Source organism: Bos mutus, chromosome 13, assembly GCF_027580195.1.
Source record: "Bos mutus isolate GX-2022 chromosome 13, NWIPB_WYAK_1.1, whole genome shotgun sequence".
In the NCBI taxonomy this organism is placed as follows: domain Eukaryota; kingdom Metazoa; phylum Chordata; class Mammalia; order Artiodactyla; family Bovidae; genus Bos; species Bos mutus.
The window spans coordinates 19,888,157-20,032,335 of NC_091629.1; the positions used below are offsets into that span (position 1 = coordinate 19,888,157).

General features: G+C 45.7%; 1 protein-coding gene and 1 pseudogene across 2 annotated transcripts; both read right to left on the reverse strand.

The window, feature by feature from the left end:
- Positions 1–6,437: 6,437 nt before the first annotated feature.
- Positions 6,438–7,236, reverse strand: LOC102270783 (ferritin light chain pseudogene; annotated as a pseudogene).
- Positions 7,237–12,196: 4,960 nt separating this feature from the next.
- Positions 12,197–95,177, reverse strand: ARFGEF2 (ARF guanine nucleotide exchange factor 2). 2 transcript variants are annotated; one of them, XM_070381075.1, is made up of 39 exons: positions 94,865–95,177; positions 81,807–81,837; positions 80,579–80,702; positions 72,933–73,079; positions 71,789–71,968; positions 71,201–71,432; positions 65,511–65,579; positions 63,543–63,694; positions 61,185–61,315; positions 59,771–60,005; positions 58,550–58,649; positions 57,695–57,834; positions 56,257–56,365; positions 55,136–55,304; positions 53,206–53,317; positions 52,473–52,678; positions 51,073–51,157; positions 50,799–50,970; positions 50,026–50,177; positions 48,719–48,847; positions 47,538–47,696; positions 43,000–43,147; positions 41,777–41,876; positions 39,502–39,542; positions 39,231–39,400; positions 36,141–36,292; positions 34,179–34,351; positions 31,332–31,492; positions 29,604–29,734; positions 29,340–29,469; positions 27,967–28,102; positions 27,383–27,521; positions 27,223–27,277; positions 25,641–25,755; positions 22,927–23,057; positions 19,735–19,903; positions 18,431–18,569; positions 15,855–15,972; positions 12,197–15,316 (listed from the first exon to the last, which is right to left on the reverse strand). In XM_070381075.1, the coding sequence occupies exons 1-39, from the start codon at positions 94,983–94,985 to the stop codon at positions 15,140–15,142; spliced, it is 5,340 nt and encodes a 1,779-aa protein (XP_070237176.1). In that variant the 5' UTR covers positions 94,986–95,177; the 3' UTR covers positions 12,197–15,139. The 2 variants fall into 2 exon arrangements, with proteins under 2 accessions (XP_070237176.1, XP_070237177.1); XM_070381076.1 differs by lacking the exon at positions 72,933–73,079.
- Positions 95,178–144,179: the final 49,002 nt, after the last annotated feature.

A 144,179-nucleotide genomic window follows, 5' to 3' on the forward strand; every position in this document is an offset into this window, starting at 1 on the left:
TTACCAGGTTTTGTAGGAAGCCCCACACTTCCCAGGTGGCGCTAATAGTAAAGAACCTGCCTGCCAATGCTGGAGACTCAGGTTCAATCCCTGAGTCAGGAAGATCCCCTGGAGAAGGGCATGGCAATCCACTCCAGTCTTCTTCCTGAAGAATCCCATGGTCAGAGGAGCCTCGTGGGCTATACAGTCCATGGGGGTCACAAAGAGTCGGTCACAACTGGGGTGACTTAGCACACACATAGGAAGCCCGCAGGCTGTGCCACTTTTATTAAGTCTGTGGAAGTGGCTCCAGCAGGGCCATCTCCCCTCGCCCTTAGCAGCCAGAGGAACCATGCAGGTGAGGGCCATGGAAAGGCTTGTCCTCCCTCTCTACTTTCTGTGGGGCCCAGGTGACCCGTGAAAATTCCCTAGGAATTCTCATCCTGCTCGCTCACCACATGCACACACTCTTAGGTTTGCTACAACTGCTGCTGTGTTGAAAACCAAAGAAAACAGTTCAGCCATTTTCAGGAGCAAGAAGTCAGTACGCATGTAGTCGTCTTTCTTTCCGAATCCTGATAAAATAGTACATACATTATATGTATACTGTATGGAAAGACTTGCTGAAAGTGGAAGACACTTCCATTTGATTTGGATTCAGAAAAGCATGGACACATCTGACTGTGCTTGGAAAACAAGTCTAAGTTTGATTTTGTCTCACTTTTAAAAAGTCCAGTTGAGATCCAGAAGAGTGTTGATATCTAAAGTTGAGACAGGTCTGATTGCTTCTTACCTTTTATTTTATTGCTTATATTTTTAATGTTGGCATCTTTTTTCTTTTGGTGTGCTACATGGCATGTGGGATCTTAGTTCCCCCGCCAGGGACTGCACCTGTGCCCCCTGCAGTGGAAGAGGGGAGTCAACCACTGTGCCACCAGGGAAATCTCTCTCACTTTTTTTTTAATGAAGGCAACTTCCTTTCTTGGGCACAGGGTGGAATATTCACACGGTACAAATAGCCTTTGGTCTTTCACTAACTAGGATATTGTTGTTTACTCGCTAAGTCATGTCCGACTTTTGCGACCCCATGGACTGCAGTCCTCCAGGCTCCTCTGTCCATGGGATTTTCCTGACAAGAATACTGGAGTGCATTGCCATTTCCTTCTCCAGGGGAGCTTCCTGGCCCAGGGATGGAACCCGCATATCCTGTACTGCAGGTGGATTCTTTACCACTGAGGCACAAGGGAAGCCCAGGTAGAACATTCTGTTCAGTTCAGTTACTCAGTCGTGTCCGACTTTTTTTGACCCCATGGACTGCAGCACGCCAGGCCTCCCTGTCCATCACCAACTCCCGGACTTTACTCAAACTCATGTCCATTGAGTCGGTGATGCCATCCAACCATCTCGTCCTCTGTTGTCCCCTTCTCCTCTTGCCTTCAATCTTTCCCAGCATCAGAATCTTTTCCAATGAGTCCGTTCTTCACATCAGGTGGCCAAAATATTGGAGTTTCAGTTTCAGCATCAGTCCTTCCAATGAATATTTAGGACTGATTTCCTTTAGGATGGACTGGTTGGATGTCCTTGCAGTCCAAGGGACTCTCAAGAGTTTTCTCCAACACCACAGTTCAAAAGCATCAATTCTTTGGCACTCAGCTTTCTTTACAGTCCAACTCTCACATCCATACATGGCTCCTGGAAAAACCATAGCTTTGACTAGATGGACCTTTGTTGGTAATGTCTCTGCTTTTTAATATGCTGTCTAGGTTGGTCATAACTTTTCTTCCAAGGAGCAAGCGTCTTTTAATTTCATGGCTGCAGTTACCATCTGCAGTGATTTTGGAGCTCAAAAAATAAAGTCTGTCACTGTTTCCCCATCTATTTGCCATGAAGTGATAGACCAGATGCCATGATCTTAGTTTTCTGAATGTTGAGTTTTAAGCCAACTTTTTCACTCTCCTCTTTTCACTTTCATCAAGAGGCTCTTTAGTTCTTTGCTTTCTGCCATAAGAGTGGTGTCATCTGCATATCTGAGGTTATTGATACTTCTCCTGGCAATCTTGATTCCAGGTTGTGCTTCCTCCAGCCCAGCGTTTCTCATGATGTATTCTGCATATAAGTTAAATAGGTAGGGTGACAACATACAACCTTGACGTACTCCTTTTCCTATTTGGAACCAGTCTGTTGTTCCATGCCCAGTTCTGACTGTTGCTTCCTGATCTGCACACAGATTTCTCAAGAGGCAGGTCAGGTGGTCTGATATTCCCATCTCTTTAAGAATTTTCCAGAGTTTGTTGTGGTCCACACAATCAAAGGCTTTGGCATAGTCAATAAAGCAGAAATAGATGTTTCTCTGGAACTCTCTTGCTTTTTCGATGATCCAACGGATATTGGCAATTTGATCTCTGGTTCCTCTGCCTTGTCTAAATCCAGCTTGAACATCTGGAAGTTCACGGTTCATGTACTGTTGAAGCCTGGCTTGGAGAATTTTGAGCATTACTTTACTAGCGCGTGAGATGAGTGTAATTGTGCAGTAGTTTGAGCATTCTTTGGCATTGCCTTTCTTTGGAATGAAAACTGACCTTTTCCAGTCCTGTGGCCACAGTAGGACATTAGCTGTAGGTACTTTATTGAATATTTAAGTTCTTTATTTCTTATTTTTAAATATTCTTTATCAATGTTCTCTGAATGGTATACGAGTCTCCCATCGTGATTCTGACTTTGTCAGTGTTAAATGGTACGTCAGTCAGCTTCTGATTTACATTTTGAAGCTATTAGGTCAATACAGGGTTCCTGCTGTTTCTTCTTGATGATGTCTACCATCTTATAATGTGAAATATTCCTCTTTGGCCCTTTCAGAGCTTTCCTCTTCCAATTCAGTCTTGTCTGATATCAACACTGTTGGACCTGCTTTCTTTCTGCAAGAGTTTCCTGGGTCTTCTCCTCCCCGTTTTATTGAAGTATAATGGACATCCTTTTCAGCCTCTCTTTGTTGCCAGAATTCTTTAATCCTTTTGTATATCATAGTAGTTAAGAGCGTGAACTTGAGCCAGACTACCCAGGTTCAGACCCCAATGCCATCTGTGTAACACTGGGTAAGTTACTTATAACTTGGTTGCCTAATCTCTAAAACAGGGGTAATAATATGATTCTTCCTCTTACGGTGGTTGTAAAGATAAAGAATGATATGTATGAAGAAATGATAAGTATGAAAAAATGATATGTATGAGGCCCATGAAAAAGCAACTGGGAAACAGTACCCAACAGTGTTAGCTGTTATGACCATTTCTTATGACCAGTTGAAGTGTATTTTTTTTTCAAATATCATACCACATCCCTTGGTGTGCTGCAGTCCATGGCGTCGTGAAGAGTCCAACACGACTTGACGACTGAACAACAACAGCAACCACATCCCTTATATGTGGAATCTAAGAAGAAATGATACACATGAGCTTACTTACAAAATAGAAAGAGATTCACAGACTTAGAAGATGAATTTATGGTTGCCGGGGGTAGGGAAGGGATATTAATAGTTAGGGAGTTTGCAAAGGTCATGTACCCACTGCTATATTCAAAATGGATACCATCAACAAGGACCTATTTTATAGCACAGGGAACTCGACTGGATGGTATGTGGCAGCTTGGATGGGTGGGGGTTTGGGGAGAATGGATACATACACATGTACAGCTGAGTCCCTTCACTGTTCACCTGAAACCGTCACAACGTTGTTAATCGGCTACACCGCAATCAAAAAAAAAGTTTAAAGTTTGAAAAAAAAAAGATGTTTTTTGATGTGGACCATTTTAAAAGTATTTATTGAATTTATTACAGTATCGCTTCTGTTTTATGTTTTTTTTGACCGAGAGGCATGTGGGATCTTATCTCTGACCAGGGATTGAACCTGCATCCCCTGCTTTGGAAGGTGAAGTCTTAACCACTGGGTGCCAGGGAAGTCCCGGGAGAGTATTCGTGATGCCCTCCCATTGTCCCCGCCCTCGGCTTTTCTCAGGTGGTGCTGCTTTAGACCTGGGCAAGCCTTTGGACCCTTCCCTTGGCCCCTGTATTTTAGAGGCTCCACACTGGCCCTCCTCCAACCACTCCCTGTCCACGGACCAAGTGCGGGAGCTTCTGTGCTCCCCCAGAACCTGTGCCATTCCCTTTCAGGTCATGTTCCAGTCGCCCAACACCCTGGAAGCCCCCAGCCTTAGGCCCTGAGTCCTTTTCCAAGATCTGTAGAAATCTCTTGCCTGGGTCAGTTCTGAGAGCAAATGTACAGCCAATGGGAGTGCCCCAAAGCTGGAAGTGTGACAGAGGCAAACGAGTTCGCAGCGGGTTTGGACGGAGCTGAGTATCTATACACAAGTTCAAAGCCCTGCGGTGCTGCCTGTGGCCTGAGGAGGAGACAGGGTGCAGGACAAAGGCCAGTTCTCCCTGCCCTGCTCTGTTCTGGCATGGAACGCTGGGGAGCCTGAAAATGCAACTTTTGAACCGAGACTTGCAGGTACTATAAAAGTATTTATGGAGGAAGTAGGTTCAGTTCAGTTCATTTGCTCAGTCGTGCCCAACTCTTTGCAACCCCACGGACTGCAGCATGCCAGGCTTCCCTACCCATCACCAACTCCCAGAGCCTATTCAAACTCATGTCCATCAAGTCGGTGATGCCATCCAACCATCTCATCCTCTCTTGTCTCCTTCTCCTCCTGCCTTCAATCTTTCCCAGCATCAACAAAGGAGGTTAGGATGAGTTTTATTTGAAAGCTCATACCTTGATATTTGACTTTGAAATATTTAGACTCACTGCATGTGTGTAGTCAAAGCTATGGTTTTTCCAGTAGTCATGTATAGATGTGAGAGTTGGACCATAAAGAAGGCTGAGTGAGTGAAGTCACTCAGTCGTGTCTGACTCTTTGCGACCCCAGCCCACCAGGTTTCTACGTCCATAGGATTCTCCAGGCAAGAATACTGGAGTGGGTTGCCATTTCCTTCTCCAGGGGATCTTCCCAACCCAGGGATCGAACCCAGGTCTCCCGCATTGCAGGCAGATGCTTTAACCTCCAAGCCACCAGGGAAGCATATAAAGAAGGCTGAGTGCCCAAGAATTGATGCTTTTGAACTGTAGTGCTGGAGAAGACTCTGAGAATCCCTTGGACAGCAAGAAAATAAAATCAGTCAATGCTAAAGGAAATCAACCCTGAATATTCATTGGAAGGACTGATCCTGAAGCTGAAGGTCCAATACTTTGGCCACCTGATGCGAAGAGCTGACTCATTGGTAAAGTAAAGGACCCTGATGCTGGGAAAGATTGAGGGCAATAGGGGACGACAGAGGATGAGATGGTTGGATGGCATCACCGACTCGATAGACTTGAGTTTGAGTGAACTCCAGGAGACACTGAAAGACAGGGAAGCCTGGCGTGCTGCAGTCCATGCGGTTGCAGAGTAGGACGTGACAGGGCCAACTGCATGAGCCCGTGGTGGTTTTATTTCTGGCCCAGAGCCACCAGATGTCAGTAGTGGGCTATGTGCGCCCTCCCGAGCCACTGCCCCAGGGAGCTATATTCATTCAGTTGCTCTCCAGCCCCGGGTTGGGAAGATCCCCTGGAGAAGGGAAAGGCGACCCACTCCAGTACTCTGGCCTGGAGAATTCCATGGATTGTATAGTCCATGGGGTCGCAAAGAGTTGGACACCACTGAGCAACTTTCACTTCACTTTCCAACGCATTAAATAGCCCTTCCCTTGTGTGAGATCCCTGTTCAGGGAAGGCCTGAAGGGAACATCAAGACTGCAGGTGGAGGGAAATCTCTGCTATGCAGTATGGCCAAAAAAAAAAGGGGTGGGTGGGTGGGATGAATGGAGGTGAGGGATGCAGACAGGGACTAGGTAGGCAAACAGGAGGTGAGGTTTGTTCTTTTTTTTCCAAGAAGTTAGCTTTTGAGTTGGAATCCAGGAGGAGGAACTAGCCATTAAGTTCAGAGAAAACACATCCAGGAAGAGAAATAGCAGGACCAAAGGCTCGGAGGCAGGAGCAAGTGTGGAACTCTAAAGAAGTCACAAATTTGTGCCTTTAAAGAAAAAAATTGAAGTGTAGAGGCTTCCTTGGTGGCTCACTGGTAAAGAATCTGCCTGCAATGTGAGAGACCTGGGTTCTATCCCTCGGTTGGGAAGATCCCCTCGAGAAGGGAAAGACTACCCATTCCAGTATTCTGGCCTGGAGAATTCCATGGGCTGTACAGTCCAAGGAGTTGCAAAGAGTCGGACACGACTGAGCGACTCTCACTTTCACTTTCATATTTGATTTACAATGTTGTGTTAGCTTCAGGTGTACAGCAAAGTGATTTATGTATATATATATATTTTTTCAGATTCTCTTCCATTGTAAGTAATTACAAGATATTGAATATAGTTCCCTGTGCTATACAGTAGGTCCTTTTTTTGTTTGGTTTGTTTTATTTTTGCTGCAAAAAGCTTTATTGTTTCCATTTGGTCCAAGGCTTGAGAGAGGGCTCCAGGGTGTTAAAAAGCTGCCTAGTGGCTGCAGAGAGGGGCTTCAGGCAGCCCTGATGTTAGGTGGGTTCTTCAATGGCCACTGGTCTCCAGAAGCTCCTAGTCGTGCTTGAGGGTGAGCCTTTCGAAGAGATACTCGCCCAACCCAGCCTGGGGGCCAGCCAGCCTGCGGAGGTTGGTCAGGTGGTCACCCATCTTCTTGATGAGTTTCACTTCCTCATCTAGGAAGTGGTTCTCCAGGAAGTCACAGATGTGGGGGTCTCCGCGGGCAGAAGCCAGGCCATGCAGATCCAACAGGGCTTGACTCAGGTTCTTCTCTACGAGAAGGGCGGCTTCCATAGCGTCCTGGGTTTTACCCCACTCATCTTGAGATGGCTTCTGTACATCCAGAAAGAGGGCGCGGCCGCCATACTGGTTTTGCAGTTTCAAGAGTCACTCCGCGCCCTCGTGCTTCTCCTTGGCCAATTCGCGGAAAAAGTGACCCACACCCTCCAGGGCCACATCGTCGCGGTCGAAATAGAAGCCCAGACAGAGGGAAGTGTAGGAGGCCCGCAGTTGCATGTTAACCAGGTGGTTGACAGCCGCCTCCACCTCGGTAGAATAATTCCCACGAATCTGGGAGCTCATGATTGGTCGGTAATAATAAGGAGTTAAAAAATGGTGGCTGGTCCCGGTGATCGCGGACAGCTCAGTGGCTGACTCTGGAGGTTGCGACTGGAAAAAAGGTTGGACGGTGGTCGGAGGCTGGAGCAAGGGGCATCCCTGGGTCTGTTCCGTCCAAGCACTGTTGAAGCAAGAGACAGATCCGCGGGGCCAACGAGCCCACTTCCTATACAGTAGGTCCTTGTTGTTTAATGTTTTATATACAGTAATGTGTATATGTTAATCCCAAACTCCTAAATTATCCCTTCTTCCCCTTTCCTTTCCCTTTGATAACTCTAAGTTTATTACTTCATTTAGGATGATAATCTCTAGGTTCATCCATGTTGCTGCAAATGGCATTATATCATTCTTTTTAATGGCTAATATTCCTGTGTGTGTGTGTGTGTGTGTGTGTGTGTGTGTGTGTATACCACACCTTCTTTACCCAGCTTCCCCAGTGGCTCAGTAGTAAAAGAATCCACCTGCAGGAGACACTCAGGGGACCCAGGTTCAATCCCTGGGTTGGAAGGAATTGGAGAAGGAAATGGCAACCTGCTCCAGTATTCTTGCTTGGGAAATCTCGTGGACAGAGGATCCTGCTAGGCTACAGTCCGTGGGGTTTCAAAGAGTCAGACCCGACTGAGCGACTAAACAACAAACAAACAACATACCACATCTTCTTTATCCATTCAACTGTTGACACTTAGGTTGCTTCCATGTCTTGGCTATTACAGATCATGCTGCTATGATCATTGGGGTGTATGTATCTTTTTGAATGAGAATTTTTGTCTTTTCTGGATATATGCCCAGGAGTGGGACTGCTGGATGGTGTGGTAATTCTGTCTTTAGTTTTTTAAAGGAACCTCCATACTGTTCTCCACACCCTCTCCAGCATTTATGAACTGGTGACTTTTAAAGGTGTGTATTAAAGTGGAAAAATGAAGGCACAAACCACGAGGGCTTACTGGCCCAGCCTTGGCATCTGCTCACTTCCTCTCATATTTTCTCTGCTAGTCGCTATTTCTTTCCTTGACTTCTGAATGTCTGTGCTAGTCAGGAAAGGGTCTGAAGGTACAACCCTGCAAAGGCAGTATAAGAGATCTGATAACAATGATTTCCAACTCAGGTGTTTGTAATACCCAAGCAGTTCAACTTACAAACAGGATCCTGAGAGACCAGGACTGTGTTTTGTTGCATGCCCTGCTGGGCTTCCCACCTCACCCCAGAACGGGCACAGTGGGTAGTGTGTGTGCTCTGAAGACAGAGTCTGGGCCAGAGTCCCAGCTCCGCCGCGTTCCTGCTGTGCGATCCAGCCTCACTGAGCCTCCGTGTCCTCATCTAATGCTGCTACCCCCTAAGGGCAGAAAGTTCACACAACAAATCCTTCTGAAAAAAAGTTCTTCCTTCCAGCTTCCATGATCTGACCACTGGCCTCTCCTACACAGCTTTTTTTTTTCTCAGAAACCCATGAACTCTGGAGAAGGAAATCAATATGCCATTATTTAAGCCCAAATTTACTCAAGCTAAGAAGTTTATTAGAACACCTGAGTATTTCCTGGACATAACTCGACAAATTCTTTAAGCAAATGTGAATTAGGTTAAAGGACAGGAAGCTATAGAAGCGTCATGTGAAGATTAGGAGTCTCTGCTGCTGTTGCTGCTAAGTCGCTTCAGTCATGTCCGACTCTGTGCGACCCCATAGACAGCAGCCCACCAGGCTTCCCCATCCCTGGGATTCTCCAGGCAAGAACACTGGGAAAGATGAAAATTGACTATGACATAAAATTATCCTCAAAAGCTCAATCTTCAGTTGAATACCAGATAAGGTTGGCTTGTGTCTGGAAAGAGGCATTAAAAAAAAGTACTAAAATCATTTTTTCCAGAATCCTTACAGAGTGCTCATCCCTTCTCCTCTCGCTGTTGGTATGCAACTGCATTTACTAAGCTGGACGTTCCTAAGATGTGACACAAATCACTAACCCAAGGACAATTTAGATTTCTTTTCATTTTCTTGGGCTCCAAAATTACTGCAGATGGTGATTACAGCCACGAAATTAAAAGATGCCTGCTCCTTGGAAGAAAAGCTATGACCAACCTAGACAATGTATTAAAAAGTAGAGACATCACTTTGCCAGCAAAGGTCCGCATAGTCAAAGCTATGGTTTTTCCAGTAGTCATGTACCGATATGAGTTGCCCCATAAAGAAGGCTGAGCACCAAAGAATTGATGCTTTCGAACTGTGGTCCTGGAGAAGACTCTTCAGAATCCCTCGGACAGCAAGGAGATCAAATCAGTCAGTCCTAAAGGAAATCAACCCTGAATACTCATTGGAAGGACTGATGCTGAAGCTGAAGCTCCAATACTTCAGCCACCTGATGTGAAGAGCTGTCTAATTGGAAAAGACCCTGATGCTGGGGAAGACTGAAGGCAGAAGGGGATGACAGAGGATGAGATGGTTGGATGGCATCACCAACTCAATGGACATGAGTTTGAGCAAGCTCTGGCAGATAGGAAGGACAGGAAGTCTGGTGTATTGCAGTCCATGGGGTCACAAGGAGTCAGACACGACTTAGTGACTGAACAGCAACAAAACCTAGACAACGGGCATGTTACACAGGTTTGCAAAAATTCCAGGGAAGGCAACCACTCTGGTCCTCTGAAAAAGGAAATGTACTTTTGCCTAAAATGTGCACCAGTCTGTTAGGTTACAAAATGCAGTATAATGCTAAAATTACCTTTTCAAAATGCTTAAATCAGTAACCTGAATAAGCCAGTGACCTAAGCATACCCTCCACTTGGGTGAGCAAAAGAGACTTTAACGGGACGGCCAAAATAAGCTAAAAGTATCTGCCACAGGGGGACTTTCGGGTCCTACAGTACATGGTGAAGGAGCCCTGTTACTCAGAGGAAGTCACTTTAGTTCAGGGTGTTGAAACCTTGGCACTACTGACACTACAGCCCCCACTCCTGCCCCCAACTTGCGGGTCAGAGTGGGGGGCTGTTTAGCAGCATCTCTGGTCTCTACTCACTAGATGCCAGGGAGCACAGCCACCCCCACCCAAAAATGTGACAACCAAACATGTCTGCAGACATTGCCAAGTGTTGGGGCAGAACTGAAAGCCACTGGTTGGCAGCAGGTTGAAAACCAGTGCTCTAGATAAAACTCAGGCAGTATCTGCTCTGAACAGACAAAAGACTCTTTAGAAACCTTTTCAAAAAGAAAAGAAAGTGAAAGTGAAGTCGCTCAGTCATGTCCGACTCTTTGCGACCCCATGGATTGTAGCCTACGAGGTTCCGCCATCCATGGAATTTTCCAGGCAAGAGTACTGGAGTGGGTTGCCATTTCCTTCTTCAGGGGATCTTCCCAGCCCAAGGATCGAACCTGGGTCTCCCTTATTGCAAGCAGACGCTTTGACCATCTGAGCCACCAGGGAAGCTCTTCGAAAAGAAAGGGCCGTTCTTTTGTTCTTCCCTGGAAGCACCTGAAATGTGGTACCAGAGAAAGATGTTTTATACCAATGAATTACTAAAGACGACCATGTGTTAGTCAATTTCAGCAGTGGAATATTTTAATTACAGTCATAATTTACAACGTGAGGTATTTCAGAATGGATTCTGCAGGGGAATTCCTTGGCGATCCAGGGGTCAAGACTCTGTGCTTTCACTGCCAGGGGCTGGGGGCGGGGGTGGGGGTGGGGGTTTGCTGTGAGGCGAAACCAGGAAAGAAAAACGGACTCTGCATCTGCAAGCAGGAAAGGCTAGCTTCCTAGGCTGGCTCCCTGTGTGAACCTTAGGATGGCCTCCCACTCATGCCCAGTTGGCTTCCCTGAGAGTCCTCCTCTGCAGTCTTGCCCTCAGTGCCAGCAAGAGGAGATTTCTGTCTCTTGGAAACCAAGCCACTGGTCAAACCAATTAATGAGATGAAATAATCTTCTCATGACCTTATAACTGGGTATTTTCTTTCATGAGGAGGGGGATGGATGAAACGGGAATTTTCCTTAAAAAAATTAAAACCCACAATTAATATTCTCCCATTAATAATTATATTAGTTAAATACAAAGGCCACATTTTACCACCAACTGATAAAGTACAAGCATGTATCTGCCACAAGAACAAACCTAAAACCTGATGTGCTGAGCTTAGTTGTTTAGTCATGTCTGACTCTTTGCGACACACCAGGCTCCTCTGTCCATGGGGATTCTCCAGGCAGGAATACTGGAGTGGGGTTGCCATGCCCTCCTCCAGGAGGATCTTCCCAACTTAGGGATTGAACCCAGGTCTCCCGCATTGCAGGCAGATTCTTTACCCGTTGAGCTACCAGGGAAGCCCCATACATGATAAGTTTGATATGCATAATGGCTTGATATACATTAATCACTACATTAAAAGCAATTTAACTTTTTAAAACTTTATTGATTTACCACTTGATTAAAGCATGGGATATTTATTTTAACAGTATTATACATAATATTTTTACATAGAAAACTTTACATAGCATTTCATATTATATAATTCTGCTTATTCTTTCAAAAATGTATACATCCATTGGGCAAGGAATGCTTTTCATTAAATTACCAATATTAAATGCACTTAATCATCGTGTATAGATTAAACAAAAGTAGCTATTAACTAATTTTTAGGCATTTTTAAGGAGGTAAAACATACATTTGCACATAAAGAAATATTTGATGCAAATATGCAAGATAAAATTTTTTAAAAATCAGAATACTGAGAAAAACTACACTTTTGATGAGTGTCTTTTTTTGAGAGCACAGACTTTCACGTAGTCATTCTTTTAAATACTCAGCTTTGGTTTCTTTGTTTCCCAAATTACAAAGCTGCAGATCACAAACTCCAGGATTTCGCATGAGTTTGAGCTATGCCTACTTTTAACACAAATTTTAGAAAAGAATTCAGAAAATGCAGTTAAGGACCCAGTTTCTATTTAAACCAATATCCATTCGCATCATAACAACAAACGTCTGAATGCGATGGTCATACTTGCATTTATCAGCAGGTTCCTGTAATAACTACTCAGTGTATAGCCATAATCACAAAAGAATGATGAGAAATTTTAGTTTTTTTAGTTTTTTTTTTTTTTTGCATTTTGTACAAAAGTCACCTCTCAGAGGAAATGTTGTTTCCAGATATTATTAAACAATTCCCATTATGTATGTTCTTTGGTTGTACGTGAGGAGTGACAGGAAAAAGGTGTATTTGACTAAAGATGCGTCATTAGAAATAAAATTTCCCATCCACCGTTTGTTGTTAAGATGCCAAAGCTGGTGATCTCCCTAAAGGATGATGAAGAAAAACAAAATTGCTCAAAGCTGCAGTATTGTAACGAACAGAAGCTTCTCTAGAGACCCAGCACAAATAATCAACACTTAAAGCAACTGAGAAAGAAATAAGGCCTTGGAAACGCGCTGCTCTCCTCCGTGACATTGTGAACGGCTGCTGGCCCAGGGCTGCGGGGTCACCCCTTTCATGGATGTCTGCGGGGTGGCATGCACCACATTCGCCGTGAGCTGGGATAGATTTATTCACAAAAGAGAATTTAGGCTGAATGGCTTATTACTGGAGGTAAGGGATTTTCATCTGTATGTCACGGTCCACTGACAAGAAAAAAAATCACCCTAAATGGTTTGACATCCAGTTTTTAAAAGGTCCATGCTGGTACAATTCAAATGCCTCACTCAGAAAATCGAATCTTTTAAAAAAATGCAGCTGAAAAGAAATTCAAACCTGAATGTTTCGGCAAGGAACAAAACGCACTTACACATTTCCTATGCTGTGAGCGGAGGGAGAAATGAAAGAGGAGGCAGGAATACATGGGCAGAGTCCTGCCGTCCCATTCAGTGAAGAAAACGTCCCATGAGACCCTCAGAGGGGAAGCGAAGATCTCCACGCAGGGACGCGGCTGGACAGATAATGTATGAGTGGACCTGCGTGCGCCCCACTCACACCCTCAGTGCAGGCGGCGATGGGGACGGCCGACTGGCTGAGGCTGTGACGAGCCACAGAGCCAGCGAGGGAGTCAGCGCGTGGCTTCCACGCTGCAGGGTGAGGGTGTGACGGAGTCCAGGACTAGGACGTCGTTTGTGCCAGCGTTTTCCACTCACAGGAAAACACTCTCCCCCTGCCCCTTCCTGCTAAGTGTCAGAGCCCCTCTTCTCTCATGGACGTAGATAACGTAAAAATCTAAACATCTCTTCTTTTCTTTGGTAGAGAAATTAAAACACTTTTTTGGGGAAAAAAAAAAGTAGAGTACTGCTGGCCAAAACCAAACATTTCTCAAGGCTGGTAGAACACACACACAAAAAAATGTGAGAAATCGGTCTCTTAGTAAACAAAAGCACCAGAAATCTTTCTCTGTAAAGAAAAACTATCTGATTTTTTTTTTAGATTAGGTTCCCAACTGACTAACTTCTAAGGCACCAGAGTTGACCTCAACAGAACCCAGTTTATAGGACTACAGGGCGTAGGTAGCCATCTGCATGTTTTAATACCTCTGTAACGGTTCTAACGCTGAGGGCTGCTCTTGGCGAGCAGAAGGTGAGGGCAGAGATGAAGCCTGTGTTCTTTCTCACCGACTTGAATCAAGTCAGCTCCCACACCAACTGCTTGCAGGCCTTGGGTCGTATGCATAGACTGCCCACTCCACAAGCTGCACCACAATTCAGTTCTATGGCAGCTAAGAGTATTGCACCATCATTAACATCATAAGGACCCCAGAATCTAACCTTTCCAGAGAACTCAGCTCCTCGGCTCTAATTAACGGAAGCACTGAACATCGGCCACCTCTTGCCAAGGTCACGGTCAGCTGCGCTGGCCTCACAATGGCACGGGTCTGCTTGGGTTCAACCCGCGACACGTGGCTATGGAGGCTCACAGGAGCCCCCTCCTCACGCAGAGTGCCCAGCACCCTCCCCCCATCTCTCTCTCTTTTGAAGGCTCCAATGCTGGGGACTGTGCCAAGCAGAGATACTCCCCTCCTCACGCAGAGTGCCCAGCGCCCTCCCCCCACCTCTCTCTCTTTCGAGGGCTCCAATGCTGGGGACTGTGCCAAGCAGAGATACTAACTGTTGGTATACTCACTATTCTGAGGTAAAAATAAAAGGTTTACTCAAATATAAATTAACTCTCTTAAATTACTACTTCATTTTTGTTACTACTTCATATATTAGATGGACAATGTATTCTGGAAATTTTAATACCCCCTCCACAAATACTTCAAGGAAGACTAGCCATCTTCATTCAATTGTTTCCTTTTTCCTATAGACTTTTCCTCCCCCAGTTACTAAAACAGGGAGAGCCAGAAGCACTACATTTGTTTTTTAAACCTTGCAAGCTCTTAATTCTAACTTAATTACTAAGCTCTGCTTTCAGTCAAATCCTCAGTAATTATCTTTTTTTAAAAAAAATGCTTTAAAAATCACCCAGTCATGAACAAAACAGGGAGGAAAAAGAACAAAGAACTCTTTTTTCCCTGTACCTTTCCCCAAACTAACACAACTACAGTTGACTCACAAGTGACAAAAACACCCAAACTCCTCCAGCACATTCAAACAACAAAACCCAGCGTGTTTTAAGTGGCACGTAGCCGTCACAAGAAATTTTATTAATATACTCTCTAGTAATCACGAACCTATACAGCTATGTTCAGTATTTTCAAGGAGGGTACTTCCTCTGACGGGAGTGAAGAGCCAGTTGTGGGACTCTGCATGACAGTGACGGCGAGTGCAATGACAGGTGACACGCAGTCCGATGGGTAATGAGGAAAGACTGGCGGAGACGAGACAGACTCCCCACCTACTGTGTCAACTGGGTACGCAGCAGTTTAAAGGAACACCGCAATGCCCGAGTCCCGGGACTCTGATGGAACCATCTTTACCCAGGCCTCTCTAGCTTCGGGATGTCAACTTTCTGCGGTCTGACCCTTCTCGAGATGTGCCAGGCAGGGGCAGCGTGAGGACAGTTCCGCAGAGATACAGTGGTGCCCGCAGGGGCCAGGGCTACCAGATTGGCGACAGGCTCCCCGGGACTTGTGATGGCTCTTCTGGAATCCATATCTTATACACAACGCCTATCCTCAAGAAGAACTTCCGCAGAACGGCTCGGAGCTCAGGAATCAGGTCAAACTGCATAATTTCACACAGGTAGGGGTAGTACATGGAAGCATGTGCTTTAAACTTGAGGTGGGAGAGAAGGAGAGAGAGAAAATTAGACGTGGAACTCTTCTTCTGACCCTGGTTTTCTGCAAGTGTTCATCTCACCCTGGAACTTCTTGCAAATAACAGTGGCACTTTGCTCCTCACTGTTGGGACATAGGTGCAAAAAATTGCCAATTAAAACTTCTTCTAGTTATACCTAACGCCAAACACAAACGGCGAACAGCCTTGCTACCAAAGTCAGTTTTCATTTCAGTAAATCAAGATTCCAGTTCTAATCCAGGCTTTCACAACCTCAACCCTCTCTTCCAACAAAGCCACAGTGAACATCAGGTAGTTGTTTAACAGCAACCTGCCTTTCTCCACTGGGGTTCTTTGAGAGAAAAAGCCCAATAACCTCAGACACCATTGTTCATAATGAGTCAGCTTCTCACCAATGCTCCGAGAATGGTGCTAGTTATGTAACCATCCCTGGGAGAATGGGGAAAGTACTTACTTCAAAGTCTCAGTATAAAGCCAACCCAAACCCAATTCTGGTGAAGACATTACTTGTTTATACCTTTTCGTCATTTATTTTGAGGGTTTTTGTTAGAAGTAACAATAGGAGGCTTGTCCAGGCTTCCCGATGGCTTTCAGAATTCACCGTGATGAAATAGGCCAGGGCCTCGGAGCACACACTAGAAGAACCAGCGGAGGGGGTGTATGTCAGACAGAAGAGGAAGGGCACACATTTCACTGGAGTGGAGAACTCTGTCATTTTTTTTTTAAGACTTTTTATTTTGTATTGGAGTATAAGTGATTAATAATACTGTGGTGTTAACAGTTTCAGGTGGAGAGCAAAGGGACTCAGCCATACGTATACATGTATCCATTCTCCCCCAAAGTCCCCTCCCATCCAGGCTGTCGCATAACACTGAGCAGAGGTTCCTGTGCTCTACAGCAGGTCCTTGCTGGTTATCCATTTTAAACACAGCAGAGTGTCCATATCAATCCCCAACTCCCTAATGATCCCTCTCCCCCATCCTCCCCATCAGCAACCACAAAGAGAACTCTCTAATCTTGCAGTGAGTTTCTAACGCGCACCTGCTCTGGCTGTGCCATCTTGAGCAAATCCCTGAGCTTCAGTTTGCTCAGCTGTAAAATGGGAATAAACAACTGTACCAAACTCAAGGGGCCGCTGTGAGGATGAAACTGAACAAGGATATTCAACGTAAGGCCAGTGCAGGCTGGGCCGGTGGCGGGGGCTCAGTCAGGCAGGGTTTGCAACACACCCAGCACAAGAGCCTGTTACCCACAGTTAACCACGGCCCCCCACTCTCTTCTCACACAACACACAACAGCTAGTTTTTTAAACACGCTGGGTTAGAAACTTAACACTTATGTACATCCTCCAGAGAAACTGCGTGAGACTGTAGGTAATTCTCTTTTGGACTTGATGTTAAGTTGAAAGGAGCTGCTGCTGTCCCCTTTATTTAATGAATTCATTTTTCAGTTTATGACTTGTCATATATTTTCTTTGTAAGATGACTGAAAAGGGCAAAAAAAAATCACTGAAGAGAAATTCCCACAACCCCATCACTCTAAGGAACGTGTGTGCGTGCTATGTCACTTCAGTCGCGTCCGACTCTCTGCAACCCCACTGACTGTAGCCCGCCAGGCTCCTCTGTCCTTGGGATTCTCCAGGCAAGAACACTGGAGTGGGTGGCCGTGCCCTCCTCCAAGGGATCTTCCCCAACCAGGGGTGGAACCCGTGTCTCCTGAATCGCAGGTGGATCCTTCACCACTGAGCCACCAGGGAAGCCCACTCTAAGGGACACATGGCATTATTCTGGCATATTTCCTTCCAGCTATTTTTGGTGACTTTTAAAAAGCAATGCTGAAATATTACAAGTATATATGGTTTTACTTCCTGCTTTTTTGTGGTGAAACTTGTGTTATGAGCATGTTTCCACATCAAGGAAAATTTTATTTTTTTAAATTATTTTTAGGCCACACTGTGTGGCATACAGGATCTTAGTTCCCTGACCAGGGAGAAAATCTACGCCCTTTGCATCAGAAGCTTGGGGTCTTATCTGCGCTGGACTGCCAGGGAAGTCCCAGAAAATCACTATTATTTTTTTCCAGAAGATTATTTTTTAAACACTTCACTTACAAAATTTCATTTATTTTTTGGCTGTGCCATGCGGCTTGCGAGATCTTGGTTCCCTGACCAAGGACTGAACCCAGGCCATGGCAGTGAAAGCCTGCAATCCTAACCACTAGGAAACCAGTGAATTCCCCCAAACTTCATTTTTAAAGGCTGCCTAATATTCTATCATAGGATATACCATAATTTATATCCTATGATATACTCTGATACGCAGCTGAGCTGTTTTAAATTTTTTCTCTTTATATCTGCAATGAACGTTCTGTGTGAGAATCGCAATTCCCTAACAGTGGAATTATTGAGTCAAAGAGAGATGGAATTCTTTAAGGCTCTTGAGATACATGTATACACATGTATACACAGATATATGTAAAATGCCCCGTGATTTCCAGGAAGACCCAGTGGTGCAGGAAGAGCACGTGTCTTGTCACATGTTTGTCAGCACTCCACGTTAATGTTTTCAAATCTTAAAGGAGTGCAAAGAGGCGTAGACACGGCATCTTGCTCACAGTTGCCCAAGAAGCTGGGTGGCAAAGATCTACTTCTCTGCAGAGGACTCTCTCCATGGCATCCACTGCCTGCCCACTGCTGCATTTCTGCACAAAGTAAGTGCATCCTGGTGCCCACATGATTCTAGTATGCTTCTCTTGGGAAGCAGGAATGGTGGGATGTTGGAGCTGACAGTACTCTGGAGGGGACCTAGCCAGGACTAGGGCCTGATGACTCTGAGCTCAGGCACTTTCCCCTGCTGAGGTTTCTGTGCTTTAAGAAATGATACATGCAAGAAGTGAGGCCCTGTCCTCTTTAGGGCATTAAGAAAACTGGAATAGAAGAGTCACCCAAAAGAAAGAAAAAACAAAAAGGAAAACAGTTTCTAGGGAAGTCAACATATAGGTATTTTTCTCCTACTCTTTTCAAATCACAGTACTGTTGTAAAGCATTTGGCATATTACAAATAAGAAATCTAATCTGAAATAATTTCTTCTTACCTTAAAAGTCGCTGCTGAATTTCTTCCCAGGAATCCCTGCGGTTCTCATCGACATACATTCGAAACAGGATCCTCAAACAACAGGCCAGGCTGCTGGTTTCTTGCTTTAGAAGATTGGGTTTAGACTTGCCCTTAAAACCTAGGATCAGGTAGTCATGTAAATTGTGCATGCTCCTAGGGTAATGCTGAGAAAGCATGTGGGACCCTAACATAGTTACTTCAGGAAATATTGAACCATCTCACATTTAAAAAAATAAAATTATTATTTATTCGGCTGCACAGGATCTTAGTTGCAGCATACGGAATCTAGTTCCCTGACCAGGGATGGAACCCAGGCCCCCCGCACTGGGAGCACAGAGTCTTAGCCACTGGACCACCAGGGAAGTCTCAGTCTCACATTTTTGACACGGCTCAACTGTGATACTGAACAGAGGCAGCCCTGACGTTGCACCCTCCGTATTGGACATATGACACTCGACACACCCTGAACTGTTCTCCATTCAGACTCTGCTCACTGGTGGGTGAAGCCATTCATTTCATCTTCTCAAGTGTTATGGCTCTTTAAAGTTCTAGCATGTTTCTTGAGTTGCTAGTTTTTTTTTTTTTCTCCCACAAAGCATATATAAGAACACATTTTCTTAAACAAAGCAATACCAATCAGCCACTGGGATGTGTAAACCACTCTAATAAGCAAAATCTTATTATTGGCAAATCATAAAACACCTACTTTAAACCTAAAGAGAAAACTGACATTTTAAAATTATGGGCTAAAACAGGCATCTGGGGAAAAAATTAACGGTAATATTACAAGAATTATATATCAAGTATCACTTTCATACAAAGTTCACAAAATGAGACTCCTACTGTCTTCACCCCTGTACAAACATACGTGTGTGTCTACACACATACACCACTCACGTCCAGGACTTTGTATTTACATTGGAGATGGGAGAGAAAAACCCCTAAAAGCCCCAGAAAATGTACCAGTGTGTCTGTTTCTCCTAGACTTCCACAGTTTTTATACCATCATATTAACTTTACAATTTTAATCTAATGTAAAATTTCTTGACTTGCTAGGTTAAACTCTAAACCAATTTGTTTTTCCATCAAATACTGAGACTCTCCTGTGTGCCAGGCTATATTACTGGTACTGGGATGAAATTTCCCTTCTTTCTCCCTCAAGTGTGAAAACATCTGTTAAGTTATTTCAGCTGTGTGTACCACACCAGGGACTTTCCAAAGGCTTAACGGTTTAGGACGGTGACCGGGGCGACCACCTGTCCCATCTGTGTAGTCTGCCTTACCTGCTCGCCACAGGACGGTCCGTTGCTCATAATTGGAGTTGAAGGCCTTTGAGAATGAATGGGACTCCTGCAAGCAGTCCAGGAGCTTGAAGAGGTGCTGCGAAGACATGTACTTGTACATGCCCTGGTCCTCCGTCTCGATGTGGATATCTGTGTCCAGCGTGTCTTGCTGGAGAGGGGAGAATAACAGAGCTGAGTAAGGAAGACAGACTGGCTCTGGACACGCGGGTATCAGGGCTCTCCAGGAGTCCTCCTCTCTGTAAGGCACACTGCCTTTCTCAACAGCCTCAACGGTTTTCCATTTAGACCCCGCTCCCTGGCTGGGAGAGGATGCGCTGAGCTCCTGCACGACGGCAGGCTCTGCGGGCGTTTCAGTTGTGTCAGTACTGCCTTCACTGCATGAACAGGAGTGTGCGTTTCTCCAAGTATTTCATTACAGATTTCCTTACACGACTGCACTGTCTGCTTCTTATTTTATGAAGAAAGTGGAAAACGAGAAAATCAAGCTGTAGTACCCGTGACAGAAGCTGTGAGGCTCAGAGCATAGTGAAAGAAATTCTCAGCCAAAGCCCACGTGGCAGCTCATCTCAAGCCTCATCACATGATCAATGAACTTCAGTAGGTCTGACAATTGTGTTTTTAAATGTGAAGGGAAAAACCATAAAAATAGGTATGAATTGCTAGAAATTTTTATTGAACATGTTGCCTGAAATGTCAGACATAATTAGGGATTTTATATTTGCTGAGCCCTCGAGGAAAATGGACCACATCCCTCCCTATAAGCCAGAGGTTACAGAAGGGCAGAGTTCGCAATACTCCTGAAATAGATCTACAAATTCAGTGTAATCTCCATCAAAATTCCAGCTGACATCTTTGCAGGAATTGACAAGCTGATCCTAAAATTCATAGGTAAATGTAAGTGACACAGAACAGCCAAACAATCTTGGGGAAAAAAAAAAAAAAAAAAAGCACAAAGCTGGAAGACTCATACTTCCCTATTTTAAAAAAACTTATTAAAAAAAAAAAAAACTACAGTAATCAAGACAGCGTGATACTAGCATAAAGACAGACATACAGATAAATGGAACATAACTGAGAATCTAGGAATAAATCCTCAAATTTATGATCAAGAGATTTCTAGCATGGATGTCAGAATAATTCAACGGGGAAAAAATAGTCTTTATATTGAATGGTACTGGGATAACTGAGTATTTACATGCAAAAGAATGAAGGCAGACTCCCTATCTCCCATCATATACAATAAACTAAAAAAAATGGATCAAAGACCTAAATATAAGAGCTAAAGCTGTAAAATTCTTAAAACAAAATGTAGGCCTAAATCTCTGTGACCCTGAATTAGGGCAATGCTTTTAGAAATAATTTTACAAGTACAAGTAACTGGAGAAAAAACAGTAACATTACTTTTATCAAAATTAAAAACTTTTGTTCTTCAAAGGACACCATCAAGAAATTGAAAAAAAAATGCACAAAATGGTACAGATCATATATCTATGTGCTGAGACTAGTATCTAGAAAATACAGAAACTCTTTCAATGATAAAAAGATAAATAATCCAACAAAAAGGATCTGAATAGGTGTTTCTCCAAATATGAGAATAAATCCACAATGAGCTACTACTTCACACACATGAGGATGGTTGTAATAATTTAAATAAAACCAGCAACACAATGATAACCACTGGTGAGGAGGTGAAGACCCTGGAACCTTCACACACTGTTGGTGGGAATGGAAAATGGTCTGGCTGTTTTGGAAAACAGTCTGGCAATTCCTCAAAAAGGCAAACACAAAGCTACCATATGACCCAGCAATTCTACTCCTAGGTTTATACTCAAGAGATTTAAAAACGTATGTGCACATTAAAATTTGTACAAAAATGTTCACAGCAGGATTATTTGTAACAGCCAGACAGTGGACACAACCCAAATGTCCATCAACTGATGAACAGACAGACAAAACGTGGCCTGGGCACACGCGGGATGTTATTCAGCCACAGGTGAGAACAGTGGAGGAGGGTGCACGCCACAGCACAGCGAACCTGGAAAGCGGCGAGCGGAAGGAGCCAGACACAAAAGCTCACAAGTTATACGACTAACACAACATGTAATATCTGGGTTAGACAAACCCAGAGACAGAAGATAGATCAGCAGTTGCCAAGGGCTGGGGCAAGAAGGGAATGGGGAGTGATACTGATGGTCAGGGTGTTCCCTTTTGCAGTGATTAAAATGTTCTAGAATTAGTGGGGAAGTTTGCATAGCTTTGTGAATATACTAAAACCACTGAACTGTACACTTAATAATATAAACAAAACCCAAAAAAGGATAGCCTTTGTGCTGCATCTATCCCTCAGGTATAATTATAGTATTTAATAAACAAGAGATTTCCATTTTTCAGGGGGGTGGCCTGCTGCACAGCTTCTGAGATCTTAGTTCCCTGATCAAGGATGGAACCTGCACCCTCAGTGTGAAAGCACGAAGTCCTAACCACTGGATTGCCAGGAATATCCCCTGAAATCTTGATTTCCGACGCCTCTTGAAACACTGGAAGACTGTCACAGCTTCACCCACCAGGCGGCAACTGGCCCTGGAGCAGGGAGGTGGCGGGGCTCAGCGGCCTCCCACTGTGCCCCCCGGCCTGCTGCCCCTACTCACAGCATCTCCCAGGCCATGAAGCACTCAGGTCTGCGACCTGTGGTGGAAGGTTACCGTCCCACTTTTGGACACTGAGTTCTGTTTCCAAGCATACTGTATATACAAAAAGGTTGCATATACATAACAAAGGTATACTTTCTGAAGGAAAAATTGGGACCTTTAGCCACTTAAGTTTTCCTTCTCAGTTAGTTACGGGTTAACTGTGTATCAATGATAAGGAGCAGTCCCTATGATTAATAACACATTTTTTTTGAAGCACCAAGGCAAGGGGTGGAATCTCAGCAGTGGAATGCTGGTAAACCGGCTCTCTGGGAAAGGCTGATTTTCAGTGCTTGGTGATTTCTGTGGGGTACACACTCCCGTCACGGCCAGTATTAAGTGACCAGTACCCTTGTCGCTGAACACAGGGCTGGGGAAGTGAGCGTGAGGGGCTCTGGCGGCCAACCCAAGGTGGCTCCAGCACATCACCGCACCCGGACAACCTCCCCACCGGCAAGGACGCTCTTCTCCGGCCCGCCCTCACCTGGGCGGCAGCCATGTGCTCTGCGTCCTCCCTCTTGCTTGTCGCGGGGTAGAACACGATGTTGTCGATGGTCTGTATCAGTTCCAACTGGACCACACACTTGATGAGGAGGCTGGCAAACAGTTTCTGATCTATATTAGATGATAAAGATTAACCCTAATAATGATTCAGCCAGTACTGAGTTCACTGAGCTCTTCCTGTGTGCCAGCACAGATCTTGATGCTGCAGCATAACAAGGAATAAGCTGGACAAAAATCCCTGCCCCCCGCCATGGCAGAGACAGACAGTAAACAAGCTCTTTAAGTATAAGATACAGGATGTCACACAACGAGGACACAGGGTGGGGGGACTGGGAGTTGGAAGGGGTGCTGTCAGGTGGGGCTGCGAGCTGGCCAGAAAAGGTTCTCTCTGAACATGTGCTTTCTGAGCAAACACCTGAAGAGGTGAAGCGCGTCAGTGACGCAGGTCCCCTGTTCTCCAGCACGTTTCTCTGCTCTTCTACAGACCGGCTCTGGGCTGTGCTCTGTCCACAAGAGGCTACAGGTTCCTGTGGTAGCTGGCCTTGCCAAAGGGCTGAATCTCAGCTGTGAGGGTCGGGGGAAGGGGTGCAGCTCATGTAAATTCTTAGCTCCTGGATCGCTAGATGGAGCAGCCGCTGCCCATTTTTTCTGCTTCCATATCCCTCAGAATCTGCTCCTGCCTGTTTCAGTAGCTGAAATAGTTCTCTGTGGAGAATTTTCCCCGCTTAGATTATGATGTTGTTTCTGCCTATGGACCAGACTTCGACTAAGGTCTCATCTTCTTAATCCCTGGGTTCTGGGACAGCCCATGGCTGATCTGATTCCAGTCCAAGTACAGCTTCCTTTCCAACTTATTGTTAAAGGACCAGAATGTTGAAAGTATTAGATAAACGTTAACAGGGAGCTGGGTCATCTTCAAGCTTTTGAAAATGGCTATGAAGTTATACATATAAAAATTCTCCACACAGAATTAGTTTTAAGTGAAAAAATATACAGTGGAATTGCAATAGATGTAAACTTATACTTGTTCAATGACACCACCACCTTGGACCCAAAATAAAAAGAAAGAAAGTAAACAATGCAAGTGTGTCAAGGGTTGCGCCTGCTGCTCTATGCACTGAGCTCATCCCTGAAAAGGAGGCGGAGACGGAAAACTGGGAGAAGCAAAGTTCTATTCCCTGGAGAACTGGCAGGGCCTCAAGTCCCAGGCATCTCTCAGGATTTAAGTGTCTTGCTGCGCCCAGTGGTTCCACTGAAGAAACGTCCACTTGTTCCTTTATCTGGGGCTGATGAGGACTCAGCTCCATCCTTTGCCTGGACTCTGGAGACACCCTGGTAATGCCACAGACATGGAGGAGCGGGCCTGCAGTCTCCAAGGTGGCACCTCTTGAATGAATTCCAAGGGTGGTGATTTTCTAGCCTTCAAAAGACAATGGTGACCACACAGGGCTTTGTCTAATGCGCTGCCTCAGAAGTTCATGCCAGTGTGGACACCTACAGACTGGTGTGTTGAGAAGAGGGTGAAACCACTATGAAGAAAAATGTCAACCACAACTTTAAAAAAAGACCAGACTAACACCAGAAATGGTTCAATTTCTCAGTCAAAAGTGTCTGAATCTTGACTCTACAACGTATTAGCAAGTCATGTCACCCGAGACCTTGTAAAATGGCACCCCCTCAGACGGCAAGGATAACAATCACGTGAAACTGTACACGCATGGGGCACACAAGTGCCTGGCTCACAGCAACTGCAAAACCTATTTTTTAAATGACAGACAGGAAAACACACCATAAGCAACATTAACGGATAAATCAGCAAAAGTAATTTGAAACTTACATCCAGCAAAGGGATCTCTAACACACAAGCCCCCTCAAATTAATAAAAAGACCAACAATCAGTACAAAATGAGCCAAGATTACAAACAGAAAACAGAGCCAAGAAAACAGAAATGGTTCTTAAACACAGGAAAAACTGCTCAGTTTCACTCATAATTAAAAACTGCATATTAAGACTACTCAAAAGATACCAAGTATCACCCAGGTGTTTTCAAAGACCATGTTAACAGGTGTAACCTTAATAGGCAGCAACCTGGAATTATCTATCAAAATAGCAAAGGCACTTCTCTTTTAACCTAGCAATTCTGTTTCTGGGGATTTGCTGTACAGATAAACTCACAAATAACACATGTATTATGTGATTCAATGGAGTGTTGTTTATAACAGAAAAAGACTAGGAATAACATAAATATCCACTGGTAGGAACCCAATTAAGCAAATAACAGCACAGCTACAGTGTGGGGCAACATACAGTAGTATAAAAGGGGGTGAGAGCACTTCAGGTACTGATTTTGAATGATCTCTAAGTTACATTAGAGATAAAGAACAATGAACGTATTCTATAATGTCTATAAAAATGGTGGAAGAGAATTCATATATAAATATAAATATGCATTATATGCTTGTGTAGATGGATATGCATTTGCTTACACATGAGTCTCTAAAAAGGACTATTAGCAACTGGTGACACTGGCTGCCACAGGGGAGGGGAGCTGCAGACTGAGGCTCAGGGGTGGAAGGCAGGCTCACAGCCTCTTTACCTCTCTGCACCGGCCAAATATTTGAATCACATACATGTGTTACCTACTTAAAATAGCAAACAAATAAAAACAAAAACAGTAAGAAAAGGGGTCTTACTTGCATATGGTCTGGCTTTCCAGCCGTCATCGGTCGGGTTAGAGAGTTGGCTCTGACCCCTCTCAGAGGCATTTTTATCAATGCTGCTTAAAGACTGGCGGTCCAGATCCACATCCTGGAAGTTAACCAGAGAGAAACACAATGCTCACTCCTCCATTCACAATTTAGGACCTGTGCAGAGATGTGCCTGGTTTTAACACTGCTTTCCCAACTTGAATGTGTAAGTGTCTTGCTGAGCTTGAAGTATACAATGCAGCACTTTTCAGAGGCTGCATGGGAGAGATCATGAATTTCAAGAATTTCTTTCTCCCATTAAAATTTCACATTTTCTGATTCCAACTTAGGTGGCATTTCTCTACACACTATGATTTCATGATGAGTGTGACAATTTTTAATGAGATCAAGTTCAAAAATAAATGAGTATGGTAGGAGCTTTTTTTAAAGTTGACAGCAGAAAGTTAAACAGAAAATGTTTACATACTGTGCTTTATTTTTAAATGGTTATATCCCAAAAGCCTTTCAAAATCTAACGCCTTTATAGTTATTTGGAAATAGAAGCTAGTAAGACTCAAGGTTTACCCTGTAAACCACAGTATTTCAAAGGGATACTACTTCTTTATGGGGCCTTACACAAAAAACGAAAACTATTTCATCGGTGAAGAGAAAAGCATTCTTTTTAAGATTTCATTTTTTGGATATGGACCATTTTAAAGTTTCTTATTAAATTTGTTGTAATATTGCTTTCTGCTCTGGTTCTTTTTCTGGCCATGAGGCATGTGAGATCTTAAAGTTTTCTGGCCAGGGACTGAACCTACACCCCCTGCATTGGAAGACAAAGTCTTAGACCACTGGACCACCAGGCAAGTCCCAGGAAAGCACTCTTTATGTAAGAGGGCAATAAACAAGAATAATTACACCAAAGCAGTATTTACAATGGTGAAAGGCCAGAACTGACTGACACTTCAACAAGAGAAAATCCATTAAATAAATTATAATAATGTGCAGCCAGGGAAGAGGCTGTTCTCAAAGACTATTTAAGAATACGGAAAAATGCCCACAATGGAATTAATACATCATGTACAAAGTGAGCCCAAACTGCAAATGTGGGTTGCATGTGCTCAGTCACAGAAATAAAAGCTAGAAGTGCTTTGTAGCTTTTATTGAGTGAAGTGACTTATTTTCTTAATACTTCTTTGTACTTTCAAAAGAATACATTAATGAATATATACAGTGTTTAGCTCTTATAGGGCTTCCCTGGTAGCTCGGATGGTAAAGAATCTGCCTACAATGCAGAAGACCCGAGTTCCATCCCTGGGTCGGGAAGATTTCCTGGAGAAGGAAATGGCAACCCACTCCAGTATTCTTGCCTGGAAAATTCCACGGACAGAGAAGCCTGGCGGGCTACAGTTCATGAGATCGCAAAGAGTTGGACCCAACTGAGGGACTAACACTTTCACTTTCAGCTCTTATAACCTTCCTTACTCACTTTCCATCAGAAAAGCCTAAACTCCTTAGGCTGCTTAACTTTTTACTATGATATGTGATCAGAGAAAAGACAACTGAAAAAAAAAAAAAATCCTACCAAATGTTTTTCTGCTGGATCGTCCTCCATTCCTACAGGTCTCCATGTCAGCAGACTTCAGGGAATGCAAGAGAAGGAAAATAATCAATGTGAAGGGCAGCCTGGAGCTTTAAAACAACTGAACATAGAAATAAAGAGCAGTGATCACATTAACACTTACACGTGGGGGATGGTTGTTTTGAAGATATCCAGCATACAATTGCATGTTTCATCCCAGACGTCAGGACTGAATTTCTCTCCGTTGGATATTACTAAGTTTTCTAAGCAATTTGTACCTGATCGAGCCAACTGCTCGTTATCTGCAAAATAAAACATCTATCATTAAACTTCAAATGCTGTTCTGATTCCAGCCTGATCACTGATGCTGCATATTGTGATGTGGGGAGACAATGCAACTGGTAGGCTAGTAGGCCTCTAATTAATGAAGCACTGCTAGGGATGGTATTAAAAGTTTTTAGCGTTTAAGTAGGCTATAAAGAGGTAAAATTATTTTTTATACTTTATTGTTAAGAATGGAAGAATGTCAACATTTTGGTACTTAATTAATTGGCTCCTTGTATGAGAAATGCTTTATAAACTGACTTGGAGGAGAAATTGTTTCTATGTTCTAATTTAATTAAAAAATACTCATTTTCACCAATTATAAATGCACTCTTCAGCCTTCATGCTTCTATATGTTGAAAAAATTAATCTCTCACTAAAGACTATGTCAAGAAAAATAATGCCTAGCTACACAAAGAGTACCTTGTTTTACACACCACTGCAACTGTGCAAATACATCAGAAAGAAGAACTTCATTCAAAGTTTCATAGAACTGGGTAAATACGTCACAAATAGCATAAAGTGCATGATTGCAAGTTGTTGTCATCCACTCGGATTTCTGGGGAAAAAAAATTAAAAGATAATGTTTAAAAGGCACTCTCTTTGTAAGGTGAGATGGTAATTCTCACATATCACTGGCAAAATATTCTGAAACGAAATTTGGCAATAGGGATCAACCATCTTAAACATGTGCACATCCACTCATGCAGTAACACTACTTCCAGGAATGAACCCTGAAGAAATAAAGATCTGCGGCTGAAGGTTTATGAATAAGATGTTTACCACACAGGTATTCATCTACTGTAAACACAGACATAAGCCAATGCTCAGTAACGTGGCAATTACATTGGGAACATCCATACGACAGAATTTAAAGTCATTCAGTGATACTTCTGGGAACTCCCTGGAGGTCCAGTGGTTACAACTCTGCCCTTTCACTGCTGGGGCCCAGGTTCAATCCCTGGTCAGGGAACCGAGATCCTGCAAGCTGTGTGGCATGGCCAAAACAAAAAACAAACCCCCCCAAAAATGATACATTCAAAAATGTTAGTTATGTTCAATACACCTTACACAAAAATGTAAATATTAAAAATGATGTTAGATAGACAAATTTTTCCAAAGATATACAAATGGCCAAAAGATAGATGACAAGGCACTCAAAATCATTCATCAGAGAAATGCAAATCAAAATCACAATGAGATAACACCTCGGGCCTATCACAATGGCCATCATCAAAAAGACAAGAGATAACAGATGCTTGAGAGGACGTGAAGAGAAGGGAACCCTTGGGCACTGATGATGGAAATATACATCGGTGCAGCCGCTATGGAAAACAGTATGGAGGTTCCTCAAAAATTTAAAAATAGAACTACCATATGATTCAACAAATTCTACTTTGGGGTATACACCTAAAGGAAATGAAAACATGATGCTGAAGAAACACATGCACCCTCACATTCTCCCAACTGTTCAGAAGTTGTTATGAACTGAACAGTGAAGAGGACCGTGAGGCGCCTGCCGAAAGTGGCAGGTTCGGTGCTCAAGGGCCGAGCGGGCGCACAGTGGAGATTTATTTCCCCTCACTCATCCCCAAATGGGAAGTTCCTCAGCACTACTCGGTGACTGGGAGAAGAGGGCCAGGAAGGGTGTTTTCCTTTTCAAAACACACCCGAAGTGGCTCGCTGTGTAAGACCTCCGTGGGCTGTGGATGCTGACGACGCAACCCTGGGCACAGACGAGGGCCAAAGCGGCTCTTCTCCCATCTCCCCGGGGCAGTGCTTTCGTCATCACCCACCTCTGACTGTTGCTCGGGGAGTTTCATGTTGTCAAAAATCCTGAACACGATTCTGAACAGGTCCTGCCACCAGTGCTTTTCAAAGGTGTGGCCATAGCTCTTCATGATCTCGAACATGACTGTGAGCCCTCTGGGGGAAACAAAGCCGGGCACAGAGGAGGGGATGGGTGGGGGAAGAGGGCAGGGGCCGGGGGAGGCGGGGACTGAGACCCAGGCGGGGAGGTGGGGAAGGGGCCCCGGGGAGGGGAGCCGGGACGCGGTTACCTGGTCCGGACATCTAGCTTGCATCTGTTAATGATGCAGGAGAACTCAAACAGGATGGGGAACCAGCCTCGGACCCAGACTCTGTCACCAGGAGCCACGTTCATGTCATCGCTTGTGTATTCTTGCAGCACCTACAATGAGACCATCCCTCAGAGGCGGACCCAGCAGGTGAAAGGAAGGAGCCGAACCAAAACTACAAGAAGATGAAAGCTCCTCATTTCCCCTCCTAAAACCTCAGTTCAGCAAGGGTCTGTTGGGAATCCTGCAGAGACAGAGACCAGTCTGTTTCAAAGGCACATGCGCGGTTTCTCCCTATGGACCTTTGTGAGTTTTAGAGTAAGGTGAGTGAGGCAGATCACGAGAATTCTGGCGGCAGGAGGTTTTACATTAAGAAAAGCGATAAAGGTCAAATGGTGATAGCAAAACCCCCAGGATGATTCAGTATCAGACTGTTCCCAAACGTTACTACAAAAGGAGAAGGGGCAGCAGAGGATGAGACAGTTAGATAGCATCACTGATTCAATGGATATGAATTTGAGCAAATTCTGGTCGACAGTGGTGGACAGATGAGCCCGGCGTGCTTGCAGTCGCAGAGAGTCAGACACGACTTGGCAGCTGAACAACTGTAGCTGTATTACTTAAAAGAGGAGTGGCAGCACCTACTACTGACTAAGCACTTGCTATGGACCAGGAGCTGTAAAGGTGTTTTACATGAATTAACAATTCTCACAATTCCCTGAAGGAGGCAGAAATAATGGTTCCACTTTGTAGATGAGTTAACAGAGGCACTAAGGGATTAAATAAGAGGCCCAAAGCCACGTGTGTAGGCGCTGGCGGTCTTTACACAGTCCAAATGTGAAGCCCTACTTCCTGCCCTGTCTCTGGGGTCCTCAGCCCTCTGTTCCTTAACCACTCTTGAAGAAGCGTGCTCTGTTGCAATGGAGTTTCTCTATCAACGCTGGTTATTTAGCATTAGGCGGTTTCTCGCTGTGCTTCACTTACTGCCCTTGTATAACGGGAATATAATTACCCCTCCTATGGGCCCGATGTGGGGGTTAAACGAATCCACACACAGAACATGCTCGAATGCTGCCTGACATGTACTGAGTGCTCAATCAACAGTGGTCTCATTGTCATCTCATCTCATTGAGCTGTTGCTGGGACCAGATGTATCATCTCGGGGGCGTGCACTTCTGTAAAGAATGCTTAAAAAGAGATCTGTACAGGCCATCAGTTTAGTCCTGCTTGTTTTCACCCCACTGCAGTGTTTTGAGGCTGTCGGCTGACCCACTTTAGGAAAGTGAGATATAACAGGAAAACCCTCAGCATTTTTGGGAGAAAACAAAAGGTAACCTCTAAACGTGATCTCCTGGCTACATCACAGTGGCGTAATGTCATTTCCTAAAAGACAGGTTTGGTTCCTCTCAAATACAATGTCTAGCTTCTTCAGCTTTGCCAAAATTCACAGCTCAACTATTATCTTCCACAAAAACAGTCTGTAGGATACTATATAAAAGTTCAGACTAAATAAAATACTTTCATACATACAAAATAACCAGAAAGGTAAAACCCCTGTTATGGCAGTATGTGGAAATAAACATCTAGTTTAGGGCAAGCACACATTTCTAAGAGAGCAGCTAGAAAAACTCTTTCCCGAGAGAGCAAGGGTCTTTTGTCCACACACCCTTCCCTACCATGGCTCAAACAGCGCTAAGAGGAACACTGTACCCGCGGCCTCTCGGAGACATATTTCCCACAGAAGCGGATGAGCCGGATGGCTTCCATGCTCGTGTCAGGGAAAGCAGCGTTGCAGGCAAACTCCGATAAGCACTTCACAGCATCTTGAAAGGAATCGATGGCTGCAGGGAAATGGTGCTGGAAAATGGTTGCTGGGGAAACAAAGGCACATTTTTAATAAGACCAGGATTTAGAAACGAGGATTAAACACACACACAAACACAGGAGATGATTACTGCAGTGAAAATCTAAGGAAGGCATGTCAGTGGTCTCTGGAAGACAGGGTTTCTGATGAAATTATTCAGGAACGAATGCCCTGAGTACAACTAGGGCTAAACTGCACTGCTTCCTGAGCTCAAGCAATGAGGTAAAGGCCCAAATATTCATTCATTCAACAAACATTTATTGAGTGCCAACCACATGCAAAGTGTGTAAAGCAACTATAATGCAATAAAAATTAATTAATAAAGAATAAAATTATGGATAAGATGGGAAATAAAAATCCCACAAAGTGTGGTTGTGGGCACCGGGGACAGAGATAAGCAGTCAAATTTCCCGCCTTTGCTCCAATGGGTAAGATGGACAATAACCACCTCAATCAGTAGATACGTAAAATAATCCCAGGTGGGGTGGGTGCTGGGTGAGGGGACAGAGACAGGAGAGGCTGGTGGTGGGGGAAGGACTCTGGGAAGAGCTCCTTTCTGAGATGTGGCCCTAAGGAAGTGAGAGGACCGCCAAGAGAAGACCAAACTGTCCATTTTAGGATGGAGTCAGCAGAACCGTGAGGGATATACAAACGTGGATGCATGTGGGGTTGGCCCAGAGGGTCTGCCTGACGGAAGCCGAACACTGAGGGAAGCGCTGGCCCCGGTTCTGTGACCCTGAGCACATCCCTTCATTCCCTGGCTGCTTCCGCCCTAAGATCACACCTGGTGCTACCTTGCTGGGACCTTGTGAGGACAAAGTGAGACACGGAAGGTCAGTGAGCCAAAGCTGACAGGCAGTTTAAAGTCGACAGTTTTCAAAATCTTACAGATACCACCTGAGAATATGAGTGACAAGAATTAAAAAAAAGTTAAAAGACCTCAAAAAAAATCAAAGCTGACCTGATGTCTTACAATGTCCACCAATAGCAAGACCGGGAAACAGGCAGGCCCAGGGACTGAGGTCAGTGCAGGGCGCAGGGCCACGGCGCGAGTTCTGGGCCAGACGGCAGGCGGCAGGCTCCCTCCACCACCTCCCAGCGGTGTGACCTCAGACAAGCTCTCCTCCCCCACTCTCCTGCGTCTGTTTCCTCTTCAGTGAAACACTGAAGTACTGCTTTTCCTATCAGTGGGCTCAAACAACCCCAGACCAAAACTATCCTAGAAAAAAAATTTCAGAAAGTTCCCAAACTCAAAGCTTGAATTTGCTGCATGCCGGCAACTAGGTACACAGCCTTCTTATGTTGTATCATGTGTTACGAGTAGCCTACACTTGATTTAAAGTATGCGGGAAGATGTGCATGGTTTTATGCTATTTCATCGTAGGGGCCTGAGCATCTGTGGATTTGGTACCTGAGGAGGGTCTTGGAACCAGTTTCTGACAGACATGAAGGGATGACTGTGTGTTCTTATTACTCACAGTACTCGTCCTACAAAGCTGCTGTGAGCAACGCACTGGCAAACACTGACCCGTCGCTCCTCGCGGAAATGGAGTTGTGAGCCTGTGAGCCTGTGCTCAAGATACTTTGATCAACCTATCAACACACAAACTTGCTTTGTGTGCATTCCTGTCTAAAGACAGTTCAGTTCAGTCACTCAGTCGTGTCCAACTCTTTGCGACCCCATGAACCGCAGCACGCCAGGCCTCCCTGTCCATCACCAACTCCCGGAGTTCACCCAAACTCATGTCCATCTAGTCGATGATGCCATCCAGCCATCTCATCCTCTGTCGTCCCCTTCTCCTCCTGCCCCCAATTCCTCCCAGCATCAGAGTCTTTTCCGGTGAGTTAACTCTTTGCATGAGGTGGCCAAAGTACTGGAGTTTCATCTTTAGCATCAGTCCTTCCAAAGAACACCCAGGACTGATCTCCTATACTATTTTGTTGGCTCACTGACACTGAACTTGCAGCCAACAGCAAGGCAGCTCATGCCTGAGCGAAGCTAAGACATGTATTTTCTCCATAAAGGACCACACAGACGTCCTGCCCTTAGGAACACTGGCCAGCACATTAGCACTGTGCTATGGACTAATTTAAAAGGTAAAATCACAAACTAAGACAAAGATGCCGAAAACACGGCAGTGAGTTTTTGTTTGTTTGTTTGTTACCACAGAAAGGATACTTGTTTTTTATTTGGCTGTGCCACTCAGCACGCAGGATCTTAGTTTCCTGACCAGGGTCCAAACCCACGGGCCCTATGCTGGACATGCAGACCCTTAACCACTGGACCGCCAGCAAGTCCCCACTTGTTTATTTACAGTAAAAAAGCTGAAACGCGGAGGCCTTGTTCAGCCCAGCTGGGAACAGGCACCCTGGGGGACGAGCGTTTTGCTGCTGTGTGTGTTCATGTCAGCAAACGACCACCAAAGGGCCAGGAACTTTGGTTTTGGGTTACGTATAAATTTTAGCGAGTACATGAACTCACACACACAGAAACTGAATAATGAGGGTTGGCTGTGTTTCCTTTCACGGTTAAGCACATGTCAAGAGCCCAGCATGCCACGTGACACACGAGTACAGCACAGAGTAGCTGAAACGAGGAAGCCCCTTTTGGGAGTAAACCAGACAGGAAGTAAGTGGTCACCCTCCTAGACTTGCATGTGGGGCGTCAGTCTGGAGGGAAGAGAGACACTCACTGACGATGTGGCCCGTGGTCTGGAAGGCCAGCTCCACGATGTTCCCGTCGTGATCCGAGGCCGCCTGGTGGAACACGGCGAAGATGTTCTTCCAGCCTGAGCGGATGTTGGCCGCCTGGGAGTTCACCATCTGGGCGATGCAGCGGATCACCATGTCCCGGATGGTTGGAGACCTGAGGAAGGAACGGGCAGCCATGTCACCTGTACTTTGGACAGTGGGAACATAAATGAATATGGTTCAATCCATAAAAGCAGTACTTAAAAAAAAATTTTTTTTAAGCATGTAGTAATCCAGATTAAAAAAAAAAAAAAAATTAGAGACAAAAAGAAAAAAATAATAGGACAGTCAATGGGGCAGTTAGTTGCCTCGTCAGCGGTCATCCTCCCATCTCCTTAGTAACAGAAGTCTGATTTCACCTGGGCAGCCACATGCTTGATCTCAGGGAACCAGCATAAACAGTGTAAGCAATGTGACAATCTTGTCTCATGTGCCAGATCCTCAATTTCCCAGTCTCCCGTGCAGCTAGGGGAGCCATGTGATCTGACATGGGAGGGGAGGGGTTTCTGGGAAGGTTCTGCTTTTGTCTTAAAAGGAATACACTTGTGAGGCGCTGCCCTTTCTCCTCTTGTTCCCATTCTGATGGTGGGCTCTATCCCTTTAAATTACTCCCACTGTGAACACGGCATGATGTCTGGAGCTGAAGCCTCCATCCAGCAATCATGAAACAATAGGCTCAAGGAAGAAAAGTACCCTGTTTTAGGTCAAACAAAGGGACAGAAAGAACCTGGTTCCTTGGTCACAATTTGGGCTATGGGACCAATGCTGGGACTATCTTCCTCTGACTTGTTAAGCAAACAGTCCATAGCCTTGTGGTCAATTTTTCTGGCCCCAAACATTTAGAGTAACATACTCATAATTCTTCCATCCAGACATGTGGCCTGTGTACACCATTCCTAAAAGTGTATATCCTCTCAGATTTTGGGGCAGAGATATTTGTGTATGCTAAATACATACACTTGGATGGGAATATACGTATGTAACTTAAGACAAATATTTTAAATTATTACAAAACAAAACCTGAAGACAGAAGAAATAGTCCATTTCCTGAAGCAGCTGCAAGGTCAACATGGTGCTCCCTGGATGTTTACAGTAGATTAGAATGCATGTCTTTTAACACACCTCAGCTGACTGCCCATATAAGAGTTCTCCCTTTACCTTGACACTGTTTTTTAGAGCGGTTATCACCACTGACTAAACATCTTGGGTTTATTTATCTATCTCACTGGACTATAAACAGGGATTAAAAAATTTTTATTATGGAAAATTTCATTTACATAAAAGAGAAGATGGGGTAATAAACACACATAGACCCGTCACTTAGGTGCAATGATCATCAAATCAGGGCCAAACAAACCAGGAACTTTTGACTGTTTTCTGTTTTGTTGTATGGTTGGCAGTGAGAACAGTACGTAGCCAATGGCAGGCCTCAAAAAATACAGGCTGAGTGAATGAATGAACAGAGTGACTAATTCAGAAGGACAGCTGTCCTGACCTCCCTTATTACCTCCCTGGGGCATAAAGGCTGGGTCAGACAATTGCTCCCCCTGTTCAAGGATACTTTGGCAGTGGCCCTTTCTCTGAACTCCCTTGGCACCAGCCCACGTAAGAATGCATAATTTCTATGAGCTGCAGTGGTGTAATCTGCCCTCTGTGGAAGGTGACGGAGAGATCTCAGTGGGATTTACTTAGAGACAATAGGTGTGAATCACAGTCCACTCATTTTATCTGCTTCCATCAACAAGAGAGGAAAAAAGACCAATTGTGTGGTTATTTCATCACAAAATGCAAGTGAGCTCCACAAGGACAGAGACTTCATCTACTACCTGGTACAAGGTACTCAGTTTGTTAAGACTTTTAGACCCCAACAGGGGTCTAAGGATCTTCCAGAATAATGCACATACCTGTTTTTCTTCATAATATGCTCAAAAGGCCTCAAAAAGTCTTTCTGGAAACGGAAGTTGGCTAATTCTCCCTTCTCAAGGAACTTCATGGAGAGCTGCCTTAGTGAGTCCACAGCAAAGATAGCCACGTCCTCATTGGGGTTACAGCCGACCTAGGCAGGAACAGGAGGAGAGGTGAAACAGGCACAGCGGAGAAACTGTGGACGTGGGGTTCTGAACCTCACACACAGCCTGCCTTCAAAAGAAATGCTCTGGGAAAACAGACCTCAGGAGGAGAAAAAGCTCTTTCTTGGCTATTACCTGTACAATTTAAAGTTTCACAACAAAATACATTAAACATGCTTTTAAAATATGCTCACTTTGTGTTTCTGAGTCACGTTTTGATCATTCATACACTATTTCAGACCTTTTCATTATTATTACATTTGCTACGATGATCTGTGATCAATGATCTTTGATGCTACTATTTGCAAAAAGATTACAACTTACTGAAGGCTCAGGTGATGGTTTACATTTTTTAGCAATACACTATTTTAAAATTAAGCTATGTATGTTTTTTTATTATTATACACTTAATAGACTACAGCATAGAGTAAGCATAACTTGTTTGAAAGTGTTAAATTGCTCAGTCATGTCCGGCTCTTTGCAACCCCATGGCCTGTAGCTTGCCAGGTTCCTGTCCATAGAATTCTCCAGGTGAGAATACTGGAGTGGGTAGCCATTCCTTTCTCCAGGGGATCTTCTCAACCCAGGGACTGAACCCAGGTCTCCTTCACTGCAGAAAGATTTTTTACCATCTGAGCCGCCAACCAAAAAGTTCTCATGATTCACTTCACTGGGTATTCGCTTTACTGCTTTGGTCTGGAACTGAACCTGCAGTATCTCTGAGGTTGGCCTGTATATCGAATGGATTAAAAAAAATAATTAGCTTTGATGACAGTCTGGCTGAGGGTTGTTGATGGTCAAAGGTGCTGTTAACTGTAATATTTAAAGTGTTCATGTAATGTTGACGTAATTAGAGACTAGTAACAATATTATTATTCCCTAGCTAAAAATCCCTGGCAGCTTCAGGAATACACCCTACGAGCTTTGAGCACCCCTGGACATACTTGTGCCCTAGTCTAGAAGAGGAGAAACGTGGGACCATCCCAGTGACTGTGGGAAGCCCGAGAGCTCTAGTCCATCACCCGCCTGCTCAAACCCACAGGCTTCGCATGCGCTCTGGCTCCCATGGGGAATGGAACACCATTCTGAGGTGGTGGTGAAGAGTGAAGAGCCCCAGACTGAGCAACCGAGAATGCCACAACCTTGCACCTCACAGCACTGATGAGATGGAACTGGCACATGTGATGAGGCGACAACCATGAAATGTCTAATTACTACCTGCCAGCCTAGGTCTCAGGTGTGTCATAGGCCCTGGACAAGAATACAAGGTGCAGTCACGCTAATGATTCACATTTACCATCTCATACAAGTTCCTATCAGTGATGTCCACTAGGAATTTATTTACCCAGAATGGTGGGAAAGATGGGTGCTGAGTGGTTTGATTACTTTAGGTGGCAATGTTACCCTTTGCTCAACAAACATTTACTCTGGGTCATCGACAGGCTCTTGTGGCTCCGTCCTCACTGAGGGTTCAGAAAGGTCACCTCCAGAGCAGCTGGACACACTGCCAACACCTGACCCTTTACCATCAGCTATTTTACCACGCGGCCTTCCCAGGCGGCTCAGCGATAAAGAATCCGTCTGCTGATGCAGGAAATGCAAGTACAATCCCTGGGTCAGGAAGATCCCCTGGAGAAGGAAATGGCAAACCATGCCAGTTTTCTTGCCTGGGAAATCCCATAGACACAGGAGCCTGGCAGGCTATAGTCCGTGGGGTCATAAAAGAACCGGATATGACTTAGTAGCTAAACAATTTTATCACAGAATGCAAGTGAGCTCCATGAGGGCAGGGACCTCATCTGTCTACTACTTGGTACAAGGCACTCAGCTAGTTTGTTAAACAGATGGTGTGCTCAGAAGTGCCTCACGTAGAGCTGATAAGCAAGCAGAGTAACAAAGACCTCAGATTAGCTGATGGGCCAAATTAGAACCAAGGCTGCACGTGACTGTGCCTCCTTTCAGTGGGGTCCCACGGCTGCCTGGGACAGCCAACAGTGCCCGACTCTCCCCAGTCTGCATTTAGTGACACCATACCGAGAGCTGCCCATCAACCACTGTGCGGTATTTACACCACAGAAATCGGCAAACGCTACAAATGATTCACCATCACTCAACTGTTTGCTCTAAATCCCAATTACTTCTCATGATTTTCTTCTATTCAACGTAGAGAGCAGTTCTCTTTTGGATAAGCTGTTTTTATTAACACTATTTCTAAGCATCTGTTATACAACTCTTTTCTCCAGGCCTAAGAAAATTGTTTTGAAATCATGAAATGTGTTTTGGTAGGAAACAGTATTATTAAGCTTTTAGTTTTCCCTTAAAAAGCAAATAACATTACAGATACACACATTTATGTACATAATCTATATTTTGATTTCATTTGTTCAGTATACACATGCATGTGTCTACATGTATACAGTGAAACCTCTCGTGACAGCAATCTGGTTTTCTCTCTGTAGTTTTCAGTTTAGAACACAGAAGTCTCTGGCTTGTTTCTGATTTAAATAAATGTTAGTTTCCTCAGAAAGATTATAGATGAGGGGTGGCGATGGAAGCCAGAAAACAAGGAGCAGTGACATTTATAATGCGACTATAAAGAACCTAACGTAATCTTCGGTCATTCAGAGGCACTTCAGGATTTCGCAATGCTTTCAAGCACCAATATGTTTGTCCAGTGATTGTAATGATTTTTATGGTGTGAGCCTACATCCTAAATACGGGATATTAAAGTATTCTATACACAAATGGATTTTTAACTCATTCTCCATTAAGTTCTACCAGTAGTAAGTATGCTATCAGCTGTTCTTGACTCCACAGGGAAAGTGAACTTTGGCACCTAAACACTCAATCGCTTGTGTTTTGAATTTAGCCGCCTGTCTTTTGTTTTGGACATCAATTGAGTGGCTGTTGAATCTGAAGAGTTACCTTATTGAAGTGATCTCCGATCACATGCCATATTCGGGACCACTGCAGTCGGATCCGATTCATGTTGTAGTAAGAGATCTCCACGATCTTCTGCAAGCTGAACATGCGGGGGTGGTGGGGGGAAGCCAGCTCGTCCATGGACACGGCACACAGCCAGCGGACAAAGTCAACTACAGGCCAGACCCAACAACACACGCGAGGCCGCGTTAGTAATGGTCAGACGGTTATAACAGGAGGCTCTGCAGTTGTCACAGGTGAGTCAAATACTTACCTATCGCATTTCCATCCAGCCTGGTAGAGCCAGTAAAAATTCTAGGAAGAAAATTCCAGATATAACGAAATTAAATTTGGAAGATGAAGGTTCAATTTCAAACATTCAGAAAAGGCAAAAGGAAACATTTCAGGTTTGGCACTTCCACTAAAATAAATTATGAGGCATCAGAGGTATAGAACTGGTCAACGAGGTGCACTGAGAGCAGAAACGCTTATACTGGTACGAAGAGAAAAGCAACATGAAAAGGACGGGGGAGAGTCAAGATAGGATAGTGTGGAACATGGTATTCCACAGCAGGGGGATGCAGACTGAGGACCTTTAAAAAGGTGTTCCTCCAAAAGAGCAACCAAAAAACTTACAAAAATTCAACAAATTTTTCAGATCTGAACTCTGGAAATTACCAAAGGCTTGGGACAATGTTTATTCAAGAAAAATGGCTGAATCTTTTAGACAGCATATAGTTAGACCACATTTATTTTAATCCATCCTGCCAATCTCTCTTTAGATTCAAACCCGAATAGGCTGAAAGTAGAAGTATGAAAAAAATACCACGTGCAAACAGTTAACAAAAAGAAAACAAGAGTAGCCGTACTGATACCAGACAATACAACACTGGAGTCATTACTAGAGACAAAGAATATTTTACAATGATAAATGATTTAATATGTGAAGAAAATCTAGTAATTGTAAATATATATGTGTTTAACAACAGAGGGGCTTCTCTGGTGGCTCAGTGGTAAAGAATCCTCCTGCAGTGCAAGAGACTTGGTTTGATCCCTGGTCTGGAAAGATCTCCTGGAGAAGGAAGTGGCAACCCACTTCAGTATTTTTGTCAGGAGAATCCTATGGACAGAGGACGATACAGTCCACGGGGTCTCGAAGAGTTGGACAGGACTTAGCAACTAACAAAAGAGCCCCAAAATCATGGGCAAAAAAGACATACTTGAAAGGGGAAAATAAAACAATTCAAACAATGTCCAGAATGAGCAGATCTACACAGGCAGGAGGTGTACTGGTGGTTACAGGAGCTGTAAAGATGTGGGGCTTCTTTATGGGGTGATGAAAAAGCTCTGAAGTCAGACGGCTGCACAACTCTGCATATACTAAAAACCACTGACTGGACGTACGTTTCAGAAGAGCAAGTCTTAGGATGTATGAATTATGTCTCAATTTGAGAAATGTAAGCACACAGAGAGGTGCTAGACAAGCTACTGTTGCCCACTCTCTGGCTGAGGCAGAGAAACAAGGAAGGAACAAACATTTTGTTCTATCAGCCCAAACCTAAGAGGAAAAGGCGGGGAAAACTCAACCAAAGTGTGTCACAGACAGTATTTCTATTGGAGAGGAGAAAAGCAACAGGAGCAAGACGATCAAAACATGCTAACAAAGAGTTTAAAACACTAAGAAAATTGTTCTGACAGCAATACAAATGATGTCATAAATTCTATACTGCTATTACCTGAAATTATTTATATTTAATGTATATGATCATTCAATGGCAATTTTCTGGAGTTTGTTGACTTTTAAGAAAATTCCTATTTTAAGCCCTAGTACGGAAATGGCAACCCACTCCAGTGTTCTTGCTTGGGAAATCCCATGGACAGGGGAGCCTGGTGGGCTACAGTCCAGGTGGTTACAAGAGAGCTGGACACGACTCAGCAACTAAACAACAACATAATGAATACCTTCAAATGGGAATATCTGCATTTCTCTTAGAGGCTTAGGTCAAGTTTTAAGTAAACGGAAGCAACTGAAAGGCTGAGAGGAAAAGAAATGGAGACGCCAACTTGGCCAGCCCTCACTCACAGACAGGCTTTAAATGCAATACTCTTCCAAACTTGTAAAAAAGTGACTTCTAAACTAAGGAAACTCAAAACATTAGAACAAGCAGAAACTTGTTTTTGACATAATTTGGTCACAAAGTTAGTTACAATTTTATTTACTTATTGGCAGTGCTGTATGGCTTGTGGGATTCAACTGGGGATTGAACCCAGGCCCTAGGCAGGGAGGGTGTAGAGTCCTAACCACTGGGTTGCCAAGGAATTCCCAACATGTAGTTTTTAAAAAGTTATGACAGTTCAAGATCAAAGCCCCAATGAATGTGAAGGTGACCAGCAGCTGTGGGCCACATGTGCTGCTTTTGCTCTTCCTCAGGTTGAGTGATCCGGGGTGACAACAATCAGACAGGTTAGGGATCCCTCACACCCAGCAACTACACAGAAGGTGCCAAGGCACCGGGTGGTCCAGCTTCACTGGAGAACACATTCATTACCTGTCTACAGCCACCACCACGCTCTGAGAGCTGGTCTCGCCAACGGACTCCTGGAAGCTGGCCATCTGTCTCTTGTCCACTCCGCCACTCACCAAATTTCCTGAAACACAGCGCACAAAAGCAACAGTGCTTGAAACAGTCAAGTAAAGAGAACCAAGTCTCCCGCGACATCAGCGCGCAGACAAGAGACCGTGAGACTGGTTTGCAAGCGAAAAAAAACCCCTCCGATGATGGCAGAATAAAACTAACTCAGGTTTTGGCATTTCTGCATCTGGAATACGTTCTTATGCAAGTTCTCTCTCTTCCTTTACCATCCATCTCTCTGTCATAACAGTCTTCTGTATTTTTTATAGTATTAAATGTCTATGTTTAGAAAAACAAATTCAAGTTGATTGATACGAACTCAGAGCTCCTAGAACATGTAACGGTTTAAAACTGCTGAAGATCTGAGGTGTTCTCCAGGGTTTCACTTCAGTCATCCTGACGTAAACCCCGAGAAGAAGGTGCTGTTACCCTTCCCCTGTGTTTGGAGTTTGTACTTTTAGCTGAACAACTCCAACCAGTGTTTCGTGGGACCAAGGAGTCTCCTCTCTGCATCAAATGACCTGGGTTTGAAACCTACTTCTGCTCCTTCCTCCAAACGGCACCTCGTTCATAGCACTTCACCCCCCTGTGCCTCACTTATCTCATTTACAAAATGAGGATAATAGCCCCAATCTCACTGAGTTGTTACAAGGATTAAATGAATTAAATATACAAACTGAGTGCTTAGAATGTGCCTGGCATGTCTGCCCTTTTTTACTGTTATTGTTGTATCACTGACAAGAGAGTCTCTCAGTTCAATGTCTCACCAGAAATAACCCTACTTTCATAAGGATACCTATTAATATAAGCCTCCCAAATGAACAGGGAAGACAGGTTGAATCTATCTGATATCTAAAAATACGCACACCCACTCCTTGAACACCAGGTGGCTTCCCACCCCCCAACATACTTATATGCATAGAAAGAAAAGTAATGCACCCTGCTTATGTCGATAAAATTAGCATTTACTCGACAGTTTCATCACAACTGAGAGCTGAGGCAGCACTTCCACTCCGTTAACAGACATCCTGTCCGCTGGCACATAAGAAACAGGTGATCTACGGTCCTAATGAGGCAAGGGCTTCCTGCCTGTTAACTGGTGAATCCGCAGCGGCCGGCTGGGGGGCCTGGCGCCTTACCGAGGCCAAGGCCCATGAACTCTTCTCCCGCCAGCGTGTGGCCCTTCAGGCTCCCTTCTCTCTCACGCCCGGAGCCAGACAGGTAGCGCGTCTTCACGCCGGTTCCTATCAGCTGAGCCAGCTCCAGCTGGCTGATGCACTTCAAGATCTGAGGAAAGAGGGCGTGAAGAGATGAGTTCCCGCTTCATTGGCCGAAAAGGGCAGTGCCCCCTTAACTCAGTCATTACAGAGTTCTCTGAAACATGCAGCCTTTCAGGAGAGGATAACATCTGAGAGACTAGGCTGGCTTCCCTACTTCTGGCTAGGCAACCCCCTGAGTGTGGGTCTGGAAGACAGACCTCATTACTTTATTTTTTAAACCATTAAAAAGGGAAAGAGAAAATGAGCAAAAGAAAAACTGGTACAACAGAGAGGCGAGATGGATTCCGTTTATGCAAACTTAAATAAGCGCTCCATAAAGACAAAGCATCTGATCAGAGTGGGGACTCCGGTCACCATGCCGTTCCCGCCCCCTCAGCCACCCCCACCTCAGATCAGCAGCACACCGGCTGTTCCTCATGCTTGAACATGTTACTGTCGCTCCTCCCCATGGCTCACCCCTTAGACTCCCAGCTCAGACCCGTGTCCCCAGAGACCTCCCTCAGCCACCTGAGATCACACACCCTCCCCATCACCATCCCCTGGCCATGCAGTTTTTTTCTCTTAAGTACTTACTTTCTGGCATTATGTCATGTATTTGTTCTCTGTCTCTTGTGCCAACAGGGCATTAACTCTATCTTGTTCACTGCTGAATCCCCAGCACTTGGAGATTATTTTCTGGTTAACAGAATAAACGAGGGCATGCCCTGGCATGGGTGGGCGGTAGGAGAAAAGACGATCTCCCAGCCCCATGGGGTGGCTCAGGTGCTGGAGAAGCCACACCCACGCATGGCCCTCTCTCACCTGGAGCTCATCTGAATACAGAGACCGGCTTCAACTTCTACTGCAGCAAAAACTGGCTGCTTGAAACTTGAGGAGGGACGGCACATACATCTCCAGGTAAACCCTTCTTAAGGAATTTCCATGGGGACTTCTGACTACGGCTGAGTTTTGCTTTCCATGGTGACCTTATAACCCAGTCCCAGAGTATGGGACTCCACGACATCACGGAGCACTGCTGAGGATTTTCACTTAGAAAATGCCTTCCCCTTGACTAAGACAGGCACTTGAATCCACCACAGAGAGTCCACATGTCATACTATTAAATTATTACTAGTAAACTGCTAATGACCTCCCTTTTCCAGAAGCTGGGATATGTATGTAACACCTGTGGCCAAGGACTTACTGACTCCAACCTGACTTCTCAGAGTGTCTGACCATCAAATCAGTGATGGCTCTTTTTGGCTGATTCATTAACATCTCCAGATGCCGCTGTACGCTCGGCAACTGGCAGGGGCCCCACATTAACGTATCTCTTAGTTAAAAGAAAAAGAAAGTTCTAGGGGAGACAGCAGCTATCTACTGATTCATTAGGGTACACTGATTCCTCAGGAAACAGGAAATAATTTATTAATAAAGCACATAACTGAAAACAATGACAACCTACCCCTCCCATGTTTACTAATATGGAATACTTCTGAGTGGTGACAGAGAAAGGAACAATGGGGTGAAAAACGACCAAGGTATGTGCCGAGATGATGATGGTGACTAACAGCTAAGAGCTACTAAGCTCTCGTACGTGCTAAGTCACTTCAGTCATGACTGACTCTCTGCGACCCTATGGACTGTAGCCCACCAGGCTCCTCTGTCCATGGGCTTCTCCAGTCAATACTGGACTGGGCGGCCATTTCCTTCTCTTCTTGCCAAATTCAGTTCTAATCCATTTTCCACATGTTAATTCCTTTCCTTCTCAACAACCACCTCTGAAGGTTGCACAGAGGAGGAAGATGAGGCTCAAAGACTAAGTAACTTGCCATGTCACACAGGCAGAGAGGCGGACACCCCAACCAGCTGTCTAGCCCCGGGCCCTCCCCCTGAACTGTGTGATCCCTGTGGCGGCAGGAGGCTGCCAGCAATTTCCTTTCCAGGTCATCACAGCCCCACCACTCTCTACACCCGAGCCTCTATTCTTAGTTTTCCCTCTAAAACAAAAAGTAATACCTTCAGGCGGTAGAGAAATTAGAAAGTACAACTGGGTCATAAGGCAGTTCTATTGCCAGTTTTTTAAAGCAATCCCACTGCTGGGCATACACACTGAGGAAACCAGAAGGGAAAGAGACACGTGTACTCCAATGTTCATTGCAGCACTGTTTATAATAGCCAGGACATGGAAGCAACCTAGATGTCCATCAACAGATGAATGGATAAGAAAGCTGTGGTACATATACACAATGGAATATTACTCAGCCATTAAAGAGAATACATTTGAATCAGTTCTAATGAGGTGGATGAAACTGGAGCCTATTATACAGAGTGAAGTAAGCCAGAAAGAAAAACACCAGTACAGTATACTAACGCATATATATGGAATTTAGAAAGATAGTAACAATAACCCTGTATACGAGATAGCAAAAGAGACACTGATGTATAGAACAGTCTTTTGGACTCTGTGGGAGAGGGAGAGGGTGGGATGATTTGGGAGAATGGCATTGAAATACGTATAATATCATATATGGAACAAGTCGCCAGTCCAGGTTCGATGCACGATACTGGATGCTTGGGGCTGGTGCACTGGGACGACCCAGAGGGATGTTATGGGGAGGGAGGAGAGAGGAGGGTTCAGGATGGGGAACACATGTATACCTGTGGCGGATTCATTTTGATATTTGGCAAAACCAATACAATATTGTAAAGTTTAAAAATAAAATAAAATTAAAAAAAAAAAAAAATACAACTGAAGGAAAAAGAGAAAATAAATCCATAATTCTATCACACAGAGAGGATGCTAACATGCTCATTTATCTTTTCTAGTCTCATTTTCTGTGTATGCCTGGCATGAAGGGTGATGCCGCACCATGCTTATACAGTGATTTTTTAATTTAATACATTGTGATCAAAGTATTAAAGACCATCTTCAGTAGCATCTTTATCGGTTTTTCTCTGAAGTTTCTTTACAGAAAGAGACTTCTCTCTATATGTTTCCTTCTCTCCCTCACCCCTCTACTATTTTTCTTCCGATTTATTTGTTGAAGAACCTGGTCATTTGCTGAGAGTCTGACGTATCCCACAGTTCGCAGGCTGTGTTCTCATGATGCCACTTACCGCGCTCCTCCATCCCCTACATTTCCTTCAAATAAGCAGTGGAGGCTTGAACTGACTCAGGCTGGAGTTTTAGGCAAAAACATTTCTTAAGTGGCATCGTGTGCATCCATCAGGGAACATGTAATGCTGGCTGTCTCTCCTTTCAGAAACATTATCTTTTTTTCTTTTAAATATTTTTTTCTGATGTGGACAGTTTTTAAAGTCTTTATTGAATTGTCACAATATTGCTTCTGCTTTATATTTTGTTTTTTGGCCAAGAGGCACGTGGGATCTTGGCTCCCTGAGCACAGGTCAAACCTGCACCCCCTGCATTGGAAGGCAAAGTCCTAGCCACTGGATGCCAGGGCAGTCCCCTGAGCAACTTCATTTTAAATGTCCATATAACCTAAGGAGTGGTACTGCTGCTGCTGCTGCTAAGTTGCTTCAGTCGTGTCCGACTCTGTGGGACCCCACAGACGGAAGCCCACCAGGCTCCCCCGTCCCTGGGATTCTCCAGGCAAGAACACTGGAGTGGGTTGCCATTTCCTTCTCCAATGCAGGGAAGTGAAAAGTGAAAGTGAAGTTGCTCAGTCGTGCCCAACTCATAGCGACCCCATGGACTGCAGCCCACCAGGCTCCTCCATCCATGGGATTTTCCAGGCAGGAGTACTGGAGTGGGGTGCCACTGCCTTCTCTGAAGGAGTGGTACACCACACTTTGTTTTTTAAAGATCAGTCTCTCATTGATGGGACAATCTAGGCTGTCCTTCATCTAATCTCTCCCTAGAACAACTAAAATTTCGATGCATGACCTTTCAAACACCTGTCTGGACACATGGGTAATTATTTCCTTAGATGAAACTCTTAGAACATGGTTTAAAAAAAGAAGTGAACCTGTTGGCAATCTTCATGGCTCACGTTAGATGCTGACCACGTCCTTTTTGCTACATGTGGGAGAGAAACTGGGCTTTGGACTTCGTTTTAAATCCACTCCCTGCAGTAAGAGCTCTCAGGAGGGGTGCAAGGCCTTGTGGGAAGAAGGCGGCTACGACAGAGGTCTGCTCCGCATGGACACTGGCGATGGGGTTGGGGGCACTTGGTGAGGTGGCGGACCTGAGGCGTTTCCCTCGCTGCAGCCCCAGGGAGGCTGACTTTCTGATACATGAGGGACACAGGGAGTAAGACAAAACCCAGAGTTAAAGCGAGGCTTGACTGCAGAGAAACAGAGTTGACCCAAGAGAGACGGACTCTGAATGGAAGGAAAGCCAGGGCTCATCCTCACTGAGAAAAGGCAACCATGGGGCTTTCAGAGACGCTCACCTCGTGCCAGGAATTCCCGAGGTAGTTGCCGTCAGTGTGAGCCACGGTGATGAGCGTCTTTATGGTGTCAATGTTCTTCTGCTTCATCTCCGTGATGCTGGAGCTGGCCGTCAGCAGGGAGAAGCGCGCAAGGGCCTGGACATAGGCATCTCGTTCCAGCTGCAAGGGAGGCAGAGAGGTGACGCTGAGATCCTGGCCTGGGTGAGATGGGTCTCACATTGAAGGGACTGAGCACTGGTTTCTCTGCTGCCTCCCGCACACGTGGGGACAGGTTGTACGCACATTAACACACCCGAGCCACACCAGGTACTCCATGCCTCTGTCCTCCCGCTACCCAAATAACCTCACCGCACGTTTGAGGACTAGCCTCTCCTCTGCCACTGACCTCCCTTCTGAGGGAGCGGCGGAGCAATCTGCTGAATGCTAAGGCTGTCAGGTAAACACTCATTTCCACAACAGTCCTGCAGGTTGGTCTATTATCTCAAGTTTGCAAATGAGGAAATAAAGGGTGACTCAGGGAGGAGGTGGCTAGACCAACGTTAGGCTAGAGAAGCAGCAGAGGTGAGGTGTGAAACCCAGACTGTCTGCAGTCCAAGCCTGGGGTCTTGGTACAAAAGAAAATGTCTATCTGTAAGATACATGGGAACAGAAGACTGAGGTTTTCCAAATAGAGGGGTACAAACTCTTAGTGATTTAGGATATATGAAACTGACAACTTCCTGAGTTCGTAAGAGTTTAGAATTGTATTTGCTTATTTGCTTGAATTTTTCAAGACCCAAAAGATTTACAGACATATTCAGTTTCCACTGAACTACTTATTTCCCCCAGAGAAGACCTGGAAATAAGGGAAATTAAAATAATAAGCTGGTTTTAAAAGGAAAACACTATTTCCAGCACCAGGCACCTAGCCAGATGGATAGGAAGGCTGTTTTGTCAAGTCCAATTGAGTAGCCTGGACACCCACCTACCTTCAAAAATGGTTTTTAATCCAAATTGCCAATTCTTCCCCCAGTCAGGCTGTTGCCAGCACAAATCTGTCGTCTTCCTCTCAGTGGGCATGAGTAAGGTGTCTGCTGAGAAGTTTTCAGCTAATTGGAAATATCTGATTGTTTCTAAATTTTGCCAAATCCTGAAGAACACAGCCCACCAGTTTCTCTGGAGCTGTGAGAACGTACACCCACCTGCATTCCAAAGATGCAGGCAATCCGGATTGCACACCGGATGCCTTCCAAGCACAGCGAGGCCACCTCAGTGTCGTCACAGTTCTGCAGTCCAATGCTGTAGGCTGCCAACAGCGGCGTCCACACCAGCTACCAAGGGAGGAAGGTTTGGAAAACGTCTGGAATCTCAGTGTGGAAGAGCACTTAGAGGCCACACTGTTAGTTACAAGCACAGCCAGGATGTCAAGTTCACAGCTATTCTGATTCATTCACAACACGAAATAAAAATTCCTCCTAAACCAGGGTCAGAGTCATCACTATAGCATGCCATTTACTAAACGCACAGTTCTAAAGGAAGGCTGGCACGTACGTGGCTACTGGGCCACCACCACGTCTACTGTACTCATGGCAGACAGCACGAGTCCATCAGAGACCCCACTCCCTGCTTAGTCTAATCGGGGCTGGAGAATCCTTTACACGGTGCACAGGCACCTATTGCCAATCAGAGGTTGGCATGCAAAGTAAAATCTATAAGCAACTTAGGTTCTATCAACTTAGCTTATTGAAAGCTTCCTAATTCAGATTACTTAAGAGTTTACTTTTCCTCCAACCTTCTTGTGAATTCCCTGAAAATAAAAGCACACAAATATCTAGAAGTGATCAACAGGATATCAGCAGTTACTTTAAAAACTTAAGAGAAAACGTGAGTGCTATATATTTAGAACATGTACCTTTTCTAGACATTTAAAAAACAGAGAACTTAGGATATTGTTTCTTTGTTTTTTTGGCTGCACCAACTGGCAAGTGGGGTCTCAGCTCCCCCACTGGGGACTGAACCTGTGCCCCCTGCAGTGGCAGCATGGAGCCTCCATCTCTGGACCACCAGGGAAGTCCCAAGGATATGGCTTTTATTCTACCTCATGTCTTCTTATAGGCTAACCCTGAGGCCACTGAGATGAGATATCACAATAAAGCTGTCTCTTTTGCCTGAATAATTCATTCATTCAATCCCCAGCAGCCCTGCAGGACCCATTTCACAGATGATGAACAAAGAGAGGCTGAATAACCTGATCCCAGTTCCAGAGCAACAAAGTGGCAAAGGCAGGGCTTAAACTAGATGCTCTGACTGTTGAGCCTGTGCTGACGTATCCCCAGCAACACCACGGGGCTTCCAGGAAGGACTCGCTGTAGTTACTAGTCAGAAAGAAACACCAGATGTGGCCTTTCCCTTCCCCAATCTCTTCACCATTATAAACTCGCTGGTGAGCTTCTGGCTGATCAACTCTAGAATCAGGTTCAGCCGTGTCTTAACTTCTCTGTATACTCACTTTGAACATTGGCCGGACATGGTCCAAGTGAGTGGCACTCGTAAACGGGGCTTTGGCATGGCTCACGGCCTCCATCAGAGCTTTGGCTGTTTTCGCCATTTGCTCCATTTCCAAGTTGTACAGTAGCCGTCGCTGCTTTTCACTAGCGACACCTACAAAGAAATAAGAGTAACAGCAGCTAATACTCGCTGAGTGCTTGCTATGTGCCGGGGTCTGTTTCAAAAGATTTACAACAATTAACTCACAAATCCTCCTCACGAGGACTACTTCCTGAGTCTGTAGCAAGTATTACTGCCATTTCACTGGTGGGAAACGAGGCCCAGAAACAGTAAGTAACTTGCCCAGGGCCACAGAGCTAACAGGCAGTAGAGCTGGGACCTGAATTCAGACGTGTGGCTACAGAGCCTGTGCTCTAAATCGGACACGCTGCTGCCTCACCAATGAGACTGACAGCCTTGCAGGGGTCTTAAGTAGGAGAATTCTAATCAGGGTTGACGCAATCACCCCTGGTATTACAGCAAAGTTTTAAGAAACATTTTTTGGGAGTAATTTAGCTCTCAGATTATTTTAAATTGCCTCTTGTAACTAATTACAAATCTAGTAAGAAGAAGTGATACTGTGAGAGTGTCAATGTAATCATAATAACTAATTTAATCACATTTCTTATTCAGATAGCAAGATATGCAAATGAAATCTGTCACCAGGGAACTTAATCATGCATTCTGATACACCTGAACATTGGGACTGAGAAATAATTTGCCACTAGACCTTACTCTGCTTAGTAGATTTGGTGGCAATTGTGTGTTCTTTTGTTTCTTTCATCGCAATTTTCTTGCCTTCTATCTCTTCATAGATGCTTGAGAGATACTCTTCAGGTAGATCTTTACTATCATTGATACCCCGGTTCATTTTAATATACTGCTCTTTTGTCATTTTATTTTTTACCTGAAATTAAAAAAAAATGAAGAATCCACTTAGGAGACATCCAGTGGCCCAAATAGTTATTTATTTAGCTACTGTAGTATTTAAGTCATTAAAATATGTTACCTGAGGGCTGTGCAAGTCTGTAGTTAGCATAATAATTGAATATGCTAGGACATACGCAGTGTCAGCACTAGCAAACAGAGTTTGCCTAAAAAACAAAAAAGATTTCAGATGTGAGAACACGGACAGAGACAAGGCTGGACGGCGGCAACAGGGCTCAGGGAGACACGCTTCGTGCAAAGCAGGCCGAGTGCTCCCCAGATGCTTTCATCGCCACTTAATGATAACTAATGACCCAGAGTCTAGAAAAACTTAGTTTAGAAAAAATAAGTAAATAATAAATTAATTAAATTTAAAAACAAACAAAAAAAGACCAGAAGAGATGTGAACCAAAGAAAAGAAACTCACTTTTTTATATGCTACAATGTTTCATATTACTAAAGCAACGCTGCTGCTGCTGCTGCTAAGTCGCTTCAGCTGTGTCTGACTCTGTGGGACCCCACAGACGGAAGCCCACCAAGCTCCCCCGTCCCTGGGATTCTCCAGGCAAGAACACTGGAGTGGGTCGCCATTTCCTTCTCCAATGCAGGGAAGTGAAAAGTGAAAGTGAAGTCGCTCAGTTATGCCCAACTCGTAGAGACCCCATGGACCGCAGCCTACCAGGCTCCTCTGTCCATGGGATTTTCCAGGCAAGAGTACTGGAGTGGGGTGCCACTGCCTTCTCTGAAGGAGTGGTACACCACACTTTGTTTTTTAAAGATCAGTCTCTCATTGATGGGACAATCTAGGCTGTCCTTCATCTAATCTCTCCCTAGAACAACTAAAATTTCGATGCATGACCTTTCAAACACCTATTTGGACACATGGGTAATTATTTCCTTAGATGAAACTCTTAGAACATGGTTTAGTTAAAAAAAAAAAAAGTACTGGAGTGGGGTGCCATTGCCTTCTCTTCTAGATCTTAATTCTCCCAAAAGCTAAAAAGAAATAGTTAATATGAGATGACAGAGAGGCTAATTATCACCACCATGGCAACCCTGTTATGTTAGTCATTTAGTTGTGTCTGACTCTTTGTGACCCCATGGACAGCCTGCCAGGCTCCTCTGTCCCTGGAATTTTTCAGGCAAGACTACTGGAGAGGGTAACCATTCCCTTCTCCATGGGATCTTCCCCACCCAGGGATCGAACCTGGGTCTCCTAATTGCAGGCAAATTCTTTGCCATCTAAGCCATCAGGGAAGCCATAATACAATATATAAATGTATCAAATGTTGTAGACATTAAAGAATAGACGCTCTTGCATGAGATAATCCCTCAGCACAGTGCCTGCTGGTGCAGAGTGAACAGAAACCTTAGTGGCTGGGCACAGATTTAAAAAGATTAAACCGAACCCCCAACCACAGGAAGACTGATGCTCTGAGGACGGCAAAAACATGGTGGAAGAGACTTAAACACGGTGCTCACCCCTGGTTGCACTCTATGTATCTTGCAGCAAACTTCTCCATTAGCCGATCAATCTTCTGAGCTTCTCCAGGTAGGCGGAAACCTTCTAGAAATGTCCGCAGGGCTGAGACAAACTCTTTTTCACAGAAGTCGAGTTGGTCCACATAGGCATACATCACCTCCTTGTTGAACTTCATGCTTTCCCCCAGAAAATCACCTACTTGGGTCTGAAACATACACACTCACTCACAACTAAAAACTGTCAAATATGAACACCCAGAGAAAGACACTTCAGTTAAACAAGGCAGGAATACTGTCCCGGCTCTCAATACCTAGGATGGGCTGGGCCGCTAGAAAAGCTGGGTCACTCCCTAAGCCTGGCCAACCGCCAAACCACCCCAGGTTCAGCTGGCCCTGCCATGAAGAAAGGCACTGAAAAATGGAGGAATGATAAGACACACTCAACAGGGAGTTGAGCTGCAGATGAGCACCCGAAAGAACAATTTCTGGCAGTCAAGGGACACTTAGCTCCTACAACGTCTCCCCAAATAAACAACCACCTGTCAGAAGGCTGGTTTATTCCCTGTAAAGAACTTCTTGCAACACTAGCCCAAGGGATAAACAGGACTACCATAAACAGGAGTGCAGACAATGGCACTGCACTCAGGGGTCAGCCAGTCTCTAGGTGAAAGCCAGTAAGGTCTCAGAGCCACACAGAAGAACCCACAAGTATGTGCCCAGCTCCCCATCTTACAGAATCCAGACGCTCCTCCTGGTGCAGGAATTGGGCAATGTCTTCCACCGATGTTCCCAGCATGCCCTGCTCCTGGAGATATTGGATCCCTCTCTTGGGTTTCTTGTTAAATCTGTTTCAAGAGACGGGACACAGATTGCTGATTCCAAACTCCGGGGGATGGAAATAGCTGGCTTTTGAGGCAAATTACAGTAACACCATGAACAAGTCATCCCATATCAGCTCGGAAAGTCTTGTGTGTCCTGGTAGCTTTTCTCAATTCCACCTTTAATTTCTGACCTAGCTCTAACGGACTCTGCTGGTTGTCACCCAAAAGCCATTTTCTTCTTCTCCAACACTAATAAGACCTAGTTGTTTAGCTGGGCACACAACTATCTGGGATAAAAAACACACTTCCCTGCCTCCCTTAGACAAAGTATGGCAATGTGATAAAGTTCTGGCCGGTGAGAGATGAGAACTGGTGTGGGTACTTCTAGGAAGAATCCTGAAACAAAGCTGACCTGGCTGAGGGGGGCAGGGGATATACGTCTTTTGCTTTTCCCCCTTCTTCCCCACAATACATGTGTGATGACCAGAGCTCCAGCAGTCATCTTAAACCATGAGGCAACGGTGAAAATGAAAATTGTATTCAGGATGGTGAAGCAGAAAGATAAAAGAAGCCGGATTTCTGACATCCATAGAGCCACTGTAACAGTCTAGACTCTGTACTCTGGGATTTCCTTCAACGGCACTTGAGTAGTTACTTCTGTAATTCCTGTTAAAGGCAGGCAAATATAACCGCTATATAAATTCAACTTGTTATTCACCACGCCATGCACTGGGACTGAAAGAAGCACAGAAACACAAACTGTGGCAAAAGCTGTGAAGAAAGGCTGTGCGGGGACAGAGGTGACCTTGGACCTGTCCAGAGAGTGCGGTTACTGGGGCCTCCTTGAGGAAGAGATGCTTTGTCAAGCCTGAAGGTTGAAAAAGACCCAAGAATATTCCAAGCAGAAGGTGCAAAGGTGCCAAATGCTTGAGATGTTCAAGGGACTGAAACTCATATAAGATCCAGGACTACTGGAAGAGATCAGAGAGGGAGGCTGGAGGCTGGACAGGGCTGTGGGGAGGAAATGGGAAACCTGGAGTGAGTGCAGGCAGGGGAGTGGTAAGACTGATGTGAGTTTTTAAAAGATTCCTTTAGCTGCTGTGGGAGAATACACTGAGGGGATGCAAGGGATGGTGAGAATAGAAATAATCACACTGGGGGTTGGCTAAAAATTCCGTTTGGGTTTTTCCATCAGATGTTACAGAAAAATGCATGTGAACTTTTAGGCCAATCCAATAAATGAGTACTGTAACATCAATTTTTAAAATGAACTGAGTTTACAAAATTGACTTACCATTCAAAAGTTGGACAGCATGTGAGAATGTATGCATTTCTGTGTATGAAAGATGAAAGAAATCATGTTTACTCATGATTCTATAATGATGATGTGATTATATGGGAGAAGGTCCTTATTTTTCAGCCATGTAGAGCTTAAGTAATGTGATGGCTACAAATTACTTTCAAATGGTTCAGAAAAAAAAAAAAAGTAGATAACACAAATATGGCAAAAATTAAGTTTTTTGTATGCTGAAGTACAATAGTTACCAATGGCAAGTTCCTCTAGGTAGTAATTTTATGAGTGATTTTAACATTCTTGCTTTATACTTTTCTGCATTTTCTAAACTAGTTAAATTTTTTAAATTAGGAAGAAAGGAAAAAAAGACCAGGCATCAACCACACAAAGCTATTAGATTTCTCTCTTACACACTCACACGCGCACTCAGTGCGACTTGATCGGGCCTGACCATAAGCGCCAGCCCCGGTCATCTGTAACAGGCGTTTCATCTTCAGGAGTCAAAGCCAGGTTCCCAAGAGACTCAGCCAGCCAACAGCCACACTCACAGCTCGATGCCGTGTTCAATCATCTCCTTCTGTTGCTTGATGACCTCAAACTGCTCCGGGTCGTCCTGGACGGTTGTCTGCGTCCCCGAGGACACTGTGGACTCCATGGACGTCACGCTGCTCCGCCTCGCCAGGTCCCCCATCTCCTGGTCCACGGGCCGCTCCTGACCTGCGACGACGTAAAAGCAAAGGCAACCAAGTGAGCAGATGGGACGCAGGCGAGGCTGAGCTGAGGTCTGGCCGTACGGTTCCCTTTCCCAGGCCTGTAACAATAAGCTTTGTACTGTAAGGTTCATGAAAACCTCAATATCGCGGTTACTTTACTTAACAACTTGCTTGTGGAAAATAAGCTAACCCTAAAATTCACGTGAAAGAATAAAAGTGCAAGATGCACAAGACACAGAGCCTGTCCTCGCAGGCCCTGGAACTCACTGCAGAACTCTAGGCATCCGAAAAGCATGGGATTGGCGGAGGAACAGACAAATCAACAGAACAGCAAATTCAGAAACAGTTATGCACACAGGGAGGTGTGCTACACCATCAAGGTGGTACTTCAAATCAGTGAGGGGAAAAAAGACTACTAAAAAAAGTTGTAATAAATGGTTTTCTGGAAAAATGAAGTTACAGCACAATTCACACTATCTCCACCCAACCCCCACCCAAGTTTCAGATGGATTAAAAAGCAGAACCTTTAAAACACTTCAGGTATTTCCCAAACTAAAGTATTTTGCTAATTCTAAGACAAGTATGGGCACCCCACTCCGGTACTTTTGCCTGGAAAATCCCATGGACGGAGGAGTCTGGTGGGCTGCAGTCCATGGCGTCGCTAAGAGTTGGACACGACTGAGCGACTTCACTTTCACTTTTCACTTTCATGCATTGGAGAAGGAAATGGCAACCCACTCCAGTGTTCTTGCCTGAAGAATCTCAGGGAAGGGGGAGCCGGATGGGCTGCCGTCTATGGGGTCGCACAGAGTTGGACACGACTGAACTGACTTAGCAGCAACTTAGCAAGACAACTGTATCAGGATAGCTTTTTCCAAAAGTTGTGGGCAGCCTATTGTGATTGGCAGATGGTGGCGGGTGGGAGGTGTGTGTGTGTGCACTGGGGGGTCTCTCACCCAGGCTGGTCTGATGGTTGGGATTCACATACAGGTCTTTGCTCCACTCCACCATGCACTTGAGGATGGACACGAGGCACTCCAGGCCTTTCTTCCTGAGACTGAGCTCCTAAAGGACAAAGGTGACAAGTACAGAGACTCAGCAGATAAACTAAGTGCAGACGTCTGGAGGGCTCTGGGAATCCTGTGACAATACAAGATAATCACTGACGTTTAGAGTTACTGACCCAAGAAGAGGGAACCCGTGACGTAAACATTGAGGGCTCACTGCAAAAACCATGATCGTCTTTAAAGGTGTTCATTACAAACTCCCTATCTGCAAAAATATGGGATGTGTACTTTACTAAAGTGAAGAGTATTATTTGGATTTTTAAAGTGAAATTCTCATTCATTGCTTATATAAATTAACAAAACAAAAAACAACCAACCAAACATTTAAAACACATTTTTTTTTTTTTAAAAAAGGGAGAGTCTTAACTAGTGACCCTGAAAAAAGAGAAAAGAATCTTATGCAGCAGATAAATGACCGTGGACACCATCATCCCCTGAACACACACAAAAGCATTCCATCTTAAGGCTTACTCTGCAGGTAAATACTTTTTTTTTTTTTTAAGTAGCACTTCTCGGGACTTCCCTGGTGGGCCAGTGGCTAAGACTCCATGCTCCCAGTGCAGGGGACCTGGGTTCGATCCCTGGTCAGGGAACTAGATCCCACATGCCACAACTAAAGAGTCTGCATGCTGCAAGTAAAGACCTGGTGCAAATAGATAAATAAATATATATATAAAAAAAAGTAGCACTTCTCAACTAAAAAGCTGAATGTGAATGTGAGTTGCAGGTCATCTTTTAAAAACTGCAAACATTTTAGACTCAAAATAGCATCTAAGATGGTTTGGCTCTCCCTGGGCCATCTAATGACAACTTTAGACCTTTGTTGAAGAAAAATGCCCCCATACACCAAAACTCTACGTGTAATTACAGGTGGCTCACAGACCTTGCAACCAATTTCTTCAGAGACCTCAGGTTAAGAACCCTATCGTCTTTGTAGGGAGGGAATCTAGTAAGAAGCAATCTCCTTTGCCTTTACTCTAGCCTGGGATCCTGTGTTCACACGATCTAAGAAAAGGTGACAGAGTCAACACGCTTCCTACAGGTCTCAGCTCAAGTCTCACTTTCTGAGGGAGATGACCCTGATGGCCCCACCCTCACCTCCAACACCCCTTCTCTAGCGTCCCTGCTTTATTCTTCCTGCAGCTGGCTTCTTCACTGCCTGCTTTTAAGTGTCAGGACCACAGCAATTGTGCACCTGGATGTGCCTGTCTGTGTTCTGTTCACTGCTGTGTCCCCAGCACCAAGGACAGTGCCTGGCACACGGTGGCTCGACAAATGTTTACTGAAATGAATGAACTGTGAACATAAATGTTCTCAGTGGTTTTACCTGCAGAGGTGTCATTCCCAGCTCGTGTCCACTTCTTCCCTGAGCGATTTTCGATAAATCGTTTACGAGGCGCTCAAAAATGTTAGCAGCATTTAAATCACAGTCGTAGTTGACGTAAATGTCTACAACACACTGGGCATCTTGGAAAATAACACACGGATGTTAGAGATTCTTAGTGAACACAGAGAACACGTGTGTTTCCTTATTAAATGAGAGTCCTTGGTCAAACAAAGTTTTCCCAGTGAATTAGTAACTCAGGCTGGACACGCCTCACTCAGGAAGTGTGTGACGGAAGGACTAAAAATGCAGGAGGCTCTCCTCCCAGGCCTGCCCTGGCACTCACTGAAATCTCAGGCTGCTCACTCAAACTCTCACAGCTTACTTTCCTCGTCAAAAAGGGAGAACAACTGCCTCATCCAACTCTTAAAGCCGTATAACTCTGATGAGGTTACTGTGATGACAAATAGATGCTCAGTTTATTGTCACACAATTGGGTGGTGTAAAGGGAAATGCAAATTTACTTTAGCACCCAATTAGGAGTTAGGACACTCATACCTGGGACTCTCTGACTTATAAACCATGTTCAGCTTGTAGATACAGTGACAAGTGTCCTAGTTTTTCAGGATTAGGAGGTTTCCCAGGACATGAGATTTGCCGTGCTATAGTCAGAAAGTCCCGGGCAAAACAGTCTGGTCATTAGGTGAGTAGCAGCCTTTAAGGGAATGATTTCCTCAGCACTTCATTACAACGTTAAAAGGAGGGGATCAAGATCTTCATCTGGACTGTGGAGAATGAAAGCCTCAGAAGTGTTTCTGGGTAAGTCAAAAGGATGAGCCCCACTCTGGGAGAAAGTACCTGCGCAGATCCTTGTCAGGGTCTGAATGACCATCCACCTGTGCTCGAAAGAGCTTGTTGACGTTTCTAAAATGTTCAGGAAAATCTCTTTGAAAAAGACCTATATGACAAGAAGAAGATAAAGGAGGACAGTAATTAATAGCTTAAATTAGGGCCCAAAACCCCTGAAGCCTTTACGAGCAGGCTGAGTCTATGAGTAAAGCAGGGAGGGAGGCCAGGGGTGGGTGTGTGTGTGTGTGTGTGTGTGTGTGTGTGTGTGTGTAGGTGTGTCTGTGTCTGTGCATGTCTGTGTTTAGGTGGCTGCTGTGTGTGTGTGTGCAGGTGGCTGCCCAGCACAGGAGCCTGGGTGTGTGTGGGAGAGTGAGGAGGGCAGGACCACAGTGAATACAGCCCCATCAGAGTACACAGTTGCTCCAGAGAAAAAGCCAAGAATTGCCACGTGGAAAGGCAGAATTGGAGTTGTGGGGTTTTGAGAGGAAATCAGAAATATGGATTTATATGGAAAATCGCATTTCCCGATTTTTAAAAAAATGTATATTTCTTTGGCTACTTCAGGTCTTACTTAGTTGTGGCACTTGGGATCTTTCGTTGCAGCATTCGAACTCCTAGTTACGGCACATGGGATCTAGTTCCCTGACCAGGGATGGAACCCAGGCCCCCTGCATTGGGAGCTCAGAGTCTTAGCCACTGAATCACCAGGGAAGTCCCTGACTTCTCAGTCTGGATACTAATTCAAGTTATTTCAAACAATTTATAGGCTAAACAAACATGTCTGGGGGACTGAGCCCAACAAAAGACTACACAATTTAAACCTTTGGTTAAAATGAAAGGTATACAAGATTTGGGGCTTCCCAGGTCGTGCAGTGGTAAAGAATCTGCCTGTCAATGCAAGAAATGTGGGTTTGATCACTGGGTTGGGCAGTTCCTCTGGAGAAGGAAAATGGCAACCCACTCCAGTATTCTTGCCTGGAAAATTCCATGGAAAAATGAGCCTGGCGGGCTACAGTCCATGGGGTCATGAAGAGTCAGACACGACTGAGTAAGCACACATATACAAGATTTGGGGGCAGTAACTTTTTATGAAAAGGAATTCTCTTGCTCAAAAAGTTCTTAGGGGTGCCAGCACGTAGACTGTGTAACTCCCACCAATATTTAACACATCATATAAAAGCGTCATCAAACTTCAAAACAAACCCCAAAACAGTCAATTGGAGTCCATACCTCTATTTGCATCTTCAGATGCATTTTAAAGTTTGAAAGAAGAGTGAGAAAAATAGCGAGAGAGAGCTCAAAGACATCAGGCACTGAGGAGACGCCGTTCTTGGACAACGCCACGCAGAGGTACTGCTTGATCGCGGTGATGAACATCTCATGAGTCCTGAAGACCGGGCCGGCGTTCTGCAACACGGACAGGAGGAGCTGCAGGGAGACCACCTTGGAACGCAGCTCGTGGGACCTGGCAGAGGAGACAGAGAACAAGGGTAGCGCTAAGAGGTAACATTTCAGAAAGGATGTTTAAGAAGGTCTCACTCCTCTATCAGTGAGAGGATTTTCTGAGAAGCCGGGGACTCAAGAATCAGCAACAGCACCTAAAATGTCAAGAGAGGGAGGGCAGCTGGCATGAGGCAGGTTCTCAGAACCCGCAGGCCCTGGGAGAACAAGAGCTGCCAACTGTTGTCTCTTTCTCCCACTCATAAAGCAGAAAATACAGCAGGAGCAAAATAAGTACAAACCGATTCTGGAAAGCTGGTTCTGCAACGAATCTAACAGAACCAATTACTTCACATCCATCATGTGAGACTGAACTGTCTGTCCTGCTCTGTGTTTAGAGACAACGAGAACAGGGCTCTTCATCTACCTGCCTCAGGCTCCCATCCCTGCCCACGGGATGGAAAGAAAGGGAAACCTTCCTGAGTCTTTTCCCTAATGGTCATCATATTCTCAACAGAAGAGGACTGTAATTAGCAACCAGTAATAACGACAATAACAGTGACTATAAACTATCGTGAACTACTGGGCCCTGTGCTTGGGATGTCAATTCTATCATTTCAGGTAAACGATCCTGTGAGTTGATTTTCCATATTCCCATTTTCCAGATGAGGTTCAGTAGCTCCTACGGGCATGAAGTTGGTCTCATGTGAGCCAGCAGCTCCCCATGGCTCCAAAACTTCTGCTTTGACACCCCACAGCACCATCTTCCTTGTGGTATATCCTTCACTCTAAAGGTCTGGCTTCTCTGGGTTGAATCTGGGGCATAAATCTGTACCCATGAAAACAGAAGTTTCCATTCAAGGCAAGAAACTGAGGTTCTCTATGCATCCAGGTGGGGGACTCTGACCTTCAGATGATTAAATTCATCAGTCAGGAGAAAGAGGGTGAATATTCAACTGAACGATTGTTTTTTAGTATATAAACCAAGGAAAGAAAAATTGGGCCCAATAATCTTGGTTCGTGGGCACATAATCTATGATGAGAGGACTGTGGGACCTTCATGAGCCTGAAATCATTGTAAAACAGTCCTGTAAATTCCTGCATTTACACCAACCAGGGGACAAGGCAGTGGGGTTTCTTGGAGCCCCTAAGATCCTCCTGGATCATTAGGATTATAGACGGCCAAGAACTGCTGTCAGCTCACTTTGGATCTGGGGGGCCTTCGCCAAGGGGTTTCATGGACAGCTTGCACAGGGAGCGAAACACCAGGAAGGCATCCTTCTGCAGAATGTGGGAGAACCTGGCGGCCACTGGATGTCCTTGAGCATCCGACTCCTAAGATCAGAACAAAGATGAGAAAAATCAAAGGGTCCAAACAAAAGGATGACTCTTTTCAAAAATAAGAAATGTAATTATCTCATGAAAATGTAAATTATTTACTCATTGGGGGAGGTGAAGGATGTGGGGGAGGAAACAATATGTCAAAACAGGAGCTTCTGGGGGAGTTGTCACAGCAATTCTAAAACTTCCAAGTCCTTCAAAAAGTGGGTGTGAGTGGTTTAAAATGATAAATGAGCAAAGGTTAAATCATAAAAAACCCCAAACGAATATAGATAATTTTATTAGTTTGGGTAAAAAAGATATTTCTAAGAATACTGTTGGGATTCGCAGGTGACTCAGTAATAAAGAACCTGCCTGCCAGTGCAGGAGATCTGGATTCCATCCTTGGGTCAGGAAGATCCCCTGGAGAAGGAAATGGCAATCCACTCCAGTATTCTTGTCTGCGAAATCGCAGGGACAGAGGAGCCTGGCGGGCTACAGTCCATGGGGTCACAAAAGAAAAAGATCTATCTACAAGGATATTCACTGTAGAACTGTCTCCTGTGATTAAACTGAAATAATCCAAAAACCTAATAGGGAACTGGTTAAACAGATTATGGTAATCCATGACAGAATTTCACATGGCCATTAAAAAATTAGTACTACTGATGTGAAAAGATGTCCATAAAAGTGTTGAGGGAACAAAGCAAGTTGCAGTCAAATATGTGACACAGATACCATGTGTGAATTTATACACATCCCTATATACATGCATTCATTAAAAACAATTTTTTTTATTGGAGTATAGTTGCTTTACAGGGTTGTGTTAGCTTCTACTGTATAGCCAAGTGGCTCAGCTATACGTATACATACATCCCTTCTTTCCTGGATTTCCTCCCCATTTAGGTCCCCACAGAGCACCGTGCTATACAGCAGGTTCTCACTGTTGTCTAATTTTATACATGTATCAACAGTGTATATACACCAATCCCAATCTCCCAGATCATCCCCCCAGCGCCTTCTTAATGGGGATGACAGAACCCCAAGGGGACTGCTATAGTCTGGATGTCTGAGACCCTCACTGAATTTCTTATGTTGAAACCTAATCCCTAATGTGATGGAATTTGGAGATGGGGCCTTTGGCAGTGAGGTGGAGCCTTCACGGATGGGATTACTGCCTTTATTAAACAGGCCTCAGAGAGCTCCCTTGCCCCTTCTGCCAGGACAGAGTAAGAAGATGGCTGTCCATGAACCAGGAAACAAACAGGCTCTCACCAGACACTGCAACTGTTAATATCTTGACCTTGGACTTCCTCGCCTCCAGAACTGTGAGAAACACATTTCTGTTGTTTATAAGGCACCCAGTATACAGTATTCTATTAATGCAGCCTAAACAGACTGAGACAGGGGCAACTGTCAGGGTGGAGTGGAGTAGGGAATAGTTGTAGAGAAAATCTTATTATTTTTATGCATAAAGTAGATAAACATACAGTACATAAACAGGTATCTAGTTTATCAATAACTAAAATTCCATGAAACAGGGTGATGAATAGAAAAAAGAAATACATAAAAAGGCTCCTGTGTGTGTGTGTGATCATTTGAACAGTTGGGACACATGGGAAAAGGCAGAGACTGAGTGAGTTCAGGAGGCAAGTTCAGATCGTATTTCTTCCTGTTTTGAATGTTTATATATAGCATTTTCAATAGAACAACAAAGCTATCTAAAAAAATAATGTAGCAGACACACTTAAGGGTGCCTGAAAGGATGTTCATAATGTACCTTAAATTTAAAAAGCGGGTTACAAAACAGCATGCATATCATGTTATTACATTTAAGTGGTTCAAACATGGGAGGGAGAGAAAAATCTATGGTGTAAGTAAAACCTTAACAAATGTTATCTCTGGGTTACATTATGGATGACTTCTACTTCCTTATTTTTCTTTCTCTGTATTTCCCTTATTCTTTCTGTAATCAATGTATACCATTTTGAGAGAAAAGAAAAAGGGCAAGAAATGTTAAGTTTTTAAAAGTTCTGAATAAATAGGGTTTAACAACATTACATACCACCAGCATTAACGAGCATGTTCCAAGAACATACAGAACATCAGGCCAGGATGGTGTGACTAAATAACTGAACAGGGCTTGCTGGTTTTCACTGGCTTCTTCTGACAGAGATATAACTCTGCATCTTACAGAAGAAGTAAACCTCGAAAGGAGTCTGCTAGAAGATCACCAACGCACCAGGTTATCTGCTGATGACAAGGACTGCCTGTCGTCCGCTATCCCGTTGGTCTGGGAGTTTTCATCAGCTGCAGGGGGGGCGGCACGTTCCTGGCACTCCAGTTCACTCAGGACCCTCTCGGGCTCCGTCAGCCCATGCTTTTGTGCTGCTTCTTAAAATACAATGCAAAAGTCATCATCGAGTCAATACTTACCCTAAAAGATGGCCTGACACCAAGAAGAAGTTTTTGGGTTTTTTTAAGTTTTTTTTTTTGTGTGTGTGTGTGTGTGGACCATTTTTAAAGTCTTTATTGAATTCATTGCAACATTATGTCTGTTTTATGTTTTGGTTTTCTGGCCATCAGGCATGTAGGATTTTAGCTCCCTGACCAGGGATCGAACCTGTACCTCCTGCATTAGGAGCACGTTGTCTTAACCAGAGAAGTCCCAGAAGTTATTCACATAACCTTCAAGCTACTCCTTTTTCCCTTTCTGGCTTTATGTGTCTGTTACCCACAGCCCCACTCCCAGGTCACTTTATACTATAGTCTGGGTCAATGGTACCTCCAGAAATGTGCAATGTAGCAGCCCTGTCCACCCCTACCTACTTCTGAAGATAATTAGAAGCAGATAAACAGAAATGCACAGAAAGGGTTACTAATGTAGGGGTCAGAGAACAAGAGTCACGTAAATGAAGAGGTTGATAGCTATGATAGAAAACCTTAGTCACAGTACGAGGAAAAAAAAGGAGGTCTGAGCTTCCTGGCAGCCATGTGGAAAAGGAAAAGACAAAGAATTAAATGGATTCCATCATTTCATGAAATAAGCATATCTGATGACTAGCAGAACAGGTGACCTCTATGAGAAATTTACCATGTGGATCGTTATATTAATATATTTAAGGAACACCAAACAACTCAGTAGCACCATCTTCAAAAATGGTTTCTAAAGCATATTCAGCAAATACTTATCAGGTGCCTACTATGGGCCAAACTCTAGGCTAGGGGCTGGAAGATACAGTATGAGCAAGACAGACAAGGTTCACCATGTGAGGACTTCATATACTCATATATTGGACCCAGGAAAGAAAAATCTAAAAGTATGAAATCAAATTACTTTATTTTTAAAGACATTTCTACAAAGAGTTAAACCAACAATAAAATCTATGACTATAGCTTGGTGGTACCTTAAATTAACAAAAAGACACGGTTTTGAGCGGTGGGTAAAAAGGTCAAAGGTCAATACTCTTTGACCTTGATGCTCACTCATTAAGAGATACATTTTAAAAGTCAGGACCCAGTATACATGTGTGCACAAAGATAAATCATTGAAACATGTCTCATGGAACAATGCTTAACACTACTACATGCAAGACATTCAGTTTGTACCTATTTTTGTTTTATGTCTCCCATTTAAAAACACGGATTACGAACCACTAATTTATTGACTTCTCAACCCATTAATGGTTTACTGACCCCGAAGCTCAGTGTTCAGCACATAACCACTGACCTGAGAGTTCGAGTAAAAACAAAAGGAAAAATCATCTAACAGTCATTTGGAGCTATCCAAGGTTAATTCCACTGAAACTACACCAAAAGCTGGGGTAGTTATGAATGAAGTCGAACAAAACTAACAGAGCTTCTCTATGCATGTGACACCTGCTGACATGGGGACTGTCCCCTGGACACATTGATGTCTAGCCCGGAAACTTCACTGCCTCAGGGCCCCCCGCCCACTCCTGGGGAAACCTGGCTCTACAGGGCATGGACCTCTGCATCTCCAGTGGCACACCCAACTCTAACACTGTCAGACTGCGCATCCTGAACCCAACCCGAGGGAGAATGAAACCCATCACGAGTCACAAGTGACTTCTTGGTTTCCATGAGTGTGCAGGAGGTGGTGGCGGTGGTGCACTCTACCACAACACACCTGGCTGGGCACTCGCGTGAAGGAGCAAGGAGGAGGAGAGGCTTGGTGCTTGGTTCTCACCTTTAACTGCAGACGTGACCACATCTTCTAAGATCTCCTTCACCACCTCCTGGGCTCCGTCTTCAGTCCCTACACACACACCAAATACACAAACACAAACGCACATATGTGGGCATTTCCAACGAGAATGAAGTAAGGTGGAGATTAAGTCAGTGTTCTCCAGAGTCACAGTCTGAAGCAAGAGTGCAAGTAGGCCCTCTCCAAAGCCAAACCTGACCACGTCCCAGGAAATGTGGAAACTTGGGGGCAGCCATCTGCTATGACTCAGTCTTCCCCCAGTGGAACTCTGAGACCCCGCAGTCTTAGACACTCTTCCTTCCTGAGTCACAGTTGCCGGCCCAGGGCCCCCTCCACCACCCTTGGGCTGCAGGCAGCAGCTGGTATTATCCAGCTATGGTTTCTGACAGAACAAAAGGAGAAGCGTCATCTTGCCCCTTCACCCTGTGCACCCAGAGCCTCGGTAAACAGTGTGCCTCTGGCTGCTGCTTTTTCCCACAGTGTAAACCAGACCTTAGCATGAGATTCCTCACGTGATAGTTGGGAACTTACTACATTCTAAATGGACTTATTCTGTAAGACGGTAACTGTTTAAGTGGAAAAGGCTCGCTACCAGTTGTTTTGGTAGAAAACTAGTTCTGGGAGAACCAGTAAACAAGCATTCGACTAGTCTTCTGGAAGTAAATATTAAGGGCCATCATGTTAAAGAAAATCAAAATAATCCTTCAAATTCTTCTTTAACAATGATTTTCCAATCAGGCCACGATTTTGCCTTTAGTCCTAGAGAAGCAACAGGGAAGTGTTTTCATTTCCATTGGGCACTTAACCCAAGTGAAAGAAAAATGCCGCCCCACACATCAGATCAGTAAACACAGAATGCTGCAGCCTTCAAACCACTCCAGACACCCCCTGCGGTAGGCCCTGAGGGAGCTCAGGATGGAGACAAAGGTCCTGGAGCCCTCAGCCACCCCCTCCAGTGGGTGAACCCTGAGGGGACGCAGGATAGGAACACACAGGAGACTGGAGCCAGAGAGCCGAGATACACATCAAAGGAATGATCTCAGTGAGCCCAGACTTGTGCACCAGCCTGTACACTGGAAAGCGCTAAACTTATGGGACTGATAAATCTGGTTTTCAATGCAGAAGACAGGAGTTAGAGCCTTGGGTCAGGGAGATCCCCGGAGAAGGAAATGGCAGTCTACTCCAGTATTCTCTCCTGGGCAATCCTGTGGACAGAGGAGCCTGGTGGGCTATAGTCCACAGGGCTGCAAAAGAGTCGGATACAACTTGGCGAGTAAACAACAAATGCTCTCCTAAGAGGGCAAAGAGAACTTGAATGGAGGTTAGAAAAGCCCTCAGTCACGGGCAAAATCTTCTAAACCTGTTTCTTCATCTAAATAAGATGGTTCAGTCTAGATTAGTGTTACCTAGGAAGAAGGAAACAGAACAGGCTCTATCTTGAAAGCAGGACTCTGTCTTGGGCCGGACTGTGGACTTTGAGCTATATGCCCAGTATCTATGGAAACGACATACCAACTGGAAAACCAGGCCCCCAGAAGGGAAAACCAGGGCCCCCAGAAGGAAGAGCCCCAGGGCTCTCCATCGCCTAACTGCTAAGTCACTTCAGTCGTGTCCGACTCTGTGCGACCCCATAGAGGGCAGCTCACCAGGCTCCCCCATCCCTGGGATTCTCCAGGCAAGAACACTGGAGTGGGTTACCATTTCCTTTTCCAATGCATGAAAGTGAAAAGTGAAAGTGAAGTCGCTCAGTCGTGTCCGACCCTCAGCGACCCCATGGACTGCAGCCCTCCAGGCTCCTCCGTCCATGGGATTTTCCAGGCAAGAGTACTGGAGTGGGGTGCCATTGCCTTCTCCATTGCCTAAAAGAATACCCTAATTACCTGTGTAACCGAATAGAATCATACATTCTATTATGCTTATTGGGGTATGACCACAAACCTATTGATAAGTGTCCACTGTTAACTACCTAGGCTTAAGGCATAAGAATCATGGGTTAACTATGATTGTAGCTTTCTTTTTCCTTTGTTCAGACTAGTTTCAGAGAGCCTTATACACTTAGGGTATATAAAGTTTTCACAAATGCTGGTTGGGATCCTTGGCTAAGAGGAGACTCTGCCTTGGGCCCACCGATGTAATAAACTGCACTCCACTATCTGCACTGTCCTCTCTGAGTGAGCTTGTTTCCTGGAACGCGGGGCTACAGCACACACAATCTTCATAATTTTTGCCATTTCATGTACCACTTATTATATTACATGTGTGAATATATATATATCTAACAGTGATCTTTAACTCACTGTAAGCAATAATATTCACACAACAAAGGCTTCAAACACTGATCACACTTTCTTAATGCATGTTAGAACAAATGTATAACTATTAAAATAAAAACCATTCACCTATGAGCCATGTAAAATCATCTCGTCTATCATGATTTGGTAAACACGTGTCTAGGTATTTCTAAGTTCCTTTCTAGTTCCAACATTCTCTGATGCTATGATTTAATAGAATTATGACGACAGGGTCTAATCTCTACTAAACATTCCAAAGCCCCCTGTACACTATCAACACCCAAGAATTAGCAGCCTGATGAATATGTTTCATCAGAAGAGCTGCGGGCTTGGTAGGTTGTTGGGCTGTTTTTCCCTTAATGAATGGGATGCAAGACAAAAAGAGCGAGGGAAGACATCTGTGAGCACAATGGTAACCGTGTACCTACCATATTCCGTATTAGCTATACACGTGTGTAAACGCTTAAGCTAATGCTGAGAGTTAAAAAGCAAGAATCTTAAAAATAAAAGAAAATGGGAAGTGACTATTGGGTACAGGGTTTCTTCTGGGTGTGATAAAAATGCTCTAAAACTGATTGTGGTGATTGTTGCTCAACTGTGTCAACATACTCCAAAGAACTGAACTGTACATTTTAAATAGGTGAATTTATAGAACTGAATTTCAATAAACCTGTATTTTAGAAAACTGACAAGAACAGTTGGGTCTTTGGAGGGCTGTGAATGGACAAATGGGGTGAGGTCGCCAGGGAACCCTGTTGGCCATGCCCTAAGGTTCACAGAAGCTAGCATGTTGTAGGCTCAAAGATCTCATTTTGTGAATTTACAGAGCACTCTGATCCACTTCTTGAACGGCTGATAAGACTGACGGAGTATCAACCTGGGATGAAAATCTGCCAAGGGGAGGAAGATCCTCTGGTCTGCTGGGGAGCTGTCATCCACACAGATTCCACTGGGAGGCACATTATCTCAGGAAGGCCCGGGAGGGTTCGCAGTGAAGTAGGACAATGCATGTGGAGTGCCCAGGTAGCAAGGACCACGCCTGGTACAGTGACTGCCTCGGGGAGGTGGGGGGGCCTCCCCGACGGCCAGTCCACAGGAGGGAACCAAGAGGACAGCTGGACACGTCATCTTGGTCACAGAGGCACTGGAGCCCCCGGGGGCCTCGGCAGCCTGGACTCTAGCCCAGGGCGCTGTGTCTGTCAGCCAGCACCTCTGCCATCTGCCTCTCAGGCTGCCCTTCCTCCCAGGTGCCTCACCCGGTTCTCCTGAAGGACGCGTTCTTTCTTTAGAGCCACATCTGGACAAGTGAGGCCTGCCTGTCCCTCTTAAGGGCGATGGTGCACCTCCACTTTGATCTACCACTTGGAGGTTTGTGGTCTGATTCCTACAGGCACTCTGATGCCCACGATCTTGGGAGAAGCCTCACGGGGTGTATTACACCTTGTGGCAACAAAATCCACAGCAATATGCTAAGTGTAAAGCATTCTGTGTTAGAGCAGAATTTTAGGTTCCTGGGTTTCTGTAAAACCATATTCTAGAAATCAAATCCCCCCCACACTCCATTCATTCAGGAAAAAAGGTATTTACTGACTATATGTCCTGGGCACCAAACCAGGTGTTGGGAATATTGTGGTGAACAGGGTAGCCGATGCCTTAGACCAGGAACAAGTGAACACAAACTCTTCAGTGACTTGAAGAGTGCCATGAGGAAAATAAGAAAGGGTGATGGGACAGAGTGATGGGGAGCTTCAGAGAGGGGATCAGTTAGAAACGAAACCTGGAGACAAAGGCGGGGTAAGGGACAGTAGGTGCCAAGGTACCAAGAGCAAGCACCACATTTTCAAGAACCAGAAACACCACCTGCACATCCTATTACAAACAAGGGGAAAGGAAGCCAAGGAAGGGTACAGGGAGGTGGGCGGAGGCAGGACACACAGGGCCTTGGACATCGTGGAGATGGCGCAGGCACAGACGCCACTATGAATGGGACAGGATGGGAAATTACCAGAGGGGTTTAAGCAGAGGGAGGTCCTCAACTAATCCATGCTTTTAAAAGATGATGTTGGCTGCTGGGTGGAAAACGGGCTGCAGTGGAAGCGCTTTCATGCGGCTCAGGAAGACCTGCTCTTCCATCTGCACAGTTACGGTCACTGCAGTGTGTTTAAATATTAATATTTGTTGACTGGCCACAGTCTGATTCCAGTAAAAACCTGCCTGCTCTTTGCTCTGAGAGTTAATAAGGCCAACATGAAAACCGGTACAGAAGGTGGGTCAGGGCTTCCTGAACACCTTCCGAGACACGTGGCACCGGGCAGCCAACAGGGCGCACCCAAGGCACGTGCGGCTCCTGTGGTGCCTTTTCTCTGGTCCTGGCCTTGGGTGAGCTGATGCAAAGCAACGTTCCAGCAGCAACACCTGGCCTCTTCCTGCCCATGCCGAGCTCTGGTAAATTACAGATGAACAAAAGCTGCTCAAGTATGCCTCTGGTAGCCAACATACCACCAACAGACCTCACTGCAAATAATGGGGCAGAAGAAGATATGAGGCCAATTACGAAGGCGGGTCAGATATTTCATTGTAGAACCATCAGCTAGAGTGAAAAATTATTTGGCAGAAATCACTTGAGAATAAGGTAAGTTCTTGAAAAATATATAAATTTAGAATTCTGTTTGCACAAATTGCACAGTGAAAGAGAGGTAAATATTAAAAAATAATCTTATATGACAACCCAATTCAAAACTTTCACACCTAATATTTTATTTACTTCAAGACTATCATCGGGTACGGAAGATCTTTCATTTAAAAAAGCAAGCACAACCAAGTAGTAATGTACTTGGTCTCAGAAGAAGACAGAGCTGTCTGTGTGCCTATTTCTCTATGAACCCACCCACCCACCTTCTGGCTCCCTTCAAAGACGTCCATAAATAGTGACTAACTGCCCGTAAGTGGGCAGAGCACAGAGCGCCTGTGTATATGTGACAGATGATGTCCGTGTCCTCTTCTGGGAGATGAAACAGACATTAAATGCTCAACCACCCAAACGATTACCTTCTGGGACACAAGCACTCCAACATGAACCCACGGCACTACAGTTGACATCAAACAGCAGTAGCTAGATATATTCCAGGAACAACCCCCCAACATCCGACCAAAAAAACCACCACAACAACCAAAACACTCATAACTGACAACGGGATCTGAGACACTTGGCCTCCTGGGTTATGTTTCATAAGAGAAAATCAAAGGGGAAGTCAAGGAGGAGGCCCAGAAAGAGAAGAGCTACTGGAGGTTTCCTGTCATGACACCAGACAGCTCCTTCACCGGCCCCTTGGATGCAAGACGGCCCGGTCAGTGGGGGACGGGGAGGCGCAGGGGCCATACCTGAGAGCAATGGGCCCCTCTCTCTGGGGGTGTGTCCGTTCTCTGTGATCACCGCAGAACCACTTCTGGCATGCTCGCCATTGGTTAAATCTGTCTTTTCAGGAGTTGTTGGTTTGCTCTGTGCCTGGCTCTGCTTCAAACGATTGAACTTTGGGGACCCTGCTGCAGCTTGGATCACAGGGGACTGTGGTTTCGAATGGATCGGTTTTTCCAATTCTCTGGCCTCCTGCAACTGAAAGGCAACGAAAAAGGGATTCAATCTAAATGGATCCAGCGTTTTGATAAGGAACAGAAAAAAAGCCAGCCTGTTGCATAAAGAATATCCAAACAGAAGGATAGCATTTAAAAAAGGAAATCAATTCCTTCAACAAACTCATAGCAAATCTGGAATTCAAATTTCAAAACCCATCGAGATTCTCTCTCTGCTTTTTAAAGCAAGGACAAAAACAGACTGCAGAGAACTCAGAGGAAGAAGGAATTAATTACAAGATGCTAAGACTCTTCACCAGGCACCGAGGCCACACAGGAAAGACTTCACAGCCTGGGATGGTGTCCCACTCACGGCAGCTGCTAACTGCGACCACTCACCACTTGGTTTTCCATGCGGGTGAAAATGACGTTCAGCATCTGAGTGAGGGTAGCCTTGGCAGTGGTTTGATTGATGAGATTTTTGCTGGCCAAATAGATATTGTAACATGTCCTGACCGTCTGCAGGATGGTGCCCTCGTGAATTTCAATGTGCGGGGATGTGACCGCGGTGAGAAGAGCCTGAAACAAAAATCCAAAACCTTCATCTTCGGGAGTGCCCACTGCCCGTCCTCTCAAAGCCCAACTTTTCTACAAGGTTTGCCTTTGTTTTTATTTGGTTTGGTTTAAGAAGATGGCTCTGTGAGCTAAACTGGATGATTAGTACCAAGAGCCAAGCACCTGCTGCTCCAAATTCAAAAAAGTCTAAACACACTTATTAACTCCATAGAACCCAAGTTATGTGAAGTAACCGAGCTGTGTTGAAGTGTGCTCTCTACCAGCTTACTTTTTAAAAAACCAAAAAAACCAGATACTTCTCTCAGGAGGGAAAACGCTCCAACCTGATCTCACATACGTCGATCACAAGATATTCATGTTTTGATGGAGGTGCAGGGTGGGGTGAGATACGGAGATCAGCTTCCCAGTTCCCTGGTGGATTTTCAAGGGAGCTTTAAGTAGGGTGCAGCTAGCACAGAGCCATCCCTCACAAAGCTAACATGTCCAGGACTTAGGATTTGAAACGTTGACCACATCTATCCTGATTGGTTCTGACAAGCAGATGGGACCATCCCACGCCAAACCATTCCTGGCAGCAGAAATGGAACAGGATGATGGGAAGGGAGAAAAAGGGACAGGGGCAAACTGGTGATAAAAGTATCGACACAGGACCTGCTGAGAAATGGCAGTCCGGGAACCCAGAAATTCAAGGGGAGAGAGTACAGGATTTCAAGTCAATCTAATTCACAAGCAATTTATGTGATTATTAGCGGAACTATTTACTTTGAAAACACACCTGTTTCTGCTCTTCTGTCTTGGTCCACGCTAATCAGTTCTGACACTTCACAAAAGATCTACGTGATGCTTACATATTTTTGCTCTAGCTCAGTGCCTCCTGAGACAACTAACACATGGTAAATTAGAAATTCAAATTCCCAGAGGGGACGAGTTTTCTCATTTAAAATCCAGACTAGGCAGACAGAAATACCTTAATGATTTGTAACTGAACGCCTTCATCGGTCTGAGGGCCTTGAAAACAGTTGCAAATGGTTTCTACGATCCTGTCAATCAACCGCTTGCCGGGGGCGCCACTGTCGGGGGCGTTGCCAGTGATGTGCCCATAAGCGATGAGTTTCTAAACACAGAAAGCACAGACATGAGGAGTTTCTGCCTGGCCAAGGCTGAAGCCATCCATATCGGTTAAGAGGCAGGCGGCAGGCTTGGTCTTTAACTTCCGGTTCCCAGAGATCCCTCTGCTCCCCCTGGGTGCGGCGGGGCATGGTCACCCCAAAAGCACAGCATCCGGCCTGACTCCTGATGGCAGAAAAGCCCATGACGCTGAGAGTGGCTGGGGGAAAAGGCATGTGCAGAATGGCCCCCAGTGCACAACCACTTCTGTGAAAGATGGAGGAGTTGGGGACTTCCCTGGTGGTCCGGGGCTAACACTCTTGGCTCCTAATGCAGCAGGGGGCCTGGGTTCGATCCCTGCTTGGGGAACTAGATCCCATACGCTGCAGCTAAGACCTGGCACAGCCATATAAATTTTTTTTTTAAAAAAAGGAGAAATTAAAACTATATATAACGGAGACAGAAGTTGTTAGCAACTGCCTAGAGCTGGGGGATTCCGGGGAAACAGGGAGTGACTGCAAAAATAAGGCTTCTTTCCGAGGATAAAGATGGTCTCTAATTAGACTGTGGTGATGGCTGCACAACTCTGTCAATATACGAAAGTCACGGAATTGTACACCTCAGACGGGTGAACTACATGCATCTGAACTATATCTCAAGCTGTTAAAACCCCTACCCCCACCCCAACACCGCAAAAGGCAAGATACATTAAAAACTAATGATAACAAGTTTTGCTTGAGCTCAAGGAGAACTAAGCAGCTGTGAGCAGGAGCAGGACTAAGACATACTGTGGCTCAGGCTTTCATTCTTTCTGAATGGTGACTCATGCCCATGCATTTTTCATTCCAAAAATTAAAGTAAAAACCCTCACTGAATTCTGCACCAACGCTATCAAACTGCACGTCACCCGTGCCACTGAAGAGACAAGAGGCTGTCCGGGCTGTGCCCTCGGGGTCAGGTGACTGATCAGTTTGGACACGGGCCACCTCCCTCCTGACCTGGATTTCGTCAGGGACAATCTGAGAGCTGGAAGGGAACTCAAAGGTCAGGATGGTTTCAAAGCCGGGCTGATATTCAGAGTCCAAGAGGGAGCCTGTGACAGAAAAAGACTCCTGGACCTCAACGCAGACGTGCTCGACCAGGCTGGCTGGGTGGAGCCCAGGAAACAATGTTTTTCTCCAAGTCATCCAGGTTGTCCTGACGGCTGACCGAATAAAAAGAACCACTCATCTGCGATAGGGCCTCTGGGGTCTGTGAACTCTAAGGCACCCTCTGCTTCCAGAGACTTAGTAAAGACTCTGACAGATGCTGCTCTGTTCTTTATCCTTTTGGTTTCTGGCGTGTTACGTTCTTGATCTGCCTGCCCAGAGTGACACAGCTCCAGAGGTGATCACAGGGCCACGGCCCCTGCGACACGCAGACACGCCCCCCGCCGAGGCCTCACGCCACTTCTCAATAGCTTTTCCTCATTATTAGCCTCCAAAGCACCACCGTCCAACACACAGGAAGAAAAACTGGTTGAGAGAGAGGCTGAGAGCAGAACCATGACACCGCTGGACCGGCGGGCAGGAGAGGCCTGCACACAGCGGGGCTCCAGATCAGGCCCAGGGGGCTCCAGTCGGAGGCGGGGAGATGCTCCAGTGTGGTTCTGGTTTTTATCTATTTCTGGCTCCGTTAGCCCGGTGGGATCTCACGCTCCCGACCAGGGAGCCAACCTGCACCCCGTGCTGTGGAGTGCAGGGTCGTAACCACTGGCTGCCAGGGAGGCCCCTCCAGTGTGTTTCTGAAGAACAAGTCCAGATGCCCACTGTCTCATCCCCTCTCATCACTGCTCCACAGGCTGGCTTCCTGTGAGGGCAGTGCTGCGGTTGTTGTTGTTAAGCTGCTAAGTCATATCTGACTCATTTGTGACCCTATGGACTGTAACCTGCCAGGCCGCTCTGTCGATGGGATTTCCCTGGCAAGAAAACTGGAGTGGGTTGCCATCTCCCTCTCCAGGGGGTCTTCTTGATCCAGGGACTGAACCCATATCTGCTGTGTCTTCGCCACTAGCAGGCGGATGAGCCACCCAAGAAGTCTCAACAGGAGGAGGAGTAAATAAAATGGTAGCGTATCATTTATCAGGAGTGCCCTCTACTTGCATGGGATGTTTTAACAGACATTAAAACCAACGTCGTAAAAAGCAAGCCATAGAAATATCTGTACAAGTATAAATGCTTTATGATGGAATTTCCAGCTACTATGGCTGAGTCGAAGAGTTGGAACGGAGACTATATGACCTGCAAAAAGCCTAAATACTTAGCATGCAGTCCTCTACAGGAAAAGGGTATCATAAATGGTACCATTTATGTTTAAAAAAAAAAAAAAGAGAGAATTAAAACATCGAAACAGGCAACTGGGTCTGGGGCTAGTGGTCTAAGGGACTTCAGCCATATCTGTATAGTTCTAAAAGAAATTTCTAACAGAGAATGTAGCTATGTACAACTTATATTATTATACATTGATTTTAAAATGAGCATTAAAACATACAAAGTCTTTTAGAAATAAAAGCTAAAAGATAATGTTTGTGGCATGAACCAGGTAGCTTAAACCAGTGGTTTCCCACAGCTTTATGTAGAAAGAAAATATTAGAACTCTATTTCTATCTACTTTTTATCTTATTCTTTTAAAGGTCTACTTTTGTATGGTTTATAATATATGTAATGTGATAGCAGTAGCACATGTATATAATCTTATACTTGAAGAAATAGTGTGAGAGAATATTCTCAAAAATAATTTCTGTGGTTGGTCTATGCCCAGAAAAACTTGGAGATCACTCACTAGTTTAGACAAGACGGAACTAGTTCTCTCCCCCCAGGTCCTGGCCTTAGGGTAGCGTGCAGAGACCAGATGCTGAAGGAAAGGATCTTTATCACTTGGGAGAAGCGAGAACAAGGGAAGGCTTCTCCCTGTGGGGAAAGGGAACGCTGAGGTCTGTACTTGTAGCAAACCAAACCCGAAGCATCTCTGCTACCCACTCAACTTTCCAGGCTGAAAAAGGGATGCCTTAAAACGTCCAGGGCACAATACAGATGCACCCATAGCTGGCCTCAACCCTGACCCAACCAACCTTTCCTCCTGGACACTGGCCCTCCACTTGCAAGGCAGAAGTCACCTCGCCACACCGGGAAAAGCCAGCTGAACAGGCTGTGCAAGGACAAGCCCCAAGAGGAAGTGATCGTCCCACCCAGTATCCAGGGAGCGCCCAGCCACTTTTTAATGCCGTGAAAAGGACAACCCATTTTGCATACTAAGCAAAGAAATCCTGGTGTACCTACTACATCACAGAGAACTTCCAATCTAAGAGAGAGCTAACCATATGCCAAAAGCATTAAGACAGGTTCTGTAACTCAAGTTGCTGAAGCAAAGCTGGACGTCAGTGTTTCCACCAGAAATCATACTCACACGTACACTGTTTCAGAAAAAAGACCATTTCTAGGAAAACACAGCCTATGTATAATTAAAGAGGCCAGAAGTACAGGCTAACAGTGAAGAGTGGAGGTCAGCAGCCTGTTTCTGTAGAGGACCATCTGCTAAACAGTCAGGTTTGCAGGTCATGTGGTCTCTGTTCCAACTCTTCAACTCAGCTGTAGTAGATGGAAAGCAGCCAACGAAAGGGCCCAGCTGTTGTTATGCCCTGAACTGAATGCTTGTGTTTCCCCAACTGAAGTCCTAACTCTCCATGTGATGGTAGTAAGAGGGAGGGTCTTGTGGAGGTGATTACATCTGGACGAGGCCATGAGAGTGGGGTCCTCACGATGGGATTAATGCCCCATGAGAAGAGACCAGGGACTTCCCTGATGGTCCAGAGGTGAAGATTTTGCCTTGCGATGCAGGGGACACAGGTTTGATCTGTGGTCGGGATACTAAGATCCCACATGCTGTGGAGCAACTTAGCTTGCATGTCACAACTACTGAGCCCACACTCTGGAGCCTTGCGCCACAACTAGAGAGCCTGTGCGCTGCAACCAAAGATCCTACATGACACAACCAAGACCCTGCGTGCTGAAACTAAGACCCAGTGCAGCCAAATAAACGTTAAAAAGAAGGAGAAACCAGACTCCTGGCTTGCTCTGTCTGCCACCTGAGGACACAGTGACAACCTGGCCATCTACAAACCAGGAAGAGGGCTCACCAGGAACTCAACCAGGGCACCTGATCACGGGCTCCCCAGCCTCCAGAAACCTGTGGGAAACAAACATCTCCTGTCTGTATTATTCTGCTACATCAGTCTAAACAGACTAAGGCAGCTACGTTCCAATAAAACTTTATTCACCAAAGCAGGCTACAGGCCAGATTTGCACAGACTGGTTCTAAATCGGGAAAGGAGTATGTCAAGGCTGTATATTGTCACCCTGCTTATTTAACTTATATGCAGAGTATATCATGAGAAACTCTGGGCTGGATGAAGCACAAGCTGGAATCAAGATTGCTGGGAGAAATATCAATAACCTCAGATAGCAGATGATACCACCCTTATGGCAGAAAGAGAAGAACTAAAGAGCCTCTTGATGAAAGTGAAAAGAGGTGAGTGAAAAAGTTGGCTTAAAACTCAACATTCAGAAAACTAAGATCATGGCATCTGGTCCCATCACTTCATGGCAAATAGATGAGGAAACAATGGAAACCGTGACAGACTTTATCTTTTGGGGCTCCAAAATCACTGCAGATGGTGACCGCAGCCATGAAATTAAAAGACGCTTACTCCTTGGAAGAAAAGCTATGGCCAACCTAGACAGCATACTAAAAAGCAGAGACATTACTTTGCCAACAAAGGTCCGTCTAGTCAAGGCTATGGTTTTTCCGGTAGCCATGTACTGATGTGAGATTGGACTTTAAAGAAAGATGAGCACCGAAGAACTGATGCTTTTGAACTGTGGTGTTGGAGAAGACTCTTGAGAGTCCCTTGGACTTCAAGGAGATCCAGCCAGTCCATCCTAAAGGAGATCAGTCCTGAGTATTCATTGGAAAGACTCATGCTGAAGCTGAAACTCCAATACTTTGGCCACCTGATGCAAAGAGCTGACTCATTGGAAAAGACCCTGATGCCGGGAAAGATTGAAGGCAGGAAGAGAAGGGGACGACGGAGGATGAGATGGTTGGATGGCATCACCACCTCAATGGACATGAGTTTGAGTAAACTCCGCAAGTTGGTGATGGACAGGGAGGCCTGGCTGCTGCAGTCCATGGGGTTGCAAAGAGTCGGGCACGACTGAGCAATTGAACTGACTAAACTGATAGTTTAAGGACCCCTGATTAAAAACACAGGCTTGGAGTAAACAAGTCCTAGACACCCACCCAATCCCATCACCGCCTGCCTGGGGGAACTTGGCAGGGCTGGACACTTTATTCTCTAAGCCTCAGTTTAATTAGTTCAAAAATGAGGATGAGAGTAAGAAGTTCAGACAGTTGTTGGGAAGATTAAACACAATGTTGGGGGGATAAAGCTCTTAGCACAGGGCCCAGCACAGGCTGAGGGCTGAAGATGTTAGCTGCTGTTTAGCACATCAATAATGGAGACTATCGGCACCAGCTACCAAACTAAACCTTAACATGAGGACAAAACAATGAAAATTAAACTTAAGCCAAACTTTCCTCAGAAAATGTTCACAGCAACAAATATTTTAGGCTAGAAGTAGGATTTGAGCCTGGCATTTGAAAATTCTTGGCTGATGACACACTTCACACAGTACAGAATTATACTAAATGAGAAATGGCTTTTCATTTGGAAGAGCTGTTTCTGTGAAGAAACTGTCATCAATTTTTAAGAATAGCTATAGCAAAGAAGAGAGATTAATAGAGTAAATATTAGACTAGAGATGCCAAAAGTGTGGCATGCCCACCGCCACTTGGCAGTCCTGGGTCTCAGCAGACAGAATCAATCAACTGTGGCACTTTCTCAAGAAATCCAGATGAGGCTCCAGATAATTTTTCAACACAGCTTCTAAGCAATCACAATACAGAACCTATTCCCTATTCCTGTTCTAGAAAGTACTGGTAAACTGTGTATCTCTCCACTATATTTTGAAAAAATTTTCCTAGCTCTTTTCACTGCTGTAGGTTCCCACTGGAGTTAAAAACAAATGTTTCTTGGGGAAACCAAAGCTTCAGGAGTAGACCTCAGGAAAAATTCAAGAATGCTGGACCCAAAATTAAGAAGCCCGAGCTGTAGCGCTGTTTCTGTTCCTCACTACCTGAACATCACTGGACAAGGCACCCTAACTTCTGCGTGGCTGCTTCTTCACCAGTGAAAAGGAATTTATAACAAGGCTACTTGTGGCTCTAAATACAGTCAATCTCATTATTCATAGATTTGCACTTGTGAATGCTCCCATTTACTAAAATGTAAGTCCCAAATCAATACTTGGTAGACTAATATGGTCATTTGTGGACACCCACAGTGCAGAGAAAAATTTGAATCACTTGATGGTCAAGTTCCCAACTGAAGTCAAACAAGGAGTTGCTCTGCCGTCTTGTTTCAGCTCTCATACCGTAAGCGGTGACTTTTCTGTGATCTATTTAGTGCCATGGTGTTCACATTCTTGTTCTTTTTGTTGGTTATTTCACCATTTAAAATGGCCCGTGTCCACAGAGCTGAGTGCTATCTTAGTGTGGCTAAGAACAAGAAGGCAGGAATGTGCCCTAAAGAGAAAGGATGTGTGATCAGCTTTGTTCAGGCATGTATCAGAGTGCTGCTGATCATGAGCTCAAGGTCAATGAATCAACAATGCAGGCTGCTGTAAATAAGGTATCTTTAAACAGAAACATGAGCTTCCCTGAGGGCTGAATGGTAAAGAATCCACCTGCCAATGCAGGAGACCCAAGAGATGCAGGTTCAGTCCTTGGGTCAGGAAGATCCCCTGGAGGAGGAAATGGCAACCCACTCCAGTATTCCTGCCTGGGAAATTCCATGGGCAGAGGAGCCTGGAGGGCTACAGTCCATGAGGTCACAAAGAGTGGAACATAACTGAGCGCGCAAGCATGCACAAAGAAACCCACAAAGAGTAAGGTTGTATGTTCACCAACTGATGAACAGGTGACTGGAGAGGCTTGCAGGAACCTAGTCCTGGAGTTCATCCAGGAACAACGCTTCAGGACTTGCTAATTCTGTCTTCTCTCCCTGACAGTAATATAAAGAATGTGGTGAAGAGCTCCTCTGTCCACCAACTCAGAGCGTTCTGAGTAGCAGGGTCATGAGCACAGCTCCTGTGGCAGTGGTCCCCACCCTTTTTGGCAGCAGGGACCGGTTTCACAGAGGACAGTTCTTCCATGAGCTGGGGTGTGGGGAGGGCGGTTTCAGACGCTGCGCGTGCGTTACGTCTACTGCGCACTTTGCTTCTAGTCTCCTGTCGCTGCTGATCTGACAGGAGGGCCAGCCCGTGGCCTGGAGGCTGGGGGCTCCTGGTGTAAAGGACCACCCGCAGCCCGTGAGAACACCCTGCATGCCACCAAGCTGAAACGCAGTACCTGCAAGCAGTCGAGGGACGTGCTGACCACCCGGGGGGACCTGGACTGGCAAGCTAGCTCGAACGGAAGGAAGTACTTGTCAGCTTCTACAAAGTTTGCCTTGGGCGGAGCGGCAGCACCGAGCCTAGGAGAAAAGCAGGAGAGGGCCGGAGAGGGGAAACGAAAAAAAAAAAGCTTGCTTTTGCTACTCTCCCCCACCACTGTAAGTTCCGCTCCCACTTGCAATAGTTTAATTAAAAGTGCCTGCAAACCGCATCTGGGGGGCTAGACAGGGAGGAGTTTAAAGACACGCATTAGGGGAAAAACACACCAAGGCGCCACACACAGAGAACAAGGTCTCTGATGACAAGCTGTCTCGTCAGCAGCCTGGCGCGGATCCCGGATGCCACGTCAGAGCTGCATTTCTGAAGGGGGGACTCTGGCCTCAATACTCTGAGGATGAGGGGCCGTCCCGCAACAGCACATGCTGTCCTCCTGCCTGAGGAAGCATGAAGAGCCAGGGCTCTGCCTCCTCTGTCAAGGGAAGGTGGTTGCTGGTGCTGAGTTGCTAAGTCGGGTCCAACTCTTGGGATCCCAAGGACTGTAGCCTTCCAGGCTTCTCTGTCCATGGGATTTTCCAGGCAGGAATACTGGAGTGGGTTGCCATGCCCTCCTCCAGGCAATCTTCTCGACCCAGGGATCAAACCTGCATCTCCTGCATTGGCAGGTGGATTCTTTACTGCTGAGCCACAGGAGAAGCCCCAGAGGAGAGGGTAAGGAAGGTCAAGTTAATGCTGGTGAGCCTTCCGTGGGGGCTTCCCAGGGGGCTCAGTGGTAAAGAATCTGCCCGCAATGCAGGAGACTGGGGCTCAATCCTTGGGTTGGGAAGATCCCCTGGAGGAGGGTATGGCAACCCACTGCAGTATTCTTGCCTGGAGAATCCCATGGATGGAGGAGCCTGGTGGGCTACAGTCCTTGGAGTTGCAAAGAGTCAGATGCAACTTAGCACCCACATGCACACACCCTCTCCTCCAAATGCGCAGCTGTTAGCCAGCAGTCTGTTAACTTGGCATCAGTACAGACAGATACAGAGTCCTGCCGTGTGCCCAGCACTGTGCTGGGACAGTGTGTGCCCCATCCTCCACCCGGGACCAGGAACAGGAGAAAACACGCAGAGGAAGGCGCTCCCGCGGGCCCCGCCAGTTCCCGTCACACTGCACGTCAGCACGGAGAAGGCGCCCGGGCTCACCTCTGCTTCTCTATTTCTGCTTTAATTTCATCTGGTGGGGAAGAAGGAGAGGCGTGTTAGGAGCAGGTAATGTGTATATAAAAGAAAACAAACAGAACAAAATACTGAAAGCTGTCCGAGTAGGGCGATGATGATCTTTCCCACATTTTCTATGGTAAGTGTATATACTTTCGCTTTAGCATTTACAAAAATTGTGGTAAATATGCTCACACAAAATTTACCACATTAACTATTTTTAAGTGTACAGTTCAGCAGCATTAAGGACATTTCTCCTGTGTATAATTATGATTTATATATATAATTTTATAATATATATACATAATTTTTATGAGTTAAAATTAATTTATGAACCTTTACCATGGAGGGTACATCAACTACACGGTTATGGTTATGGATATAGTGTCAACAATCAGCAATCACGATCTCAAAGAGAGAGTCTTATTTCTAGGAGGACACGATTTTGCGCCACTGAAACAAGAACATCCTATCTAAACACGCTGGTTTCCCCCACATCCACTTGGTCGAATGCATTCCTACGTGGTGTGCTTGGCAGGCTCATGGTATTATCAAAGCAGGCCAGTGAAGCTGTTCCACCTGAATTCCATGTATTCAGATAACCTCCAAAAGGCCAGCCTTCTTTATACAATCTCTTGTGAGCCAGTGGTCTAGACGCATTAGTTATCCTAGCAACCCTAGAACACAGTGCTGGGAGTAACAAATTGCCTCTCCCTGGACAACTACATTCTAGACTGACTTTTAGGAAGGGAAAACCGAGTAACTGAACTTTACAAGAAGTGGCAATTTTAACCCTTCGAGCCAATCTTTCAACGTCCTCTTTCTACACACGTAAGAAAGCAGAAGAGAAACATCCGGATGACTAATATCAAACATCTCGCTCAGGGACCATAAGGCCTGTGACACACTGGGTCAGCTAAACAGAGCTCCGTGGTGTGGTTCCTGCCCCTCTAGGACAAGAATCCATGAAGGAGCAGCTTTGGCCTCCTCTAGCTGAGGCCTCAGGCTGTGGGAGTGGCCAGAGAATCCAGCCCAGGAGGCTGGTGGCCAAGCTTTCAGCTTGCAGAAATCAACATGACACAGCCTGGTGAGGTGAAAGTTAAGAAATGGGTTGGCAGTTCTGGCAGAACTAGGTTCTGGCATGGATATCTCGCCGCTGAATGACACCAGGTGGGTTATTAAACCTCCCTGAATCCTGATGTCCTACTCTAAAAAACATGCGCTCCATATGCTCCAGAGACTGTAACAAGGCAGGTGGGTGTGGGTAACCTTTGAGAAACCCGAAGTGGTCATGGCTAAGGCGGTGTCAAGCATACACCAGTGGTCAATAAATGTCAGCTCTCTTAAGACAGGAGTCAGTAATAGTGCAAAGTCTCTACTGCCATTGCTGAACTACAGAGAGCCAAGGGAAAGAAGACAATTAGGAGAACATAAATCATGGAAATGGCTGACATTCACAGGGGCATAGGCCTATCTGGTCCTCCTTATGCCTCTGGAAGACAAGAGGCTCATCTCCTAACCATGTGCAGGTGGGAATCTGGGCCCAGAGAGGTGAAGTCACCTGCCCACGGTCACAGCCAGGAAACGCCACTGCAGCACTCACGGCCCGGCTGTCTGCTCCAGAGAAGGAGGGAGGGGGAAGGGGAGGAGCAGATGGCGGGGCACACCTGCTCTGGTTTATTGCCCCACGTTTTAATAAGCCCTGCTCTCCTAACTGCCAACTGGGCAATTAGCAGCAATAAATAAGCAGGCTGGAAAGGAGGGAGACCTGAGCGGGGTGCGGCAGCTGCAGCTGCAAGGCCAGGCTGTCTTCCTGGGAAATGCTTTCTGGGCATCACTGTCCTATACAAACCCCTCGGGTCATACCTCCTGGTTCACTGATGACTTTGGCACCAGCTCACCTTCTTCTGCTCTGCTCCCAGGCTAGGTTCAACAATGACCATGACCAACCTCAACGACACCATCGCTGGTCAACTCCCCCAAGGTTCCACAACATCCCTTGGAACCTTCATCTCCCCTCATACATCCGATCTGCTACACCCCCACCCCCACTATGCAAATCCACAAGGCCCTCCCCCCCCCCAAAGCCAGCCCGGAGGTGCTGGTCACACTCTGAATCTTGTCCCTGTCTGGAACTGCCAGCTCCTCCCTGTACCTGCCCAGCTCCTGTACTTCCAGTTGACCTACTAACTGCCCCAAGTAGGACCCTTCTTTGGCCTGTCAGACCTGACTAGACCAACTTGTCAGCTTTCCCTTTCTTCATTTTTCCAGGACAGATCCCATTAGCAGGATTGTAATCTGTTGCTGTTATTGTTCAGTTGCTAGGTCGTGTCCTATGCTTTGTGACCCCATGGACTGCAGCATGCCAGGCTTTCCTGTCCTTCACTATCTCCTGGAGTTTGCTCACACTCATGTCTGTTGAGCTGGTGATGCCATCCAACCATCACATCCTGTCGCCCCCTTCTCCTCCTGCCTGCCATCTTTTCCAGCATCAGGGTCTTTTCCAATGAGTCAGATCTTTGCATCAGGTGACCAAAGTATTGGAGCTTTAGCATCAGTCCTTCCAATGAATATTCAGGGATGATTTCCTTTAGGATAGACTGGTTCCTCTCCTTGCCAAACACCAAGCTTGTATGACAGCTTTCTGACCAGTCTCCACCCAATGACAGGCCTCTTGACAGCAGAGAAAGCCGGCAGGTCTCTAAAGGCCCTGACAACCAACCACAGCAGTACCTAGACACTGCTGGTTAAGCCCACCTTCTCTACCTCTCCACGAAGACTACTGCACATCGCATTCTCTCCTCAAATACCCTCTCTCCCCCTCTTCATGTCACCATTCCTCTTTACTCACAACCAATGAAACAGCCGATTTCATGCAAAATTAAAAGCCACAAGGAGACTCCTTCAACTTCCTGTTAGCCAATACATAAACTGTCCAGCCCGTACGCTCTCCTGCTGGAAAACAGTACGTGTCAAGTCCCTCCACCTTTGCAGCGTCCTGTCCCTGCTGCCTTCTGAGGAACTATTTAAACCTGACCACTTCTCACCACGGGGGACCACCCCCATTACGCCAAGCCAAGCTGTCACCATCTCCTGCCTGGACCGAGAGCCTCTTTCCTAACTGGTCTCATGCCTTCAACTTTCACTGTTCCTCATGGCCCACAGCGTTCTCTACACAGCAGCCAGAGGGATTTCCTTAAAATATAAATCAGATTATATCTGCTCAAAATAGATTATCCATAACCATTATAAAGTAAATCTGATAACGTCTGCTCCTTTGCGCAAAACTCCACTGGCTTCTCATCTCACACACAGTAAAACTCATAGTCTTGATCTTGGCCTCCAAGCCTCTGAAAGATCTGGGCCCCTGTGATCCCCTCTGACCTCACCTCCCACCACCCGACCCCGGCTCACTCATGGCCAGTTCCTGTTCCAGGGCCTTCGCACCAGCTCCTCCTGCCTCCTGGAATGCCCTCCCGCCCCAGATATCCACAGGCTCACTCATCGATTCCTTCAGATGACTGTTCAAATGTCACCTCTTCCCTCGTTACCTGAAACTGCCATCTGACCCCTCCTTGTGATTCTTCACTACCTTACCTGCCCTGTTTTTTCACTTTACACCAATTTTTCTAGTCTTTCACCACCTTATTTACCACTTGTGACATACTCTTGTTTCACTTATACTCCGACTTCCCCAGCAGAACGTAAACTCTGTGACAACAGAGACTTTGGTCCGTTCTGGTCACTGCTGAATCCCCAGCATCTAGGAATTCCTAGGCACAGAGAAGGCGCTCAATATTTGTTGAATGAATAAACTGTCTTTCTTCTTAGTTAACCTCTCCCTCAGCTGGCTCCCTCCCCAATGATGTTGAAACAAGCTCAAGTCTCTTCTGCTGCTAAGTTGCTTCAGCCGTGTCCAACTCTGTGTGACCCCAGAGATGGCAGCCCACCAGGCTCCCCCGTCCCTGGGATTCTCCAGGCAAAAACACTGGAGTGGGTTGCCATTTCCTTCTCCAATGCATGAAAGTGAAAAGTGAAAGTGAAGTCGCTCAGTCGTGTCCGACTCCTAGTGACCCCGTGGACTGCAGCCTACCAGGCTCCTCCGTCCATGGGATTTTCCAGGCAAGAGTACTGGAGTGGGGTGCCATTGCCTTCTCCAAGTCTCTTCTACCTTCAAACAAAGATAAAAATAAAGCCAAAAAACCCTCCACGATCCACATCTCCCTCTTCACACCCCAGGCAAACCCCGGGAAAGAGTCGTGTCCGTTTCCTCACCTCCCAGACCTGCCCCTACCCATTCCAGTCTGGTTTTCACCTTCACTGTGCCACCAGCACAGCTCCAGGTGAGGTCACCCATGACTCGCAGGGCTCAAAAGCTGATGGGCAGTTTTCCAGTTGCTGTCTGACTTGACCTCTCAGCAGCAATTGACCTTACTGACCTCCCCTCACAGAAATCTACTCGATTTAAGGGCTTCTCTGGCGGCGCTGGTGGTAAAGAATCTGCCTGCAATGCAGGAGACATGGAGATGCAAGTTTGATCCCTGGGTTGTGAAGATCCCCTGGACAAGGAAATGGCAACCCCCTCCAGTATTCTTGCCAGGAAAACCCCACGGACAGAGGAGCCTGGCAGGCTGCAGTCCGTGGGGTCATGAAGACACGACTGAGCGAGCCTGAGCACACTGCACAGCTGGCCTCGTAAGCACACGTTCCCATCGGCCCTCTGCTTCCCGGCCCATCTCTCCTCCGTTTCCTTGGCACACTCAGCCTCCTCTGCCCAGCCAGGCGGGCCAGGCTCCTGGGGCCCAGGCTCTCCTGCCTTTCCTTCTCTGCAACACTCAGCTCTTCCTCACTGGCATCCGCAGCCTTGCCTGCCCCTTCAATTCCCCCCTGGGCTCGGATGACTCCCCAGTCCTCGTTTCCAGTGCAGGCCTGCCTCAGGAACATGAAGCTCATACGTTCATCCAATATCCCAGTCCCAACTCAGATCAAGCTCCTCCACCCACCTCTCTCCAGATGGTCTTCCACAACCATCTTAAGGAACTGCACCACCATCCAACCAGTTGGGTGAGTCACAAACTTAAGTCAGCCTTACTGATCCACATTTTGACGCTGTTATCCAACCCCACATCAGGTGTTCTTAGCTTTACCTTCTAAACCAGTGGGGAACACCTCCATTCTACTCTGCTTCTGTCGTCACTACTCTAAGTCTGGGCCACCAGCGTTTCCCCCCGGATGATGGTAACTGCCTCCCTCGTGGTCCCTGGGCAACCTCTCCAGGTTTCCTCGAAGATGTTCTGAACCTAATGGCTCAAATGATCTTTCCAAAATACTAACCTCTTTATCAACTTCTTCCCTGTTTAGAACTCTGGGGTATTATTTCACTGCTATTGGTCTAAAAATCAGACTCCTCAGCACAGCCTCCAGGGTCTTGCGTGCCGGGGCCCTGGACTGCCTCTCCTGCCTCACCTCCAAACCCTCTCCCCCTTCACCTGCCATGCCCAGTCACACAGTGGCCTCCTTTAGTTTTTTTTTTAATTATTATTATTAAAACTTTAAAAAAAAAAAAAAAGAAACTCTTAAGGTAACTGTAGCCTCACAGGCAGTTGTATCTGTTCGTTTTCCCAAGCTGTCATATTCCTCTCTGCCACAGGGCCTTTGCCTATGCTGTTCCGCCCCTGCTGCCAAAGTGCCTCTCACTCTAACCTCTTTAATTTTTGTTTGTTTATCATTCAGCTCTCAACTTCCTCAGGGAAACTTTCCTTCATACCTTGTCCACTTTGCCTGTGGGATCAGGTTTTCTCCTTCACAGGACCTGTCACATTACTGGTATGACTCAGAAAACGTGATTATTTGAACAGACCCCTTCTTCTCCATTAACTCCAAGTTCCGTGAGAACGGGGTCTTTGTTTTCTTTGAGTCCTGACAGCAGGTATGACACCCAAATAAATAAATACCTTCTAAATGAACGTCACCCTGGTTCAGTCAAAAGACAAAAGGACTGTGTAGAGAACACACCGACCGTTCCTGGGGAACGAGGACAATCTTAAGACGTCTAGGTCCTGGCATAAGAAGGCTGTTCTACAAGTCTAGAAAACCTAATGAAATACAGAATAAAAAAGCCCAAAGACTCATTTGCAACCAAGACAGTAATCCCAAAGAAGCTTCTTATAGAAAGACTCCAGGAATGAGCTAGTAAACATGGAAGTATTTTCTAAGATAACCTTGCTGGAAAGAAAGTTAAGTATTTTCCTGGCAGGCCCCCTAGGCCTGGTGAAAATGGTAAGAATTAAACACAGTTCTGAGCTATTTATATGAGAGACTCTATGTACTTGCTGATTAAGTACACGTTTTCCAAGTTTGCGCTTTTCCATAAAGAATGATCTTACTGTTTTCCCCAGCACCGCTTACAGAGTCTCCCCTGAGATTTACAAGTACGGGGCAGAGCTCTAAACTCTTCCAACTACTTGCCTCGCTGGTGTTGAAATGTCGGAGACCAGCAAAGACGTCCATAAACCAACTAATAAGGGAGGCAGAGAAGAACAAGCATTCAGTTCCTTCTCCTTTAAATACAAGTAACGCCAATGCCTCTGAACTTCGGTGGGTCATTTGTTAGGTGCCAGGTACGTTGTCAGTTACTTATTGTATTAGTTCATGTAACCTTTACAACAATCCTGTGACACAAGTATTATCACCTTTCTCATCCCAGGAAACCAAGGCTCCCAGAAGCTAAATTATCAGTTCAGGACTACAAGACTAATCAATATGCAAAGTTTCAAACACAGCTGCCAATGAATTTTCTGCCAATCCAATAAATAAATCCTTTTCAATAATCAAAATCCAACTTTTAGTGCTGCTTCTAGACAGAGGGCCTCCTCCTGTAAAATAATCATAAAGCTTTTCAACAAAAAGTAATGTCAGTTAAAAAACAGTCCTACTATTTCTCAAAATTTTTATAATCCACAGAACTCATAAACAAAATGTCTAATCAAAACACCAGACTTTACTAACATTAAAGTTATTCTGTATTCCAACTAAAAGCCTTACTTTATGATAATTTAGGGATTTTTTTATATTTTTCAAATTTTGCACTTATATTCCTTCTAAGGGTGAGAATAGTTATTCTGAACACATCAAAGTTAGAGGAACAACAGCGTACAGGGAAAAAAGCAGCTTACCGTGTTATACGATCACGTGAACGCTGAATGTTTTGTATATTAACACGCAACTGAAGTCTATGACCCCCGTAGAAGGAAGTGTGTTTTCCCAGGTGGTGCTAGTGACAAAGACTCTGCCTGCCAACGCAGGAGACGTTAAGAGACGCAGGTGTGATCCCTAGGTCAGGAAGATCCCCTGGAGAAGGAAATGGCAACCCACTCCAGTACTCCTGCCTGGGGAATCCCACGGACAGAGGAGCCTGGAGGGCTACAGTCCACAGGGTCGCAAAGAGTGGGACACAAATGAAACGACTTAGCATGCATGGAGAAGGAAATGGCAACCCACTCTAGTACTCTTGCCTGGGGAATCCCATGGACAGAGGAGCCTGCCTTTGCTCCCCTGGCAGGGTCAGAAAGAGTCAGACATAATTTAGCAACTGAATGAATGAATGAAAATTTATGAATGTACTCCCTTAACTGGCTTCTTCCTAAAGATATTTAAACAAGTTTGAGTTTTTCTGTCTTTAAAAAAAAGAATAAACCAGAGCACTCCTATGATCTACACTTCCCTCCTCCTCTTCACAGCAAAGCCAATCTTTGGGAAAGGGTTGTGTGTTGCTCACCTCCCACTCACACCTCAGCCCACTCTGGTCTGGTTTTCACCCACATAATGCCACCAAAACAGCTCCAGCTAAGATCACCAATGATCCACATGTTTCTAAACCCTGTATATTAAACAGAGTTGCAAGTCTAAAACTGGACTTTATGATTTATATGTCAGCTGCATGCTGTACTTGTTGCCCACCTGGCTGGGCAGATGTGGGCAAGTTGCCCTTGAGCCTTGGTTTCCCTTTGCCTGCTTGTATCCAAAGATGGACATCAATTACATGTCACAACTCTAGAAGGAATAAGAGGGAGTTTACTGCTGATAAAGAGACAGAGGTCATACATCAGAAGGATTTCATACCTTAAATGAAGCCTATGGGAAACCAGCTCTTTACTCTCATTTCTTTCTTCCTTCTAGTCCCGAAATTAAACCAAATATATATACGCAGTGAAAAGCTGCAGAGAAAAAGCTGTGATCTTTTTGATTACAGGCTTTCAAATACTACATCTCAAAATTCAATTCAACCGTACTCAAAAAATACGGTCTCTTTACTTACTGAAACATTACCAAACCATCACCGCATAGAAACTTCGCCTCAATATAATGCCTGTTTAAGGCTCCACTGAGTAGCTCATACAGCACAAGCGCTTCCTTACGGAGAAGCAATGGTGGTGATGGTTACCGTGGGCTCTGGAGCCAGGCTGCCAGCGTTCACAGCCTGGCTCCACGGCTTTCTGGTTGAGTCAGCTGGCCAAGTTCTTTAGGCCTCAATAAGGACAATAATCATAGGAACTAAACTGCAGGTAGAGCACGTGGCACTGCGCCTGGACACAGAAATGCTTAGTACATGGCTGATGTCACACAGTTACTATATAACATGTGATTTTTAAAAAGTCACTCACTTGACTGGGTAATAATGATGCATCAACGTTAGGTTCATCACTATAAAAACGTCCACCTCTGGTGAGGGATGTTGGCAACAGCGTGTGTGTTGGGGGGAATACGGGAATTCCTTGTACCTCCTGTGCAATTTTGCTGTGAACCTAAAACGGCTCCAAGATTAAAGTCACTGAATTTCATACAAAAAACATAGGTATGTTTAATGACAGCGGGCAGTTACAGAGCACTCAGCCCTCACATGGCACTTCGTGGGTATTAAATGATGAAATAAGACACTCCATCTCCTATACATGAAGAGTAATGTTAGAACAATTCAGTTCAAGTTTGGAGATTTCAGAATCTTCCCACACCATTTAAAAACGCTCAGATTATCTTGTCAAGTCTCTAAACTTTATAGTTTTTTTAAAAATTTATTTTTAATTGGAGGATAATTGCTTTATAATGTGTTGGTTTCTGCCGTACAATGTGAATCGCCCTTCAGGATACGTATATCGCCTCCCTCTCGAGCATCCCATCTCCTACCCCCCTTTAGGTCGTCACAGCACCAGGCTGAGCTCCCCGTTACACAGCAGCCCTCCACTAGCTTCTGTGTACACGTGATAACACACGTATTTCAATGCTCCTCTTTCCCAATTCGTCCTATCATCTCCTTCCCCCACCGTGTCCACAAATCCATCCTCTACATCTCTAATCCTGCCCTGCAAATAGGTTCTTCAGGACCATGTTTCTGGATTCTATCACAGGGTTTAAAACCAGAAATATAAAAAGATCATGGGAAAGAATAACTCAAGTAATGCAGGTGTGAAAGGAAGGTTTAAAAATGTGATTATATGCTCCAACTGGAGGGGTGAAAGGTTCGCGATTATTAACACATATCAAAACTTCACTATGAAAGTAAAGAGCAACAGCATCCCGGGGGTGATGAATACTCTCACAGGCTCTTTTGATTTCTCAATAAAGGTTGGAGGGCCACGATTTTCTAACTGGGCAGACCCTACCCATGCATTTGGCCTTTAGTGAGGACGAATGCTGTTCAGTTGCTAAGTCGTTATCCAACTCTTTGTGACTCCATGGACTCCAGCACACCAGGCTCCCCTGTCCTTTACTAACTCCTGGAGCTTGCTCAAACTCATGTCCATTGAGTCGGTGATGCCATCCAACCTTCTCATCCTCTATAGTTCCCTTCTCCTCCTGCCCTCAATCTTTCCCAGCATCGGAGTCTTTTCCAATGAGTTGGGCCTTTGCATGAATCCCTGAGATTACTCCAAACCTATTCATCCTGATCATCACTGCTTTCACAAGGAACAACCCCTGTCTTCACTAAGCTAGGCAAGTTAATACTCTCATAAACACAGCCTTTCAGTCATGTAATTACATTCTTGTTTATTGCATCTACAAACCAAATAGAGCAATAAGTCATTCCTGAATGAAGAAGCAACCTAAGCTAAGAACATCAAGCCCCGTGCTTACCGTGTCTGTGGTTTGTCACAGCTTCAAACAATAAAAGTAACCAGCACAGCAAGCCTATACAGTGTACCTACTGCACGACGAGTGTTGTGCACATGTCAGTTAACTTCATCTTTGTAACAGCCCCAACGGGAAGGTGTAACATCTGTCCAAGATCACAAAGATAGCAATTGGAAGGCAAGGGATTTGAAGCCAGTCCAGAGAACACACTCCAAACCCCTACACTACACAGCCCCCGCATCCCCCATTCCCTCCCCCCAGTACACCACAACTCCTGGAAGGTCACAAAAGCTGTTTCCAGGAACAGCTTCTATTGGTCAACATTTCAACTTTGAGTGGTCACTTACAGTTCCTCTTATCAAAATGATAGGTAATCTCTACACTACTCGCCGCCCTGCAATGCTTCTTACGCACAGCAATGTTTCAGCCACTTTTCGTGTGCGTGCTCAGTTGTGTCCGACTCTAGCGACGCCCTGGACTGCAGCCCTCCAGGCTCCTCTTCCATGGGATTCTCCAGACAAGAACACTGGAGTGGGCTGCCATTTCCCGCTCCAGAGGACCTTATCGACACAGGGATTGAACACGCACTCCTGCACTGGTAGGTGAATTCTTTGCTGCCGAGCCACCTGGGAAGCCCCCTTCAGCTACTTTTACTGGACACAAAACTGGGCCTTGAGGTGCAAAGTAAAGTATCACCAGACCCTTTGCTGTATCTTTCTTCTGCAGTCCTTTATTACTTAACAGCAATGACACACAAGTACTGTCTTAGAGAAAAAAAAAATGATCAGTTTAACTCAACACTTTACACAGGTTACCTTATAATAACTACTCAATTTGATGATGAGCTACCATGACAATCAGCTATTCAGTCAACCTGTGTCAATTACTTCCTTTATAGGTTATTTTTTTCTTAAATAACATTATATGGGATATTTTATTTAACTCATCTATATTGTTTGACAAGAAAAATATTTTTAATGGAGAATTCATATTTTCAGAATAGGCTATTTCTTACAATTCACTACCAAAATACTGAATGTGTGTTCCACAATTCAGCTTGGAAAATCCTGGAGTTCTCAACAAAGATATGATCTAAAAATATCAAGAAACCTCCCAATGTTAAGGCTCTTTTACAACCCATGTGATGATTTTATAAGTAGGTTCCAACAAAGTGATATACGATTTGGTGAAATTTTGATGTTAAGTTTTCTGAAGGGTGAATGAAAACTTTGCCAAATAACGATTTTCAAACTTCTGCAAACTTCTGCAACAATTCACTTAAAGTAACAATGAGAGGATAGAATGCAGGCAGATTTCAAAGTGGAGCTGTAAATATCCGCTTTCACCTAACTGCTTTGTAGGGTTTATCCTGCATTCCTGATAAAACAATATCCAACAGTTAGCCTTGGATTTCTGAATAAAAAAGCTTTACAAATCTAAATCTCAGTGAGTTCCTTCAACTGATCCTGAATTTCACAAGACTAGCATCTGTTCCCAGCAACAACCACCTTTGTTATCAATAGTTCTTGATCCTTGAGGGTGTCTCAGACCCATGAAAGCTAGGGCCTTCCAGAAAAATAAATGCAAAGCTCACAAACCCATTCCTAGGCCGCAAGAAAAGACTCCCAGAGTTCCTCGCACCAAATGAAGGGAGAATAACCTCAAACTTCAAAAGGTGAAAAAAGAAAATCAAACTTTACATTTACTCAGTCACTTGTTAGGAAAACAGGTCTTTTTACAGATTTCAAAGCAAAGGCATTGGGACGGCGAATTAACCCGAGAGCCAACTCCGGTCAAATGTACTGATCCTCACTCCCTCTTCTGAAATTCCACATGGCGGATACTTCCTGACTTTCAGTACTTGGCGCAAATGTCCCTTTCCTCAGAAAGGACTACTTTCTTGACCATGCTGTCTCAGGCCCTCTTTATTACATTTTGGTCGTTTACAAAAAATTTTACAAAAGTAATTACAAAAAAATTTACTAGTACAGAAGTATGTATTAGTATTCAAAAATGTCTCATTAATCTTTAAATTTACTTATTTCGTCTCCTCTCTTAGATTATAAGCTCTGTAAGGGCAAATACCTTGTCTGTCTTCTTCCCTACTGTATCCTCAGTGCCTGGTACACGGTGGGCACTTGATAAATAAATATTTGCTGAATGACCGAAAACTAAAAGACAGAATGTTGATAATGGAATCAACTACTAAGGTTTTAACTAGGGATGAGCAAGACTTCTCCCTGTCGCTCAGTCATCTGTGGGTCCATTCAAATCAGTATGATCTACCGTGTGCCAGACACTGTTGGGGACCCTGCGGTGAATAAGACAAGTATCTCTGCCCTCACAGACCCTCTGTTTGAGAACGAGTAGATCTCCTGCACACTGCAGTATCTGGGAGGTGCAGGATAACCCTCTCTATAGTCCCTCCTGGAAGGAGTTATGGGAGATCCCAAATGAAAGAAAACAGTCACCACTTCGGCACTTACAAAGCAGGCCTCAGTTTTCCCTAAACCAGCTGGGCGGCTCTTCCCACCTGCCCATCTCACAAGGGACAACTCCAACCAGCAGAACCAACGTAAAGAAAAACTTAAAAGCAAGAGCTGCTGCTTCTGAGGGTGACGGCGGGGACGAACCAGGAAATGGGACGGCAGGGAGTCGTGGCAAGAACCCAGGGCTGGGAGGCTGGAGAGCCGGCCCTGATTGTCACCAACTTGCTGGGTGACCTTGGGCCAGTCCCGAGCTGCCAAGGTACCAGGTCCCCCCCGGATATAATAAAGAGACCGGGCGGGTGGGCCTTGGGGTGGCGGGGGGAAAGTGAAGCCCAGGAGGCCGGGCTAAGGCCGGGCTAAGCCCGGGTGTGGTAACGGCCGGCATGGGGAGGCCGGCGCGGGGCCGGGCCGGGGCGGCTCACCCACCGAGCGCCACCTGGCAGGCCCTGCGCAGCTGGGAGTGCTGAGGCCGCTTCACCTCCTTGTCGGCTAGGATCTTCTCCAGGGCCCGGGACACGAACATGCTCTTGGTCTGGCTCTCCTGCATGGCCCCGGCCCAGCGGGGGCTAGCAGCCCCGCGGGCGGACGGCGCGAGCAGGCGGCCGAGCGAGGCTGCGGGCCCGGCGTCCCCGCCTGCACCAGCCGCGTCCGTCCGCGCCACCCAGTCAGGAAGCGACGCCGCGGCCACACGGCGCCGCCATGTTGGAGCGCGTCACGTGACCACGTGACCGGCGGAGCAGCGACGGCGTCCGTCGACCCCGTGACCTCTGGGGCGGGAGCCCGCGACAGGGGGCGGGACCTGTATCAGGGGCGGGGTCTGTATCAGGGGGCGGGGCCAAGTGGGCGAGGCGGGGGAAAGTGGGGGGAAAAGTTGCCTAGACAGTAGAAATGGGCGGAGGCGGGAGGGACTTGAAGGACAGAAGAAAAGAGGTGACAGGGAGGAGGCGGGGTGACGGAGGTGTGAGGAGAAAGAGGCAACGAGGAGCGTGAGGATAGGGGAGTGACCGGGTGGGTGATGAAGGAAAGAGAGGGAACTGGAGAGGAAGGAAGAGAGAAGAGAAGACTGGGAAAAAAGGCGAGAGATGGCGAGAGAGGAAAGACAGGAGGCGAGGGACAGAATGGGGAGAAAGTTGGCGAGGGAGAGGTGATAGGGGAGTCAGGGCAAGTCAGGAGGAACAAACGAGAGGAAGCTGGACGAGCAGGTGAGGGAAGGGAGGAAGTGGGCGGTAAGAAGTGGGGGGCCTTGGGAAGATGGGGAGAGAGCAGGGAGCAAGAAGAGCGCTCAGGGGCAGAGCAGGGGCGTGGAGGAAAGACAGGGAGAGGGGCGTGAGGAGCCAGGGAGGGGAGTGGGACAGAAGTGCTGTGGCAGGGAGGTGGAGGGGAGGACGCGAGAAAACAGGCCGGGACAGAGAGAGAGCAAGGGAAGGCGGGGTGAGGCGTGGGGCGAAAGGGCGGGTGAAGGGAAGGCTGAAGCAGAAAGAGCGTTTGGAAGGAGGTGTGTTTATGCACGCTCTCCAAACAGGATTTCCCCACCCCAGTGGCAAGACACGCGCCTTCCATGCGCAGCCTTCCTGCCCCTGGAGTAGAGCCGACTCCTGGCTTTCCGTCCAGGTGCTGCGTCCCTGCACTGTGGTGTCAGGAAGGACCACCCCTGTGCACCTCCCCTTGGAGTGTATCCATCTATTCCCGTAAATCCCTGGTTCTTCTCAGTTCTGTGTCTCAGGCGAGGGTGGGGGGTGTTCGGGGGGTACTTGAGGGCATCAGACAGGGGAAGAAGGCAGACATGGCCAGTGTCACAGGCCTGCCAGGGAGGGTAGGAGACAGCTATTCTAGCCCACTCTCTCCCACAGCCAGTGATGTCACACCATCGGTGATCTCCACTGGACCCTCCCTTGAGGGGGGCCGTGGTGCTTCCGGGCTCATGCAAGAGCAGGGTCTTCCATGGAATCTTCTAAACTTCTGACGCAGACATGCTCAGATGTTCAGGTGTCAGCTCCAACATCTCAGGGAGGCCCTGTCTCCCTCCAGCACTTTCTGACCTTTTTCCCTAGTTGACTTCCTTGTCTGACCAGGGTACAGGCCACAGCGGGGCAGGCTACATCTCCAGGGCCTTCCCTGGAGCCAGGTTGCAGGTTTCATGGCCTTAAGTTCCATTGCCATCTCAAGACTTGGCAGCTCCTCAGGTCAAGAAGTAGAGTCTGTACAGGATGGATAAACAACAAGGTCCTACTGTTTAGCACAGGGAAACATACTCAATATCCTGTGATGAACCATAATGGAAGGAATATGTACAAGTATAACTGGATCACTTTGCTGGATAGCTGAAATTAACACAATATTGTAAATCAACTATCCTTCAATATTTTTTTTTTAAAAAGACTTTCTGGAACAGAGACAAGTTTAAAATGAATAAATATTACCTTAAAAAAAAAGTCTGTTTCTCTACCCCCCTGGACTAGTCTCATGACTTGCCTTGACCAATGAATGTGGTGGAAGTGAGGCTGTGCTCTTCCAGAACTTGGGCATCATGAGATCTTCAGATGGATGTGTAGAAGCATCTGGAAGAAAGAGCCCATGGAGAGAGAGGCTCATTGTCCCAGTACTTCTGGCTGAGTGCAGCCCCAGCTGACCTACCACCAAAATTCAACAGCTTGAGAAACCCTGGTGAGACCAATAGAGGAACTGCCCAGCTAACCCACAGATTCGAGGAAAACAACAAATGACTGTTATTGTAAGCCACTACATGTTGAAGTAGCTTGTTATACAGCAGTACGTATATCACTGAGACGCTCCTCAGTCCTCATGTGTTGAATGAATTAGTGAATGAATGAACGCATGAAACTCAGAAGAATGCAGTGCAATCCACTGAATGACAGATGTTTTGAGCCCTCCCCATGTGGACAAAGTCAGGCCACATCATTCCCCGGCTGAAAGCCCTGCAGTGACTCCCTGTCACTCTTGGAATTGAGTCTAAGTATCTCAGTGTGGCTGACTTCTCAGGCCTCATCTCTCTCCCCCTTTCCTCCTCATCAGAACTCTCCAGCCATTCTGTGTTCCTTTTTGTTCCCATCCAGAGCTTGGCTTAGGCACCTCTGTTCCTCTCGATCAGTGCTTCTCCGTGAGGCAGTACCACCCTCAGGGGAATTTTTGGAACTTTGTGGAGGAAGTATTTTTATTGTCATGATAGGGGAGCTGGATTGTTCGTCTGCATCCTGCAGAGAACTGGACAAGCCCAGATAGCAAAGAATATTGCATTATCTCATGTGGCTAGACTAGACACTTCTGGAAGTGAAAAACCTATAATGAGGTGAAACTAGAACCTATATCTGCTTTACCTATAAACACAAAGCATTTTTAGTATGGTTTTAATATATATTGAATTTTCCAGGAAGGCAACTGTGTTGGTAATTCAAGGGAACACTGTACTTTATCTGGAACATGACCAAATGCCGTTCACCATTTCAAAACCACATCACCAACGTTGAAGTCAACTATCATATTTGAGTTTCCAAATGGCACCCTGGCATTTGGAGCTGTCATAATCCAGGGGGTTCGACTTTCAGGTTCCAGCAGCTGACTGCTTTATCTCTTAGTGTAATTGAGCCTGAACATTTATACATTGAAATAAAATCTGCAAATTATGCATTGCTTTCCTTTTGTTTCGTCTTTACTAGGTCATTATCTTTTCCAAGAAATTATGTGTGTGGGAAGATTTCATTATCTATGAATTTCATGTCAGAATAGTTAACAGAGGTAGAGTGGGCATCTATGCAGCTGGAGACATGGTCTGTCCTGTTCACGTCTCTGCACAGAGCACACAGGAAGTGATCGATAACTGTGGGGCAAATGAATGAAGGACAGAATGAAGGAGGCTGGACTGGGGGCCACAGAACTTAGTCATTTAATCAGCAAGTTATGGGAGAGGTGGGGTAACTTCTGTGTTTCTATGGGTGCAATAATCATCCCCAAAGACATCCGCCTCTTAATCCCTAGTGAATAGACTATGTTAGAAGGCCAAAGGGACTTGGCAGATGTGACAAAGTTAGGAGCTTTTTGTTTTGTTTTGAGTTAAAGGTGTTGAGATGAGGAAATTATCCTGAATGATCTTGTTGACTCAGTGTAATCAGGAGCCCTTAGTAGGGGGACACAGAAGCGTCGGAGTCAGGAGGAGATGTGTTGTTGGAAGCAGAGGTTGGGGTGATTGTGGGGCCACAAGCCAAAGAACACAAACCTCTAGAAGCTGGGAAAGTCAAGAAACAAGTGCCCTGAGCACCTGCTCAAGGAACACCACCCTGCTGATCCATTTCACCCTTCTGACCTCCCAAACCCCGAGAGCATACATTTGTGTTGCTTGCCTGGAGAATCCCAGGGACGGGGGAGCCTGGTGGGCTGCCATCTATGGGGTCACACAGAGTCGGACACAACTGAAGCGACGCAGCAGCAGCAGCAGCAGCAGCAGCAGCAGCAGCAAGCCACTAAGTCTGTGGTCATCTGTTACAGCCATTACATTTGAATTTCAGCTAAACAAGCAATCCTGTTTTTAGTATAAATAGGTCCCATGCGATAACTGGGACATAGTTGTATTTTGAAAAGTATTCGCTGTCTACCTGAACTTTAAACTTAACCAGGCACATTGCATTTTGTCTAACCATCTTCCTCCCAGTTCCCTTTGTCCAGTAGCCGTGTTGAACCCATGAGGCACTCCTTGGGATAGGAGTTTTTCTCAGCAGAGCAACAACAGAGAAGGCGCCTGGGTCCCTGATGTTCTGGAGAGTCATGCCAGTCCTGGGGTGTCATGCCAGTCCTGGGGTGCCATGCCAGTTCTGGGGTGCTAACTTTTACATGAGATAGAAGTAAGCACCTTTTCTTTTCAGTTCCCTACCTGTTGCAGCTGAGTCTAGTCCTGATGGATAAAGTTGGCAGCCCATGCCGTCTGCTTTGACTCCCGCTCCCCTCTGAGTAATGTCTCGACTTGGTAACAAGTACCAGTCATTTAAGGCCCTTGGGGCTGTGCCTGCCGTCGGCCCTTCCAGCTGCCAGTCTGGTTTCTTCCCACGATACACAGCCTCTTTATAAACCCAGACGTCCTGGGTGTTCCGCCCCCCGCTCCCACAGTGCCCTTGTGTGTCACTGCTCCCCTGGAAACAAATTTATTTTCCGTGTTTACTTTAAGGCAAAACTCCAGCGCAGCCTCCTCGACGCCTGTCAGCAGGGCTGGGGAGGGGGTTCAAGGCACCATTTGGTTGGGGCCTCATATTTAGGAAAAGCCTCAAATGTAGATTTTCAAGATTCTCTGGTATTCTCTCCAAAGGAGGTTATGTATACGGCAATTGTATTCTGGTTTTTTTTTTTTGGATTTTTTGGCCGTGCCCCGAGGCATGTGGGATCCTTGTTCCCTGACCAGGGATCAGACTTGCACTCCCTGTATTGGAAGCACGGAGTTTTAGCCACCAGACCACCAGGGAAGTCCTACTCTCCTTGTTTGTGTCCGTGTGTCCAGCTGCACTAAAACAGTGTTAACTTTCCCCATATAAATATTTAAGACACCACAGTTGTGGGGTTTTGTTGTTTATTTGTTTGTCCCTGGATCTTGGCTTGGGGTCCCTGAGAAGAGGACCCCAGGACAAGGATTCCAGTGTGTTTGGGAGGTGATCCCAGGATACAGCAGCAGAGGAGTGACGATGGAGCCCAGACAGGTGTGCTATCAAGCCCATTACCACTGAACACATCTGGGGCTCCATCCCACGGGCAATTCTGGGAGCCAGGGTGGGCATGCTGCAGAGTTATCCCAGCCTTGGGATGGGAGAGCCAGGGTGTCCACGCACATACTTCCCACCCATCGTTACCTAAAGGCTGCTTCTAGGGGCATCAGCTCTGACACCGTGTCCTGCTCACGAGCCCCAGGGCTTATGGGAAGCAGGCTTTTGCAGCAGAGGTGAGTACCGGGGGCAAATGGCTGGGGCACTGACAGTGTTGGCTACATGCTGCATTGGTATTTGTTTTGTTTTTAAATATGCCAGCCTCTTGGCCTGAGTGGTCTCTGTGGACACAGATGTGTGCTTGGCTGAGCCTGGGACAGACCAGCAGAGCCAGTGGGTTGACATGCTGGGGAGAGTTACCCAACAGTGAACAGACGGCTCTGGCCGCACACGCAGTCGTGGCTTCCTTCCCTCCCCTGTCTCGCTTCCCCTCTCTCCTACTGATACTTCCCAAATAAACCATGTGCATCCGAATCCTTATCTCAGAATGAGTGAGCTCCTGGAGAACCCATCTGTGGTAGACAAACTGGTAATTCTCCAAAGATACCCACCCACATGCTAATCTCCAGAACCTGTGCCTGTTACCTTATGTGGCCAAAGGGACTTTGCAGATGGGAATAAACTGAGATTTTTTTTTTTTTTAGTTTTTATTTTATATTGCAGTAGAGTTGTAACTCTGTCTTCTACCAGTATGGGCTTCTCTAGTGGCTCAGTGGTAAAGAACACCCCTGCCAGTATAGGAGATTCGGGTTCGATTCCTGAGTTGGGAAGATTCCCTGGAGAAGAAATGGCAACCCACTCCAGTATTCTTGCCTGGGAAATCCCATGGACCCCAAGGACTGGCAGGCTACAGTCCATGGGGTCGCAAAATAGTCGGACACGACTTAGCAACTAAACAACAATAAGTAGTTGATTAACAATATTGTGTTAGGTCGACTTCCGTGGCTGTCCAGTGGTTAAGACTCTGCACTTCCAATGCAGGGGGCGGAGGTTCGATCCCTGGTCAGGGAACTAGAATTCCACATGCCGTGAGGTATGGCAAAAAAAAAAAAAAAAAAAATGTTGTGTTAGTTTCAGGTGTATAAGCTGAGAATCTTGAGATGGGAAGACTATTCTGGATCATCTGTGTGGGCTGAATATAATCACAAGAGTCCTTATAAAGGAAAGAGGGGGTTTGAAGAGTCAGAGTCAAAGCCAGAGAAGGGAGAGGTGATGACTAAAGCAGAGGTCAGAGTTATGCCCTTGCTGGCTTTGAAGATAAAAGAGGACCACAAGCCAAGGGATGCGGGCTGCCTTAGAATGTCTATGGCAAGAAGACAGATTCTCCCCTAGAGACTTCCGAAAGGATCACAGCCCTGTTGACACCTGGAGTTTGGCCCAGTCAGACCCATTTCAGACTTCTGGACTCTAGAACTGTAAGGTAATCAGTTTCTGGTATTATAAGCCACTAGGTTTGTGACAATTTGTTTCAGCAGTCAGAAGAAACTAAGATCTAGACAGGGAGTGTATCAGACAAGGTTCTCAATTGTGAACAATAGTACTCATGCTAGATAATTTAAGCAGAAAAGGGTTTTGTTAAAATACATCAAAAAGCTGGGACTTCCCTGGCAGTCAGGTGGCTAAGACTCTACGCTTCCCTCACACGGGGCATGAGTTTGATCCCTGGTCTGGGAGCTGAGATCCTGCACGCTGCACTGTGTAGCCTAAAACATGAAAGTGAAAGTGTGAGTCGCTCAGTTGTGTCCAGCTCTTTGTGACCTCATGGACTCTTTACTGTCTGAGCCACCAGGGAAGCCCAAAACATTAAAAATAAGATAAATCAAGAAGCTGATGCAAGCTCTGGGAGGGCCAGAAAATCAGGTTTGGAGGCTCTGCAGCCGGATGCAGTGTCCACATTTCATTTCTGGGCTACCCCAGAAAGATCCCCTGCCATCATCCTGGATACACGCTCCATGGACAAGGCTGGGCATGGGTGCCATTTCCACGACCTCCACTTCTGCAAACTGCAGGCCTACTCTTCTTGGATGGATTTAGGTATACCTTCCTCACGGCACTCACCTCCAAACTGAAGGCTGGCATGGGTGTGACTGGTTAGCAAAACCAAGCCACACAACACAAGGGAGGCTGGAGATCAGTTTATTCATCAGCAAAACGGGAATAGTAGCAGTGCCAGCCTTGTGGGTTTGTGTGAAGATGAGTCAGTGTATATAAAGCATGTAGTTCATTAACTCGCACATAGTAGGGGCTCTGTATTTGCTCTTACTCAAAGGGCCAGTTTTTAACTTTCTCAGTAGATAGTGGGTGAAGAACAGTTTGAGGTTTGGATGGGACATAAAAGAGGAGAAGGCAAGGTCTCCCAGATCTTATATTATCTTCTACTACAATTAGGAGTGGAAAACAAGACCCGGTCAAGGATGAAACAACCCAAGAAATAAAATATCATGGATATAGGCGGATCCATAAATACAGAGTATAGATTAAGGGTTTGCAGGCACTGGGGAGAGACAAGGTGAGAAGTAACTGTTGAATGTATACAGAGTTTCTTCAGAGGGCAATGAAATGTTCTGCTATTAGATTGTGGTAATAGTTGAGCAAGCCTGTGAACACACTAAAAACCCTTGTCTACCTGAGGTGGGTAAATTGTACAATAAATGAATTAAAGTTCAACAAAGCTGTTCTAAAAGTAAAGAAAATACACTGGAAAAATAACCAACAATGTAGAAATAAGAGAATTAATAGTGGGTAACACACATATTCGGAGAAGACAATGGCACCCCACTCCAGTACTCTTGCCTGGAAAATCCCATGGACGGAGGAGCCTGGAAGGCTGCAGTCCATGGGATCTCGAAGAGCTGGACACGACTGAGCGACTTCACTTCCACTTTTCACTTTTATGCTTTGGAGAAGGCAACGGCAACCCACTCCAGTGTTTTTGCCTGGAGAATCCCAGGACGGGGGAGCCTGGTGGGCTGCCTTCTATGGGGTTGCACAGAGTTGGACACGACTGAAGTGACTTAGCAGCAGCAGCAGCAGCAGCAGAAGCAACACTTCCCCCAGGTCACACTGTTCTAAATGCTTTGCTTAAATTAGCTCAACACTACCCCAGAAGATGGGGTCGAAAATTGCAGGACATGACTGAGCAACTGAGCACACACACCCCAGGAGATATGTGTGGTAACAGTACCTCCTTTATATAGAAGAGAAAACTGAGGCTTTCTGAGGTTTCTTGTCCAAAGTCACACACAGGTTCACATGAGCGCTGAGGTTTGAATCCAGGCTGCCAGTTGCCCAGAGCTGAGCCCATCTCTACAGGGCACTGTGTTTTAAGACGTGGCGGCTTAGTAGAGTGACTCGGCAGGAGTTTGAGAGAGCCACAGAGGAGGGAGCGAGGAAGCTTTAGCCTAATCTAGCCAGAGGATGGCAGCCAACATTTCCTTCTGTCCCATCGCACTGTGATTCTCATTTGGTTCCAGCCACTGGGAACACTGCAGCGAACAAAATGCCCAAGTCTTTACCCTTACTGAGCTTAATTCCTTTTTTTTTTTTTTTAATATTTATTTGGCTGTGCTGGGTCTTAGTTGCAGCATGTGGGATCTTTAGTGCAACATGCAAACTCTTAGTTGTGGCCTGTAGGATCTCGTTCCCTGACCAAGGATAGAACCTGGGCCCCCTGCATTGGGAGCATGGAGTCTTAGCCACTGGATCACCAGTGACATCCCTTATTGAGCTTAATTTCTAATGTGGAGAAGCAGATAACAAACACGTAAACTAACGTGCTGGGTGTTGGAAGCCTTATCTGTGTCACACTTTAAATTTTATGGCACCCGCTCCAGCACTCTTGCCTGGAAAATCCCATGGACGGAGGAGCCTGGTAGGCTGCAGTCCATGGGGTAGCTAAGAGTTGGACACGACTGAGCGACTTCACTTTCACTTTTCACTTTCATGCATTGGAGAAGGCAACGGCAACCCACTCCAGTGTTCTTGCCTGGAGAATCCCAGGGACGGTGGAGCCTGGTGGGCTGACGTCTATGGGGTCGCACAGAGTCGGACATGACTGAAGCAACTTAGCAGCAGCAGCAGCTGTGGTGGCAGGTTTAAAATATAGCCACAAATTCTTTGAGACTCTTCCCATTGAGAGGTGAGATCTATGTCCCAACCCTTGAAACTGGGCGGGCTGTTGAGGCGGTGATCAATTAATAGAGTAGGACAGAAGTGATGCTTTTGTGTTTTTGAGGCTAAATCATAAATATTGGTTCGGTTTCCACTCGGCTCACAGGGACACTTGTGTGTGAGCCCTGAGTTGCCATGTAACCAGGCATGCTGCCCTTGTCCACCATGCTGTGAGGAAGCCCAGCAGCCCATTTGGAGGGCCCAGGTGGAGAGAGGGAGACCCTGCCCCCACCCCCGGCCCCCTGAGCTGCTCTGGTTCCCACTGTCCCAGCCCCAGTTCCTGTAGTCACTGTCATCCTTCAGTCACAGAAGAAGTTTCCATCCAGAACTGCCAAAACCACATTCTTGCTGAATTCTTGACCCACAGAAACAGTGAGAGGTACTGATGATTAAGTCACTACAGTTTTTGTTGTCATTGTTGGAAAATTAAAATAAGTTTTAAAGCCACTAAGGTTTGAGGTGATTTGTTCTGCAGTGCAGTAACCTGAACAGTTATTTAATTAAAAAAAATAATTTGATGACAAAGGAAAAGATCGCCCTGCTAGAATGGGTCTAAGTGAGAATACTTCAAAGAGGAAAGCTTCTGCTGTTTTCTAGCTGACAGGGGAGGGAAGGTGGTCTGCACCAGAGCAGGTGGTGAAAAACAGGAAGGTTCAAGACCAGTTTAGAAAAAAGTTAAATGATCGGGCCTCAGGATCGATCTGAATGTGAGGATGAAGGAAGGTAGCCTATCTGGAATCATCCCCAGGTTTCTTATTGGGGAACCAGATGGATGGTGAGACCCTGGAACATTGGAAGGGGTGGCTTCAGAAGGAGAAGGGTGTTATAGACTCCAGCTCCAAGATTACCCTTTCCAATGGGCAGTTCTCTTAACCCTGGAGAGAGAGAGAGTAGGGCTCTGCGTGCACCTTCCGTCATGTCGGACTCTGCGACCCCGTGGACTATAGCCCACGAGGTTTCCCTGTCCATGGAATTTTCCAGACAAGAGCACTGGAGTGGGTTGCCATTTCCGTATCCAGGGGATTTTCCCGACCCAGGGATCCAACTCTCTTATGTCTCCTGCATCCGCAGGCTGGTTCTTTACCGGCTGAGACGCTAACCTTTTTCCCTTTCTCATAAAAGGCAAAGACCCTCCACTCCTCCTCCATCTTCAACTTTCGCACAATCTATATCTTGGCCATCAGAGGGCGCCAATGTTCAGGCAGTTCAGATAGACGCCACCTGGATCTATTTTACTCTCTTCTGGGGGGAAAAAAAAGGAGGGAAAAAGGTTTTGGCTTCCTCCTCTTGCCTTAAAATCATTCTCCTAAGCTACCTTGGCGCCCGGAGGACCTCTAATAGTTATGCCATGTGTGAATGCATACCAGCTTATTTTATTCCCCAGAGCTAATCAGAAAAAAATCTCCCTCACCACAGTTTCCCATGAGCCCATCTTACAAAGTCTGGGGACTTTTCCTTTTTTATTTTCATTGCCAGTCTTGTGCAAAAATCAATCAAGATTTTGGTACACTGATACCTCTGCGTCATACTCCCTGTGATTCCCCTCCCCCATCTTTGACCTTCTCTTTTGTTGCCTGTTCTCATTTCTGCGTTTTCAGTAGGGAGCTCTGGGACTAGAAAGGTAAGAGGGTAATTCCTCCCCACCATGAGTTCAGCTACAACTGCCCTGTATGTCCCCTGAATTCTCCAAGAGGCATTAGGAGTTGGGGTCGCGGGGTCTCAGTCTTATGGAGCCCAGCCCTCTGAAGTCTACTGTTCCAGGCACCTTGTAGTCCCTCATGATGGTGTGAGGACCCCACCTGTCTCCTGACCCTCCCACCCCCCACCCCTGGGGACTGCTGTTCCCCTCCCAAACCTGCCCGGGATGAGGGGTGGGCAGACAGTTAAAGGCTAGTTTCTAAGCCGGATCCTATCAGAGGGGATGGTTTTCAGAGTGTCTGGGGCCCAGGAGGAGAGTAGACTGAACCCTCCCCTTGCTTTCATGAATGCCGCAACTGGAAGAGATTATTTGGCAATAGAATCTCTGCTCCTAAAAGGTACCAAGACTCTAGGAACTGTAGATTCTCTCTGGTCTGGGAAAAATTACCTCCCAGATTTATGGGCACGTAGAATTCTTCTCACCCCACTCAGATCTCTGCTCCCCACCTGGTTTTCCCCACAGTCAGAACTCATTTCTGTCTCCCGGTTCTCTTATTACTTGTGCCTCAAGGATTAAAGCAATTATCCTATATATTTTTTTCTTCTTGGAACCTGAAGCTCCTTAAGGCAAGAACCACTTTTTATGCATCTCAGAATTTTCTAGAGCTGGGGTACCTAACACCCCCCCAACTATATACACACACACAACCTGGCTAGACAATGAGGAAGGTTTTGGATTTGTTTTTGTTTTTTATTTTAACCAATTCATGGTACTTTGGGGAAAACAACAATGTAGTGAAATTTTTATAAACAACTGCTGTTTATTCTAATATTTTAGTCTTTTCCCCTTTTTAAGGGGCAGTGGTGGTTAAAATGTTCTTTGTGAAATAATGATGAAAATAGCTCTTTAATTTTCTTTTTATCTTGACATCTTTACTTAGCAGTATACAAAGGAGACCATCTTGTGTAGATCACCAAATCACGTGTTTTGTGGAAATATGACATTTGTGAAAATGCCATCTGATTCCAGACAGCCCTGTGCCTAACTCAAGAAAAATGAGAAAAAAGCCTCTGGGGTACTACTCACAACCTTTTCCACAGTTTATTCGGGCCTTTCTCGCTTCTGTAAACATCCACATTCATGCTAACAATAGCATTGGAGTCCCTGGATCAAACTGTGCCTGACATCAGGACATCCTCTGGACTTTTCAGTTATATAAGCTAATAAATTCCCTTTTGCTGCTTAAACCATATGGGTCACTTATAATTAAGAGTCCTAACACATTTATCCAGAGAAGGCAATGGCACCCCACTCCAGTACTCTTGCCTGGAAAATCCTATGGATGGAGGAGCCTGGTAGGTTGCAGTCCATGGGGGTTGCTTAGAGTCGGACACGACTGAGCAACTTCACTTTCAGGTATTGGAGAAGGAAATGGCAACCCACTCCAGTGTTCTTGCCTGGAGAATCCCAGGGACGGGGAGCCTGGTGGGCTGCCGTCTATGGGGTGGCACAGAGTCAGACACGACTGAAGCGACTTAGCAACTTAGCAGCAACACATTTATCAAGCACCTTTATTCTTGTATTCAGGAGATACATTCCAAGTATTGCCAAGAGTTCATCATTCTGATCTAACAGCATGGGAGGAAACCAAATCCTGTAGGTAGAGTCCAATCAGAGAAGAGTCCAATCAGAGAAGCAGAAGCACCTCAAGTATTCAAACTGAGGGAAGATAATACAGGGAATTGGTTACGTGGGTGATGGAAGAACTGGAAAGCCTAACAGGGCTTATTGAGCAGCCCAGTTATTAATCATAGTAGGAATGATTAATCATAGTAGGAAGAGGCTGCCACCTTGTAGAGGGAGGAAGACAGCAGTTGGTGGTAATGATTCCATCCCTGGGTCGGGAAGATCCCCTGGAGCAGGAAATGGCAAAACACTCCAGTATTCTTGCCTGGGAAATCCCATGGACTGGGGAGCGTGGTGGGCTACAGTCCACAGGGTTGCAAGGAGTTGGACATGACTGAGCACGTGTGCACACGCACACGGTTAGAGCCTGGGCCACCGGGTGGAAGCTCTGACAGGCAGCAGGGCCAGGACCCGTGGGGGAGGGCCTATGTGGCAGGAATTGGAACCACAGAGGAGACCCAGCAGCTGCTGGAGTTGCTGCTGGAGGCAGAGAGAGGAGGAGAAATGCCCGGATCTTCCCTTCCTTTCACCCTCCAGTCTCCAACTAGTGCCTCCCATTTGGCAGAATTCACCCACAAACCAGTAGGCTTATATACCTACAATACCTACCTGAGTCCTGGCACATGACAGACCTTTGGAAGGTGTTGGTTGAATTTGAAGAAAAGAGAGAAGTCTGTAATTTCTTCGTGTGGACAGTGAGGATAAGGAGAGAGTGAGATGTAGGATGGGCTTGAGGTTTAGATGAGCTGGTTAACACCAAGCATTAGCACAGACATTGGCATGTAGTAAGTGTACAATAAACACGTTATGACAACGACCATCTGTCCCACTGCCACACAAGGCAGATGTTAACACGTTGTTCTCCCAGTTTCACTGGGAGCCTTAAATCTTTTTGTAGCAGTGGTTCACAGCTGAGGATGGCTTTGCTCTCCTGGGCATACTAGGTTGGCACAGTGGGGTGGGAGTGCTACTGCATCTGGGGGAAGAGGCCAGGGATGTTACTAATCCCTCATTGCTCAGGACAGTTCCCACAACAGAGAAGGCTCTGGAGAGAGCCCCACGGACTCCTCGCAGCTGCAGCGGAACCCGTGCATGTTTCCTTTTCCCCCTGCAGTCCCTTTCTTCCCCTCCCCTAAAGCTGGACACTGCTTTCAATTCCCCATTGGCTTCTGAGAAGCATTTCTTCCTGTTTGTAAAATCTCATTTAAGTAGCTTGGGCTCCAAAATCACTGTGGACGGTGACTGCAGCCATGAAACTAAAATACACCTGCTTCTTGGAAGGAAAGCTATGACAAACCTAGATAGCATATTAAAAAGCAGAGGCATGACTTTGCCAACAAAGGTCCATATTGTCAAAACTATGATTTTTCCGGTAGTCATGTGTGGATGTGAGAGTTGGACTATAAAGGAAGCTGAGTGCCGAAGAATTGATGATTTTGAACTGTGGCATTGGAGAAGACTCTTGAGAGTCCCTTGGACTGCAAGGAGATCAAACCAGTCAGTCCTAAAGGAAATCAGTCCTGAATAGTCATTGGAAGGACTGATGAAGCTGTAATACTTTGGCCACCTGATTCGAAGAGACAACTCATTGGAAAGACCTTGATGCTGGGAAAGATTGAAGCCAAGAGGAGGAGGGGGTGGCAGAGGGTGAGATGGTTAGATAGCATCACCGACTCAAGGGACATGAATCTGAGCAAACTCTGGGAGATAGTGAAGGACAGGGAAGCACGGCGTGCTGAAGTCCATGGGTTGCAGAGTCAGACACGACTTAGTGACTGAGCAACAACCACAATGTAAGTGGTTCAGCTCAGCCAGGTAGGCACTCTGTGGGAGCTCTTCAGGTGCTTTCTCAATCCGTAGGACAAACCCCATGAGGCCAGTGCTCTTCCCTGCCCTTCACAGATGGAGAGATGGAGGCTCACAGAGAATGAGTGAATTTCCACATAACTAGGAAGCACTGAACTCCTGAGTTTGAACCCAGGGCCATGTGATTGCAGAGGCTGAAATTGAGGCCATCTAGCTAAGGGCTCTTCCAATCTCTCTTGGACACTTCTAGACAGGGAGATCCAACCAACAGGACCCAACCCCATCTCCAAGAGCCAAATTGCAGTGCAGCCTGCCTAGGGGATTAGATGCTGGAGGGGCTGCACAATTGGTTTCACATGTACCAGCCAGAGCCGGAAGAGTGTGGATGGAGTGGGTCCAGAAGGGGGGGTATAGGGAGATAACGTGAGATTGCCTATGAACGACCTCACCATTTGTGAGTATTTTCCTGTGATTTAACACCTTGGCATTTCCCCAGGAGAAGGATGATGCTCATATGGTCCCAGGTAGGCAGCTTGAAAAAAAAAAAAGGGGGTGTGGTAGAAATGCCAGAACTGCCCCAGCAGACCATGAAGGAAGGGAGCCAAGACACAGAAAGGCAGGTTTGTAACAGTGGGGAAACCCCATCCTGCGAGTCTGTTCTGCAGAAGGGCCCAGGGACTGCTCCATTACCAAGTCCAAGAGGGATCTGCTGGTGCAGAGCTCAGGGGAGCTGGCCCCCATAGATCAAGGCTGGTGATAGAGACGCTGCCACAGACCCGGGCTCCCCAGTAGGTGTGGGATTGCTGGACATATCACAGTTTTTTAAATCATTATTTTTAAAATTTTTGGCTGTGCTGGGTCTTCATGGCTGTGCTCAGGCTTTCTCTAGTTATGGCGAGCAGGGGCTACTCCCTGCTCATGTGGAATGTGTGGGCTCAGTTCTTGCGGTGGACTGGCTCAGCTGTCCTGAGGCATGTGGGATCTTCCCAGGCCAGAAATTGAACCTGTGTCCGCTAGAGTGGAAGCTCGGAGTCTTATCCACTGGACCACTAGGAAAATCCTTACTTTTTTTTTTTTTAAATCAGCTTTCTCCTTAAAGAACACTTAGGGTGTTTCCAATTTATTGCTGTTACAAGCAAAGTCTCAGGAAGTCTCAATAAACATCCTTGTGCACGTGGGCATGTTTTTCTCTGGAGTAGAAAAAACTGGAATAGCTCAGCCAGAGGGTGTGTACAATTGTAATTTAGTAGATATGCCAAATTTCCCTCCAAAGAGGCTGCTATCAGTTTATAATTCCATGTTCTTACACTCTTGCCAACATTTGATAACATCAGTTTTAAAACTTCGATGCACAATACTGGATGCTTGGGGCTAGAGCACTGGGACGACCCAGAGGGATGATATGGGGAGGGAGGAGGGAGGAGGGTTCAGGATGGGGAACACATGTATACCGGTGGCGGATTCATTTTGATATTTGGCAAAACTAATACAATTATGTAAAGTTTAAAAAAAAAAAAAAAAAACTTGTGTTTCATAACTAGCGAGATTGAAGGTTTTCATGTATTTGTTGATCATCTGTTTTACTTCTCGCATGAATTACCTGTTTCTCTCCTTTGCTTGCTGTTGCCTTGGATCATTCGTCCTTTAAAAAATTAATGTGTAGAAGTTCTTTTTTAAAAAGATATTTTATTTTTTTATATTGAAGTATAGTTGATTTACAACATTGTATTAGTTTCAGGTGTGCAACATAATGATTCAGTATTTTTATAGATGATACTCTAATTAAAGTTATTATACAATATTGGTATATTCTCTGTGCTGTACACTCATCCTTACATCTTATTTATTTTACCTTCCCCTGTCTTGCATTTGTAGGAGTTCTTGACATATTTTGGGCCCTGAGCCTATGCCTGGATAAGCTACAGATATTTTCTCCCATCCTGTCCCTTGCTTTTCGACTTTGTTTTTTATTTTTCTTCTTGTTGAGCTGATAGATATTAATAAAACTTTTCACAGCAAGTCACCAAAAGAGTTAGCATTCACCGAAAGAAGCAATAACAATGGCAAAGGTGTGATGAATGCTTCCTCTATGCAAAACAAGGCTGCAGCCAGGTAGGTTGAAGCAAGCCAGGCAAGATTTAAGGAGGTGCCAAAAAAGCTCCGTGATTGGGAGAAATGATATTTATAATGCAATATTTACAAAAATAAAAATGAATACCAAAAAATCTACCACGATCAAAATACTAACATTTTCTGTAAGGACAGGATCAGAAACACTGCCATGCTGCACTCTGTTGGAGCCTGGGACAAGAGGCAAAGTCTATAGAACCTCGTTGTTTCTATTGTTTACTTGCTAAGTCGTGTCTCTTTTGCAACCCCATGGACTGTAGCCTGCCAGGCTCCTCTGTTCATGGAATTTCCATGGGATTTCCTAGGCAAGAATTCTGGAGTGGGTTGCCATTTCCTTCTCCAGGGGATCTTTCCAAACCTAGGGATCAGACCCACATCTCCTACATGGGCTGCTGCTGCTGCTAAGTCGCTTCAGTCGTATCCGACTCTGTGCAACCCCATAGACAGCAGCCTACCAGGCTCTGCCATCCCTGGGATTGTCCAGGCAAGAACACTGGAGTGGGTTACCATTTCCTTCTCCATTGCGTGAAAGGACATTTTATCCCATGGTCGGATAAACAAAATGTGGTATATCAATAACATGGAATACTCTTTGACTATAAAAAGGTATGAAATACTGATATATGTCCCGACACGGATGAACCTTGAATACGTTTTGCTAAGTGAAAGAAGCTAGTCACACATGGGAAAAATGACATTGTATGATTCCATTTGTGCGAAATATACAGGCTAGGCAAATACATGGAATGAGGAAGTAGACAACTGGTTTTTGTCTAGGATTGGGTATGAGAGGAGGGACTGGGGGAGGGGAATGGAGTGTGACTTCTCGTAAGTATGGAATCTCTTTTGTGGGGCGATGAAAATATTCTAAAATTAGTTGTGCTCATGGTTGCATAATTCTGTGAGAAACCAGTGAACTGTATGTTTTAAAAGCATGAATAGTACAAGAGGTGAATTACATCTCAATAAAGCTGTTAAAAAAGTAAGTTGATAAAGAAAGTAGATAGAAAGGCCAAAAAAAAAAATATGAGAGAATAGTGATGAGAGAAACTGCCTGTCAATTAAGCTTAAAGCAAGTTTATTAAAAGGAACATTTAAAAAGCAATTGTTGGAAAGGATTCATTGCAGAGTTTAAATCTTTTTTTATTATGGAAAAACTTTAAATATAACCAAACAAAAGGGAAACATAAAACACAGGCCTGTGTGTCCATCACCCAGTCCAGCAATTTTCAACTCATGGCCCATCTGCTTTGAGCTCTTCTCCCACTCACTCCCTTGTCTTGAGTTTTTGAAGCAAATCCCAGAATCGTGTTGTTCCTTTATTGCAGGAATATTGTTAAGGATATTACCCACCATGTTGCCTGTCTTCCTCATGAAGACCTGTGGGGAGACTTTCTTTTTAACCTCTGAATTTGGAAAAGGTAAGTTTTTTTGTTCATTTGTTAGTTTGGTCATGCAGCTTGTGGGATTTTAGTTCCCTGATCAGGGAACTGAACCCCAGTTGTCAGCCATGAGAGCATGGAGTCCTAACCACTGGACCACCAGGACATTCCCAGTTTTGTTTTTTTTTTCTTCTGAGCAATGGATTTGCTTTCGTGTGTGTGTGTGTGTGTGTGTGTGTGTGTGTGTGTGTGTATGTGTGTGTGTGTTAGTCGCTCAGTTGTGTCCAACTCTTTGTGACCCCATGGACTATAGCCCGCCAGGCTCCTCTGTCCAAGGGCTTCTCCAGGCAAGAATACTGGAGTGGGTTGCCGTGCCCTCCTCCAGGGGATCTTCCCGACCCAGGGATCAAACCAGGTCTCCTGGATTGCAGGCGGGCTCTTTACTGTCTGAGCCACCAGGAAAGCCCATATATGTGTATATCTGTATCTATATCTGTAGGTCTTTGTTGCCCTGTGGGCTTTTCTCTAGTCACGGCAAGAGGGGGCTCCTCTCTCATTGTGGTGCACGGGCTTCTCATTGTGGTGGCTTCTCCTGGTGCAGAGCACGGGCTCCAGGGCCCACGGGCTTCAGCAGTCCTGCTACACGGCTCAGTGGTTGCAGCTCCCGGGCTCTAGAGCACAGGCTCAGTAGTTGTGGCACATGGGCTTAGTTCCTCAGAGGCGTGTGGAATCTTCCCGGACCAGGGATTGAACCCATGTCTCCTGGATTGGCAGGCAGATTCTTTACCACTGAGCTACCAGGGAAGCCCAGCAATAGGTTTGCTTTCTTTGTTTAGATAAAAGGCTTTGTATATAGCCACAGATTCCTTTCTGCTATCGTCACTACGACGCTCGAAGACAATCTGATCACCAGATACCTGAAATATCTTGGCGGTAGGCAGCTTTGTGAACCAGCTCAACTCCTAGCTTTCTTCTCTTTTCTGATCTGTGGCAGAGATTCCTAGGGGCCTACCTCTTATCCATTATCCCTCTTTCTTGGCAACCAAGCCCTAATTTTATTTGCGGTGGCAATATGCACAGTTAAGAGACTTCACTTCTCAGTTTCCTATGCAGCTAGGGTTAAATGCTGGCCAGTGATAGATAAATAGAAGTTTAGGGCTGGAACTTCCAAGAAGTTCCTTAGAGAAAGCTCCTTAGAGAACCCTTAGGCAGGGTTTTCTCCCTTCTGGCTTCCTGTTGCCTAAAATGTGGCTGTAATGGCTGGAGGTCCCATAGCCACCTCGAACCATGAGAAATGACCTTGAGGATGGAAACCACATTCTAAGGATAATGAAGGAAGATGCTAGAAGGAGCCTGTATCCTCAATTATTGTGGATCTGTCACAGCAGTTCTGGACCTCCTCCCTCCAGACTTAAGTTATGTAAGAGAAAAATAAATGTCTATGGTGTTATTTCTGGTTTTTCTCGCCAGCAGCTGAGCACAATACCTATCAGATGTACTGCTCTTTATTTTTCCTTCTCCCCGATTCCCTCATGTATTGATTTCATCTTGTACATATTTTTAAAAACCACTTTAAATCCTTTATGGACTTAGAGTCAAAATAAATAATTTATTAAATGGCAGCATTACGCAATCGAACTCAAGATTCTTATTTCAAAGAGCACCCACAAAAATCATTTGCAGACGAAAAGTTAAACTGCGTCTTGTGATTCGCAAAACTGGAGTTTGAAAGCAGGAAGGAAATCCGTTGCTTATTACCAGAAAGATGGGCACCACATGGAAATTCAATTTCCAACAGAGTGAGTTTTTAAAATTTGAAAAGCTGAACAAAAATGGACCATATGTCCCGCCGTGGAGGAAGGGTGAGGCCAGTCATCATGAGTTAAAACAAAGGAATATCAGATTGCCGCCAGGAGTCACAAATGTGCCCATGATGTAGACATAAATGAAGGAGAGCTACAAGATAATGGGCAGGGAGGAAAAGAGGGCTTGGTCTGGTGCCCGTGCCTGCTTGGTCACCTCTGTGCAAAACTATGTCTCTGGCATCATTAGGATCAGAAGAGGTGACTTAATTAACAATAACTGGTGATTCGAGGGATCAAGGGTGAGGCTTTTATTTTGTGGAACTGTTGATAATTTAGTGTTTCCATCTGATGCATGTATATTGAAGAGTCGACAGATTATCCAGAGGTGATATAAAAAAAAACATTAACCTTAGTCAGAGAGCGTGTCCAAGAGGCTCCAGCTGGCCCTGGGGTTAACTCTTTAGGTACTAGATTTTAGGTCAGGCTGGAGAGTCCCAAGAGAGGGCTTGGGTGCATCCTGGAAATCCAGGGAGCACTTGGGAGATTCAGAGTGGTGCTATTTAACAACCACCATGAAAATATTTTAGTGTTCTAGCAACCCACATGGCCACGCTGGTACCAAGTGAATACCAGCCCTGATGACACGGAATTTTAAATACTTTTTTCTTAAGTAAATGTTTTAAAAGTGAAAGCAGATTTCAATATGTGTACAGAAGACAGAATCATAAAATGCTAATAATAATGATTCTTATTTTTTGGAGCACTTCCTGTGCTAAGCACTTTATTATTCACAATCTCATTTAACCCTTATAACAGCAGCCCTTCAGTATGTTTGTTTGGTTGCAAGTGACCGAAACTGAACTCAAATCGACTTGAGCAGAGAAGGGAATCTTCTAAGGCCTATAACGTTAAGTCTAGAGGAATTCAGGCATGGCTGGATCCAGGGGCTCAAAGATACCACCAAAACTACTTTTTTTCTTCCTGCTTCACTGAACTGCCTTCCCTGGTGTCTGTCAAGCAGACTCTCTCCCTCCACGTGGTCACTCTGGTGACTTAATACTTGTATTATCTTTCTAACAACATTAGCATAAAGAGAGATTTTTATTTCTAATAATTCCAATGGAAGTGTCAGCATTGAATCTATTAGACTGACTTGGGTCACATACCCATCCCTCAAAGAAGCTCTTTGAATAGTTCTGGAATGCTGCTGGAATGCTTGGTCAGTCACAAGCCTATCTTTGGATCTGATATGGGGTTAACCCTTCCTGAAACAGTCAGAGGGTGAGAGGATGTCACAGAGGTACCAGAAAAAGAGGAATGCTGCGTGGACAAAATGTAAGATGTCTCCTATAAGCATCCCTGTCTTATTCATATAGAAACTGAGGCTACTGCGTGCCTAACAGTTCATGGATCAGGAAGGACAGCCTGGCTGGAACATGGTGAGCAAGTGGAGATGAGCGGGAGAGGAAGTCAGTGAGGAATCGGAGCTGGGCAAGGGGCAGATCATGCAGTGCCTGGTGGGCTGTTGTAAGGACCTGGGATTTTGTGAGATGGAAGGTCCAGAGCAGAGGAGTGAAATTACTGGATATGTTTAAAAAGAATCACTCTAGCTGCTCCGTTGCTTGAATGGAAAATATTATATTGCTGTCTTTAGCCTTTCATATTTATTCATGTAACAAATATGAAACAGCCACGGGCCCGAGTTTGGCCAATCAGCACATTCCATTCCCCTGGCCAGTGACTGTCTCAGGAAACAGCTTGTGACCCACACGAGTCCAGTAAGATCCAACCAGGCAGTTCTGCTATAACTACTAGGAGAAAAGAAACCCTTTCCACTGCAGATGCGAAAGATATAATTCTTGCCACCAAAAGTCGCCACTTAGAATCTACTTGAGAATGAGGCCAACATGAAGAGCACAGGAATAGGTGATGGGGGAGGGGTGGCAGAAGAAAGTCTGACCTTGATGACTTCGGTTGACCCGTAGGTCCAGCCATGCCTGAAATAATTCTAGCCTTGGATTTCCCAGTTGCATTTGAGCCATCCTGAGCTGGGTTTCTAACACTCACTGCTGAGAGAATTCTGAATGAGATGACATGTCTACTGAGCCCCAGTTTGTGCTTGGTACCAGAAACAGATGCCGGTGTGGTTTTGACTAGGTCTTTGCTCCTAACGAGATGAAGAACCTGTGCTTCTTGTCGCTCCTTTATCTAGATTTGTTGTTGTTGCTCAGTTGTGTCCATCTCTCTTTGACTCCATGGACTGTAGAATTCCAGGCTCAAACATGTCCGTTGAGTCGATGTTGCAACTATAGACCCATTTTAAGCCAAGACTGTCTTTCACTTTTCTGTCCCTCTCCCTAAATGGTGTTCAACAGTTTACTTGAGGACGTGACTTGCAACAAGAAAATGTTAAAAAATCCAGGGTGGCTGAGAAACCTGCCTGCCTCCCAGGCCAGAGTACAGTCTGGGGATCACCCACAACTTCCATCCCCCAGACCCCCTGGCCAGCAATTAACCAGGAGGTAAAAGGAGAGAAAACAAGGACAGCTCTATTCCTCTTGTTTGATTCCAAGGTGGAGCTGGCTCACTAAGATCAGCACTCTGCCACCTCTGCCATCTTTCATGTTGCATTGGGTTTCACTTGTGTCCTCTAAGGGGCCGGTCTCGCGGTGAGAACTGTCTCCAGAGGACGCGGGCTGGCTTCCATCCTGCCCACCTGAGGCCAGGTGGATGAGAAAAACAGTTTTCCAACCTCAGGCTTAACAGCAGACTTGGGCTGGAGCCCGCTGGGGAAACGGCTTCCTGACCCAGGGGTTGGGGATAGGATTACAGGATCTGTCACACCCATCTGCCACCGTGACCCCTCCAAAAGGTGTGTCTTTGTGTGAAGGAAGAGGGGGAAGGGCCCCAAATGCTTCGTTCTGATCCCTTGGGATGAGAGAGCACGGAGCTGAGCCTGATTATTATCGTGAACCATCTGATCCTGCTGCTTCCAGTTCCCGTGCCTGGTGTGGGACGCTGTGTACTGCCTACCCCCGGCTGAACCCTGGCATCCCCTGGGCCCCTCTCCTCCAGGAATCTAAGCTTATAACCTCCCCCTGACCTATTTCCTTTATCCATTGGGCACGTTCAGAACACCCTGCCTTGGCCTCTGCTCTGCCTTCTGCCTGGAGTGTCCTCCCCGCCCCCCTCGCTTAGTGAGCTCCCATTCATTCCTCAAGATCTAGCTCAGATGTCACCTTGTGACACCTTCCAGATGCCAATCCCTCCCTCCTCTCTCCCACACCACCGACACACCAGAATTTGTCTCCTCTGTGCTTTGTCCGAACTCCGAGTAAACGGCTTCTCAAGTTTTGTTATTCTAGGCACCCCTTAGAAACCTTGAATTTCTAGCTGCAGAGCTGACGGAGGATGTCGTATCCCAAATCATCACACGATTTACACAGTACCTCCCCGGCCCTGACCCAGAGCCACGTGCTGCCCTTACCTTGCTCTCTTATATGCTCCTGAAGTCACTCTTGCATGGTCACGTAGGTGTGCGGTCTTCCTCTGGCACCAGCACATGGTCACACACACTCAGCCCCTCTTACCTGCTCATCCCACGCAGGTCAGCTCGATCCCTGCAAGCTCCGCTGGCCGCCTAGCCTTACCTCATCCCCGCTTCCACGCCTCTATCCCCACCCCCTACCTAACCACCCAGGGATCCTCTCATTCTCGGATGCTCACACCCTCTCTGGCTTCCATCAGGGCTTTGTCACGTGCCCTTCTCTCTCTTCCCCCGTTGTTTTTTTTTTTGTTTCTAAGTCGTGTCTGATTCTTTTGCCACTCCATGGATTGTAGCCCCCCAGGCTCCTCTGTCCGTGGGATTTTCCAGGCAAGAATACTGGAGTGGGTTGCCATCTCCTCCTTCAGGGATCTTCCCGACTCAGGGATTGAACCTGCGTCTCATGCATTGGCAGGCAGATTCTTTACCACTGAGCCAGCAGGGAAGCCCTACTCTTTGCCTGATTTCCACTCAGCCTTCAAGGTTCTGCTTTAAGGTCAGATCCTCAAGAAACCTCCCCTGATCCCGGTCTAAACTGAGCCCCCTGGTGACACAGCCACATGACATCATGTTCCTGATGCAGGCCAATAGTCATTCTTTCTCCTTTCTCTAAATCCCTCCCATTTTCTAGGAAAGTGCTTAAGGCTCACGTCCTCCGGTGTCCACCTCTCAGAATAACAGAAAACGTCCCATCGGTGTCCAAGCGCATCCTGCTGTGACATTCCACTGCGTCAAAAGAGACTCCCTCCTTCTTTAATTATAAGTGACCGGAGGGTGGGGGTCTTTTCTCCACAGTGTGTCTCCCAAAGCTCTTAACACAAGGCCAGTCGTAGTAACAACTCCTTTTTCCTTTTCCGAAAACTCACTCACGGTCAACACATACACAGAGTCTTCCTTCTCGGGGGTCCCAGAGGATAGGCAAAGTGGGCTACTGGCAAGTTTAGTGGTACAACTGGATCCCCCTTTTATAGAGGCAGTCTCATTGTAATAAAGATAATTTTTGGAAAGTCCTAGGTTTGCGTCCTGGTTCAGCTATTAAGGAACGGGGTGATCTTGGGTAAGCGTCTTAACCTCAGATTTCTCGCTTATAAAACAGCTACTCAAAAACTCTAATCATAGGGTCAATATAATTGTTAAATGGTTAGATACTTATAATTGTCATGTGAAAATACATAGAGTATGAGCTCATTGTGTAAAATAAAAACCTTCTGTGTGTGTGTGAAAGTGTGGGAAAAAGTCTGATGGGACTTGACCCAAAATGATGGGGTGATTATGCCTGGCTGGGTAGATGGGAGGATGGGGAGGAGGGTAAAACATTTCCGTCTCTTGTTATGTTTTTATCTTCCTTTTTAAAAAAAATTATATATTTTTAATTGGTGGATAATTGCTTTACAATGTTGTGTTGATTTCTGCCATACATCAACATGAATCAGCCATGTTTTTATACTTTCCTGTTTCATTTTTTTTAAACTATTAGGCACGATAGTTCTATTTTTTTAATAATTAAAAAAATTTAGTTCTTACTCTCTTTATTTTATTTTTTATTTTGTTTTATTATTTGGCCTTGCCATATGGGATCTTAGTTCCCTGACATTGTAAATCCATAGTCTTAACCACTGCCAGGGAAGTCCTTCTTGTTTGAATATTTAATGCCACTCCATTCACATACCCACTCCAGTATTCTTGGGCTTCCCTTATGGCTCAGCTGGTAAAGAATCCACCTCCATTGCGGGAGATCTGGGTTCAATCCCTGGGTTGGGAAGAACCCCTGGAGAAGGGAAAGGATACCCACTCCAGTATTCTGGCCTGGAGAATTCCATAGATTGTATAGTTCAGTTCAGTTCAGTTCAGTCACTCAGTCGTGTCCGACTCCTTGCAATCCCATGGACTGCAGCACACCAGGCCTCCCTGTCCATTACCAACTCCTGGAGTTTACTCAAACTCATGTCCATCAAGTCGGTGATGCCATCCAATCATCTCATCCTCTGTCGTTCCCTTCTTCTCCTGTCCTCAATCTTTCCCAGCATCAAGGTCTTTTCAAATGAGTCAGTTACTCACATCAGGTGGCCAAAGTATTGGAGTTTCAGCTTCAACATCAGTCCTTCCAATGAACATTCAGGACTGATTTTCTTTAGGATGGACTGGTTGGATCTCCTTGCAGTCCAACGGACTCTCAATTGAGAGTCTTCTCCAATACCACAGTTCAAAAGCATCAATTCTTCACCACTCAGCTTTCTTTATGGTCCAGCTCTCCCATCCATACATGACTAGTGGAAAAACCATAGCTTTGACTAGATGGACCTTTGTTGGCAAAGTAATGTCTCTGCTTTTTAATATTCTGTCTAGGTTGGTCATAACTTTTCTTCCAAGGAGCAAGGGTCTTTTAATTTCATGGCTGCAGTCACCATCTGCAGTGATTTTGGAGCCCCCCAAAATAAAATCTGTCAGTATCCACCGTTTCCCCATCTATTTGCCATGAAGTGATGGGACCAGATGCCATGATCTTCGTTTTCTGAATCTTGAGTTTGAAGCCAATTTTTTCACTCTCCTCTTTCACTTTCATCAAGAGGCTCTTTAGTTCTTCTCTTTCTGCCATAAGGGTGGTGTTATCTGTGTTATCTGTGTATCTGAGGTTATTGATATTTCTTCTTGGCAATCTTGATTCCAGCTTGTGTTTCATCCAGCCCAGCATTTCTCATGATGTACTCTGCATAGAAGTTAAATACACAAGGTGACAATATATAGCCTTGATGTACTCCTTTTCCTATTTGGAACCAGTCTGTTGTACCATGTCCAGTTCTAACTGTTGCTTCCTGACCTGCATACAGATTTCTCAAGAGGCGAGTCAGGTGGTCTGGTATTCCCATCTCTTTCAGAATTTTTCAGAGTTTGTTGTGGTCCACACAGTCAAAGGCTTTGGCATAGTCAATAAAGCAGAAATAGATGTTTTTCTGGAACTTTCTTGCTTTTTTGATAATCCAATGAATGTTTGCAATTTGATATCTGGTTCCTCTGCCTTTTCTAAATCCAGTGTGAATATATGGAAGTTCACGGTTCACATACTGTTGAAGCCTGGCTTGGAGAATTTTGAGCATTAATTTGTTAGCATGTGAGATGAGTACAATTGGGTAGTTTGAGCATTCTTTGACATTGCCTTTCTTTGGGATTGAAATGAGAACTGACCTTTTCCAGTCCTGTGGCCACTGCTGAGTTTTCCAAATTTGCTGGCATATTGAGTGCAGCACTTTCACAGCATCGTCTTTTAGGATTTGAAATAACTCAACTGGAATTCCATCACCTCCACTAGCTTTGTTCGTAGTGATGCTTCCTAAGGCCCACTTGACTTCACATTCCAGGATGTCTGGCTCTAGGTGAGTGATCACACTATCATGATTATCTGGGTCATGAAGATCTTTTTTATATAGTTCTTCTATGTATTCTTTCCACCTCTTCTTAATATCTTCTGTTCTGTTAGGCCATACCATTTCTGTCCTTTATTGTGCCCATCTTTGCATGAAATGTTCCCTTGGTATCTCTAATTTTCTTGAAGAGATCCCTAGACTTTTCCATTCTATTGTTTTCCTCTATTTCTTTGCATTGATCACTGAGGAAGGCTTTCTTATCTCTTCTTGCTATTCTTTGGAACTCTGCATTCAAATGGGTATATCTTTCCTTTTCTCCTTTGCCTTTTGTTTCTCTTCTGTTCACAGCTATTTGTAAGGTCTTCTCAGACAACCATTTTGCCTTTTTGAATTTCTTTTTCTTGGGGATGGTCTTGATGCCTGCCTCCTGAACGATGTCACGAACCTCCATCCATAGCTCTTTAGGCACTCTGTCACTTCCACTGTATATCGTAAGGGATTTGATTTACCTGAATGGTCTAGTGATTTTCCCTACTTTCTTCAATTTAAGTCTGAATTTGGCAATAAGGAGTTTATGGTCTGTGCCACAGTCAGCTCCCAGTCTTGTTTTTGCTGACTGTATAGAACTTCTCCATCTTTGGCTGCAAAGAATATAATCAATCTGATTTCGGTGTTGACCATCTGTTGATGTCCATGTGTAGAGTCTTCTCTTGTTTTGTTGGAAGAGGGTGTTGCTATGACCAGTGCATTCTCTTGGCAAAACTATTAGCCTTTGCCCTGCTTCATTCTGTACTCCAAGGGCAAATTTGCCTGTTACTCCAGGTGTTTCTTGACTTCCTACTTTTGTATTCCAGTCCCCTACAAGGACATCTTTTTTGGGAGTTAGTCCTAGAAGGTCTTGTAGGTCTTCATAGAACTGTTCAGATTCTTCAGCATTACTGGTTGGGGCACTGACTTGGATTACTGTGATACTGAATGGTTTGCCTTGGAAATGAACAGAGATCATTCTGTCATTTTTGAGATTGCATCCAAGTACTGCATTTCGGACTCTTTTGTTGACTATGATGGCTACTCCATTTCTTCTAAGGGATTCTTGCCCACAGTAGTAGATATAATGGTCATCTGAATTAAATTCTTCCATTCCAGTCCATTTTAGTTTGCTAATTCCTAGAATGTCGATGTTCACTCTTGCCATCTCCTGTTTGACCACTTCCGATTTGCCTCGATTCATGGGCCTGACATTCCAGGTTCCTATGCAATATTGCTGTTTACAGCATCGGACTTTACTTCCATCACCGGTCACATCCACAGCTGGGTGTTGTTTTTGCTTTGGTTCTGTCTCTTCATTCTTTCTGGAGTTGTTTCTCCACTGATCTCCAGTAGCATACTAGGCATCTACCAACCTGGGGAGAGCATCTTTTAGTGTCCTATCTTTTTGCCTTTTCATACTGTTCATGGGGTTCTCAAGGCAAGAATACTGAAGTAGTTTGCCATTCCCTTCTCCAGTGGACCACATTTTGTCAGAACTCTTCACCATGACCCGACCATCTTGGGTGGCCCTACACGACATGGCTCATAGTTTCATTGAGTTAGACAAGACTGCGGTCCATTGATTAGTTTCCTGTGATTGTGGTTTTCAGTCTGTTTGCCCTCTGGTGGAGCAGGGTAAGAGGCTTATAGAAGCTTCCTGATAGGAGAGACTGAATGAGGGGGAAATTGGATCTTGTTCTGATGGACAGAAAGTGAAGAAGAACTAAAGAGCCTCTTGATGAAAGTGAAAGAGGAGAGTGAAAAAGTTGGCTTGAAGCTCAACATTCAGAAAACTAAGATCGTGGCATCTGGTCTCATCACTTAATAGCAAATAGATGGAGAAACAGTGGAAACAGTGGCAGACTTTATTTCTGGGGGCTCCAAAATTACTGCAGATGGTGACTGCAGCCATGAAATTAAAAGACACTTACTTCTTGGGAGAAAAGTTATGACCAACCTAGACAGCATATTCAAAAGCAAAGACATTACTTTGCCAACAAAGGTCTGCCTAGTCAAGGCTATAGTTTTTCCAGTAGTCATGTATGGATGTGAAAATTGGACTATAAAGAAAGCTGAGTGCAGAAGAATTGAAGCTTTTAAACTGTGGTGTTGGAGAAGACTCTTGAGAGTCCCTTGGACTGCAAGGAGATCTAACCAGTCCATCCTAAAGGAAATCAGTCCTGAATATTCATTGGAAGGACCGATGTTGAAGCTGAAACTCCAATACTTTGACCACCTGATGTGAAGAGCTGACTCATTTGAAAAGACCCTGATGCTGGGAAAGATTGAAGGAAGGCAGGAGGAGAAGGGGAAGACAGAGGATGAGATGGTTGGATGGCATCACCGACTCGATGGACCTGAGTTTGAGTAAACTCCGGGAGTTGATGATGGACAGGGAGGCCTGGCCTGCTGCAGTCCATGAGGTCAAAAAGAATTGGACACTTTGAGTGACTGAACTGAAATGAAGGGTGGGGCCATGCTCAATAAATCTTTCATCCAGTTTTCTGTTGATGGGTGGGGCTGTGTTCCCTCCCTGTTGTTTACCTGGGGCCAAACTATCAGATCAGATCAGATGCTTAGTTGTGTCCGACTCTTTGCGACCCCATGAATCGCAGCACGCCAGGCCTCCCTGTCCATCACCAACTCCCGGAGTTCACCCAGACTCACATCCATCGAGTCCGTGATGCCATCCAGCCATCTCATCCTCTGTCGTCCCCTTCTTCTCCTGCCCTCAATCCCTCCCAGCATCAGAGTCTTTTCCAATGAGTCAACTCTTTGCATGAGGTGGCCAAAGTACTGGAGTTTCAGCTTTAGCATCATTCCTTCCAAAGAAATCCCAGGGCTGATCTCCTTCAGAATGGACTGGTTGGATCTCCTTGCAGTCCAAGGGACTCTCAAGAGTCTTCTCCAACACCACAGTTCAAAAGCATCAATTCTTCGGCGCTCAGCCTTCTTCACAGTCCAATTCTCACATCCATACATGACCACAGGAAAAACCATAGCCTTGACTAGACGAACCTTTGTTGGCAAAGTAATGTCTCTGCTTTTGAATATGCTATCTAGGTTGGTCATAACTTTCCTTCCAAGGAGTAAGCATCTTTTAATTTCATGGCTGCAGTCACCATCTGTAGTGATTTTGGAGCCCAGAAAAATAAAGTCTGCCACTGTTTCCACTGTTTCCCCATCTATTTCCCATGAAGTGGTGGGACCGGATGCCATGATCTTCGTTTTCTGAATGTTGAGCTTTAAGCCAACTTTTTCACTCTCCACTTTCACTTTCATCAAGAGGCTTTTGAGTTCCTCTTCACTTTCTGCCATAAGGGTGGTGTCATCTGCATATCTGAGGTTATTGAGATTTCTCCCGGCAATCTTGATTCCAGTTTGTGTTTCTTCCAGCCCAGCGTTTCTCATGATGTACTCTGCATAGAAGTTAAATAAGCAGGGTGACAATATACAGCCTTGACGAACTCCTTTTCCTATTTGGAACCAGTCTGTTGTTCTATGTCCAGTTCTAACTGTTGCTTCCTGACCTGCATACAGATTTCTCAAGAGGCAGATCAGGTGGTCTGGTATTCCCATCTCTTTCAGAATTTTCCACAGTTTATTGTGATCCACACAGTCAAAGGCTTTGACATAGTCAATAAAGCAGAAATAGATGTTTTTCTGGAACTCTCTTGCTTTTTCTGTGATCCAGCGGATGTTGGCAATTTGATCTCTGGTTCCTCTGCCTTTTCTAAAACCAGCTTGAACATCAGGAAGTTCACAGTTCACGTATTGCTGAAGCCTGGCTTGGAGAATTTTGAGCATTACTTTACTAGCGTGTGAGATGAGTACAATTGTGCGGTAGTTTGAGCATTCTTTGGCATTGCCTTTCTTTGGGATTGGAATGAAAACTGACCTTTTCCAGCCCTGTGGCCACTGCTGAGTTTTCCAAATTTGCTGGCATATTGAGTGCAGCACTTTCACAGCATCATCTTTCAGGATTTGGAATAGCTCAACTGGAATTCCATCACCTCCACTAGCTTTGTTCGTAGTGATGCTTTCTAAGGCCCACTTGACTTCACATTCCAGGATGTCTGGCTCTAGGTCAGTGATCACACCATCGTGATTATCTGGGTCGTGAAGATCTTTTTTGTACAGTTCTTCTGTGTATTCTTGCCATCTCTTTTTAATATCTTCTGCTTCTGTTAGGTCCATACCATTTCTGTCCTTTATCGAGCCCATCTTTGCATGAAATGTTCCCTTGGTATCTCTGATTTTCTTGAAGAGATCCCTAGTCCTTCCCATTCTGTTGTTTCCCTCTGTTTCTTTGCATTGATCGCTGAAGAAGGCTTTCTTATCTCTTCTTGCTATTCTTTGGAACTCTGCATTCAGATGCTTATATCTTTCCTTTTCTCCTTTGCTTTTCGCTTCTCTTCTTTTCACAGCTATTTGTAAGGCCTCCCCAGACAGCCATTTTGCTTTTTTGCATTTCTTTTCCATGGGGATGGTCTTGATCCCTGTCTCCTGTACAACATCACGAACCTCAAACTATGGTGGAGGTAAGGAAGGTAATGGCGACCTCCTTCAAAAGGTCCCACATGCACTACTGCACTCAGTGCGCCCAGCCATGCAGCAGGCCACGCTGACCCATGCCTTTGCGGGAGACTCCTGGACACTTTTGGGCAAGTCTGGGTCAGTCTTTTGCGGAGTCACTGCTCCTTTCTCCTGGGTCCTGGTGCGCAGAAGGTTCTGTTTGTGCCCGCCAAGCGTTTGTTTCACAGTCCATGTATAGTCCGTGGGGTCGCAAAGAGTTGGGCATGACTGAGCGACTTTCACTTCGCTTCCATTCACGTATGATTGGTTGCAGTAGACTTGGTTATGTTTGAGCAAATATGTATCTTCTCCATCCACTTCTCCATCTCTTGCCTTTGGCCTTAGCCATGTGACTGGCTTTGGCCAATGGGGTATCAGTGGACACGATGTAAATAAAGACTTGAAATGTGCTGGTGGAGTCGAGATGCTCTCCTGGCCTCCTGCATTTTACCGTGAGAACATGCTCTGCGTAGCCTGCTAGTCTCCAAAAATAAAAAAAGAGTGACATGTGAGGCATCCCTAAATCAAACCCCCCTGCCCAGAGGCCCAGCTGAGATCATGAGATCAATGGTAGCTCCCCGCAAAATCCACAGATGTGTGAGCCAGAAATAAATGAGAATTTGTTCTGTAGCAAAAGCTGACATACACTTTTTTTTTTAAACAACCTCCTTTTTTTTTTTTCATGTTCCCTTTTTAATTCCTTTTTTTGTTGAAGTGGAGTTGATGTATAATGTTATATAAATTACAGCTATACAATAGAGTGATTCACAATTTTTAAAGTCTATCCTCCAGAGGAGAAGGAGGAGAAGGGGACGACAGAGGATGAGATGGTTGGATGGCATCACCGACTCGATGGAAATGAGTTCGAGCAAACACTGGGAGATGATGAAGGACAGGAAAGCCTGGCGTGTTGCAGTCCATGGTGTCACAAAGCATTGGACGTGACTGACCAAGTGAACAACAACAAATCCTCCAGTTATCGTTACAAAACACTGGCTACATCCCCCGTGCTGAACAATGGATCTTTCTAGCTTATTTAATTACCCAATAGTTTGTAACTCTTACTCTCCTTCCCGCGTGATGCCCCTCCCCTCTTCCCTCTCTCAACTGGTAACCACTAGTTTGTCCTCTATGTTTGTGAGTCTGCTTCCTTTTTGTTATATTCACTAATTTATATGTTTTTAGATTCCACATGTAAGTGATATCCTATTGGTGTTATTTTTTAAAGAGAAAAAACTCAACAGAAAAAATTAAGTCAGGAAGCCGAGTGCCAAGCAAATAGCTGTTTAGTAAATGCAAGGTCCTCTTGCATTCCCTAACCCTCCTTCAAGAACCGATTCTGAATACTCTAGAAGCCCTTCCAGGCTCCCATTTGAGTGGGTTGCCCTTCCCCATGGCACTTTGCACATTTATTTCATTCTATCTTTCAAAATATTTAGCCCTTCCCATGCTTGTCTTACCCACTAGAAGATAGTCCCTGCTGTCAATCTAGTTGCATAAAGTTGAAAGTGAAAGTGTTGGTTGCTCAGTCGTGTCCGTCTGTTTGCGACCCCATAGACTGTAGACTGCTCCTCTGTCCTCGGACTTCTCCAGGCAAGGATACGGGAATGGGTTGCCATTCTCTTCTCCAGGGGATCTTCCTGACCATAAACACAATATAAATAAAAAGGAACTGTTTTCCATGTGTATGCAACCGACACACATCTAATTATATTAATATGTGCTCGATGGAAAAAACCATGATGTGATGAGTATGGGTGATTCTGTGCACTATTCTTAACTAAATGAGGGTGTGACGTGGAGGAATAAGAACCCGTAAACCTTCTCTCCTTTCACAAAGGCCCAGTTCCTTTGAACCTTTCATAGCCTGAACATCTTGGTGAGCTGGGCCTGACTCTCATGTTCAAAGTACTTATTTTGTGTCCACTGTGGTTATCACAATTCCAAATGGGGACTATTTTTATCCTCCTATTATAGTTGAGGAAAAAGAAAGCTTCAAAGAGACAATTATCCAAAGTCATACTGTTTACAAGAGGATTGAACCAGAAGAGAAGCTCAAGTCAGTCTGGATCCACAGCTACTTTCTGGGTTTAGTTGCAGAGTCACTTCTGCAATAAGGGGCTTCCTCAAGCATTTGGGCTTCCCTTGTGGCTCAACTGGTAAAGAATCGCCTGCAACGTGGGAGGCCTGGTTCAATCCCTGGATTGGGAAGATCCCCTAGAGAAGGGAAAGGCTACCCACTCCAGTATTCTGGATTGGAGAATTCCATGGACTGTATAGTCCATGGGGTTGCAAAGAGTTGGACATGACTGGTTGACTTTCATTTCACTTCAAGCACTTGGATGAAGGATGTTAAAAGCACCCACGCAAATAAGAGTTTTGTGGTTGATTGTTACACAGGAAAAACTGACCGATATATCTGAGAGGAGGTACTTGCTGGGTGTGGGGACAGCTCCGTTGACAGTCACCATCTGCAAATAAGCCTGATTATTGTTTCAAATGCTCGAGCTGACAAGATAACTCTGCAGAAGCTCTAGTTTCTTACCACCTAAGCTGAGGTGTCCCCCAAGTGGGCAGTTGACTGAGAAGTGGCTCAGGAATAGTAATCAAACTGTCAGGATTTGAATCCTGACTCTGCACTTCATCTGCTTTGCAACTTGAGGGAGATTGGTCAATGTTTCTGGGCTTTGAAGGGCTGACGCTGTTAAAGTTGGGGCTGACACAGTCCACAGGCATGTTTGTTTGGATCCACATCGTTTTTATTCTGTTTCATTTTGTCAATATTAAAGCAATAAGGTGTTTAATTGTGAGGAAACAGTCATTCATACACGATTAGTGGGAATGGATCTTGTCCCACTACTATGAGGGGGATAATTTGGCAGGGTTGTTAAATATTAAAAATCCAAATATAGAAATTCTACTTTTTGGAAATTAGCCTACAGATACATGTGCACATGTGAAAAATGATATATATTGGAGGTTATTCAGGCAGCATTGTTTGTAATGCAACAGTTTCAAAAAATTTTTTCAAAAAAAGTTTCTATCAATAGGGGATGAGTTGGATCAAATGTAGGCCATCCACAGAATGGAATACTATGCAGCTGGAAAAAATGAAGACTCTGCCCAGTACTGATCAGGTAAGTTCTTTAGGATAAACTGTTAAGTAAAAAGCCAGATCTAAAACAAAGTGTTTATTGTGGTCTCTTTGTGTAAAAATGGAGAAAAGAAAAAAATGTATGTAAATGTTAATACTATTTGTATAATTATGAAGAGACTTTAAGCATTCATAACAAACCAATAACTGTTAGCTATGGGAGTGAGAGACCCAATTGTGAGGGAAATTTTTATGTTTATCTTTTCAAAATATTTTGAATTTTGCAAAAAAAGTTTAAAACATTTGGTGTTTTCAACAGCCAGAACATGGAAACAACTTAAATTCCACTGACAGATGAATGGATAAAGAAGATGAAGAAGATGTGGTGTATATATGCGATGGAAAAGCCATCAAAAAGAGTGAAATAATGCCATTTGCAAACATGGATGGACCTAGAGATTACCATAATAAGTGAAGAACATCAGAAAAAGAAAGACAATGCCACGGGCATCACTTACATGTGAACTCTAAAATACGGCAGAAATGAACTTATCTCTGAGACAGAAACAGACTCACAGACACAGACTCACAGGCACAGACTCACAGACACAGACTCACAGACACAGACTCACAGGCACAGACTCACAGGCACACACTCACAGGCACAGACTCACAGGCACAGACTCACAGACACACACTCACAGACACACACTCACAGACACAGACTCACAGACACAGACTCACAGACACAGACTCACAGACACACACTCACAGGCACACACTCACAGGCACAGACTCACAGGCACAGACTCACAGACACACACTCACAGACACAGACTCACAGGCACAGACTCACAGGCACAGACTCACAGTCACAGACTCACAGACACAGACTCACAGACACACACTCACAGACACACACTCACAGGCACAGACTCACAGACACAGACTCACAGGCACAGACTCACAGGCACACACTCACAGGCACAGACTCACAGACACAGACTCACAGACACAGACTCACAGACAGACTCACAGACACAGACTCACAGACACAGACTCACAGACACAGACTCACAGGCACACACTCACAGGCACACACTCACAGGCACAGACTCACAGGCACAGACTCACAGACACACACTCACAGACACAGACTCACAGACACAGACTCACAGGCACAGACTCACAGACACAGACTCACAGGCACAGACTCACAGGCACAGACTCACAGGCACAGACTCACAGACACACACTCACAGACACACACTCACAGACACAGACTCACAGACACACACTCACAGACACAGACTCACAGACACAGACTCACAGACACACACTCACAGACACAGACTCACAGACACAGACTCACAGGCACAGACTCACAGGCACACACTCACAGGCACAGACTCACAGACACAGACTCACAGACACAGACTCACAGACAGACTCACAGACACAGAGAGCAGGCTTGTGGCTGCCAAGTGGTCCAAGGAAGGGTGGGTTGGAAGTTCAGGATTCGCAAACTATTGTGGCTCAGCTGGTAAAGAATCCGCCTGCGATGCAGGAGACCTGGGTTTGATCCCTGGGTTGGGAGGATCCCCTGGAGAAGGGAAAGGCTGCCCACTTCAGTATTCTGGCCTGGAGAATTCCACGGACTGCATAGTCCATGGGGTGGCAAAGAGTTGGACACGACTGAGCGACGTTCACTGTTCACTGATCACTGATCACTGATATAGACAGTGGATTAAAAAAAAGATTTTACCGTATAACACAAGGAACTATATTCAATATCCTATGATAAACCATACTGGGAAATAATATGAAGAAATATGTATATATAATAATTGAGTCATTTTGCTCTACACCAGAAACTAACACAACATTACAAATCAACTATACTTCTATAAAAACACATTTAAAAATAAGTCAGATGTTTTCATATACAGATGATTTAGCATCCGTGTAGGCATGTGTCAGCTGCAGTTGAATAGTGACTGCCTTGCGGATGGAGTTGCAACCACTCCAGCTTGCCACAGTCCCCGCCACTCCCTATTGTCTCCCTGACCCCAGCGTCTGTAGCCATTTATCATTTCGCTTCCTGCAGTTTTTCTTAGACTAGAACTAAGAGAGTGATAGATTTGCCATCCCCATGCTCTACCAAGAGTGGCAGGCTCGCTATATAACAGTGTGAACGCACTCAATGCTCCTGAAATGAACAGTCAAAAATGGTTAAGATGGGACTTCCCTGGTGGCCCAGCACTTACCACTTCACTTGCTAATGCTGGGGGTGTGGGTGCACCCCCTGGTCTGGGAGCTAAGATTCCCACATGCTTCAAGACCAAAACACCAAAGCATTAAAAACAAAAAACAAAACACAGAAGCAATACTGTAACAAATTCAATAAAGACTTTTAAAAAAATGGTCCACATTAAAAAAAATCTTAAAAAATGGTTAAGATGGTAAATGTTATGTTATGCACATTTTACTATAGTTAAAAATGTTGGCAGGCTCTCCACCTGTGAATAGATGCAGAGATGGCACCCGGTACCAATCAAAGTTCCAGCACCAATTCTCATGAGTCTGTAACTCCGAAGTAGGTGGTTTCAAGGCATCTCCTACCTCTATGATTCCTGAACTGTTGCTGCCCCTAACTTGCTGTGTGACCTTGGACAAACCACTTCTGCTCTCTGAGCCTTGATTGCTCCACCTGCTAAATGAGAAGCTTAAAGTGAATTATCTTAGAGGCTCTCTAGCTCTAAGAATCTCCCACTTGAATCCTCCTGGAGCACTGCCTCTGTCACTGTCTCCAAAGAGATGGAAAGTGGGCTTGGAGCTGGGGAGAGGGGAGCAGAGTCCTCCTTTCATGTCAGGGCTGTGTGGGCTGCAGTGGGAGGTTCCCTTTTCTTTCTTCCTTACTTTTTTAAAACCAGAAAGTTATTTTAAACTCTTAAGTGGGGAGCTGCTGAAAGCCACACGCCTCAGACCTCACGTGCTACAGCCTCTTGTGGGGAGAAAGCAGAGTTGAATCCTTCCTGTTCTCTCCCCTCCCCCGCCCGCACCTAGAGGGAGGGGCCCCTCTTCCATTCACCCTCTGCTTACCTGAGTTACAGAACTGAAAGGCACTTGTCTTCTGGACTTGGAGCTCTGGGGCTGGCTGCAGCCTGAAAACCAGCGCCTGTCCACCTTGAGCCTCCTCGCGACTTACCTGGGCATCTTTTCAAAATGCAGGTTCTCTTTCCGCAGGTCTGCAGGGGAGCTGAGGTCCTGCCCTTCTAAGAGTCCCCTAGGTAATGATCATGAGAGGCCAGACTGTGAATCTTGGGGCCCAGGATGCTGGAAACTCAGAAAAACCCAGCTGGAAAACCACCGGAAATTACTCAGCTGCTCCCTCTCCTTTGGAATTTGCCCTGCGCCCCTATTTCAGTAATATTCTTGAAACATATGGTACACGCAAAAGAAAAACTCAAATTCTTCAAAAAGGGGGTGCACTGAAAAGTCAGCAGCCCTCTCTCCCACCCACATCCTTCAATTCCCAGAAGCAGCCCCTGTACCCTGTTTCTTGTGGCTTCCTCCGGAGAAAGTCTGTACATTATATTGATAATTATTATTATACCTGCCTTTTGTTAACCACTTCCTACGTCATAGGTACTGAGCAGAGCCTCCCATGTAGCTTACTTTACTGAATCCTTCCAACAAGTCCAGCTATCAGGACCCAGTTTCACACTGAGGAATCTGAGGCACAGAGAGGTTTGGTACAGTCATTTCTTGGTCACTGGGGGTGTTTGGTTCCACGACCCCTGTGGATGCCAAAATCTGTGGATGTTCAGTAAAATGCTTATAGCGGATGATGTAGTGCATACAGTCAGCCGCCTGTATCTGCACATGAAACATCCTTGGATGTAGAGGGCCACCTGTACTTTGCTCTTCATTACACAGCAAGGTGGGGGGCTTCCCTGGTGGCTCCAATGCAGGAGATGCGGGTTTGATTCCTGGTTGTTGGGAAGATCTCCTGGAGAAGGAAATAGCAACCCACTCCTGTATTCTTGCCTGGAAAATCCCACAGACAGAGGAACCTGTCCAGCTACAGTCCGTGGGGTCACAAAGAGTCAGACACAACTTAGTGACTAAAGAACAACAGACAGCAAAGGAGGGGCCAGAGGTAGAATGCCTAGCCAAAGGACCTAGCCCTCTCTCAAGATTCAGCACCTCTGTAGACAAAGCCCTCCCTCCCCACTTCTTTCTGTTACAGCCGAGATCTCATATAATGTTCTGAGGCTTGCTTTTTCCCCCTTAACAATTTATTTGGAAGAAACCTCAATCACAGTAAGTGGTGAGCTGACTTTTCTTTTGAACAAAGTTACAGTTTCTTTGTGAGTCGGGGCCTTGTTTGTTTCACCAGGGACCTGTTTAGGGGATAGGAGAACTCTGGGGTTATTTCACTTCTTTTGCTACAAACTGCTGTAATGTTTGAGTTTGTGCCTATATTATCTTGGATATATGTGTGTGGATGATGTTGATGTCCTTAGGATGAACTCCCAGACTTGGGATTGCTGGGTCAAAGGCTGTGTTCCTTTAAAGTTGAGTAATTGTGATCAATTGTTTTTCAAAGCAACTAGAGCCACTTTCTCTCATCAGCAGTATCTGAGTACCTGTTTCCCCAGAGGTTCACCAACATGGTTCCAGAAGTTTTTGGCTTTTTCTGCTACTGATTTTGAACCACACCGGCAGGAAGCAGAGTTGGGTGAGACTGCCTCCCTCCCACGCCCAACCCCCCGCCTGATTATCAAAAATACCAGCTGAGGTGTGTAGCTTTTTTCCATACCCAGGGACTCTGTTCTCTTGGTCAGGTCAGCCTGCTCTTCCGAAGGACAGCATTTGTCATCAGGGATTTAACGTCTTAAAAATAAAGGGGATCTGATTGCACTCAGGAGCCCTGGCCAGCCACGAGCCCTTCCCCCCAACCTCCAGGGACCAAAGCTAAGCCACTGGAAGAAGCTAGAAGAACAATGAAGTTTGGCCTCTCAGAACCTGAAAGGCTGGGCGCTCCAGCACAAAAAGCCACGAGAAACTGAAGATCAGGGTCAAGCCTGGGCTCTGCCGCCAGCCCTCGGTCTAAAATTACCTCCCATTATTTCACTGTGTAGACTTGGGAGACCCAAGACTGAATTCAAATTCTGCTTCCTCCACTTTCGAGCTGTGTGGCCTTAGGTGAGTGATTTAACCTCTCTGGACTCCAGTTTTCCTATCTGCAAATGGAATAATGATAGTCTTACTTCCCAGGAGGCTTGTGGGGATCAGCTGTCTTAATGCACACAGAGTTTGAAACAATGCCTGGTGCAAAGAAAGTGCAGAATACATAGTGACTGTCCTTTCATTATTTATATTATTTATTTATTTGCTTAGTTATTGTCTGTCTAGAATGTCAACTCTAGGAGGGCAGAGTCCTAAACTTTCTGTTTTCAGTGCCCCCTACCCCAGCACAGTACCTACACATAGTAGGTCCTCCATAAGTATTCACCAGAGGAATGAATGAGTGAACGTGTCACTTCCCCTCCCTGAGCCTCAGTTTCCTGATCTGTAAAATGGGAAATTTTTATTTCATTCTCAGTGCATGTCTACCTTGTTCTAATCCATGATGTTCCTATGTCACTGCTTTTTACAATCGGAAGAAACAATTATTTAAAAGTGTATAAACTTTTGTTCATAATTGCTGAAATGTGGAAGCAACCAAGATGTCCTTCAATAGGTAAATGGATAAACAAAGTGTGTTACCTGCAGACCATGGAATATTATTCAGCATTAAAAAGAAATGAGCTCTCAAGCCATCAAAAGACAAAGAGGAACCTTAAATGCATAGTGAAATAAGCCAATCTGAAAAGGCTACACACTGTGAGATTCCAACTACATGACATTCTAGAAAAGGCAAAATTATGGCGACAGTGAAACAAAAATTGGCTTTGCAAGTGGCTCAGTGGTAAGGAATCTGCCTGCCGATGCAGGAGTCATGAGTTCGATCCCTGGGTCAGGAAGATCCTCTGGAGAAGGAAATGGCAACCCACGCCAGTTTTCTTGCCTGGAAAATCCCATGTACTGAGAAGACTGGCAGGTATAGTCCATGGGATCGCAAGGAGTTGGATATGACTTAGCGACTGAGCTTTGCGTTGCAAAATGAAAATTGGTGGTGGCCAGAGGTTTCAGGGGAGGAGAGGGAGGGATGAACAGGCAGAGTGCAGAGGATTTTGAGGGCAGTGAAGCTGTTCCGTGTGATACTGCAGTGGTAAGTACGTGTCTCTATACTTTTGTCAAAGCCTACAGAATACACAACACAGAGTGAACCCCAACGTGAACTATGGGTCGAGCTAATAATGATGGCATCACCGACTCGATGGACATGAGTTTGAGTAAGCTCTGGGAGCTGGTGATGGACAGGGAGGCCTGGCCTGCTGCTTCCCTGCTGCTATACCCGGCAGGTATAGTCCATGGGGTCGCAACGAGTCAGGCACAACTGAGCGACTGAACTGAACTGAACTGAACTGATGTGTTGTTATTGGCTCATCAATCGTAACAAAAGCTCTTTTTCGTTTGTTTTGTAACTATTTGATAACCAGTGGCTAGTTATCCACACTGACTGCAGTTATATAATCTACACATATATATTCATATAATGTGTGTATACACACGCACACACATATGTATATTGGCCATACTGCATGGCATGTAGGGTCTTAGTTCCCCGACCAGGGATCAAACCTGCACATTCCAAACCTCCGCATTGGAAGTCAGGAGTCTTAACCACTGGACCACAGGGAGGTCCCCAGGTTTTTGGAAGTGGTGGCAGAGACACAGGGAGCCATTGTATAGGGCTCGTCTGGTGGATCTTCGCCCTCGTTACACTCTCCGTACACCACCCACAGGTATAGTAGCGGACAGTCCTTATTCCTCTGGTCTGAGTCAACGCTCAGAGCCAGAATGCATGTCTCCTTCACAGCAGACTTCTGGATCTCCCTGAGTGTCCGAGGAGCACGCTCTGTGAAGTCCATTCCATGGATGTGCTTGAGAATGTTGATGGTGTGTTCTCTGGGTACCACCTTGTTGCTGGCAGAAAGGTCCTTCTTACTATCGTTTTTTGTGGGAGCTGTTCTACTGTCCGGAGTGGGAAAGAAAAAAATGCAATGGATTACCAATTAATTGGCTTTTAAAACACACGCACACACACATACACCCAACACGGGCAGGTAGGTGGTTTCAAATTCATTCTTTTTGTGTATGCTTTGATTGTTAGGAAATGTGTTCAAGGCATAACAAAAAGTTTAGACCATCATGATGACCTTGCACAGCTTAGAGATTTCACAGATGCAAAAACTGAGACCTGGAGAGAGGAAGTGACTTGCCCAAGGTCAGATCATAAGAGGTAGGAGAGCTGATGTCTGTTCCCCACCCCTGTGTGGGCTGTGCCTCCGTTGCCTCCTCTGTAAAATGGGGCTAAAATAGCACCTACTTCATCCACTTGTTGTGAGGACTAAATGTAACAATATGCAAAGTGCCTAGAAGAAAGCCTGGTACACAGCAAATGTTCAACTAAAAATAGCCATTATCTGTATTAATGGAGGTGAGGCGGCGGAAAAAGAGGATGACAATGTTCCTTTCTGTTTCTCCTACTTGAATTGTCAGGGAACAATCACAAGAATTTAAGAAGGGTGCATTTTGTTTTTATCTTTTCAAAATAATTTGTATTTATTTCCTCATGTTCGTTTGTCGCTTCACCGAGGCTTTCTCTGGTTGCGGTGTATGGGCTTCTCATCGCAGTGACTTTTCTTGTGGCTCCTGGACTCCAACGCACAGGCCCAGTAGTGAAGCGAACTAGTTGGGGCACACAGCCTTAGTTGCTGCTCAGCATTTGGAATCTTCTCAAACCAGAGATCGAAACCCAGGTCCCCAGCCTTGGCAGGAAGATTCTTATCCACTGCGCCACCAGGGAAGTCCTGCTTTTTCACTTGCTATAAGCTTGGAGATGGAGGGTGGAAAGGAGGTGATTGTCTTAAAGCCCCTCAAACGAGGAGGCCTTGGCGGGGGGTGTCATTGTAGGCTCTCTTCCTTTTCTGCTGGGAACCCCAGAAAACTGAGGTAGGAAGTCAAATTGTGGGTTGTCAGTGGGGGTTTGTGGGGTTCCCCTGATTTAGAGAATTGGTCTGCGGAATGCTGGGGTTAGGAGTTCAGAAAAAAAGAGATCCCAGGTTCAGTGGGTCCCATGGTCAGAAACCTCAGAGCTGTGTTTTCAAGGAAATCCTCACCCAGGGGACTGTCACTGAAGCAGGAGGGCCCTCGGATGTCACCTTGTTCAGGCTTTGCAGACTCGGCCACCCTCAGGGCCCTGTGAGGGAAGGTTCAGGCCCGTGGGGGGAATGGCAGGGGGCTCACTGGCCCTGTCCAAGGGGGCCGCCTCGGATGGCAGGGACCACAGAGGGACAGACCTTGGTGGCTCGGCCTTCTAAGGGAAAATCTCCCAATTTAATTATTTTTAAAATTCTTCCTTGGGTTCTTTCCGGGTTTGGCTGCACTGGGGCCTTGCTGTGCCCACGGGCTACTTTCTACTGAGGTGCGTAGGCTTCGCATTGAGGGGGCTTCTCTTGTCGTGGAGCAGGGGTTCAGGGAGCTCAGGCTCCGGAGTTGGGGTGCACGAGCTTCATTGCTCCTCGGCACGTGGGAACTTCCCAGACCCGGGACTGAACCTGTGTCTCCTGCATTGGCAGGGGAACTCCCAACCCCTGGGCCACCTGGGAAGTTCAGAAATCTCCCAATTTTAAATCTTGGGAGGACCAAGTAAGACATGTTGGGGGCTGGATATAACTTCTGAAGTCTATCCCCCATCACTTGTACAGATGGGGGAACTGAGGTCTCAGGAGGTAGAATAAATTGTTCAAGGTCCCTCACCCCCAAAATCAACCTTAGAATTTCCACTTCATCCCTCTCCACCTCCTTCACTCCTCTACTGTCCTGGGGCCCAAGCTGAGATGGCTTCTCATAGGGTCCCAGAGGCTAGCCTCAGATCGTTAATGTTCAGAAGGAGCTGAATGGGGCCACAGGGCTGAAGTCAAAACCTTGTCCTCCCCATCACAAAAAGAGATCTCCTCTCTGGGCCCCAGCAAAGAGTCTGGGGCATCTTTGTTTTTAAACTGCTTAATTGTGATAAAATACTCCTAACACACACCTTGTCATCATAATGGTTTTAAAACCTATAGTTAAGTGGCATCAGTGGTCACATATGGTTGTGAGAGCTGGACTGTGAGGAAGGCAGAGCACCCAAGAACTGATGCCTTTGAACTGTGGTGTTGGAAAAGACTCCTGAGAGTGCCTTGGACTGCAAGGAGATCCAACCAGTCACTCTTATAGGAAATCAATCCCAAATACTCATTGGAAGGACTGATGCTGAAGCTGAAGCTCCAGTATTTCGGTCACCTGATGTGAACAGCTGACTCACTGCAAAGTCCCTGATGTGGGAAAGATTGAGGGCAGAAGAAAAGGAGTCAGAGGATGAGATGGCTGGATGGCATCGCCGATGCAATGGACATGAACTTGGGCAAACTCCGGGAAATGGTGAGGGACAGGGAGGCCTTGCGTGCTACAGTCCATGGGGTCGCAAAGAGCTGGACACGACTGGGCGACTGAACAACAACGACGAGTCTGTTCACACTGTGGGGCAGCTACCCCGCCATCCATCTCCGGAACGCCTGTCACCTGGCAGAACCGAGCTCTCGCCCCATTGAGCAGGAGCTGCCCCCGCCCTCTCGCCCCAGCCCCCGACAACTACTGTTGCGCTCCTGTCTCTATGCGTTCAGCTGCCTAGGTGCCTCCTGGAATCATAAGTGTCTGTCCTTTGCGACCGGCTTGTTTCCCTTCACGTTGTCTTCTCAAGGGTCATTCGCGCTGCAGCCTGTGTCAGAGTCCTTTCCTCTTTAAGGCTGGAGAGTATCCTGTGGTGTGTATGTATCGTGTTTTGCTTACCCATTATCCACCGATGGGCACTTGGGTGCCTTCACCTTTTGGCAACTGTGAATACTGCTGCTATGAGCATAGGTGTGCAAATATCTGTTTGAGTTACCGCTTTCAATTCTTTGGGGATGTATACCCAGAAGAGGAATCACTGGGTCATATGGTAATCCTATTTTTAATTTTTTGAGGACCCACCATACTGTTTTCCAGTGGCTGCACCATTTCACATTCTTAGCAGCAATGCGTAAGGGTTCCAATTTCTCCACATCCCTGCCAATACTTTGCTTTTAAATAGCAGCTACCCTAATGCATGTGAAGTGAGGCTGGCATCTCGATTTGCATCTGAAAGGTCTTCCTGAAGGATGTTTCCACAGCAGTTGTGTGCCATCACGTGGGAGGGTCTTTCAGATGGCATGTTATGGGGGCAGAGAGAGGGGTTAAACAGACTCACTGGTTTTGTTTTTGTAGTTGTTTTGACTTAGCTGGCTTTTGAAAAATCCATAAAAATCACCAAGTTTTCCAAGAATCTTTTTATTTCCATAGGACATAGATGCTTTTATGAATGAAAACTTCAAAGTACTTAATTCTATGCATAGTGTATAGATAAGAGCTCAATGCACGTGCAAACGTGTGTGTGCTCAGTTGTGACTCTTTGTGACCCCTTGGAGTATATCCTGCCAGGCTCCTCTGTCCATGAGATTTCCCAGGCAAGAATACTGGAGTGGGTTCCCATTTCCTCCTCTTGGGGATCTTCCTTTCCCACGGATCGAACTTATGTCTCCTGTGTCTCCTGCATTGTAGGTAGATTCTTTACCACTGGGAATCCCAAGAGCTCCATAAATCTGAGCTCTTATTATTATTAACATTCAGGAGACTTATGGTTGCCAGAGGTGTGGGCTGAGGGTGGGCAAAATGAATGGAGGAGATCCAAAGACACAAAATTCCAAATATGAAATGAATCCTAGAGATGTAACATACAGCATGGTGGCTATAGTTAACAATACACTATTGCATATTTAAAATATGCTGAGAGCAGATTGTAAAAGTTCTCATCACAAGACACAAAATTGTAACCGTGTGTGGTGATGAATGTTAACTGGATTTACTGAGGTGATCATTTTTCAGTATTTACAAATATCAAACATTGACCACCTCATGCGAAGAGTTGACTCGTTGGGAAAGACTCTGATGCTGGGAGGGATTGGGGGCAGGAGGAGAAGGGGACGACAGGATGAGATGGCTGGATGGCATCACTGACTCGATGGACGTGAGTTTGAGTGAACTCCGGAAGTTGGTGATAGACAGGGAGGCCTGGCATGCTGCGATTCATGGGGTTGCAAAGAGTCGGACATGACTGAGTGACTGAACTGAACTGAACTGATATCTGAAACTCACATAATGTCATAGTTAAGTCTCAATTTAAAAAAAAGAGAGAGAGAGACAAGTATCTATATCAAACAAAGATATCACCAAGGAAGGGTTTTAGAGGTCCCATGGTTTGGGGACAAAACCATGATTTGCTGGGGAGTGAGGACTCACACTTCCCCCACAAGGGTCCCCTAGAAGCTGTCCCTATGCTTGGTTATTTTGGGCCAGCCTCACTCTGGTATCCCATCTGCCATCACCTAACACCAGGAGTGAGGCCTGAGGAGACAGCTCTGGCCCGTAGAAGCCTGTCCCCAGGGCAGGGCTGATAAGCCCCTCATTCATGTCTGGCCCACGCTCTCCCTCCCTTCCTACCTAGTTCAGAGTCACTCCTGAACTTCTCTGCTCGCTGTCTTTCCCTACTCCAATGCCTGCCAACGCCAGGGAGGACCGAGATGTCAGTTCATCTGCTGCAAGACCCCCAGCGAGGGTGAACTTGAGAAACCGAGGTGAAGACCTGCTTTTGTGTGAGAAAGGCGGTTGCTGCTGAGCTTGTGGGTAATCAGTGCTGGGGGTGGGGTGAGGGGGGGACTTAGAGTCACGAGCCAGGGGTACAACCAGGAACTTCAGGGTCAGCTGAGGAAGTCCCAGGATGTGCAGGAGGCCAAAGGGAGCTGTGGACGACTGAGCCTTGGTTCTGAAGAAGATTTAACACCAACCCCAGAACCCTTCACCGACAGCCACACCTCTTAGGACTGAATCCACAGGGGCCTGTGAGGCCCTCCCCCATCTCTCAGATCTCATCTCTTACTTGCCCCCTCCTGGTCTGCCCTGCTCCAGCCACACTGGCCTTTCCTTTCTGTTCCTCCAACACCACGCTGTTCCAACCACAGGGCCTTTGCATGTGGGTCAAAGGCCTGGAACCCTGTACTGCCTGGCTCTGAATGTGGTTGGTTGCTTCTGGCCCTGCTTATATGACACCTCCCCTGGGGCCCTTCTCTGACCATGCTCAATTAGTCTTGCCAGTCCCTCTGTTTTATTTCATCCATACTCTTGGTGTTCTCTGAAATTAGCTTGTTTGTTATATTATTTTCTGTGGGGTCTGCTCCTTACTGTTTCCCCACCATTCACTGTGGTGCATATATGCTGACTGAATAAATAAACCTGCTATACAGCCTCAGATGAGCAATTTCACTGCTCTGGGCCTGAGTGTCCTCATCTGTGGAAAGGTGATGAAGCGCTCAGCTTGGGCTGAGAAGACCTAAGAAGATCGGGGAGTGTTCTGAAAAGCACAAATGAGAAGTCGCTGAGAGCAAAGAAACCAGTCTCTGGGATAAATAGCTCATTTAACACATGTAATTTGCATTGCAAAGTGTTCCTCACCCAGCGGCAACCCTCAACCAATAGTCTCACCTCCTTCTTGCCCTGGGGGAAGTAACAACTTCTTAAGGAGACAAGACTGTTGCTTTTACTTGCTCTCATCTTTCACCTGAGAGTTGGATGGGTCAATATTTGTTATATTTTGGAGCCAAGCCCTGAAAACCAGGGCCCTAGCAGGAACGTACTAGGTGGACTTGGGCAGATCTCCCTGCTCCCCAGCTTTTCCCTCCCTGGAGTAAGAGAAGGGAAGTGTTCGAACCGTGGGCTCACCCAGTACGGTCTTTAGGATAACAGAATCACCCGACGGGAGGAGAAGCTGTGCTGTCAGTAAGTGCCCCTGGTGTGGGCCTTGTACCGTGTGTCCATTCGTGACATTCTGGTCAGCTGCCCGGTCACCCTCTCAAGGGGCTTCCCAGACGGCGCAGTGGTAAAGAATCTGCCTGCCAATGCACGAAATGCAAGAGATGCAGGTTCCATCCCTGGGTTGGGAAGATCCCCTGGAGGAGGAAATGGCAACCCACTCCAGTATTCTTGCTTGGAAAATTCCATGGATGGAGAAGCTTGGTGGGCTACAGTCCATGGGGGTGCAAAAAGTCAGACACAAATGAGCGAGTGAGCACACACACACACACACTCCCTCTCAAAGCTCTTTCCCTTCATTACATCCTGGTGGCTCCTGGGTGGAGGTGGGGTAACAGGCTATTGTCTTCATCCCAGTGTCTCAGATGAGAGAGCAAGAGAGAAGCAAGGCATTGCTTGTCTATCCAAACTCATTTCCTACCATTCTCTCCCCTGACTGCCTCAGGGCCTTTGCACATACTATTCACTCCCTCAACCCCCACTTCACTAGCTCTTCACTTAAATATCTCCAAGAGGCCGTCCCAGATCACTGTTAAAAATAACTGTTCCCAACTCTTACCACTCTCAAGGCCCTTGCTGTTGTTGTTCGGTCACTGAGTCATGGCCCACTCTTTGTGACCCCATGGACTGCAGCACCCCAGGCTTCCCTGTCCTTCACTATCTCCTGGAGTTTGCTCAGACTCACTTCCATTGAGTCGGTGATGCCATCCAACCATCTCATCCTCTGTCACCCCCTTTTCAATCTGCCTTCTTTCCCAGCCTCAGGGTCTTTTCCAATGAGTCGGCTCTTCACATCCAGTGGCCAAAGTATTAGAGCTTCAGCTTCAGCACCAGTCCTTCCAGTGAATATTCAGGGTCGATTTCCTTTAGGATTTACTGGTTTGATCTCCTTTCAGTCCAAGGGACTCTCAAGAGTCTTCTCCAGCACCACAGTTCGAAAGCATCGATTCTTCAGTGTTCAGCCTTCTTTATGGTCCAGCTCTCACATCTGTACATGACTACTGGAAAAACCATAGCTTTGACTATATGGACCTTTGTCAGGAAAGTGATGTCTCTGCAAGGAGCAAGTGTCTTTTACTTTCCATGGCTTTACTCCTTTATTTTTCTGCATGGCATCTCTTGACACTTGGCATTAGATGATCTCTTTACCTGTTTATTGTCTGTCTCCTCTTCCAAAAGGCCAGCTCCACGAGATGGGGGTTTCTCATGCCATCTCCGTAGTCCCCAGCAGGTGCCTGGAACAGCCCAAATACTTACTAAATGATTGTTGAATTAGTCTCCAAGCGGACAGAGATGGAAGTGATCTTGAAAAAATTTCATCTGTCCCCCTGCCACCAGGCTGGACTTGGTCCCCCATGTAGGTTTCTCTTCTGTGACAATCTCTCAGCAGAAATCAAGATTCTTGATGTCTTTAAAAAAAAAGAAAGTGGTTTTGACCCAGATCTGCAAATTTTCTTTTGCTAACCCTATCTTGCTTTCTTGCAGGAGTTGACAGGAACAGGAAAAGAGGCAAGATATTTAGGTTACTTGTAGATGAATGATATGAACAAATTGCTAAAAAGAGAGATTTGATTCCTTCTTGCAGAGGACTGGGTTTTTATTTTTTATACCTCATTCAATTATACTGGATAAGATTAGGCATGATAATCTTATTAACAATG

Bases quoted from the DNA above. Each gene is read 5' to 3' on its own strand.
- ARFGEF2 (XM_070381075.1), bottom strand. From the start codon at position 94,985: ATGCAGGAGAGCCAGACCAAGAGCATGTTCGTGTCCCGGGCCCTGGAG. The intron at 57,835-58,549 runs GTACTTTCTCCC...TTATTTTCCAAG, and splicing joins CCTGACAAGGATCTGCGCAG to ATGCCCAGTGTGTTGTAGAC. The intron at 47,697-48,718 runs GTGGGTGTACGT...CCTCCCTTGCAG, and splicing joins CCTGCATCTTTGGAATGCAG to CTGGAACGAGATGCCTATGT.